Source organism: Delphinus delphis, chromosome 1, assembly GCF_949987515.2.
Source record: "Delphinus delphis chromosome 1, mDelDel1.2, whole genome shotgun sequence".
Classification (NCBI taxonomy): Eukaryota; Metazoa; Chordata; class Mammalia; order Artiodactyla; family Delphinidae; genus Delphinus; species Delphinus delphis.
Window position 1 is genome coordinate 5,650,162 of NC_082683.1, and position 136,428 is coordinate 5,786,589.

Here is a 136,428-nt window from a genome sequence, read left to right on the forward strand (position 1 = left end):
TATGCCCCAACCTGCACACCCTGGTTGGTCTGTTCAAACCATGTCCATGTCCACTGTTTCTTTGTTCATGATGTTTGTTCCTCCCATGCCTGGAAAGTTCTCTTTTTAGCTACTTAACCCAACTCAAATCTCACCTCCTCTGTGACACTCTCTTGTTTATTCTAATATACACTAACATTTCCCTTTTCAAATTATGCCATTTAGAGTTGGAAAAGACAGTTTGGTGTTTATTTTCATTTCTCATCTGATCTGCCAGTTGACTTACTGGTGTTCTGTGGTGTTTTGTTTGTTTAATGTAGGAGTTGCCGATGTTGATAGGAATACTTTCAGTAACAACTTAAAGACCTTGCACAGCAACTCACTGCATTCAGATTTTTGCCTCAGCCTCAACCCGAAATCAAAAGTTGAGGACCTACTCTGTGCTTGGGGGTCCGGAAATACAGAAACGTAGAAAGTACAGTCCCTCATGTCAAGGCTCCCATAAACAGATTATAATAAGATCTGTGCAGTGAAAAATATACGTGTCACAAATGAACACACGAAGAGAGGGAACCTAATCCAATCGACGCCTGTGACAAATACCCTGAATGAACTTCCCCCCTCATTTTGACAAGTTTCTTGGTCTCCAGGACCACCGGGTTAATGCGGCACGTTCAGCGGAAGCCCATGGGCTGTCTCCAGTACTGTCAGGGCCAGAGAAATGACCCACGGGCCCAGAATAACGTAAAACGTCCCCACCTTCATTTATCTGCACAGTCCCTTTTCAGAGCCTAATGCACCACGTGCCTCAGCGTCCGTACCGGCGGCGGCAAAAACATGGAGCTGCAGCCCAGAGATGTGCCTCAGCGATCTGCGGTGGCCCCGCCCGAGACGCCCCGCCCCTTCCGGCGCGCCCCCTCGCGCCCGCGCGCCCCGCCCACCCGTCGGCCCATCCCGGTGACGTCACCGCCCCCGCGCCGCCCCGCCCAGGTCTCAGGTCTCAGGTCTCCTGTCCCGCTGCGCCGGTCCACCGATCCTCGCCCGCTGCCGCCGCTGCCAAAATGTGAGTGACACGGCGCGACGCGGAGCGGCCTCGGCCCCGGATGGCGGCGGCCCGCTGCTGGGACCCCCCTCCCGGCCCGGTTCCCGTCCGCCGCCTCTCGGACGCTGGCGCAGGCCGCGCGGGCCTTCGCGGGGGGCTCCCGAGGCCTGGGGGCGGGTGGAGGCCCCGGGGGTGCGGACTGCAGACGGGCCAGATCGGTCCCGCGGCGCCGCCGGCCGCGCCGGAGGGCTCCGCGGCCGGCGGGCGGACGCGGAAGGGGTGAGGGCGGGGCGGCCGGGGTTTTCCGGAGGTAGGGAGAGCCGCCCCCGCCCCTCCGCTTCCCCTTTTCCCCTCCTCCCCCCACCCCCCCACCAAGTTCCCTAAGGGGAGCTGTGACCACTGCCCTCGTCCTGCAGAGCCTGCTCGCTGCCTGGTGCCTGGGCTGGGCTCCGGAAGTTGCAAGGGAAAAGACCTGGGTCCTGTGTGAAGGCACCTGCGGTCAGAGTGGAGTCTGGCGCAGAGCTGTGCGCCTCCGCTCTCTTTTTAAGCAGAAGCATTCTTGTACTTGAAAACGTGGAGTTTCCCGTGGTAACATTCCCAGAACGCTAAGTGTCAAGATTCACCAGGACCCTGTGTCCCCTCTCCAACCTGCTCATTCCTCACCTACAGAGGAGGAAGGAATGGGTGCTTTCGCAGAGTTCCTTCCAGGAACTAGGGCCACCCCTCTGGAGTGTTCCTGCTTGAGGCTGCTGTTCCAGTAGATCGCGGTGGTTAAAACTGAGATCCGTAGAATTATACAGAACCTGGTCTAAACACAGGCTCCACTGCAGCCAGCGGTGTGGACTTTCTAAACCTTACTTTACTCATCTTTGAAATGAGGTTAATAGTAGTGTCCCCCTCAAAGAGTTTTGAGGATTAAATGAGAAAATGCTTAGAGAAAATGCACCAGTACATGGCCCTTCGCTATTATCGATCAGACAATAAACTCTCTGAGGGCAGGGGTGGGATCTGCTGCTTCCCTGGTCTTTGACGCGTGGTAGGTATAAAATAACTGTCGGTTGAATCAGTGAATCAGTGGCCGTTGTATGCAAGACACGGGGAAGAGACCTCTAAGACACAGGAGTCTGTGATCTATTAGAGAAGGCAAGGCTATATATTTCTATATCTGAAAAACCAAAGCATTGCCAAGTCATGGACGCAATTAGGACTTCAAAGCCAGAGTGGTCAAAAAAGATCTGTCCGGGGGAAAAATAAAGAATTCGATGAGGATTTTAAAAGAAGTACCTCTTAAGAGAGGGAGTATTGCTTCATCTTACCTTTCCCACTGACGCCCCCTCAACCCCACATCCTGGTGTTTCTGACTCTGTTTCTCTAACTGAATCTATTTCTCCATACTGGAAAAAGGGCATTCTATAATTGTTCATAACTATGAAGACCATTCTTGCCACAGTGAAAAGCTCAGAAGAGTACTGAGTGCCTTTAAGTAGGTGTAGGTCTTAAAACAAGTAATAAAAAATGGGAAAGCAGAGTTTACCTATCTTAGGATCAGGTCCTTCAGTGATACAAAGGAGATCCTGTTAAACCTTCACTTCAGACCTTGGTCCCTTTGAACACGTGGGTGAATCTTTAAAGTTATAGAGGAATTAGAAGAGGTGTCATTTGGACCTCTGTTCGTTGATGCAGGAAGGATTTTCTTTTTCTGCTTTAGTTCTGAAATTCCTAACACTGAGGCTTCTCCAGTACATCTTCATACTTACAGAAGTGTGTTCGGAATCCTAATTTACTCATGCTTGTGTCTTTTCATGTTTCAGGACTACAAGCGCACCTGCAGGGTCAAGCGCTGCCTCTGGCGGTAGTAGAAGACTTCAGCAGACACAAAATCAAGTGGATGAGGTATTGCCCAGAAGTGCTGTAAACATGAAGCATAAGCCAACATGGGAACACTCTGGGAATAGCTCTGTTTAGAAAAAGGATCGTAAAAGTGTGAATGTAAAGTAAATTTTGACTGTCATAAACGTAAAAAAATTTTGTCCCCTACTGTTTTGCAAGCCCTTACCTAAGCTTCTGAGAAGTCATGTCCTACTGGTTTCAAGCTTGTTTTCCTGTGACCGAATCACATACCTAAAGTACAGGCTCTCCTCTCTGAGAACATTCCTTCAAGAATCACTTTGTAATGTATATTTTGCCACAATAAATAAAAAATTAGAGAAGGAAAAAGAACCACTTTATAAAATAATAGAATTTTAAGGATTAGGCCTATAGATTGCGCAAGCCAGGACCAATCCTTCTGACCAGATTTTTCATCAAAATTCTTTCTCCAGTAGTGTGACGTACTAGTCACCCAGCCCAGCAAGTCTCTGTAGATTGTTGCCTATCGACATGCAGAAGGCAGGTGCTGGGAAACTTCTCTAGCCCAACAGATCTGTATCTGTGGAATTCTTGAGTTAGAAGACCCTCAGAGCATCTTTTGTTCTGCCCTATATATGCAGACCTACAATGGAAAATTGTTTGAGAAATTCAAGCTAGTATTAATATCTCCACAGTCCTAAAAGCCATCACTGCTGAACAAGGATATCTTGGTCTTTCTGCATTTAGCTGCCTTAAAAAGCAGAGTTAAACTAATATTAGATTCTGTTGTTAAATCATATGGTAATATTTTGGTCTGAAGGTTTTGTTTATGAGCTTAATTGTGAAATTTTTACATTTTCATGCTGAGAAACCCATTCTAATTCCATCCTACATGAAACTTCTGTTAACTTATGAAATCAAATTGGGTCCTTTTTCTTTACTAAAGAGAGTTGTTTTGTTTTGTTTTAGATTGAGGTAAAATTTACATAACATACAATTAACCATTTTAAAGAGTACAATTCGGGCTATTTGGTATATTCACAGTGTTATACAACCACTCCCTCTGTCTAGTTTCAGTTTTTTCCTCTATCCCTGAAGAACACCCTGTATGCATTTAGTAATCACTCCCCATTCCCCCTTGCTCCCGAATGGTAGCCTCTAATTGGCTTTCTGTTGCTCTGGTTGTGCCTGTTCTGGATATATCATATAAAAGGGATACAATACGTGGCCTTTTGTGTCTGGCTTCTTTCACTTAGCATCACATGTTCTACAAAGTTGTAGCGTTTATCAGTACATCATTTTTGTGGCTGAGTAGTATTCCACTGCACATGGATACCTCAATTTGTTTATCCATTCATCTGTTGGTGGATTTTTGAGTTTCCACCTTTTGGCTGTTATGAACAGTGTTGCTATAAACGTTTGCATATAAGTTTATATGTGTACACCTGTTTTCATTTCTCGGTTATGGGTCTAGGAGTAGAATTGCTGGATCGTATAGTAATACTATGTTTAACTTTTTTTTTTTTTTTTTTTTTGCGGTACGCGGGCCTCTCACTGCTGTGGCCCCTCCCGTTGCGGAGCACAGGCTCCGGACGCGCAGGCCTAACGGCCATGGCTCACAGGCCCAGCCGCTTCGCGGCATGTGGGATATTCCTAGACTGGGGCACGAACCTGTGTCCCCTGCATCGGCAGGTGGACTCTCAACCACGGCGCCACCAGGGAAGCCCTAGTGTGTTTAACTCTTTGAGGAACTGCCAGACTCTTCCACAGTGATGTACTATTTTACACTCCCACTAGCCATGTCCGAGAGTTCCTGTTCTTCCACATCATCACCAGCACTTGTTATTTTCCATTTTTTTGGTTATAGCCATCCTGATGAGTATGAGTTAGTAACTCATCGTGGTTTTGGTTTGCATTTCCTAATGACCAATGATGTTGAATATATTTTCATGTGCTTGTTGGCCGTTTGTATATATTCTTTGTAGAAATGTCTGTTCAAGTCCATTGCCAATTCTTTAATTGGGTGGTCTGTTTCTGGTGTTGGTTGATAAGAATTCTTTATATATTCTGGATATTAAATCTTTGTCAGATACATGATTTGCAAATATTTTCTTACATCTTGTGGATTGTCTTTTCACAGCCATGACAACAATGTCTTTTGATGCACAAAAGGTTTTAATTTTTATGAAGTCCAATTTATCTATTTTTTCTCTTGTTGCTCTTGCTTTTGGTGTCAAATCCACGGCCAAATTCAAAGTTGTAAGGATTTACTCTTACGTTTTCTTCTAAGAGGTTTATAGTTTTAGCTGTATACTCAGATCATTGATCCATTTTGAGTTAATTTTTGCATTTGGGGTTAGGTAAGGGTCCAGCTTCATGAAGTGACTGTCCAGTTGTCCCAGCACCAAGTTTTGAAATTGGAAAGTGTGACTCCTCCAATTTTGTTTTTCTTTTTCAATACTGTTTTGGGTATTCAGGGCCCCTTGGAATTCCATATGAATTTGAGGATTGGTTTTTCCCTTTCTGCAAAAAAAAAAACCAAGCCATTGGAATTTTGATAGAGATTGTGTTGAATCTATACATATGTACATCACTTGGGGGAGTACTGCCCTCTTAAAAATATTAAGTCTTTCAATCTATGAACATGGGATGTTTTCCCATTTCATTAGGTCTAATTCCTTTCAGCAGTGTTTCACAGTTTTCAGTGTGCAAGCCTTTGGCCTCCTTGGTTTAACTTATCGCTAGGTATTTTATTCTTTTGGGTGTTATCGTGTGGAATTGTTTTCTTAATCTCCCTTTCATTGCTAGTGTGTGGAAGCACGCTCATTTATGGCTATTGAGCTTGTACCCTAAAACTTTACTGTTTGTTTACTAACTTTAGTAGGGTTTTTTGGTAGATACTTTGGTATTTTCTGTACATGGAAACATCTGCAAATAGAGATCACTTTACTTCTTTTCTAATTTGGATGCCTTTTATTTCTTTTTCTTACCTAATTTCTCTGGCCAGAACTTCCAGTACAATGTTGAACAACAGTGGTGAAGGTGGGCCTCCTTGTCTTTCACCATTGAGCATGGATGTTAGTTGTGGGTTTTTCCATAGATGCCCTTTACTATGTTAAGGAAGTTCCCTTCTATTCCTAGTTTGCTGCATGTTTTTAACTTGAAAGGGTGAGCCCTTTTTTCTTTTTTTTGAATGGAAGTTTGGCTCAAAGTAGTAAAGTGCTGACCTGAAAAAAAAATGCCGGTAAATTTCACTGAGGAGTTTTGTTCTTCACTCCTTTACGTGTAACTGAGCGTGATCATATTCGTCAGGTGGTGGACATCATGAGGGTCAACGTGGATAAGGTGTTGGAAAGAGATCAGAAGCTCTCTGAGTTGGATGACCGTGCAGACGCACTGCAGGCAGGAGCCTCCCAATTTGAAACGAGTGCTGCCAAGCTGAAGAGAAAATACTGGTGGAAGAATTGCAAGGTAGTTCGCTTTTAACTGGTCTTTACATTAAGTCCCCCTCTGTAGTCTCGGGGTAGACAGAGGCTACACATATTGAACTTTCATGAATCTTGAGTTTGCCTTCCCTCGCGTGGAAGCGTGGATTGACTCTGAATCTAAAACACTGACTGCATCTCCTCTTCCTGTCCCCACAACTGGGAATTCTCCATGTTCTGGGGCCGACCTTCAGAAGCATGTAGAACAGGAGCATCCCAAATCAATCGTAGACCTAAGCCCCTTCCAGCCCTCCACCCCAGCAGAGCCCTGCACACAGGTTGACAGGAGAGGGCTGGACAGGTGGTCAGTTTCCACGTGGCTGTGAATGGCTCCAGTGTCAAAGGGAAGAGCCACTCGAAAGCCGCAGTGTGCTCCACAGAAGAGCAGGAAGCAGCTGCGCAAGGAGCATGGCCCAAAGCAGAGGTTACACAGCTGCGAAAGAAATGTGCTGCGATCAGATCCCTTCCTGGGTTGGAAGTGACACTTTCTGACGTATGGGACAGGCTTAGTAGCCCTTCTTTAGGTGGAAGACAGGTATACACAAAGGCCTATGTAGGGACCACAGATCATTTGAACATGTTATAAAAAGCAGATAAGTAACTTCCAGGCCCTAATTGAGAACATTAAGTTTAGGCTTTAAAAATTATGAATATTTCAGATGGTGGTGCACCTTTATTTCTCCTTCTGTGACTAGAACGATATATGATACTCTTCAGTAAGCACGTTAATCTCTAGTTTTGAATATGAAATAGACGTATGTGTCGTTACAGATGTGGGCAATAGGGATCAGTGTTGTCGTCATCATCATTGTCATCATCATTGGTGAGTTCCCTGCTCCAGACTCCTTGCAGAAGCCTCCTCTGCTCACAATTGACTGCATATACAGGAACTCCAAATAAAAGTTCCCTCGGAGATGTTAGTTTATCCCAAAGGTTTTTGTTTTCATTATTAAGTGTTTTAAGTACTTGGGTGCTGAGTCTGAGATTTTCCGATATAAACAGTAATCCTTTGACGTTAGAGAAAATTTACTCATTTCCACTGAATGAGTGGAAGTAAGTTTTCTCTCTGAATATATTTTCATCAGAGGTTTCCTTTTATGAGAAATAGTGTAGTCTAGTGATTAAAAGCATGGACTACCTGTGATCCACCCTAGCTCCACCATCCAGTTGTGTGGCCTTGGGCAAGTAATTTAATATCTCTGAACCTCAGTTTCCTCATTTATAAAACGGGGATAATAATAGTACCTACCTCACATGTTTGTTATGAGGACAAAGCTGTTAATATATAAAAGGTGCTTAGGATGGTGCCTGGCATATAATAGTAATAGTTATATAAAGAAATATGTATACACACAACTATCATTATTATTATTATGATCATTACTACTGCTACTGTGTACAATATTGGAACAGCCCATTGCCATTCATAGCCCAGTACGTGAGAACTATTTAAAGAAATATATCTTGGATCCTTTTTTAGACAGCCTCCTCTAGCCTTCCAAAAAATGTAGAAAAGCCACTAACAGGAAATTGGACAGAAATTGAATTTCTGTTCACACTTAGACTGCAGTGTTTGATGTTTATTCTGTATTTGCACTGAACGACTAAACTGTTGTTTTTCCACTTTTTGCATCTCCCCTGCTTATTAGTGTGGAGTGTTTCTTCCTGAAGAACCAGTGAAACTCCAGCCTGCTGTTCAAGAAACCTCTTCAAGAGTTTTGATTTAGAACCTGCTATATTATCAAGCTTACCTACTGTTATATCTAAAACGATTATTTTCTGTTAGTGACTGTAAAGTTTGTTTTCTAGGAAATGTGCCTTTGTTTTGTAATATGCACTCCAAACTAGAGGTGTAGTCAGCCCAGCCCCCATTTTGCACAGTGCCTTTTCAAATTTACATATGGGCTGATGAAGAAGACTTCTTAAGTTGCAGAGTGTAATAACCTAGCAGTAATGTTGTCTGATTAACTGCCAGTGATTCCAGTTAAGGAAATTTGTTCCAAGTTAGCTGTCCTAGTCATATGACATTACCCTCATTTTAAACCTTTGGGTAGTCAGATTCCAATTTGTGCCTTCCAGAAAGAACACTACTGCCTAACACAAATACAGACTGTGCCTTATTTTGCTATTTTTCTGATTCCCTTTAAGAGAACTCTCTACTGTTTATAAACACTGCTGACTCTTTGGCTGTATTTAAAACAAGATGCTGGTAAAGAGTTTTTGCTCGTGCGTTAGATATGAAGATGTTTACTTTCTTGTTACTGTTATGTATCACTTGCTAAAAATATTGTTTTAATCAGAAATAATAACCTCGTTAAAACATTTTTATAGAACTGTGGCTGTGACCAAAGTTTCTGTTTTGCCAAAAAGTTAAATCCCAGTCAGATGTCAAGTCTGTTCCTGGTAGATAAGTTCAGAAAAGTGACCAGTGGGACTCAAGGTGCCCTTCAGAATTAAAATTGTAATATTGTGTGTGAACCTCTGACATCCTGGCAGGCCTTTCTTGCCCTTGAAAGGCTGTAGGTCTTGCGACTCTCCTTCCGACCCAGCATTTTTCCTGGGGGTTAGAGAAGGTTTGAGCTCGACTGACCATCTCATTCCTGTAGACACAGTTTTACCCAGCCATTTGCAGATTATCAGCTGTAGACTCCAATATGTTTCTAATAATTATGTGACCAACAGTTCTGTAGTCTTCAAGTGAGACCATCTGTGAACTGGTCATTTTCTGGCCCAGTTCCCACGGACGATAGCTTTTTGGGGTTTGTTTCCTATTTTGATCCATAGTCCACTTCCTAAATCTGCCTTCTAAATTATGCTCTCGATTAGGCATTGGTCAGGGGGAACGAGTTTTTACAGAGGATAGCTAACCAGAGACACTTTCTTTCTTTGATGTCACAGACTGTCTGCATAAGATGCTGCTTTGGGAATAGCTGTTGTCATCTGAGAGGCTTTTGTTGTGTACGTGAGACTTTGGACATCAGGGTGTGTGGCTTAAGGACAGGAATTCAGGTAGGAATGAAAACAGACGAGGCAGTGAGGGGGAAAGGAGTCTTACCGCCCTGTGGCTCACCGTTAGCGGAATATTCTAAAATTCTTGTTCACACACTAGTTTGTGACTTACAAAGCAACAGTTAAGGTGCACCAGGACCCAGGTTCCATTTCTGTAATATCTGTTCCCCTGATATCAGTGAAATGGTGTGAAGTTGAAAATATGCCTTGCAGTGTGCCCACCTGGGAAGAAGGGAGCAGCTGTCAGTGTTGGGACGTTGGCCCACCCTCGGCTCAGGTCTCCGGCCGGGTCGACTCTGAATCCTCGGTGCTCTCTCCTTGGCCTCGATGCTCAGTCCCACGTAACCCACTGGCTGCTGCGTTAACCCAGGAATACTTCGCCTATATCTGTGCATTTAGCTGGGAAGTCGCCCACTATAACAAACTGAATAAAGTGTTTATAAACATAACTCAGTGCTTGTGTTGCTTGTAGGGTTGCTGCTCAACCCGCGTCGCCCTTACAGACCCCAAGTCCCCTTCCTCTCTTGCTCTCTCACCAGTCCCCTCCCTGAGGACTCTGAGTTCCTTGCATACCACTCCCCATGTGAAAAGTGCTTTTCAGTAGAGGAGATGAGTGGGAAACTGGCTTTCTTATGATTCCTAAAACGTTCAGAATTTGGCTTTTGAGTTTCTTAAATATATGGTCTTTCAGAAGTGACTAGTATAGAGCCGGCCGGTATGTGCTGGACCAGGTCGCTGCCCACGTGGGGCGTGGGAAGATGACTTGGGTGGGAGAGGGACGCATCTTGTTTTCATTCTGCATATCTTTCCCCTTGAATGTACTTCCACTCTTACTCTGCGAGCCCTAGGGAACAATATACTATGGGTGGAAGGAGACTTGCATATGTTCACAATAAAATGCCAGTTTTCAGTAGACTCCTGCGATAAGCAGGTTGACGTTTTTCCATTGCCTCGGATAGACAGTCACTGCTTTTCTTGTCTGGCGTGCGATTGTGTCCCTGGGAAAGCAGTAAGTGTGGAATCGTGCCTTTTGTTCGGGAACATGATATAATGAAATGCGTGTGAACTTTTGGTGCCATTTTCAAAGGAGAATCTACCCTAAAGCGGTTCCTCTTTCTCTGCTTCTCCCTTAAATGTCAGGGTTCCTTGGGGGCTTCTGTTTCCATTCTACTTACCCTCCCCAGGCAATCTTATCTGTGTTCATGATCCCTCTATTCATTCATCTGCTGATGAGGCCTGGCCTATTGCACGTAAGCCTCTCAAACGCAGCGTTCACCAGAAGGAAACATCCCCTGCCCCGTGCCCCTCCTCCGATCATTCACAGTGTCTGCTCCAGAAATGGCGCCATCACCGACCCAGTGACCACACTAGCCAAACCCACTGGACTTGCCGCTCTTTTTGGTCACCATCTACGTCACTCAGGATACGCTGGAGGGGTGCTATGTACCAGACACCTCCCAAATCGCCACGGCTCAAAGTTTTTTCCTTGCTCGTGCTCTGTGTCCCACGCCAGTCAGCAGGGAGGCTCTGTCGTCAGTCCCTGCGGGGTGGGGTGAGGGGACTTCCTGTAAACATTCGTTTCCGGTTATCACTGCGGAAGGAAAGGAAGGGACCGGCAGGAATTGTGCACTGGCTCTCAACGCCTGCGCCTGGAAGTGGAGCCGGCACGTTCTGCTCACGTCTGCTCACGTTTCATTGGCCAAAGCAGGTCAGGTGACCGTGGCTCACCTCAGAGGTGGGAGGGAGTCCTGTCTGTCACCCTGAGGAGAAATGGAATGTTTGTGAACATCTTCCTTTGTGTCAACAACTTCAGTCAAAGAATGGGGGCAAATTCCCCGTGTCTTGTATTTTCTAATGACTTGTGTCTCTTACACGATAATTCTAGATTTGCATCACCAATAAAATGTTTCTTAAAGTATGGCAACTTTTTTTATTGGCTCTGAATGATGATTCATTATTTGCTTTAAAATTGACCAGACTCGGGCTTCCCTGGTGGCGCAGTGGTTAAGAATCCGCCTGCCCGTGCAGGGGACACGGGTTCCAGCCCTGGTCCGGGAAGATCCCACATGCTGCGGAGCAACTAAGCCCGTGCGCCACAACTACTGAGCCTGTGCTCTAGAGCTCGTGAGCCACAACTGCTGAGCCCGCATGCCACAACTACTGAAGCCCGTGCGCCTAGAGCCCGTGCTCCGCAACAAGAGAAGCAATGAGAAGCCTGCACACCGCAACAAACAGTAGCCCCCGCTCGCCTCAACTAGAGAAAGCCGGCACACAGCAACAAAGACCCAATGCAGCCAAAAATAAATAAATTAAAAAAAATACCTTAAAAATAAGATAAAATAAAATTGACCAGACTGCTTAGTGCATTTAAAAATAAGCAAACTTATTTCCAACTGAGCTGCTTTTCATAGTAGCAGAAAATTCAATCTGTAAAAGTAGAATTTACTAAATAAACCAATTATGGCATAATTATTAGAAAATAATTTTTTTTTCTCATCCTTTAAATAGCAAGCTAAGTGCATTTAGAAATCTTCTACTTGGCTTTATACCGCCAAGACGGACAATCCCCTGTTGGGAGAAGTGCCTGCCTCTGGCCAAGGCTCTGGATCCCCAGCCTCACGAAGGACTTCTCTCTGGCAACTGCCTCTTGTCTGCAGCCCTTCCCTCCTGCGTCATTCACTTCTCCCTTCTTATTGGATCACCCCATCACTTAATAGTGATGCCCACATCCCTCCCTCCAGCCAACAAATACTTGTCTATAGCTCGTCACAGCAAAATTCCTCCCTATGTCTTCCTGTAGTCATTGCCTCACATCCTACTTTTCTTCAATCCACACCACTGAGACGTCTTTAACCAAGGTCACCATCTTGCTGAAGCCCAACAGGAAATTCTCAGCCTTTGTCTCACTCTGCTTATCACCAGCATTTGATAAAGTTGCCAGCTCTCTCCTTGAAATGCTTCGTTATCAAGCTTCCAGGATCCCACACTCCTCTGGTTTTCTTTCAGCCTCATCTATGGCTCCTTATTCTTTGCTTGGTTCTCTGCCTGACCTCTGAATCTCTGTGTGCCCCAAATCTTGGTCTTTGGCCCTTTTCTCTCTATCGGCACTCTCTCACTGACACCATTTCACCCATCACTGTGAACTCCATAGAGACTGTGACGACTGCCAAATGTAAACTTGTATCTCCACCCCCGGCTTCTCCCCTAAGTTCCCAGCTGGGAGATCCAATTGCCTACCTGACCACTCACTCCACTTGGATGTTTAGTGCACATCTCAAACATGGCATGTGGAAAACAGTTCTCTGTTCTCCCTTCATCAAAACCTGCCATCCCCAGACCTGCACTCAGTAAATATTTGCTGAATGAATGCAGTTTAACAAAATAGAGATTCGGAAGAGAGTAAGCATCATTTGGAGAAATAAGGTGGTTTATCCAATACCTAATATGAACAGTTACCACACTTCACTTTCCCCTCCTCTTATTTACAATTCCTTTCATTCATCCAACCAATACTTAAGATTTCTGATGTACCAGGCACCGGAGAGGGGCGGAGTTCTACATGGCACCTTCCACTTCGGAGGAGTCGAGACACAAATAAAGAGTCTTCCGACGGTGTTTTTTAAAGGCCTTCTCTACACCTTCCTTTCCCAAAATAATGTCTTTTACAGGCACTTGTCTTCCTCCAGTTGCTAAGTGAATCTTTAACTTTAGGAAGACCAGGGAAAATGTTTTAAGTTTCGCTGTCAGAATTCCGCTTCTGAAAATCGGGTTTGATCTTTCCAGGGCTGCTACACTGCCGGGTCCTCACAGCCCCTCACTTAAGAGTCCGCAGGAGCGAGAGCAAGAAGGTCGTTAAGAAAAACGGAAACGACGGGAACCCCAGAAGACGCAGGGAAAGCACTGGGACGTCTGCCAAGCGTGGTCCCGATCCGCCCTCAGCGCTGCGCCGCTCTCCCCAACTCTGGAGCTGGGGCAGCCGCGGCCGCTCACGTGGAGGCCGCGCAGGCCCCGCCCACCCCGCCGCCCGGGGCCCGCCCCCTCATGACTGGCGGCTCCAGCGCCCTAATCACTGCCGCGCTCGCTCCAGCGGCCCCCGGGGCCCATCCCCCGGGGCCGGGAGCGGGGCGGGGACTGGAGCCTCCTCAGGGCCCCTCTGCCCCCTCCTTACGTGCCAGACGGCCGGGATTGGCCGAGCGCCGTCCTCCGGCCGACCCCCGGCGTTACGTAAAGAGCTCCGGGACCTTTGCCCCGCTCACACGCCTCCGCTTATGTAACCGGGGCGCCCCTGCGCGGGTCCCGCCCCCAAGCCAATGGGGTCCCGCAGAGCCGGCAGCGGCAGCCAATCGCGCGACCCGGGGGCGGGACCGCGTCACGTGGTGCGCGGGGGGTGCGGCGCCCGCGACCGCCCGGCACGCTGCTGGCCTCGAGACTGCGTGGGGCCGGGTCAGCTGGGCAAGCGGCGGCGCGCGGGTCCGCGGGAGGCGGCGGCGGCGGCGGGTGAGGGCTCGGCCCGGGCGGGGAGGCCTCGGGGCCCGCCGGGCGCCGTCGCCCTGAGCCTGTCCTGCGCTGTGGGAACTTTGTGCTTCAAGTTGCCCCTTGCCGGGTGCGGGTCCTGGGTGCACGCCGACTCTCGGGGCGGCCGGAGCCGAGATCCCCCTGGGGCTGCCCAGCCCGCGAGCCACAGCCGAGCTTCCAGCATCAGATTGTGTTTCTCCTGACACTTGTCACCTTTGTTTCCACCGTCCCCCTCCACGGTGGACCTCCCGTGAGCGGAGACGTCCAAGACCGCAGGGAAATACTGGGGAGAAAAGTGCCCCCGGAGGAGCAGAAAGAGTACCTCTACTTGCCGGCTTGTGATGACTGACATTTTCTCTGAGACGATGGCCTGGACCAAAATGAGAAGTACATTTTCGTCGCCGATCGCAAAGTAGCAAAGTAGCAGGCGACAGGCTGAGGACTGCCGGGCGAGCGATGGATCCCTGTGAAGATCTGGAAGTGTCCGGTGGTAAATCTCAGGACTCTAGGCGGAGGCAGCCTCATGAACTTGAAGGACCACAGGCCAGCGGTCCTGAGGCGCTGGGGAAGGACTCTGCTGAGATGTGGAGCCGGAAATACCAGCTGCGGAGCAAATACGTGCAGACCAGCAACAGGTGAAATAACCTGATGTGTTTGTTGTTCTCTGCTAGGGTGGTAGAGGGGAAAGGCGGGCTTACATCTTTCTATATTTTGTTTGTAAGCCTAGGAAAAAGTTTAAAGAGACTCAGACAACTTAGAATGAAATACCCTGGAGAAACTGAAGGAAATTAACCAAAAGGTAAAAAGTGGTTGAGGAATTTAGCTGACTCTAGGCTGAAGTGGGAATAAGAGAGTGGAAAATGCTTGATGTTTACCAATTTCTTTGCCTGGGATTCTCCACCTGTAAAAAAAAAAAAAAAAAAAAAAGTGGTGGATAATAAATCTGTGAACTAAACGAGCTGATCCATGTTAAGGGCTTAGAAAGCGGGCCTGGCATGAAATACGCTGTTCAGTAAAAGTTGACTTATTATAATCGAAAGTGTGAATTTAGAATCTTTTTTATCTTACAGTGAACCCCAAGATCAAAACAGAGTTTCCAAAGACCTTATAACGGTTGTCCAAGAAATGAAAAAATACTTTCCGTCAGAGAGACAGAGTAAACCAAGCACCCTGGATGCTCTCAACTATGCCCTTCGCTGCGTACACAGCGTGCAAGGTAAACGGGCTGGAGAGGGAATACAGGCGTGCATGGACGCCACTGCTCGTAAACAGCAGCCGGGCCGGAGCAGTTGTCTGCCTGGTTTTAGGCACAGAAATGTTTTGAGCTTTTTATGGCGCTTTATGTGAGATGTGCAAATCTACACTGATGGCATTAGCATCTTAGTTTTTCACATGAGCACTCGGAGAACCTTATCTGTGTCATAGCTTAGTAACTGTGCAGTATTTTGCTGATTTGTTTCAGGAGAGTAGAGCTCGGTATAAGCACAGTTTGAAGATTCACTTTTTAAAAGGATATTGTCTTCTGTGACTATTAGGGGAAAAATACACTTGATTAAATACATTTACATTTCCCTGCCATAGACATACTTTTAAAATACAGTCATGATGTATCAGGAATTTACCAAATTAAAAACGAATGGTTGTAAACATTTTTTTCTTTTTATGGCTTTTCAGACTTCTTCTCAAGGGATTTTAAAAATACGCATTCTGTAGCACAAACCTCTGTGGCTTCATAGATGGTATATAGTTCCTGAATCCTGGAATAATGTTTCTGCCATACAGATTTCCTGTGTGTGTATTTGGAATTTGGGGTTTCAGTACCTTGTTTTGGTACCTTCGGTGTGTCTCATTCCTTGTGATCTGGAACATGCAGAATTCATAAAATTCAAAATCTTAAGTTTGTACAACTATCAGTATTTTAGTTGAAAGAAGAAAACGATCTGGTTTCGAGGAAAACGTGCTGAGGTGTCCTCATCCTAAAAAGCAAGCCTGCTTTTATACTGATGAAAAATGATTTCCTAAAGATACTCTTGTCACTGGACTACCTATTTATTTTCCTGTGTTTCTTAGCAAACAGTGAGTTTTTCCAGATTCTCAATCAGAATGGAGCGCCTCAAGCAGACGTGACCATGTACAGTCTTGAGGAGCTGGCCGCTGTTGCTTCAGAGCACACTTCCAAAAACACAGTAAGAATTCACAGATTTTGCCATATCAACCTGGGTGATTTTTCCTAACGATCTTATCTAGATGTAGATTTTTTTAAATAATAACTGAGCATTTCAGTAACCACAGTTTGAGGTCAAGCATAGGAGAAAACTGTTAAAGAGGCCTTGTGGAGTTTCTCCTGCCCTTGCCAGAGAAAACATCTAAAAACAGGAGGCAACACATAAGTAGTAGTTGGCTTTGCTTCCGTCATGAGGTGCCTCTCTCTCCTTAGCATCCCTGAGTTCTCTCAAAGGAAGAAAAAAATAACACTGCAGAGTGATTTCCTGCATCTTATTCTAATCTCCGAATTGTTAATTCCTATTTATATCATTCTTAGTTCCAATACCTACTACTTCAAGTTGCAACAACTGGATTTTATAGAGCAGGTGAGTTGAGATGCTGTCATTTTTTGTAAAATTTTGGAAGAGATATTTAGTGTATCTCTTTTGAATCTCTTCATGTTGACAGAATAATGGAGCCCCATGTTTTGCTGATGTGATGGAGATTACTTAATTTATGTGTAGACCTCAACATAATTGTAACTTAAAGGTTTTATAATGTTGGAGCATGAGCTATCCCTAATGTCACAGTGCTTATTTTACTAACTGATGTGTTTATAACACTGTAGTAGGTGCTATGGAGATTTAAGGGAAAAAAAGTTTAAGGAAAACATTTTCCCTTTAAGATCTTCAAAGTAAATCTAGGGAGGAAAACATACGCCACTTGCTAGCAGGTACAAACAGTGGCCGATTATAAGTAAGCTATGTATACGTCTAATGGAACACATTAGAGAAATGATTCTTATGTAATGAGATTTGTCAAAGACAACGTCTTGGAGCAAGTGAATCTTGAGCTTGGTCTTGAAGCCTGGAATAGGCATATGGGTGAAGAGAAGACAGTCCTTCCAGGTACAGTTTGCAAAGGAGAGGGAATCAGAAGTGTATACAGTGTACACACTGTGTTTAGTCTGTGTAGAATGAGCTGGTGCATTGTTTGGCAGAACTTAAACCTTCAGAGGGAACAATGCAGGTTTTACAGCGATTTATTGCCTTTGCAGGGGTGTGTGTGTGTGTGTGTGTGTGTGTGTGTGTGTGTGTGTGTTTTAAGCTACTGATCATGGTATTAAGCTATTGTTCATGGTAGACGTCTAGACGAAATTTATTCAGGGAATATTGCCAGTATGTATCTCAATATTTTGCGTTTATTTTAAATATTTTTCGTAGGATACGTTCGTGGCAGTTTTTTCATTTCTGTCTGGAAGGTTAGTGCACGTTTCTGAACAGGCTCCTTTGATCCTGCACTGTAAGAAAGAGTTCTTAGAGTCCTCTCATTTCGTTGAACTGCTCGCCCCTCAAGACGTGAGGGTGTTCTACACGCACACTGCCCATGCTCAGCTTCCTTTCTGGAACAACTGGACCCAAAGAGGTAATGGGACCAATATTCAGATGTTTATCTTGCCTGGTAAAGATCAGTTTCATTCTTCCAGAAATAGTACACAAATGAATGCCTTATTCAGAACATGCAAATATATAGTTTTTCTTAGTTCTTCATTTTAAAAGTCAGAATGTGATGAAAATAGCATTTTAAATGCTGCTAATAACATAAAGATCCAATAAATTTGTTTTCATTTAATCAAGTTAGTTTCACAGACTATATGCCATAGATATGGTGTGTTACAGCATCATGTATAGCAGGTTAATCGCTACAAAGTGTCTGTTGTTAATAAAATTAAATGTTTTTCCTCTTATACTGACTTCATTATTTCTCTGCTTTGCTCTGGAGGTAAGCTTCTCAAAGTTAGATCCCTTTCCAGCTTTTCTTCTCCCCAAAAGTTATGAATCTCATCATTTTATTTTCCTTCTGAAAGACTGCTTTTCCTGAACTGGGGGTGGGGAGTGGGTTCCCACTCACAGTTTTCTTTGTGTTATTCAATCCCATGTAATCTTTCATTCATTCATTCATTCATTTTTTTAAAAAAAAAAATTTATTTATTTATTTGGTTGTGCCGGGTCTTTGTTGCGGCAGGTGAGCTCCTTAGTTGCAGCTCTCCAGCTCCTTAGATGCAGCACGTGGGCTCCTTAGTTGCAGCACATGGGCTCTTTAGCTGTGGCTTGAGGGCTCCTTACTTGTGGCTCACGGGCTCCTTAGTTGAGGCATGCGAGCTCTTAGTTGCGGCATGCATGTGGGATCTAGTTCCCTGACCAGGGATCGAACCTGGGTCCCCTGCGTTGGGAGGGCAGAATCTTCACCACTCCACCACCAGGGAAGTCCCATTCATTCTTTCTTAAGTCACCCTTTATTCCCTATTTCATATTTTTTGTGAAATGTCTCTTAAAGAACTTAGTAAAGATCAGCTTCCTTTTTGATCCCAAACCCTTTTCTCTCATTTTTAAAAAATTTTGATTATTTTTATTATGGTAAAAAACACATTCACAAGATTTACCATCGTAACCATTTTCAAGTGTACAGTTCATCAGCATTAAGTACCTTCACAGTGTTGTGAAACAGATCCTCAGAACTTCATCCTGCAAATCTAGAGCTCTGTACTCATTCTGGTTTTTAATCCAGTTCTCAGTCCAGTGAAGAACAGTGTTACAGCCTTCTTTTTTCAATCCCAGACCCTTGCCCCATTCTCTGTGCACGTTTTATATAAGCTTCAGAAAAGACACCTGTCACCCTTGCTTTCTTCCAGCTCCCTCTCTCCTTTTCCCTTCATTCAAAAACACTGATTTCATTTTTCTTCCTCTTTCTGAAACATGCGTTTTCAACCTTTAATTGTCCACGTTTGCTTCTCTGCTTTTGTTCATCGTTTATTCATTCCGTAGACATTATATAGCAGTGTCTGAGGGCCAGGAGCTGTTGTAGGTGCTAAGGTACAACAGTGAACAGAACTGACACGTGGTACTGTTCACCAGGTCTTTCCCATTTTCCCTTCGGTATTGCCCTATAGTCTCTATCTGATCTTTTCACTTGTCTTTTTTTGGCTGTGCTGCAAGGCTTGCGGGATCTTAGTTCCCCGACCAGGGATCAAACCTATGCGCCTGCAGTGGAAGCGCGGAGTCCCAACCACTGGACCACTAGGGAATTCCCTGAGCTTTTCACTTTCTTATCTTTGCTAATTACTCAATGGTATTTCCCCTACTTGTAAAAACATAATAGTCCCTGAAAGTGTTGTCTCTTGGACCTAAACATTTACTTGCTCCATAAAGATGAAGGCCATTTAATTTACTTCTCACACTATACTTCCGCTTTAGGAACCCCAGGGATCCACACCCTCCCTGAGGGCCGTTGTTCAGCTCCACACCATTTCAGGGCTGTGCTCATGTTACCTCTTTCTGTCCCTTCCTTTGAACTCATAGGACATTAAGAGGACACGGCAAGCTCTAAACTCAGCAGTTGTCAGCTTTGGCCCTGTGTTAGAGCACATTTCCACTTAGGCTTGTTGTACAGACCTCTCAGAAGGATCTGACCGCTGTCTCTTTAGAACACACTTCCAGAAACAAGAATTCGCACGTTCCAGCCCAGGTGTGGAAGTGACAGCGGGCCCCCATGTACTGTTTTTGAGATCTGGTAGGCTGGCTCTCTGTGTTACAGGACTCTGGGGGGGGGCAGTTGAATTCAGGTGCCTGCTACAATGTATGAGTAGTGTAAGTGAGTTCACCTTACAGCAGAGTTGCAGTATTTTTTTATGTGCAAAGAATGTTAAGCTCAGAATCTGAAGGTCTGAGTTTCAAATTGCATTCTGTCCCTCCGTGAACCTTGGAGGCCACTTGGCTTCTCGTTGTAAAATGAGAATCACAGTTTCTGACATGCCTGTTAATACGGGCTTTCTGTGAGAACCCAGCAAGCTGTAGGTTGGGGAAGGCTTGGAGATATTTGGAGCGTCCGCAGCATAAAGGCTCATCTTAACTGCTGTCATCTGTTGAACGGTTACTATTTGCCAGGGACCCTTCTCTTTGCTTTCGTGGATCAACTGAGTTAATCTTCACGAAGACCTTGTGAGGTGTAGGTACTGTCATTCTCCCCGGTAGACGGACAGAGTAACTGTATTAGTTTGGGTTTGCCCAGAAGCGGGACGCTGACTGGGGGAGCGGGTGGAAGGTGGTGAGAGGAGCCCTCAGCCCGCATCGCTGGCATCGCTGGAAGGAGCGAGGCGGGGGGAGGGCTGGGCAGCAGGAGCCTCGGGCCGCAGCGCAGTCCAGAGAGCTTCTGGGCCAGGCAGCCAGAGGGTCCACCCGCTGGAGGAGCCCGGCGTCTCCATGGAATGGTCCTGCCTCGTTGCCTGCTCCATGTACGGGCACGGGCCGGGGGCAGCCCGCGGGAAGCAGGGCTCAGACAACAGTCGGGTCCCTCAGAGCCAGCAACTGTGCCCTTTCTTATCTGCCATGGTCACAGAGATGCCAGGGTCACACTGCCTGCAAGTATGGAGCCGGCCTTCGCCGTGGCAGCGTGCATCCAGAGCCCGTCTGACCCCGTGGCTGCTGGGACTGTACCTTAAAGCGGGAGAACTGTCCTCAGCCAAAGGCGAGCGTTTGAAAGTGTCACCGAGGGACGGTTCCCACCCGCAAGAGTCAGCTCAGAAAATCAAGGATAGTTTTGAAAAATCTTTATCTTGCCTTAATTCCTCCACAGAAACTCCAGATGATAGCATATCTTAGAGTAATTAATTTCTTTAGCTTACTTCGTCAAGTTCTTTCTGTTATTTCTCCCAGACACTCTGTAAGAACTTCTGGCTTCAGAATTCTGGGCCTGTAACTTTCATAGTTTCACGAATTACAGGAGTTTGGTCACTGGTCCCTTTACTTTTAAACTGGAGGGCTTTTTTTAAATTGTGAACATTTTTCTTGATCACTCAAAAGCCCATTTTCTTATTCTTCCTATGATCCTTTCCTTAGGAGTACAAACACCTGGACCATGTTCAGTATTTTGGTTCTTCAGAATCCTCGTTGTAGGTGCTCCTTCAGTGTATATTTTTTTAAAAACATCTCCTTGGTTGTAAACATTTCCTTGGTTTCTATAACTGAAAACTTTTCACTCCAGTGAATAAATGCCCAAAAGATGTATATTCAGGGAGTTCTACCAGACGAAATAAAGTAACCAACAAACATTTGGAAATAGGTTCAGTTTCCTAAGATGGGCAAATTTAAATGTTTCTGAATTACCACCTCACACATCAATAAAATAAATGCGAAGTCAATAAAGTTGAAGCAAAACCTTTGGCATGAGGAGTATGAGAAAGTGTTATTAATGACACTGAATGGGTACCATCTGCTGGAGCTAAGTTTGCCAATATATGATGGGAGTCATGAAATGATATCATCTAATCTAGGAACACAGCTCTGGGGAATTTGTCCAAGGAAAGAAATGTATGTATCCTCTACCTGAAAGCTCTAAGTAATCGGAATTCCCAGTTTTTGAGACGTGTCCAGACTATTACAGGGGAATAGAATATTACCAGCGAAATAATTGTGTCGCAGGATGATTACGTTGACATTTGAAGCAGTGAGTCCAGGCAGGAGCAGAAATGCAGACAGGACTGCAGGGGGTGACAGGGAGAGGCCTCCGTCAGGTGCTCTCAGGGTCTCACCTGAGGGTTACTATTCAACACGAAAGCGCCCTGGGAAAATACTGGATGGAACTAGATCTTAGTGAGGGAGGAGAGTCCTATTTTAATCAAGAGCAGCTCTGTCCCTGAAAAGAGTCTCCCCTTTGTACAGTGACAGTTTGGGGAGGAGCTGCGTGCGGGCGGGACACTGACACGTGTGTTTGTTTCCAGCAGCCTCACGCTATGAATTCGCTCCGGTGAAATCCTTTTTCTGCAGGATCCGGTGAGTGTGGGAGCTCCTGGAGGCCAGGCACGGTGGAGTGGGCTCTGGTTTTACTTTATTTTTTACTTATTTATTTTTCTTAATTGACTGTATAGTTGATTTACAATGTTTCAGCTGTACAGCAAAGTGGTTCAGTTATACATATGTGTGTGTGTGTATATATATATGTAATTATATACACATATATACATACATATATATATTCTTTTTCAGGTTCTTTTCCATTATTGGTTATTCCAAGATATTAAATATAGTCCCCTGTGCTATAAGGACAGGGAACTATATTTATCTATGCTATAAGGACCTATAAAGTAGGTCCTTGTTCATGTGTTTTATGTATAGTAGTCCTTATCTGTTAATCCCAAACTCATCCCTCTGATTTTATTTGGCACTTATTTTGATGCCTTATTCAGCTAGGTCTGTTGTGGATACAAAAGACAAGACTTGGTTCTTGCTGCAAGAAGTTTGTGTTGTTTGTTTGTTTGTTTGTTTGTTTTGCGGTACGCAGGCCTCTCACTGTTGTGGCCTCTCCCGTTGCGGAACACAGGCTCTGGATGCACAGGCTCAGCGGCCATGGCTCATGGGCCCAGCTGCTCCGTGGCATGTGGGATCTTCCCAGACCGGGGCACGAACCCGTGTCCCCTGCATCGGCAGGCGGACTCTCAACCACTGCGCCACCAGGGAAGCCCAAGTTTGTGTTTTGATTGAGGAGAAGATACAGGTACTTATGAGAAAAGTAGATAACAATGCCATAGGGGAAGAGACCAGAAAGCTCATTCTCAGCCCAGGGGCCTGTGAGAGTTACTGGGCATGAAACATACTTTCAGATGACAGTGTTTTGGAGCTCTTTTGTTTTTGTTTTTCAGTCACATTTAAACTTAATTTTTGAAATTTTGAACAACCTGAAAGAAAGCAGGATAGGTATATTTATGAGGACTTAAAAGGTCCAGTGACAGTGAACTACAAGAAAAGAGATCAAAATTTTAATAGTAGTTGATTTCTGGTAGGATTTATTAGTGATTTTTTTTTCTCTTCCAAATTTACTTTGATATGTTAATGTTACTTTCAAAGTAAAAAGGAAAAATGGTTTTAAATGACGTCATGATCACCAACAGTAGTATTGAGGTTACTAAGTGCTCTTGATATGCGGGGAAGAGAAATCCTTGTAATGGATCATTCAGACACTCCATGGAACTGAGGGGGACTCGCGCTAAGAATATTCGAATGCTTGGGGAAGGATAACCTGGAAAGGTGTGCGTGTGTGGGGAGGGCCATGTCGGTTCTTTCTGTCACTCGCAGGTGAGTTGTTGGTTATGAAGATCTGAGAGCAGTGCCTGCCGTGTAGTAAGCGCTCTGTGTGTTTCTTATGTTGGTAAATGTTTTCAGGTGCCTTTCCTGAGCCAGGGGAGACCTAGCAGCATATACTGGTGGGTTAGTTTCGGGTGCGAGATAGAAAGAGTAGTCAGGTGACGTGGGAGTCTTGGCTCAAGGTGCCATGTACTGGGGAGGAGGAAGCTGTAGGACAAGCAGCTGCCTGGAGAGCAGAGGGGAGAGCGTGTGCCTTAGTTTTAGGTGAGTGTGTAGTATCGAGTAGAAATCTGCCTCGTGGTGTTGACGAGGCATTGGTCCAGGAGCCCGGGGTTCAGGGGAGGAGACCGGGCTAGAGACAGATGTGCAGGTCATCGGCGTATAGATGGCACTGAGAAGCTCAGGACGGGATGAGCCTGGAGAAAGCACGCACAGAAATGGGAGGGGAGCCACTAGCACAGGTATAGATGCCCGCAGGTGAGTGCCAGGAGAAGGTGCTCTTCTGAGCGGTGACCTAGGAAGCAGGGTCACGGCTGAGAGTGGAGGAGTCACAGGAGATGCTGGAGTTAGAGGAGAGAAGAGAGCGGGAGGGCGGCCAGAGACCCCCGAACATCCACGCTCGTGATGGTTGGCGAGGAGAGGTGCGATGGGCAGAAACGGGGGAGCGTGACATACAGGTTGGGACGTTCGGGCAGATCCAAGTGGAAACGTCTTCCAGGCAGCCAGGCTGATGAAACAGGATGGACATCTGTGTGCTTGTTGCAGACCCCTCGCCCCCGGGAGCCTCCTGAGAGGGAGCGAGCAGCCTCTGCACCGGTTGGCCAAGAGGGTCCAGCCCCACCATCTCCCTGTAGCTAGGCACGGTGGGCGATGCTGAGCCGCACACAAGGTCTGCGCCGGGCAGCGGAGCGGCTGAAGCGGTGGGACTGCATCGGTCATTTGAACGAGGGCGTAGGAAGGGCTGACGGAGGGCCGGCTTGGGGGCGTGATCCCAGGGGGCCTTGTTTTCCACCATGTGGTACTTGGTTTAGACACACGAGGCAAGACAGGTGGCTGTGCCTGCCCCTCTTCCCAGCAGGAACAGAAAGTCACGCTGAAATTAGTGAGCGGTTCACACTCACCTTGGTGAGCCGCCTCTCCAGAAAGCCTCCTACTCATCCAATAACAAATGAGTATCATTGCCCGTGGCTATTGAAAATTTAAACTAACGTGTCCCTCCTTTTAAAAATAAATATGTTTTGGACTTCCCTGGTGGCGCAGTGGTTAAGAATCCGCCTGCCAATGCAGGGGACACGGGCTTGAGCCCTGGTCCGGGAAGATCCCACGTGCCGCGGAGCAGCTAAGCCCGTGAGCCACAACTACTGAGCCCATGAGCCACAACTACTGAGCCTGTGAGCCACAGCTACTGAAGCCTGCGCACCTAGAGCCCGTACTCCACAAGAGAAGCCACTGCAATGAGAAGCCCGTGCGCCGCAACGAAGAGTAGCCCCCGCTCAGCGCAACTAGAGAAAGCCCACATGCAGCAACGAAGACCCAACACAGCCAAAATAAATAAATAAATAAATATGTCTAAACATTTTAGATTCAGACACGTCTCTCTTGGAAATTACCAACAAAACATTTTCCCTGGCCTTGTTTCACGTTGGACTAAGTGAACAGGTCAGGACTGGTACTAAACCATTTTTCTTCTCTTCAGTGGAGGTGAAGCCCGGGAGCTGAGGCAGCCTTACTGCCCGTTCCGGATTATCCCCTATTTGATTCATGTGCACAGCTCGGCCCGCCCGGAGCCTGAGCCCTGCTGTCTCACACTGGTGGAGAAGATTCATTCTGGTTACGAAGGTAGGTCAGGAGCGTCTGCGTTTAGGTCAGATGTGACGTGTCAGCACATCAGAAAGAAGCACGTGAAAGCCTGTTTACTGCAGCCCCTGTCTTCAGCTTGGCCCTGAGCTGATTTTCCCTGACGTCTCTGTTTGCCGGCCTTGACTTCCTGTGTGGTCATCTCCTTTAAGGACAGCATGGCCCAGGGGTCTGAGCACAGACTTGGCCACAGATGCGCAGTCTTCTAATCCTGTCTCCACTGGTGACCATCCTGTGGCCTTTTGCTTCTGTCTTGCGTGACAGAAGAGCATTGAAATTGTTGCATACAGAGGTTACAAGAATGAATTTATATTTTTAAGTGTTTTGAAAGCCCCCTGCGTAAAAAGTATAATTCACGTCTTCCAGTGGCAGAACAGCATTGCTAAATTCATATATCAAAACAGAAGCAGCTTCCATTTATCATTTGAAATTACAGTTGGTTCTGCTGTAATGTGACATATGCTTTCCTAAAACTTACCATCCTGTGCAAAAAATTCACACAAACCACAGGGCTTATGGGAAAAATGAGTTTAGGGGCACAACACTCAAGTAACCATACATTAAAAATAAGACGGGAATCTCATAAAATGGTAACACGGTGTTACACATTAAATGATGAAGAAATGCACAAGTGATACAATAAATGCGGCTCGCCACAGCGGAAAAGCCCTGCGGTTTGCTGTGGACGTGGGTGTTGGAAGGGCTGCAGCTTGTGCATTACTGTGAGGAGTGAAGGGAAGGCGGACTGAAATCAGAGGGCAAGTTCCATCACCAGGTTGGACGGGCGTGGCTCAGAGCACACCTGGTGAACAGAGGCTGCTGGTGGATGTTTCAGGTGTGTGCATGTTTCTTCACGTTCCTAAGTGACTCCATTCAACTAGCTGCTCTTTTCTGCATTCACCTCATGTTTCTTGCAAATGAAATCCTGCGTAAGCGGGGTTAGTGTCATACTCAAATTGTTCCCTAATGTGCTAATCACTACATTGTCAAAGCAGACTGTAGCAGCACTGACCCTGCCAATTTTATTACAGATTAAATACGTCCCTATTGTACTGACGTTTCACATCCTATTTGCTTAGTTGTATTCAACCACTAAATATGAAACATTTTTGTCCTGAACTCTAAATGACCCCATCTTTGACTGTTAGATTGTGATGGATAAGCTATTCGATGTACACAGACTTTCTGTCTGTTTAAAATTAACTTTAGTAGGCATCACGTTTTGACCTAATTAAAATGTGGTTAATAATGAAAGTTATTAGCTTTGGCTGCTCAAAGGCCAGGTCCCTAGGTGAGATTTCTGCCAGGGCCTATAGAGTTTGTTCCCTCTTTAATATGTTAAGTGGATAGTTAATTAGGTATTTGCCTTTAAACCAGTCTTTCTGGTTTCCATAGCTCCTCGAATCCCAGTGGATAAAAGAATTTTTACCACAACACACACCCCCGGGTGTGTTTTTCTTGAAATAGATGAAAGGTAAGTACTTCTTTAAGCCTAAAAGAAATTTGTTTCTGAAAATAAATAAAAATATTTAAACGTTTACATAACGTTTAACATGTTAAACGTAACGTGATAGAGCTGAATCTATTCATTTGCGCATTTGAGTTTTGTTAGTTTGAAATTTGTGTTGTGTAAATTTTTTTAATATTTATTTTCCTTATATATATATTTTTGACGGCGTCGGGTCTCAGTTGCGGCACACGGGGTCTTTGTTGAGGCACGCAGGATCTCTTCGTTGTGGCGCGCGGGTTCCAGAGCGTGTGGGCTTTGTAGTTTGCGGCATGCAAGCTCTCTCACTGAGATGCACGAGCTCAGTAGTTATGGCACGCGGGCTTAGTTGCCCCGCGGCGTGTAGGATCTTAGTTCCCGGACCAGGGCTCAAACCTGTGTCCCCTGCATTGGAAGGTGGATTCTTTACCACTGGACCACCAGGGAAGTCCCGTGTTGTGTAAATTTTTAATGTAAATATCTTGCATGTTATAGTGCTAAGATTTACACATTATCATATTTATTTCAAAGCTTTAGGAAAGTCAGAAATTATTTTTCCAGTTTGCACAAGAGGACAATGAACGTGGGCCACATGGTATTAGATGACTGTGGTCCAAATGAGACCACGACTCTGGCCTCCAAGTCCTATTCCAGTGTTATTTCCACTAGTCAGGTGCTTCCCAAACAGTTTATAATGAATTTTTATTAGTCTGAAGTGGGGGAGAAGAGAAAGAAAAATAAGGCAGATTTTTTTTGTGTGTGAAGAACTGTTACTTATTTTGAACTTAGCGTCCTTCCTGTTTTTTTTTGGTTATTAAAATAGTCTTTCTTATTTAAAGAGTTAGTGACAGTACATAATAGTTGTTGCTTATTGTTGTTTTTTTGATGCCTTTATTTGGAAAAACAAAACATTGTTATCCCCTTTCGTACCCTCCATTTCCACCCGCATTTACTTAAAAATTTTACTTATTTGTGAAATCTGAAAATCTGAGAACCAATGTACCGTACCACAGATAAGCATAAGCAAAAATGTCAAAACACCTGGCACAGTTATGATAGTTATCAATTTTGGTTTGTTTTTTTGTTTTGGTTTTTTTTTTTTGCAGTACGCGGGCCTCTCACTGTTGTGGCCTCTCCCGTTGCGGAGCACAGGCTCCGGACGCGCAGGCGCAGCGGCCATGGCTCACGGGCCCAGCCGCTCCGCGGCATGTGGGATCTTCCCGGACTGGGGCACGAACCCGTGTCCCCTGCATCGGCAGGCGGACTCTCAACCACTGCGCCACCAGGGAAGCCCTTAATTTTGGTTTTTAAAAAATCTTAACATACAGGGAATTCCCTGGCGGTCCAGTGGTTAGGATGCCATGCTTTCACTGCCGAGGGCGCAGGTTCAATCCCTGGTCGGGGAACTAAGATCCCACAAGCCGAGTGATGTGGCCAAAAAAAAAGCTTTAAAAAATTTTTTTAACATCTGGAAATGGGTTTATTACCTATTTATTACCGTTTAGTTACCCTGAAACTAAACAGTAATTAGTGAGATACTTTGTATAATATAATCTGTAGAAAGTAAGAAAATTTTAGCTGAAGTTATTCTGAAAACAGCTTAAGTTTATTGCAATAGAAAGTATTTGTGAATTTGTACACATAGAAAATGTTTCTGGAGTCAGTTTTGTCTAAGTCATCTTGAGTGTCTGTACATCAGAATTTTCCCATGAACCTTTATCCTACAAATGGCTTTGTGACTGGTTGTCTATTTGATATCACCTTTTGGGAGACATTGTTTTTGTATAATTTTAATTATTCTGTATAAATTTGTAGCCTGCTTTATTCATTTAACATCATAAGCATTTTTCTATATTATAATGTGATCTTTGTAGACTTTTTAAAAGGCAGCGAAATGGAGGGCATCAGAGACCTCTGAGGAACTTGTTAACAATATAGACTCCTAGTCTTACCACAGAAATTCTGATTTAGTAAGCTTGTGGTGAGCCTGCAAATCTGTTTTATAGAAGTTTCACAGGTGATTTTGATGCAATATGTCAGATGACCAACACTTCTTAGATTGTGTATCTATTTCCCCACAATATAGGCACTTGGGTTGTTTGTAGCATTTATAAATGCTGTAATGAACATCTTTTGCATACCCTTTGTCATATTTAGAGTTTAGCTGAAAAGTACTGTTGAAAGTATATAAGGTATGAGTTACTTGGTGCGTGTGACATGCTGCCTGTGCTGTGTCTGTGCTCAGAGCAGTGCCTTTGCTGGGTTACCTACCTCAGGATCTGATTGGAACATCCATCCTGACATACCTGCACCCGGAAGATCGTTCTCTAATGGTCGCCATACACCAAAAAGGTAAGGACCTACTTCTTTATAGGAGGACATTTCTTTTTCATTGATCTTTTTTTTTTTTTTTTTTTTTTGCGATACGCGGGCCTCTCACTGCTGTGGCCTCTCCCGTTGCGGAGCACAGGCTCCAGACGCGCAGGCTCAGCGGCCATGGCTCACAGGCCCAGCCACTCCGCGGCATGTGGGATCCTCCCGGACGGGGGCACGAACCTGCGTCCCCTGCGTCGGCAGGCAGACTCTCAACCACCACGCCACCAGGGAAGCCCTCATTGATCTTTTTAAGTTTGTCATTTCATTTCTCACTAGAGGGTCTCACAAGCTCTAATCGTTAGAGCTTAACCTTTAACCAGGTAAGCAATGTATTGGAACTGCTGAAACAATTTTTTTTTTCTATTTTGACATTCTAAAACACTTACAAATAAATGCCTTAAAAAAAGACGTTTGTAATCAATATCCGTGTTAAATAAATTCTAATTTTGTCTTATTATTTTATATAGTCTTGAAGTATGCAGGCCATCTTCCCTTTGAACATTCACCCATTAGATTTTGTTCTCAAAACGGGGATTACATTGTATTGGATTCCAGTTGGTCCAGCTTTGTGAACCCATGGAGCCGGAAGGTTTCTTTCATCATCGGTCGGCATAAAGTGCGAACGTAAGTCAATCAGTTTGTGTATTTTCTAAAAAATCTTTTTCCAAATAATGTTCTTTGGCCCATTGATTCCCCTTTGAATCAACTAACACGTGAACTAAACGAAGGACAGATTTTTTTCAGTGCTTCTGGAAGACAGTTTGGCAATAAGTATCAAGGGCTTTATAAGATTTCTACCTCCTTGGCCTAACGATTCCCTTATTGGAATATTCTAAAGAAGCCGAAATACAGAAAGCCTTATAAAGAAAAGACAGATTTCGCAGCATTTTTTAATTGTAATAGCTTAAATGTCTATCATTAAGTAGGTTCTGAAATATCTGCTTGACATGTTGTTATATTGGTCAATAAAAATTTTTACAGAGAGTATGGGAAATTGATATATTCGATGATGTAAAAAGCAGCATACAGAAGTTTTTATACAGTATGATTATAATTATGTTTAAAACACAAACACTATGAAATAGGAAAAAGAAGGTTAGAAGAAAAGAAAATACATTTTGGTTATGTGTGGATAGTGGGATTTTGGGTGAAGTTTTGTTTTTTTTCCTTTTCTGAATTTTAAGGTTCTCTTCAGTGAGCATGTAAATTTTTTATATCGGCCTTCTGCTGTCAAATTCCACTTATTTGTGTCAATTTTATTAAATCTTTTTTTTTTTTTTATGTGGACCATTTTTAAAGTCTTCATTGAATTTGTTACAGTATTGCTTCTGTTTTATGTTTTGTTTTTTTTGGCCTCGAGGCATGTGGGATCTAAGCTCCCCCACCAGGGGTTGAACCTGCACCCCCTGCCTTGGAAGGCAAAGTCTTTAACCACTGGACCACCAGTGAAGTCCCTAAATCTTTATTTTTAATATTTAAATTCTTTCATATTTATTCTGCTGCCAGCATGGCTGACCCAAGCCCGCTTGATTGTTGTAACCTGTCCATACAACAGCCTTGCAAAATGGATCCAGGGCAACCGGGACCACGGTTCCTGTAATCTGAGATACTCCTGTAGTCCCTGGACTTTGTGGTCCATTTAAAGTTGACCTATAGGTTTCTTAACTGGCCCATCCCATAAGTTTCCTTTTGATGTCTATTTCTTTTAAGAGTGGAAATTATACTTAACTCTTCAGTGTCATGCTGAAATGGAGCAACTCTGTCTTTTGTATTTTGTTATACAACTTCGTACACAGAAGAATAAAACTTCTGTGCACAGAACAGTACATCTCCCAGTAAGAGTATTTTATCACGTGTTATATCGTGATAGAGTGATGTTTTGGCCACTGTGAGATAGGCCTCAGGTTGCTCTGACCTTGTTGTGCTCCACGGTTTGGCCTCTCAGCAGAGCAGGTCTGCCGCTTTAATGGAAGAATCGGGCTCCTTGCCTCCCTGACTCATGAGGCTGATTTGTGGTAGAAAACTAACTGGATAATTGAGGTAACGAACATGACTGCCAAGGAAGTGCTATTCGTGCTGCTCAGAAAGGATTTTTTTTTTCCCAGTAGGGAGACCTCTTGGGAAATGAAAATAAAATCAGATGGTTGGGGACTTCCCTGGTGGTCCAGTGGCTTACACTCCGCCCTCCTAATGCAGGGGGCCCAGGTTCGATCCCTGGTCCGGGAACTAGATCCCACATGCCGCAACTCAAAAAAGGTCCCGCGTGCCACAATTAAGACCCGGCACGGCCAAATAAATAAATATTTTTTAAAAATCAGATGGTTGCTTAGGATGAATATAGAAACCCCGAAGCAAGTACAGTTCCTCTGACGAGACGTCCATCTGGGTGTCTGTTGACCAGTCTGAGTACCTCCCTGTCAGTGCTAGAGGTGCATCCTAGATTCATTCTCCAAGCCATCCTTTCAGTTCTTTGATTAAAAATATATGGAATAAACCGACATATTGGTACTCCCAATATTTTCAGTGTTTTTTAAAATTACACCAATAATTGCATCTCAAGATCCAGGATTATGTGAGGGAAAGAGTTGAGAGGCGAGTAGGTATTAATTTCTCTCGTCGAACAGTAATTATCTATTACGCTTATAAAATTATTTTAATGCATTTATTCCTTCAGTAAGTGTTTATGGCCACCTGCTGAGTCAGGCGTTGTGCTAGGCTGAGGCTGAGGTTATAAACAGAACAGATGTTCCCTTTGCCGCCCACCGCGTATGGGAGAACGGAAAACAGCAATGGCACTGTGATGCGCTGAGCAGTTTTGGAAAGTGTGACAGTTGAAGTAGGGAGGGGGCTGTGGGAGTGTCCAGCTCTCTCCAGGTCCTTCCCAGCGGCTCTGTGGGAAGGGAGGCTAGTTGCAGTTACCTCTGATTTTACAAAACAAACAAACAAACCCGCATTCTGTGAAACAGAGTCACTTTCCCGGCGATCACTGAGGCAGGAGGTTGCAAAGTGGAGACGGACACCAGATTTCCTTCTTTACTCCTAGACCCGTTTCCTGACGTCCGCCGCCGCCGCCACCGCCGCAGCCAACACTTCATGCCGAGCTTGACACCATTTGATGAAGGCGGCGAATCCTTTGAGTTCTGTAATTGGTGATTAAAAGCCCAACTTGGTTTTGTCGGAAGGGTCACCCCTGGGTACATCCACATCTCATAGCACAAAGCAGAACGTTCTGTTTCCACTCAGCATTGCACTTGAACAGCAGCCCAGACGCCTCTGGAAGACCTTCAGGCTCACAGCACACGGGGATGCACTTTAGCCCCCAGGGACCCTTCTTTGACGCGGCCACGCCTTTACATGCCGGGCCGTGGGAGGCGCCAGAGGAGCTAACGGAGCGCGGGAGGCGCCTGGCGCCCGGCGGCGGCGGCGGCGGCGGCGGCGGCGGGTGGGGGAGGGCGGGGGCAGGGGGCAGGGGGCGGAGGACAGGAGGGGCACCCGAGACCTGAGACGTGCCAGTGTCAGGCTGTCGTCCAGGTGCAGCTGGCCCTCCGCGTCCCGCATCGCAGAGCCGGTGCCCCGGGACAGGGCCTGGCGCCTCCCAGGGTCTGGGCGGGGGCGGGGGCGGGGGGCCTGTGCCGGGACGCGGCCTCTTCCTGACGCTTCCAGTGACCCCGCTGGCGTCCCGCCGTTCCTGCTAGGAGTTTCTGTCTTTGGGGAAGTGTTGCCGCGTGTCTGAGGTGTGAGAGGCAGCGTGCAGGACTCGTAACAGGAAAAGGAGGGAGAGCCGGCTCGGGGGTCGGGCGTGTGGCTTCAGACGCGCCCCGGCCGCCTGGCCACGGCAACTTGGCAAGTTTCTTGACCTACCTCCCAGGGTCGCGAGGACTCAGGAGGTGACGTGTCTGGCCCGCGGCACGTCCGGTATTAGCACACTAGTGCGACCGAGGTGCCGAGAGGCCGGACGGTGTGGTGGCCGAGAGCGTGCGGCCTGGAGCCGGGACTCTGGGCCCCGGGAGCACCTGGCAGACCCGACAGCGGGGGACCTGAGCCGGGGTGTGGCTCAGGGAAGCGAGGAGGGGGTGCCTGGTGGAGCGGCTGGCACAGCGCCCGGCACGTCGTAAGGGTGTAGAAAATGTCACTTATTCTTGATGTGTGTTATAAAACAGCACTTCCTGTCACATAGAGGGGCCTAAGTGAATGTCAGTCGCTTGTCTTTGCTGCTCTTTCTGCTGACGTGTCTGCCTCTCGCTGTATTCCGGTGGTAGATTTCAGATGCTCTGGAATTGGGGTATAAATAAGACTGAAGATTTTGTGGCAACCACATGTTCCCCACGCGGGTGGGCTGCAGAACCATCTTTACTAGGTAGCTTGAGTGACTAAGTACATGAAGCATTCAGTGTGTTTGCCAAACTAAAGGTCCTAAAATTTCTCATAGCCAGTAGGTTACTCAGTTCATGTTAAATTCTGAGACCAGTAGCTGTTAAAGGTATTTTAGTAGCTAGGGGTATACCTACCACTGATTTTAAATTTATACAGATACAGTAGAATGATTACAGCTGCAGAGAAACTAAAGAAGAGGGTTAATACCTCATTTGTTTCCTAGGATTCTCTCTACCTCTAGGAATAGAGTTTGAGCTTCATATTTTCTATATTTGGACTTGAAGAGCTGCTTTGTAAAAGCATAGGTTTATTGTTTGAATTTTCTATTAAGAATCACTTTAGCCTTTGTTGTAAATGAACTTGAAATTGTCTGACTCAGTCTTTCACTTGGCATTTTGTAGGAGTCCACTAAATGAGAATGTTTTTGCCACCGGAATAAAAAAGATGAACAGTAATGACAAAGACATAACAGAATTACAAGAACAAATTCACAGACTTCTCTTACAGGTAAAGTGAGAGATTTTAAAAAAACAAACATAATATTCCCATAATTGTCTTTAATTTTAACATTCAGTCTTAGTAAAGTCACTTCACAGAAATAAACCGTGAGGAGAGAGAAATCCTTACCCTCTACATTCCAGAAATGTTTGTCTTCCTCTTTTTGTTTTCAAATTAAATTTCATTAATCTTGTTTTCCTTTTTTCTGTGTTAAATACACAGGACTTTTTGTAAGAATCCAATTTAAGACGACAAACAGAGTCATAGGAAGCAATAAGATAGAGAAGTTATTTCTAAATGAAAGAATCATTCTTGTATTCCAGACGCTGCCAGTGTTTCGGCTTCACTATTTTTTTTTTAATAATTACAGTTTTAAAGGTGGGGAGAGGGGTGGCAGGTCTCTGTATCTCTAGTCATTATGAGCCAAAGTAGGAAAAACTGCTTGTTGAAAACAAATACCAAAATGCTTTCTACTAGAGAGTCAGTCAGTAAACTTGTCAAGCATTTACTGATGGTATCACTAAAACTGTTACCCAGTAGTGTTCAAAATGTCTTTCATACAGTCTCAATATTCATAAAGTATCTCTGAGGTTCTTAGGGAAAAGTACAGTATATATTTAATATGTTCTGTCTATTCCAAACTCAGCATAAAGAGTTAGAGTTTATTTTCATGTTTTGTTAAATTTATTTACTGTGGCTTTTAAAACGTTTGTTCTAGAAATACCCACCTAGACTAGAAAAGTAGGTTCTGCCCTTGAGAATTACCAAGATGAGAGAGGAATGTCTTTCATGTCAGCATCATCCTTCACACACCTCATTTAGGATTTCAGAAATTTTAATCTTAATTTTGTGATGACTGTAGATAAGCTCAGAGGTAGGTAATGCTGTGTCTCTCCTCTGATGGCCACATCACCCGGGGCTGCGACGGGCCCCTCTCTCTTGCAGCCCGTTCACGGGAGCGCATCCAGTGGCTATGGGAGCCTGGGGAGCAGCGGGTCTCAGGAACATCACCTCAGCATCGCATCCTCCAGTGAGTCCAGCGAGCACTGCATGGAGGAGGTGCAGAAGGCACCGGTGAGCGAGCACACGTGTGCTTCTGAGCACGTGTCGTTTTCTTCCTGTGTCGTTAACCGTAACGTGTCGGTGCTGGTTCTGTACCTCGACACATGTGGCTTCTTAGTTCTCGTCTGGAAGATCTCATCGGGTAATAGACATTCTGATCCATTCCGGTTTGGGAAAATGTCTCTAAAAAGAAAATATCACCTTTAGAAGGTGATATTTGGGTCAGTTGTGTGCTTCCTAAAAATTAGCATGTTGTGGACAGATTGCTGTAAAGCTTCACTGCTCCTCGTGTGCTGTGGTGCAACGGGAGACTGAATTAATGCTATTACTGTGCTTTCAGTCATTCTATCTACAGAGAACCAAAAGTTAAATGTATTTCGTTTATGTATCTTTTAATGCACATTTTTGTAATCTTTGAAACATTGGTTATCATTCTTTTCCCTAAGTTGACTTTGCAGCAGGTCTATGCCAGTGTAAACAAAATCAAGAATCTAGGCCAGCGGCTGTACATCGAGTCAAGGGCCAAATCACCAAAGAAGCAAGTGATGGAGACCGACCCGGGACAGCGTGGTGGTGAGTCAGCAGGGTCGCCCCGCCCCCCTCCCAGAGCGGCCCTCACGAAGCCACGACTCTGGGCTGCTGCTGTTCAGGCTTACGTGCCCAGATAACAAAAGTAACAGTACTACTACTAATAATAACAATGGCAGCAGCAAATACTGTCCCGAAAGCTAAATGGTATTAGAATGTATTCACAGTATACTTCTACTAAAGAATTGACTTTTCTGCTAACTCCACCCAATTCATAGATTCCCTCCATATGAGCTATCTGTAAACCAAAAGAGGGAATTTTAGAATACATTTCAGATAATAAGTATATTAAAATGATAATCCTTCCCTTTCATTTCAAACAAATGAAGAATGTTTTTGACCTAAATTGAATGAAAAACTTGGCCTTTTTCTTGATTACATGTTTACTTTTCTCAAATATGAGGTAGGGAGCACCCCAGAGGAATTGGATCAGTCGTGATAGTTGACGTTACTGTGAGAAGCTAACCTGCGTGCTTCTATATACAGAATTATATAGTTCTGTATATATAAAGTTTTATAATATAGAGATCAAATTATGCTAACTTCTTAACTTAGGTAACTTTTTCTTAATTTTTCTCCTTGAATGTTAATATCAATATAATTTGGGAAGTCGTTATAGATTTTGGCCACCTAAATGTCCTTGATGGTCCCTACCACTGTCAAATGTGGGTGTTCTACACAGTAGGGTGAAAATTCTTCTCTTAAGTCAATAATAATGATAGTAGCTGTACTTTCCAGGACTTGATATGATTGCCACAAGAAAAATATCAAACTGCTGCTCCTACAGGTGATATCACTGGGAGCCCGTAGGACACCCTCCAGATACAGCAAGTCCCGTCCTTTAGTTTTTTGGGTTCTTATTCATCTTGGCAGGAGGTTTCAAGTTCTGTTTGTTTCTTTTGCTGTAGACGTAAGGGCACAAGGTAGAAATGACAACCTTCTTTGGTCCCGTGAAACCATCAGATATCCCCCACAAAAGAATTTATCTTAAATATCTTTCTTGTTGTGTATCATTATTCCATATCCTGCCAGAGAAAATTCTTGGAGGAGATTTTTTTTTTTTTTTTGCGGTATGCAGGCCTCTCACTGTTGTGGCCTCTCCCGTTGCGGAGCACAGGCTCTGGACGCACAGGCGCAGCAGCCATGGCTCACGGGCCCAGCCGCTCTGCGGCATGTGGGATCCTCCCAGACTGGGGCATGAACCCGTGTCCCCTGCATCGTCAGGCGGACTCTCAACCCCTGCGCTACCAGGGAAGCCCCTTTGAGGATATTTAATCTAAACTTTCTAGATGTTTTCTTCATTGTCTGATCCAGTCAGTGCTACTTGCTGCTGCCTTGGCCTACGACCTCATGTTAGTGCCACAATCTTACATCCTGACCTCTGGAATTTCTTCTCAGGGTAGAAATCCTTTCTAACCTCCTGCTTTGTTCCGTTTCTTTTCACCTGTCGTTGCATTGGTCTAGTAATACCGTCAGTGCTGTTGTTTTGAAGGCTATATATTTAAGCATCATCCATATCCAGTCATTCAACATTTTGTAAAACCTAAGCTATGTCTAACCCTGTGTGCTTAGGCTGCTATTTTAGAAACTGCAATTTTCTTACTACCTGGCTGTGTGCTATATTTGACTAACACACATAGGGTGCCACTTTGGGGGGAAGTTATGCCATTTGGAATAACTTTGGAGAACTCATGTTATTTGGGCGTCTTGTTTTTATTAACAGCTTAAGACCTACAAGTTTAAAGAGCTAGTAAAAAAATCTTTATTACTCTTTACTGAAGAGAAACAAGAAGGTGACTTAAAGATAGAAAACGTTGTAATTCGAATGTTAGAAATTGAGTAGAGATATACACCAATGAAAAGGAAAATACTAAATGGTCATTGTATATATATTTTATTATATACAGGGTGCTGGAGCACACAAGAACATAAGGTTTTAAGTATGTATGTTTACCTTTCTTATAAAGGCAGGTTATGCTTTAGAATAGAATAAGAAGGGAAACTTTTGGGTTTCCCTGGTGGTGCAGTGGTTAAGAGTCCGCCTGCCAGTGCAGGGGACACAGGTTCGATCTCTGGTCCGGGAGGATCCCACATGCCACGGAGCAACTAAGCCTGTGAGATACAACTACTGAGCCTGCACTCTAGAGTCCATGAACCACAACTACTGAGCCTGCGTGCCGCAGCTACTGAAGCCCATGCACCTGGAGCTCATGCTCCACAGCAAGAGAGGCCACCGCAATGAGAAGCCCGTGCACCACAACGAAGAGTAGCCCCCGCTCGCCGCAACTAGAGAAAGCCCACGTGCAGCAACGAAGACCCAATGCAGCCAAAAATAAATAAAATAAATAAATTTTTTTTAAAAAAAAGAAGGGAAACTTTTAAACTTATTACGGAAAGGCAAGGAACAACAAAGAGATGTAAAGTTCCTTCCTCAGCCATACAGACCGATGCCAGCTGCCAGAGAAGTAATTGGGGAAATTGAGGAAAACTGAACGTTCTACTGTGATGGTGATGCAAAGCCCAAGTGAAAGAAGATGATTCATACACTGAACTAACTCAGAGTGAGAGTGCTTTGGTTTCTGCTCAGGGAGAGCTGGAAAGAGCATCATTCCAAACTTACGAGGTAAAAAGCCAGACGGGCAGCAAGTTCGTGTTCTTTCTTGAACCCGTCAGAGTGCTGAGGTTACAGGGCAGCCAGCAGGCCTGAAATCTGAGGAGAGGCACATACTTGCAAGGAGAAGTGAGGTAAGTGCTGGATCCTGTGACTGACTGATTCAAGTCACCTACAAGAGACAGACCTTCTCTGAGGCACAGTGCAGGGAAGACCAAAGCCTGGAAGTGGAGCAGATGTTGGAAAAAAGAGCTCTCAGGAAACCAGCCTCCACCTGAAGCACAGAGTGTCACTAGAGGGATCTGAAAGCTGTCATACAGTGAGTGAAACCATAGCAACAACAGACCTCAGACCTGGCCTAAAGTTTAATTAGATTAACCGGAACACAAACCTAGTGGAAGGAGAGGCATGCTCAGTCCCTACTGTCTTATACATGTTCACTTTTCAGCAAATTATGAAGCATATGCAAAGCAAGGAAGAAAACCTCCTAAGAGACAAAGCAGTCATCCGAACAAGAACAAGAGTCGGGTAGGACGCTGATGTTGGAAATCACTCTGAATAATAAATACATTAAAGGCTCTACTGGACAAAGTAGGTAACATGCAGAAACCGCCGAAGTAATCACAGCATCGAGATGGAACACGAAAGAAAGGATCAGATGGAAATGTTAGAAATGCTGGAGATGAATATATACCTTTGGTGGGCACTCAACCAAGAAAAGAATCAGTAAAGTTGAAGATAGATAAATAGAAATTACACAGCTGAAACACAAAGAGAAAGGAACATACAAGATAGAGCCTTTTAAGAATTTGGGGACAAGATTAAATGATCCAACATATGAGTAATTGGAATCCCGGGAAAAACACTCGAAATGATGGCTGATTTTCCAGATTCAAAGAACATCAAGTAGCGTAAATACAAAAAAAAAAAAAAAAAAAAGAAAGAAAAACACCACACACTTGGGCATATCATATTCAAACTAAAATAAAACCAAAGAGAATATCTTGAAGGCAACCAGAGGAAAATGATAGATTACAGAAAAACAAAGATAAGAATAAGAATTACAGGAGACATTTCTTCAGAGACTGTGAACGTTAGAACACAATAGAGTAACATCTTCAAAGGAAAGAAACCGTCAGCGTAGAATGGTACGCGCAGTGGGAAGTATCTTTCAGAAATGAAGGAGGTATAAAGATTTTTCTCAGACAAAAACTATGGGAATGTATTGCCAGCAGATCTGTTCTATAAGAATCCTAAAGGAATTTGTAAAGGTAGAAGGAACATGATGTCAGACATAACACTTGGATCTGCACAAAGAAATGAAGAGCACTGGAAGTGGAATAAATGAAGATAAAATAAATTTTATTTTTTACTTATTTTTAATTACCGTAAAACATAACTAACTGAAGCAACAATAGTATTCTGCACGTATAACATGTGTAAAAATACTGCAAAGGATGGGAGTGAGGTACTAGGAATATACTGTGTAAATTCGTCCCATATTATAGTATTTGGAGTATGCTATTTGGAGATAGAAACTGAGTCCTTAAAGATGTATATTGTAAACTTTAGGACAATTATTAGTAAAAGTTTTTAAAGAAGTGTAAATAATGTCAGTAGAGGTGTTAAAATGTAATTTAAAACACTTAACCCAAAATGAGGTAGAAAAGGAGGAAAAAAGAAACAAAAAACCCAGATGGAACAAATGGAAAACAGCAAGAGGTACATTTTAATCCAGCTACATCAATCACATTAAATGTGAATGATCTCAGTATATCAGTGAAAAGACTTGGAAATTGTGAAATTGGATGAAAAAACAAGATGCAGCTACCTATTATCTACAAAAACCCATTATGAAAATTAAAAACATAGGTTAAAAGTAAAAGGTTAGAAAAGGTATACCATGCTAACAGCAATCAAAGGAAAACGGGAAAGCTATATTAAGGTCAGACACGTAGACTTTAGAACAAGGGCTTCAGAGAGATATTGCATAAAGACAAGGGGGGTGATTCTCTGAGAATATAAAACAATCCTGTTTAGGCATCTAACATCAGAGCTTCAAAATACACGAAGCAAAAACTGATAAAAACTTCAAGGAGAAATAAACAAATCCACAGTGATAGCCGGGGACTGCAGCAAATCAAAACCGCGACGAGATACCAGCTCACACCTGTCAGAATGGCCGTCGTCAAAAGGGCAAGAAATAGCAAGTGTTGGTGAGAACGAGGAGGAAAGGGAGCCCATTTACACTGTTGATGGGGATGTAAATTGGTGCAGCCTCTATGGAAAACAGTATGGGGCTTCCTCAAAAAATTAAAAATAGAACTACCATATGATCCAGCAGTCCCATTTATGAGTATTTATCTGAAGAAAATGAACACACTAATTTGAAAAAATATGTGCGCCACTATGTTCACTGCGGAATTATTAACAATAACCAAGATATGGAAACAACCTAAGTGTGCATCCGTGGGTGATTGGATAAAGGAACTGGTATAGAGAGAGAATAGAATACTATTTGGCTACAGAAAGAGAATGACATCTTCCTTGTGGCAACACGGAGGGACCTCAGGAGTATTATGCTACATGAAATAAGTCAGAGAAGGACAAGTAGCATATGATTTCACTTGTATGTGGAATCTAAAACTACAAACCAGAGCTCCTAGATACAGAGGAGAAATCGGTGGTTGCCAGAGGGGAAGGGGGTTGGGAGGTGGGCAAAATGGGTGAAGGGGGTCAGAAGGTACAAATTTCCATCTATAAAACAAATAAATCATAGGGATGTAACGTGCAGCTTGGGGGCTATAGTCAGTGATATTGTACTGCAGATTTGAAAGTTGCTCTTATCACAGGAAAAACATTCTTTAACTTTATATGGTGACAAATGGTAACTAGACCATTGTGATCATTTTGCAGTGTACACAAATGTTGACACATTATGTTGTACACTTGAGGCTGATAGAATGTTGCCTGTCGATTATACTTCAATTTTTAAAATATAAATTTCTAGAAGAAAACATAGGAGAAAATCTTTGTAATATTGGGTTTGGAAAGAGGTTTTAGATATGACATCAAAAGCATGATCCATAAAAGAAAGAAATTGATAAATTAGACTTTATTGAAATTAAAACTGTTTCTTTGAAAGACGTTGGTAAGACATTGGTAAGACAATGAAAAGACAAAATATTTGCAAATTATATATAAAGAGCTGTATCCAGAATACATGAAGAACTCTCAAAATTTAACAATAAGAAGTTAAACATCCCAATTTTAAAATGGTCAAGAGATCTAAACACTTTTCCAGTGAAGGTATAGATGGCAAATAGCATATGAAACAACACTCAATCTCATTGGTCATTAGGAAGTTAAAAACACATCACACACCCGTTAAAATGGCTAAAATTAAAAGAACGAAAACTGACAATACTAAGTTCTGGCAAGAATGCAGAGTAACTGGAGCTGTCACGTTGCTGAGGGTAATGTAAAATTGTGCAGCCGCTTTGGAAAATGCAGCAGTTTATTATAAAGTTAAATATCTTATAATCTTACCATATTACTCAGCAATTCCAATCTTAGTTATTTACCCAAGTGAAAAAAAGAAGCAAGTTCACACAAAATCCTGTCTGAAAATGTTTATGACACTTTATTCACACTCACCCAAAATTGGAAACAACTTCCATGTCATTCAGCAGGTGAGTAGATAAACTGTGATACATCCACCCAATGGAATACTACTCAGCAATAAAGAAAAATGAACTTGGGCTTCCCTGGTGGCTCAGTGGTTGAGAGTCCGCCTGCCGATGCAGGGGACACGGGTTCGTGCTCTGGTCCGGGAAGATCCCACATGCCGCGGAGCGGCTGGGCCCATGAGCCATGGCCGTTGAGCCTGTGCGTCCGGAGCCTGTGCTCCGCAACGGGAGAGGCCACAACAGTGAGAGGCCCGCATACCGCAAAAAAAAAAAAAATGAACTTGATTCATGCAGCAATGCAGATGAATCTTAAATGCATTTTGCTAAGTTAAAGAAGCCAGAGCTAAAAGGTTGCATGTTGTGTGGTTCTGTTCTGGGAAGGCATTACTTCTGGAACACAGTAGGTCCGGAAAACAGATCAGTATTTGCTAAGGTTGCGGGATGTGTTGACTGCAAAGAGGCAGCTGGAGGGAACTGTTTGAGTGAGAGGAACGTCCTTTTCGTTGCTCTGGTGGTGGAATCACAACTGGCTGTGCATTTGTTAAAACTCATAGATCTGTTGTGCCTCACCCCACCCCAGAATGTAGAGGGAACCCAAGATGAGGCATAGGCTGTGACAAGTGACCCTCACCAAGTTACAAACTAATGGCATAAACATCCTGAAGCAGGTGGGAAAGAAAGTTGCTGAATAACTTTGCAAATCGGTGTCTTCGCTGGACACCCCAGCACTAAATCCAAAACATAAATGTACACAAACACAGTGTTCAGGAAACTGACTTCTCACCGTAGTGCAGGCTAGCGATTCTGAAGCTACTTTACGTGCACAGTAGAACTGAGCAAGTAGGCAAACACATTGCAGATAATGAGATTCCTCGCTACTGGAGAGAGCAAATGAGCAGAGGGAATGCTAGCGTGAGCTCTGGGGCTGGATTGGAGTTAAGGGTATCAGCATGAACTCATGCCTTTTTGCTTGATGGATGGATGGATGGACAGACAAGAGTTGATATACATACAGATATATATTTGTTTTGTCCATTGAGGGGACCTACAAGGAGGGACACATTTACCAATGAGCACACCCAGCACCCAGGTCTTAGTTCCTATGTGTTTTTCCCGTAAAAGAAACCAGAGAAGTAAGGAAGTAAGGAAGTGCTCAAGAAAAAAGGGAGAAAATGGCATGTCCGAGGGACACAGGAGACAACTTGAAAGAGCACGTAATGACCAAACCTGGAACAATTTGAGCAACAAAATAAATAATGATAGTATTGGATTATAACACAGCAAATGAGTATCCAGGAGTCCCTGCTGATAAATGATTGGATGAATAAATAAAAGGGAAAGGGGAGAAGGGAAACTCTTCCTCATAGAAAAAGTTTGATTAATGTAGGAATAAAAAAAACAGGAAATTGCTATTAGAATGCCGCCGTAGCCATTATGCTGCACGCCTTAAACTTACTACTGTATGTCAATTGTATTTCAATAAGACTTAGAGAATGAAGAAAGAATTCCACAGTAGTAACTGTTGCAGGGCATATCCTCCAGTGAGTGCTAAAATTAGATGAAAGGTTCTTTAAAGTTGTCGTTTTAGGTATGTAATTTCCTATTTTTAAATGTACAGTTTGGTGGCATTAAGTATGTTCACAGTGTTGTGCAAACAATAGGTGAAAGTATAAAAGAAACAGGATATTTGCATGGCTTCAAAGTATTCCTCCAGAACATTTATTGCTTACATCTTTTATTACGTTGTAAAATAGTAACTTTACATAAGAGAAACCTGGCAGGCATCACCTTAACCAATGATCAAGGTTAATGTGTCAATAATAAAACATCACCATCATGAACTGCACTTCTGTGGCAATTTTCCCCAAGATGCATGACCTCAACCTAATCATAAGAAAACACCAGAGAAACGCAAATGGAGGGACATTTCTAAAAAATTCCTGCCCCGTACTCTTCAAAAGTGTCAGGATCATGAAAGACAAGGAAAGACTAAGGAGGCATTTGACAACTAAATTCACTTGTGACACCCTGGTTGGACTTCTGGACCAGAAAAGTGACACTTAGTGGGAAAACAGGTGAAATCCAAATGGACGGTAGCTCAGTATGCCGCTGTTAATTTCCTAGTATCATTCATTTTCCTATGGTTATGTGAGGTGTGACATTAGTGGAAGCTGGGTGAATGGTATATGGGAACTCTCTACCATTTTTGTAACCCTTTGAAACCTTCAAGTTGAAAATTATTAAAAAATTAAAAGTAAAATTAGGGCTTCCCTAGTGGCGCAGTGGTTGAGAGTCCGCCTGCCGATGCAGGGGACACGGGTTCGTGCCCCGGTGTCTGAAGATCCCACATGCTGCGGAGCGGCTGGGCCCGTGAGCCATGGCCGCTGGGCCTGCGCGTCCGGAGCCTGTGCTCCGCAATGGGAGAGGCCACAACAGTGAGAGGCCCGCGTACCGCAAAGAAAAAAAAAAAAAAGTAAAATTAATGAGTGAAAGTGAAGCAGTTTTCCATAATTCCCTCTGAAAATAGAGAAGCCTCTTCCAAGCAGCTAAACTAACCTTTATTAATAGTATCAACAGTAGCTAATATTTCTTAGTCTCTCAACAGCATTTGCATAATTCTTTACTCTTCTTCCTTGAAATAGTTTCCCCTCTTGGTTTCCATGACACCAGACCTTGCAGGATCTGTCTCTTCCTGGATAAGTCTCCTTCTGGCTTATTCTCTACTGAAAGTTCCAGTTCTTCAGCACTCCAGACTGAGGTCTTTTTTCCTCTCTCTATACCTCTGCTATCTGGTATGGTAGCCACTAACCGCATTTTGCAATTTAAATTCAAATTAATTACAAATAAATAAAATGTGAAATTTAGTTCCTCAGTTGCTGTAGCCACACTTCAAATGCTAGTCGCTGGGTCTGGTGTTAGTGGCTACCAGGTTGGACAGCACAGATAAAGGACAATTCTGTCATTGTAGAACGTTCTGTTGGACACCAGTTCAACACAAGCAGTGCTGTGTACTCTCCGTTGCAACACATAAGCAATGCACTATGTCTGTCATGCCCCTTAGTGATGCCAAGATCAGTCAGTTGTACAGGTAGTAACATTGTGAAGGTCCCCGTCAACCTTTCACCTTTGGTTTTATTCCTTGGTAATCTTTGCCTGAAGCAGTTGTTTTACTCCTATTTTTAAAAGATACATATGAAATTATTCATGTAATTGTTCTAGGTGATATCTTTCTATATCAGTGCCTTTAAATCTGAGCTCATTTTTAATAACTACATAATATTTACTGTATATGTCCTAAAGTATCATGTATATCCCAAAGTACTATTTAATTTTGCTGAATAAATACATATTCTCAAGCATGTGATATTTTAAATTGTGCATCCTTTCATTCTCTTTCAGATGAGCAGAAGACCTTTTCTTCCTTCCAGACATTAAAAAATAATAGCATGTACCCCGAGTCTTGTGAGGATTTGAGAAGGTGTCAGCATAGCCCATCCTATCAGCAGATAAACTGTATTGATAGCGTTGTCAGGTATGAGACACAAGTTTTGATAACATGTTAGTTTTTCCAGAAGCGTATGTTGTCACTATGGGGCCTTTATATCATTTTTTTTTTTTTTTTTTGCGATATGCGGGCCTCTCACCGTTGTGGCCTCTCCCGTTGCGGAGCACAGGCTCCGGACGCGCAGGCTCAGCGGCCATGGCTCACGGGCCCAGCCGCTCCGCGGCATGTGGGATCTTCCCGGACCGGGGCACGAACCCGTGTCCCCTGCATCGGCAGGCGGACTCTCAACCACTGCGCCACCAGGGAAGCCCCTCTATCAGCTGTTTATTTTTCACTATAAATCAATGGATATCTACTACTAACAACTCATAATAAATTGAACATTTGGGGGGATGCAAAAAATTAGAAGATGCATCCCTTCTTTGAATATAGTTCAGAAGACAAGACCTACACTCATAAAAATTAAGATTTGACGATCAGTTCAAGACCATAGTCAGGGAAATTTAACAACCCCGTGATGTAGGCCAGGATGGTCAGGGAAGCCTTCACCCAGGAAGAAAGTGAGGGACTTCCCTGGTGGTCCAGGGGTAAAGACTCTATGCGCTCCCACTGCAGGGGCACAGGGTTCGATCCCTGTTCGGGAAACTAAGATCCCACATGGCGCGCAGCGCAGCCAAAAAAAAAAAAGAATGTGAAATACCCCAAACAGAGGTGGCGTGAGAAAAGCAGAAAGGTGGAGGATGGCAAAGTGGGAGCAGGTAGGAATACGCAACCGAATTACCTTGTTGCAGGTACCTGAAGAGCTACGACATTCCAGCTTTGAAGAGAAAGTGTATCTCCTGTACAAATACGACTTCCTCGTCCTCGGAAGAAGACGGACAAAGCCACAGAGCAGATGATGTCCAAGCACTGCAAGGTGACAGGAATGCCTTTCATAGTTAGATCAAGAGAGTTATTGCAAAGCCACCCCTCTCTGTTTTCTCTCTAATCTTTTGACTTTAATTATTTCGTTGTAATCACAAAGAATCCACATTGCCTCTTTATGGCCAGTAGGTTTTAACTTGTCACTTATAAGTGGGTGTAAACTGTTTGGGTCTTTAATATTGAATTTCCAGTTGGGAATTTTTCTTTTCACTGTCAGTTGCTCTTACATCACCAGCTGTTTCTCAGATCCCAGCCGTACCTACATCAGAAATGCCAGCTAATGGACGGTCCACAGATGCTGAAGGAGGAGCGCCACAGGCCCTGACCAAGGAGGCTCTGAGCCTGGACGGGAGGCAGTGCAGCTGCAGCAGCACCGTTGTTCACATGCCACCACTGGAGTCAGGTACCATGGTACCTTCTATTTTAAAATACACTCAACGTTAAATACACCGTCGTGAGAAAACAAGTCATTAATGCCATTTACTTAGCAATGACATCTAAATTATAAATACTTTTTTCTTTAATTCAGTTACAGTATTTTTGGAAAAATCATCATGTTTATGTTGGTTACATACTTAGGACTGTATTTCTTAGTTATGTCCTTTGCCTGTCAACTCTTTACACACTTAAGGCACCTAGAATAGTACCTGATACATAATAATAAGCCCTCAATTGTTGATGGGACTGCCTTGGGTCACTTTGTTGCTGACCTTGAAAGAAAGTGTCCAATTCAAACTTGGACTGTAGTTGTGACTAGATGGGTCATATATACATTCAAATTTTGTTTGGTAACAGTGAGGACAGGATGTTTGAAATGCTCTTCCTTTAACATAATGATTTGGTGAGCTATTCTGATGCCTTCTTTTTATTCCTTTTTACTGTCTCCTATCCTTTTTCACTTTTGCATTATTCATGAGGGTTTGGTGGATGAGGAAATGGTGACAAACGTGTTCAATCAGGTTTTCGGATTATGTCTAACACCTTTGCTGGTCTTTGGTATATAAGTTACCATATGCTGAGCTGTGACTGTGTACCATTCCCTTCCCCTAGTTCTTCATATAAATTAATTCATTTAATCCTCACAACCACCCTTTGAGGTGGAGAACGTTATGTTACTAGGTGGATTGTGGATTGGTGGGAAAAGACCAGATCGACAGCTGTTGTGAGACTAGATTATTTCTGTTTGTTTTTTTATTATATTATTGATATTATATTATACTATTAGATGATTTCTGTATATCTTATTCTGTTATTTCTATTATTTCTAATTAGCCACGGGTAGAGTTGTTTTGGAGTTGAGCTAGTCCCTCAGGAGAGGAGCAGATGCGTGTTTATAGTGTACCTATTCTTAAATGCTTTGGATTCCTGTATGGGCGTGTAGCTGTTAGCGACACAGTCCATGCAAGGTAGGGCCTCACCCAACATGGAAAGCTCTTTTTTTGACTGTGCCACTATACTTTGTATACTCTGGTTTTGTATGACTGTTTTGAAAGAATCTATACTACAATCTACGTGCTTTCATTTAAAGAATAAGGGATATTTACTGATAATCATTTCTCCTGACCTTAAACCAGTCTCAGCATCTACGGGTGCTCATCTTTATTCTAAGGAGAGAAAGCAGAATCAGAGTCCAGATGTTCTTGAACTGCATCTGTCTTTTGCTTTCTGGAAAGCCCGTACTCCTGGAGTTTATACCTTATGCTAATAATGAGTTGGGTCTGAGGACCATGACCCCAAATGCATTTCTCTGCAAGTTATTACTTCTGTTTTATATATGGAGCAATTAAGGCACAAACAGGTTAAGTAACAACTTGCCCAAAGTCACACAGCAAACGAGTGGCAGAGTAGAGAATCAAACACTGACAATTAGTCTCCAGAAACCATTGCCATTACAGATATTTTAAAATCTATATCAGGGTTGATGGAGTATGAGATATAAAAATTAGCTAAAAAGCCAAGAGATAAACTAAAATGTAAATTTAAAAAACAAATAATCCAAAAGAAGGATAGGAAAGGACGATTAGGGCAACAACAACAACAATAAAACCAGGGAACCTATCAAACCAATAAAATAATAGCTCTAAATCCAACAAGTCTATAATTACATAAAATGGCAGAAATTGTCAGAACAGATAAAAATAAATCAAGACCCAAGTATGTGCTGTCTGCAGAGTACAATTTAAATATAAATTCACAAATGGGTTGAGAACAATTGGATGGGGAAGATGCACAATCCAAACAACACGCCTAAAAAGGCTGAGTGCCTGTTTTAATAATAGACTTCAGGAGGGAGTCTCACCAGAGACGTTTCATTGTGACAAAGCAGCCAGTTCATCTAATAAATAACAAACATGGAAGTGTTTTCACTCATAACACACCTTTAAAGATATGAAGCAAAAATTGAGTGAGTCAGAGAAAGTCTTTCCATAATCATAGTTGAAGAACTTAACACCCCTTTTGTGCAAATGTTAAAACATCTTAACGAAATAGATGATCTGAACAGTGCAGTCAGCCACTTGACCTAATTGATATCTAGAGAACACAACACACAATAACTGCATTATACGTATTCTTTTCAAGTGCACATGATATGTTCACTGAGATATAAAATAGGTTGAGATGTAATACAAGTCTCAAATTTGAAATAATTGATGTTTTACAAACTACACTCTTTGGCTAGAGTTAATTCAATTACAAATCAGTAAAAGTAAGATATTTATAAAGAGATTAATAACTTGAAATGCTAATCTTGGAGAAGAAAAGTCTCAAATCAGGGATCTAAAGTTCCACTTTAAGAAGCTAGCCAAAAATAAAACAAGCCAAAACCAAAAACACAATAAACCCAGGTAGAAGGAGGGAAGTAATAGAGATACAAGCAGAAATCAACAGAGTAAAAAACAGACAGTACAGAAAATTAAAGCTCAAAGTTGCTTCTCTGAAGATGAACAAAAATTGATAAACCCTTTATGCCAAGTACCACACAGTTTTGATTCCTATAGTTTTATAGTAAGTCTTGAAATCAGGTAGTGTAAATCCTCCAACTTTGTTCATTTTCAAGATTGCTTTGAATATTCTAATTCAAAAAGTCCTGCAGCGGGGCTTCCCTCGTGGTGCAGTGGTTAAGAATCCGCCTGCCAACACAGGGGACACGGGTTCAATCCCTGGTCCGGGAAGATCCCACATACCATGGAGCAGCTAAGCCCGAGTGCCATAGCTACTGAGCCTACGCTCTAGAGCCCACGAGCCACAACTACTGAGCCCACGAGCCACAGCTACTGAAGCCTGCGTGCCTAGAGTCTGTGCTCTGCAACAAGAGAAGCCACAACAATGAGAAGCCCGCACACCAAAACGAAGAGTAGCTTCCGCTCACCACAACTAGAGAAAGCCCACACGCAGCAACGAAGACCCAACGCAGCCAAAAATAAATAAATTAAGTAAATAAAATTTTTTTTAATTAAAAAAAAAAGCCCTGCAGGGATTTGAATTGATATATTGAATCTATATATCAACTTGGGGAGAATTGATATCTCAAAAATGTAGAGTCCTCTAATCCATGAACCTGGTATATCTATTCATTTATTTAGGTATTCTTAAATTCCTCACAGTAATATCTTACAGTTTTCAGTGTACAGATCTTGCATATCTTTGGTCAGTTTTAACCTCAAGTATTTTATATTATAAATAGGATTATTGTTAATGTCAGTTTCCAATTGTTTGTTGCTAGTATATAGAAATATAATTGATTTTTGTATATTAATCTTTTAATTTACAGGCTTGCTAAACTCACTTATTAGTTCTAGAAACTTTTTGTCGATTCCATAGGATTTTCTACATGTATGATCATGTCTATGAAAGTCAGTTTTACTTTTTTTCCAATCTTCTTTTTAATCTTTTATTTGTTTGTTTTTTGCCTTCTTGAACTGGCTAGAACCTCTAATAAATATTGAATAAAAGTTGCAAGAGCAACTATTCTTACGTTTTTCCTGATCTTGGAGAAAAAACATTAATTATGTTAGTCCTAGGTTTTTCATAAATGTACTTTATCAAATTGAGGACGTTCCCTTCTATTCCTAATATCCTCAGAATTTTTTTTATCAGAAATGGATGTTGGATTTTGTCAAATCTTATCTGTTGAGATGATCATAAGATTTTTCTTTTTTAGTTTCTTTTTCAGTTTGTTAATATGATGAATTAACTATTTTTATTTCATTCAGTTTACTTAAACTGAAAAGAAAAACCATTCACCCATTTCACCCACCCCCCCGCCTCTGGCAACCACCAATCTGTTCTCTGTATCTGTGAGCTTGACTTTTTTAAATAATTTATTTTTAGATTCCATATATAAGAGAGATCACATGATATTTGTCTTTCGCTGTCTGACTTATTTTACTTAGCATAATGCCATCAAGGTCCATCTGTGTTATTTAAATGGCAAGATTTCATCCTTTTTTATAGCTGGATAATATTCCTGTATGTGTGTGTGCGTGTGCGTGTGTGTGTAGACCGGAGGTTCTCTGTACATCCATTGATGGATATTTCGGTGGTTTCCATGTGTTGGCTGTTGTAAATAGTGCTCCAGTGAACGTGGAGGTGCGTTTATCTTTTCAAATTAGTGTTTTTGTTTTCTTCAGATAAATACCCAGTAGTGAACTTGCTGGTTCATATGATAGTTCTAGTTTTAGTTTTTTGAGGAACCTCCGTACGGTTTTATAAAGTGACTGCACCAGTTTACATTCCCACCAGCAGTGCCCAAGGGTTCCCTTTTCTCCACATCCTTACAAACACATTATTATTATTATTTTGGCTTTTGACCAATCTTCTTTTATCTTATTTTTTTTAGTTTTTTAATTTTATATTGGAGTATAGTTGATTTACAATGTTGTGTTAGTTTTAGGTATACTACAGCAAAGTGATTTAATTGTACACATGCATATATGTATTCTTTTTCAGATTCTTTTTCCATATAAGTTATTACAGAGTATTGAGTAGAGTTCCCTGTGCCATACATAGGTCCTTGTTGATTATCTATTTTATGTATAGTAGTTTGTATATGTTAATCCCAACCTCCTAATTTATCCCTCCTCCTCCCCCACCTTTCCGATTTGGTAACCATAAGCTTGTGTTCTAAGTCTGTGAGTCTGTTTCTGTTTTGTAAATAAGTTCATTTTATCATTTTTTTAGAGTCCACATGTAAGGGACATCATAAGATATTTGTCTTTCTCTGTCTGACTTACTTCAGTTAGTATGATCATCTCTAGGTCCATCCATGTTGCTGCAAATGGCATTATTTCATTCTTTTCTATGACTGAGTAATATTCCATTGTGTATATATACCACATCTTCTTTATCCATTCCTCTGTTGATGGACATTTAGGTTGCTTCCATGTCTTGGCTATTGTGAATACTGCTGCTGTGAACACTGCTGTGCATGTATCTTTTTGCAGTTTTTGTCTTTTCTGGATATATGCCCAGGAGTGGGATTGCAGGATCGTATGGCAACTCTAGTTTTTAAAGAACCTCCATACTGTTCTCCATAGTGGCTGTATCAATTTACATTCCCACCAACAGTGTAGGAGGGTTCCCTTTTCTCCACACCGTCTCCAGCATTTATTATTTGTAGACCTTTTGATGATGGCCATTCTCACCAGTGTGAGGTGACATCTCATTGTAGTTCTGATTTTCATTTCTCTAGTAATCAGTGACGTTGAGCATCTTTTCATGTGCTTTTTGGCCATATGTATGTCTTTTTTGGAGAAATGTCTTTTTAGGTTTTCTGCCCATTTTTAAATCAGATTGCTTATTTTTTTGTTTTTTTGGCTGTTGAATTGTATGAGCTCTTTATATATTTTGGATATTAGCCACTTACCAAGTATATGATTTGCAAATATTTTCTCCCATTCAGTTGGTTGCCTTTTCATTTTGTTGATCATTTCCTTTGCTGGGCAAAAGTTTTGTTCTTCTTTCTCAAGATTGCTTTGGCTATTCAGGGTCTTTGATGTTTCCATACAAATTTTTCGACTGTTTGTTCTATTTCTCTGAAAAATGCTATTGGAATTTTGATAGAGATTGCCTTGAATTTGTATATTACTTTGGGTAGCATGGACATTTTAACAATATTGATTCTTCCAATCCATGTGCACGAAATATCCTTCAATGTATTTGTGTCTTCTTCAATTTTAAATGTTAAAATATCTTTGCATTCCTGGGTTAAACCCCACTTGGTCATGATGTATTTCCTTTTTTATATATTGGATTCATTTTGCTAAAATTTTCATAAGAATTTCGAGATCTATGTTTATGAGAGCGATTGGTCTGTCATTTTGTTTGCTTTTGTTTTAATGACTTTGGTTTTGGTATCAGGATACTCCTGGCCTCATAGCATGAGCTGGGAAGTGTTTTGTTCTCTTCAGTTTTCTAGAAGACTTTATGTAGAATTGGTATTTTTTCTTCCTTAAATGTTTGCTCAAACTCACCAGTAAAGCCATCTGGGCTTGAAGTTTTCTTGGTGGAGAAGTTTTTAACTACAAATTCAATTTTTTAAGTAGATATGGGGCTATTCAGGTTTTCTACCTCTTGTTGAGTGATCTTTGTTAGTGTGTATGTCCCAAAGAACTGGTCGATTTTGTCTAAGTTGTCAAGTTTATTGGAAAAAGTTGTTTATAATGTTCCCTTATTATTCTTTTGATGTCTAGTGATAGTAGGGTCTCTAGTGATGTTTCCTCTATCATTTCTGAAATTGGTAACTTATATCTGCTCTTTTTTTCCTCATCAGTCTTGCTAGAGTTTAATCAATTTTACTGTTCTCTGCAAAGAGCCAGCTTAAAATTTTATTGATTTTCTCTCTTTATTATTTTTCTGTTTTCTACAATACTTAACATATTTTTACTCTAATCTTTCTTATTTCCTTTCTTCTGCTTACTTTTGTTTTACCTTGCTCTTGTTTTTCCAGTTTCTTAAGATGGAAGCTGAAGTCATTGATTTCAGATATTTCTTCCCTAGTGGATTTTAGTGTAAATTTTTCTTTTACTCTCAGCTGCATTTCACACATTTTGATGTATTTCATTTCATTTTCATCATGTTCAAATGCTGCCTAATATCCCTTTTTATATCTTCTCTGAAATCATTTACATTATCACCAATGTCATATATATATATATCTCATCATATATTATTTAGAAAGCATATTTAGAGATTTTCCAGACCTCTTTATGTTATTGATTTCTAATTTAATCCCATTTTGGTCAGAGAAAATACAAAACTTGAATTCTTTTAAATTTATTGAGGCTTGTTTTATGGTCTGTATATGGTCTATCTTGGTAAATGTTCTGTATGCACTTGGAAAGGATGTTTATTCTGCCCAGTGTGTGAACTAGGTCAGGTTGGTTGATAGTCTTGTTCAAGTCTTCTCTATCCCCCAGTTTTCTGAATCCTTGCTGTACCTCAGGAGGAGTGTTGAAGTCTCTGGCTGTAATTGTGGGCTTGTCTATTTCTCCTTGCCATTTTATCAGTTTTTGCTTCGTGCCTTTTGAAGCTTTCTTACTTTGTGCATAAATGTTTAGAATTGCTGTGTCCTTTTGATGAATTTATCCTTTTATCATTGTGAAATGACCTTCTTATCCTTTGTCTATTCTTTGCTCTAAAATATACTTTGTCTTATGTTACTATATTCACTCCAGCGTTCTTTTTTTATTTTCGATTAGTGTTAACATGTTATATCTTTTTCCACCCTTTACTTTTAACCTATGTATGTCTTGGTATTTAACGTGGGCTTTATTTTAGTGGTTGCTTAGAGTTTATGATGTATATATTTAATTTTTGCCAGTCTACCTTCTAGAGATATTATACCATTTAATGCATAGTATAAGAAACTTAAAGTACTATACTTCCAGTTCCCCCCTTTGGCCTTTGTCTATTGGCATATATTTCTACATATGTTAGAAATCCCACACTACATTGTTATTATGCTTACTTACATAGTTATTATCTTTGAAAGAGGTTTAAATGTTTACCCCTGTAGTTATCTCTTCCAGTGCTTTTCATTCCTTTACGTAGATTCATCTGATATCACTCTCCTTCTGCCTGAGGGTATTCCTTTTCTGTCTCTTGTAGTACAGGTCTACTGATGATGAATTCTTCCCATTTTTGTATGTCTGAAAATGTCTTTATTTCACCTTCTTGTTTTAAAGACATTTTATCAGAGCGTAGAATTCTAGGTTGACAGTGTTTATCTTTCAGTACCTTAAAGATGCTGCCCCACTGTCTTCTCATTTGCATTGTTTCTGACAGGAAGTCTGCTGTCATATGTACTGTTTGCATGTCTTTTTTCTGGCTACTTGTAAGATTTTCTCCTCATCATTAATTTAAAGAATTTGAGGGACCTCCCTCATGGTGCAGTGGTTAAGAATCTGCCTGCCAGTGCAGGGGACATGGGTTTGATCCCTGGTCCAGAAAGATCCCACATGCCGTGGAGCAGCTAAGCCTGTGTGCCACAACTACTGAACCTGCGCTCTAGAGCCCATGAGCCACAACTACTGAGCCTGTGTGCCAGAACTACTGAAGCCCACGTGCCACAGCTGCTGAAGCCCGCGCACCTAGAGCCCGTGCTCTGCAACAAGAGAAGCCACCTCAATGAGAAGCCCGCGCACTGCGGTGAAGAGTAGCCCCCCGCTCACCGCAACTAGAGAAAGCCCACGCACAGCAACGAAGACCCAACACAGCCAAAAATTAATTAATTAATTAATTTTTTAAAAAAGAATTTGTGATGTCCATGATGTAGTGTTCTTCATGTTTTTTGTGCTTGGAGTTCATTGAGCTTCTTGGATTTGTAGGTTTAGAGTTTCCATCAAATAGAAAAGAATGTTTTCCGTTATTTTTAAAATATTTTTTCTGTTTCCTCTTTTTCTGGGACTCAAGTTATAGGTATATAGGTTGCTTGAAGTTGTCTCACAGTCCACTGATTCTCTGTTCATTTAAGTCTTTTTCAATTTTTTAGGTCTTTGTTTCATTTTGGGACAGTCTCTGTTGCTGTGTCTTCAGGTTCACTAGTATTTTCTATTACAATATCTAATCTGTTGTTATTTCCATTCAGTATATTTTCCAACTCACATATTTTAGTTTTCATTGCAGAAGTTCTGTTTGGATGTTTTTTAATATATCTTCCATATCTTTATATCACATATTTAATCTTCCCTGTGGCTCTATGGAATACAGTATAAAACTATTAACGTTCTATCTGCCAATTCTAACATCTCTGCCAGCCCAGGGTTGGTTTTGCTTGACTAATTTTTCTCCTTATTGTGGGTTGTATTTTCCTGCTTCTTTGCATGCCTAGTCTTTGATTGGATGCCAGATACTGTGATTGGGTGCTGAATATTTCTGTATTGCTGTGAGCACCATTGAGCTTTATTCTGGGACCCAGTTAAGCAATGTGGAAACAGATTGGTCTTTTCAGGCTCTGCTTTTAAAATTGGTTAGGCTGGACCAGAGCAGTGTAGGGTAGGCCTAATTCTTCTCTGCTACTGAGGCAAGACCCTTCAGAGCATTCTACCCAATGCCCGGGGATTATGAGGTTTTTCTAGTCTGGCTGTTGGGAGTGAGCCCTGTTCTCCAGGTGGTGTGAGCTTCGATCTGATTCTTTCAGGTGATTTTTTTCCTCCCATCTGTGCACTGGTGAGGACTCTGGGGTCCCTGCAGCTGTCTGGAGTCCTCTCTGTGTAGCTGTCCTCTACATTTCTCTTCCTGAAAACTCCAGCCACCGTGGCCTCCCCAGACTCTCAGCTCTGCCTCTGCTCTCAGGGATCCCACAAGGCTCACCTGGTTTCCCCACCTTGCTCCTCAGAAACTCTCAAGGCAGTAAGCTAGGCAGATGTGGGGCTCACCTTGTTTTCCATCCCTTAAGAGTCACTCTCCTTTGTTACCTGATGTTCAGTGTCTTGGAACTTATTGTTTCATATATTTAGTCCCTTCCTGGTTGTTTCAGATGGGAAGGTCAGTCTAGTCCCTGTTCCTCCATCTTGGCCAAAATCCAAAGTGTTGACTTACTTCCGCTGTGTTGACTTACACTAGTCAGTGCCTGTTTCTGGAAGCAGGATGGGGGCATGCCCACCCACACCTCAGTACCACACAGCAGGGGAGAGGTGGAATGGACACTGGGAGAACCCACCAGTGTCCACCATAAAGTCTTTTGTACCTGGAAGAAGTAATGTTTAGAAGCAACTCAGCATCCATATACAGATGCTTACTTTAGTAAAAAGTCATAAATAGGGCTTCCCTGGTGGCGCAGTGGTTGAGAGTCCGCCTGCCGATGCAGGGGACACGGGTTCGTGCCCCAGTCCAGGAAGATCCCACATGCCGCGGAGCGGCTGGGCCCGTGAGCCATGGCCGCTGAGCCTGCACGTCCAGAGCCTGTGCTCCGCAGCGGGAGAGGCCACAACAGTGAGAGGCCCGCGTACCGCAAAAAAAACAAAACAAAACAAAACAAAAAAAGTCATAAATACATCATATGTGATGCACTGATAAAAGGGATATTGTTAAATGAAAAAACACATTGCAGGCTAGTGTACAAGATTATATGCCGTTTGGGTAAACATGGAGGTGAAGAATAAGAATCTGTATTCATGCTTATTTATAGATGTGTAAAGAAAGTAGGCAGATATATAAGGAAATAAAAGAAATGGTTTTCTGTGGGGAGAATAAATGAGAACTAGGCAGATTGTGTACAGGGATAGGGAGAAGCTAGTAAATGTCTTTCTAATACATGCTGATTTTTGAACCACGTGGGTATATTACATATTAAGAAAAATAAATCCAAACATAACAATTTCTTGGAGAATTCAGGGAGATAGAAAATATTTACAATGAAAGCAAGATTTAAATAAGTATGTACCTTGAGTATTACAACTCTAAAACATATATACAAGTGTACAAGGAGTATAAAGAAAGGCAGAAAAATTAAAAATTTATCTGCTAGATTGATGAAGGTTTTATGTTCCAGCCGTTGTAATGATTGTAAACATTTCTTGAAAGATAACTAAATTAGTGAAAGTAAATAAATGCAAAATAACTGGTAGGAGTTAAAGTTAAATCTGTCTTCCTCCACTTCATCAGAATTGAGTCCAGCAGAGCTTGGCACCCTGCCCTGTGAGCCCTGGACCCTCAGCACACACCCAGCTGCACTGGCCTCAGAACAGTTTAAACACACAGGGCTCACAAAAGCTGTGCTGTCAGCCCACACGCAGAAGGAAGAGCCGAGTTATGTGGATCAGTTCCGGGACAGGATTCTGTCATCGCCCTACGGCTCCTATCTTCAGCAAGAAAGCAGGAGCAAACCTACATATTCAGATGTTCAAGGTAGTTAAAATTTTGAAAATATATTCCCTTTATCAACATAGTTGTCAAATTTATAAATCATACGTGAGTACTGGGAGATACGGCGTGGAGTATAGGAGTTTTGCTTGTAAGAAACTGATTGAGAGATACTGAAATAAGTTTATTTTATAGCAACAGCTTTTACCCAGGATCTTGTTCATCTTTTCAGAGCTATTTTCTGTCATCCCTGCAGTGGACATAGTTACTATCGGCCAATGTTTATTCCTTGTAAAATCTACTTAGAATTATCTATCAACATTGTCCTTCTCTTCCGTTCTGGCTTAGTTTTCTGTAACACGCCTTCCTCTTTACCCTTCAGGAGATTCTGCTTCCAAGCCTACCCGATCCGCTGGTTGCAGGAAGGAGAAGCACAAGCGTAAGAAGCTGCTCATGTGGTCGGACAGCAAGGGCACTAAGGATGACTTCTGTCCCCACCTCGTAGGAGAGACCCAGGATGGACAGCCCTGGTGCCCTTCCTCCACCTCCTCTCCTTATGCCTCTGGCCCATTGCTCCAGGCTGCAGTGGTGGTTCCCAGCCAGGCACCTTGCCTCGTCCAAGCCCTTCCCCTCCCAACCATGACCTCCCTGGGGAGAGAACGTGCAGCCTCAGAAACTGCGTTGCAGAGTCTGCCTGAGCCGCCTTTCCCCAATGGCTTGCAGTCTTTCCCAGCTCTGCCCTCTGCTTGCTTAGATACTTTTATGAACATCTTCCTGCATGACGCCCCTATCTGTCCTCTCTTGTTACCACCATTCTCCCCATATCCATTCTTGGGAGCAGCAGGCTCTTCTGAAATACCTGCCTCGGTATCAGCAGTGCCTCCAAATCCAGGCCCACCATCTTCAGCCATCAGCCAAAGGAGCGGCGAGGGAAAGTGGGGGACCCAGAATGAAGGGCACCCCCTCATCAACTCAAAGAGCAGCTCCCCGCTCCAGCTCGACCTGCTGCAGGAGGACAGGCCCAGATCCTGTGCATCCCCAGAAGCTGAGTATGTAAGTGACACTAACTTTCAACACACAAGAGAGAAAATAAATGTGCGTCCTCTTATTAAAATTAAGGTTTTTGCGCTGAGGCTCAAGACTAATGGCCTAGATGGGTAACTGTATTACAGCTGAGGTTGAGACTTTGTTCTGCAGAAACATGCAGTATATCCTTCAGACTCCATTTAAAAAGCTGCAGTGAAAGAATCTGCTGTGTCCTGAGTTCTTACATACTTGGCAGGGTTTTCCCCAAAGTGCTGTCTTTCAGATTTTCTTTGTGAACTGGATTTCCCCTCTGCTTTAAAATTTGATATCCAGGTATTAAACTTAAGTGTGCATTGCCTATAAAATGTGTTTTCTTACTTACAACTGGGGTTATGGGCTAGTTAGACAGGAACAAGCCATACTGATAAGACATGAATTGAGCAATTTTACTTTTTCAGACACAGTTGTAGGACACCAGGTCTGTATGGAGTGGGTAGGAGCTCATTTTTGTCATTAATTATCAGTAAAGTAGTCAGTTTATATAGTTTTATACTTACACATGTCATTTTTTAAAATGAAAAATTTTTGGTCACTTTCCTTTAACTTTTCATCTCTTTACCTAAAATGGCATTCTCAGATTTACTTGTCAGGTTACACTTTGGGATAAGACTTTCCTATACTTAGGTATAGGATCCAAGACAAGCGTGAATATTTACGCAAAGTTTTTCTTCAGTCTTCCCTTCAAGGTGTAATAATGATTTTAAACAAATGTTCAGAATCTGATGATCCAAATCATGAAAGTATGCTCGATTTTGAAAGCCTGATATTAGTACACTTGCTAGAAACCTAAGGCAAAGCCTGGGCTACGGAATCAGACCTGGCTTCCAATCCCGGCTCTGCCACAGGTTAGGTGGCTTAGCTTACACAAGATATTTAACCTTTCTATGCCTTTGTTTTCTTATTTGAAAAATGGAAAGATTAAGACTTCATGGTTTTTTCTGAGGACTAAGTTAAGTAATATTTATATAGCCCTTCTCCCCATGCAGTATAAGCTCAGGATAGCTGGAACATGGTTTTGTTCACTATTATATTATTAGTGTTTTGAACAATTCTTAGAACATATAAAGTGTTCAATATATGTGTTCTGAATGACAAAAAATAATAATAAAGCACATACCTGTAAGGTTCCTGGAATGTAATAGGTGCTCAAAAAGCAGTAGTATCTTTAATGTTATAAATAAAGGAACTTTGACCACATTCCTGGGGGCAGGCTGGAAATGTTTTACTTCTCGGTTATGTATATACCTTTTTTTCTGTTTAACATGTGAAGTTGAAGATCTGCCAGTTATTTTGTAACAGGATGCTTGAGATGTTCAAATCTTTTCTTGTGTCCTTATTTTCTAGCAACCTGTCAGTCTCAACAATGAGAATAAGAACGATCATTTTACTACCAGTGAACTGTCTACAGTGTCACTGCATGAGGCTTCTCCGCCGGGAGCTGGTTCTGCAGCAGCAGGTAGTGGATCAAAATGACACATCCTTCACTCTGTGGTCCGGAGGTGACTAGGTAACAGGCCGTCTGGTTCTGGTCCTGGCGTGAAAGTAAAGTATTTTTTTTCTTTTTGTAAGCTTTATTGGGGTATATTTACATACAATAAATTCACCAAATTTAGGGGTGCAAATCAAGAATTCTCACAACTTGTCTACATTCGTGTAACCGCCGCCACCGTCACCATATAGAACGTTTCCAGACTGTGACCATTCGCAGTCTGTCTGCCGCCCTGATCCTCCACCTCCTGGCAAGCACTGGTCTGCTTTCTGTCACTTTAATGCTGCTCTTTCTATAACTTCATATAGATCGACTCATCCAGTTTACAGTCTTTTGTGTCAGCATAGTGCTGTTGAGATTCATCCTTATTGTGTATATCAGTAATTTGTTCCTTTTTATTGCCAAGTGGAATTACATTGTATGGATAGCAGTTCATCAGTTGATGGTTATTCGGTTGTTCCCAGTTTGGGGCTATTATGAATAATGCTGCTGTGAACATTAGTGTATGAGTCTTTTTGTGGACATATGTTTTCATTTTTCTTGGGTAAATACCTCAGAGTGAAATCGCTAGGTCACATGGTAAGTATACGGTTAACTTTATAAGGAACTGCCAACTGTTTTCCAAAGCGGCTGTACCGTTTGCATTCCTATCAGCCACATATGAGAGCTCCAATTGCAGTGCATCCTGCCCAACACTGGGTATTGTCCATCATTTAAATTTTAGCCATTCCAGTGTATACACAGTGGTACCTCATTGTGGTTTTATTGACTGTTGATTAATGGTGATGGCTGTCTTCTTGTGTACTTATTTGCCATTCATATGTGTTCACATCTGTTGCTTGTTTTGGGGGGGTGGTTTGTTTTCTTATTGAGGAGTAAGAGTTCTGTATACATTCTGGATACAAGTCTGTTATCACATACTTGTTTTGCAAAAATTTCTTCCCTGTTGTGTGCCTTGCCCTTTTTTTTGATCTTTTATTTTTATCTTCGTTTTGAAGAGCAAATGTTTTTAAATTTTGGTGAAGTTCAGTTTATCAGTTTTTTCTTTTGTAAGTTGTGCCTTTTATGTCCTTTTTAAAGAAGTCCTTGCCTAACTAGAAGTAACTAAGATAGTCTCCTGTTTTCTCTTGGAAATTTTAGAGATTAAGCTTCTATATAGCTAAGTCTGTGATCCGTTTTTAGTTACTTTTTATACATGGTGTGAGCTCACCTCCTCTAATAGGCACACCAGAATTGCCACTATTTACAGAACACCCGTCGATGAAAAAGACCAGAACCTACTGCAAAAGATCTTCTACAACTAAAGATTTAAAGAAGGAACCATGAGATGGGTAGGTGGTGGGGAGTCACAGTATAGGCAAGACCCATACACTGGGTGGGTGACCCACATATGGAAGAATAATTACAATTGCAAGCTTCTCCCCAAGGAGCAAAAAGTCTGAGTCCCACATTGGGCCCCCCAGCCTGGGGGTTCTACTCCAGGAAGATGAGCCCCAAGAACTTTTGGCTTTGAAGCCCAGTGGTGCTTACTTTTGGGAGAGCCAGAGGGCTGTGGAAAATAGGGACTCCATTCTTAAAAGGCTCACGCAGAATCTCACCCACTCCAGGACCCAGGGCAGAAGCAGTAATCTGAAAGGAGCCTGGGTCAGACCCACATGCTGATCTTGGAGAGTCTCCCCAAGAGGCAGGAAGCAGTTAATTGGAGCTCACCCCTGGGGACATAGGCATGGTGACAGCCATTTCTGGGAGCTCGTTCTGCCACATGGACTCTGTTGCTGGCAAGTGCCATTTGGGAATCCTTGTTGTAGCTTATTAGCCACAGGACCCAGCTCCACCCCACCCCCAGCCCTAAGGCACCAGGACTGGGACACCTCAGGCCAAGCAACTAACTGGCAGGGACACAGCCCCACCCAACAGCAGACAGTCAGCCTTAAGACCCCCTGAGCCCACACCTTCCCCTGGACACAGCCCTGCCCACCAGAGGGCCAAGGACCAGACTCTACACACCACTGGGCAGGCACTAGATCTGGGACACCCAGGCCCCTGCATGCAGAGACCCTGGGACTTAGCTCCACCTACCAGAGGGCACGCACCAGACCCAGAATCCCCTATCCCAGCCACCAATGAGCCTGTTCTAGCCTTGGAACCAGCCTCACCCAACAGTGGGCGAACACCAACCCCAGGACAACCACAGCCCCGTAGCCTGTGGACCTAGCCCACACACCAGCAACCAACCTACCAGATACACAGAAATAAAAACAGCAAGTTAGGCAAAATGAGGCAACAGAGGAACATGTTCCAAGCAAAGGAATAAGATTTAAACCCCAGAAGAGCTAAGTGAAGCGGAGATAGTCCATCTGCCGAAGAAAGAGCTCAAGGTAATGTTTGTAAAGATGATCAGAGAACTCAGAAGAAGAATGGATGAACAGAGAGAGAAATTAGAAGTTTTTAGCAGTTAGAAAATATAAAGAACAACCAAACAGAGGTGAAGAATACAATCATTGAAATGAAAAATACACTAGAAGGAATCAACAGTAGACAAAATGGTACAGAGGAATGGACCAGTGAGGTGGAAGACAGAGTAGTGGAAATCACTGAAGATGAACAGGAAAAAGAATAAAAAGATGTGAGGACAGTGTGAGACATCTGGCACAACACCAGGCATACTAACATTCACATTTTTGAGGTTCCAGAAAGAGAAGAGAGAGAGAAAGGGGCAGAGAACATATTTGAAGATATAATAGCTGAATATATCCCTAACCTGGGAAAGGAAACATATCCAAGTCCAAGAAGAACAGAGAATCCCAAAGAGGACCACACGAAGGCACATTGCAATTAAAATGGCAAAAATTAAGGATAAATAGAGAATATAAAGAAATAATAAGTGGGAACTTCCCGAGCATGGGGAAGGAACTGGATATACAAGTCCATGAAGCTAAGAGAACACCTAATTACCTCAACACAAAAAGACCTTCTTCTCCATGACTGTCAAAAGTCAATGGCAAAGAAAGAATTTTAAAGGCAGCCAGGGGAAAAAGGATGATAACCTGCAAAGGAACCCCCATTAGGCTATCAGCAGTTTTCTCAGCAGAAACACTCTAGGCCAAGAGGGAGTGGAGTGACATTCTCAAAATACTGAAATATAAAATCTGTCAGCCAAGAATACTCTATCCAGCAAAGTTACCCTTCAGATACGAAAGAGAAATAAGGCTTTCCCAGACAAACAAAAGCTGAGGAAGTTCATCACCACTAGACCTGCCTTACAAGAAATGTTCAAAGGAGCTCTTCTGCCTGAAATGAAAAGGTAAAAGTACACAAAACCTTGAGTTAGGTAAAATAGAAGCAGAAAAATCACAACTCAGTCAGAATAGGTTTTTAAATACATTATTACAGCATAAAAGTTAAAAAGAAGGAAAGCAGCAAAAATAACTATAGCTACTTCAATTTGGTAACAAACTCACAACTTAAAAAGGGATAATTTATGACAACTAGTACATAAAAGGGGAAGATGAAAAGGACAGACCTGTATAGGTAAATGGAGATAAGGTGCTCTCAGCATAAAAAGGACTATTTTATCTATGAGCTATTTTATGCAAACCTCATGGTAACCACATAACATAAATCTAGAGCAGAGACACGAAACATAAAAAAAAAAACCTGAGAAAAACATCATACAAAACCACCAAACCAAAATGGCAGACAGAAACACAAGGAAAAGAAACAATGGGGAAATAGAGCAACCAGAAAACAAAAGATTAAAAGGCAGTACTAAGTCCTCATTTGCCAATAATCACCATAAGTGTAAATGAGTTGAATTCATCAATCAAAAGACACAGAGTGGCTGGATGGATTACAAAACAAGACCCAACTATACACGGCCTCCAGGAGACCCATCTCAGCTCAACAGACAAACATAGACACAAAAGAAGGGATGGAAGATGATACTCCAAGCAGATGGCAGCCAAAAGAAAGTGGTATAGCCATACATATATCAGAGAAAATAGACTTCAAGCCAAAAAAGGTAACAAGAGACAAGATGGACATTATATAATGATGAAGGGGACAAGTCATCAGGAAGATATAACAGTTATTAATATTTATGCACCTAGCATAGGAGCATTAAAATATACAAAGCAATTATTAACAGACCTAAAAAGAGAAATTTGCAGCAACACAATAATAGTAGGGGACTTTAAAACTCCTCTTACATCAATGAATAGATGTCCTGTGAACAAGGAAACAGTGGCCTTAAATGAAACATTAGACCAGGTGGATTCATGGATTTGTATAGTCAATTCAAATGCAGCAGAATACACATTCTTCTCAAGTCCACATAGAACTTTCTCAGGGATAGATCATCTGTTGGCACACAAAACAAGTCTCAGTGCATTTAAGAAGATGGAAATTATATCATGCATTTTTTCTAATCACAATGGTGTGAAACTACAAATCAACTATGAGAAGAAAGCTGGAAAACTCACAAATATGTAGAGACTGAACAACATGCTACTGAACAACTACTGAGTCAATGAAGAAATCAAAGAAGAAATCAAAAAATACCTGAAGACAAATGACAATACAACATGTCAAAGCCTATGGGATGCAGCAAAAACAATACTAAGAAGAAAGTTTATAGCAATCCAGGCCTACCTCAAGAAACAAGAAAAATATCAAACAGTCTAACTTTACACCGAAAGGAATTGGAAAAAGAAGAACAAACGAAGCCCAGTCAGTAGAAGGAAGGACATAAAGATCAGGGAAGAAATGAAATAGACACAAAATTGACAAACCTTTAGCTAGACTCACTAAGAAACAAAGGGATAAAGCTCTAATAAAACCAGAAGTGAAAGAGGAGAAATATGATACCATAGAAACACAGAGGATTAGACGAGTATATTGTGAACAGCTACATGCCAACTACCTGGACAACCTAGAAGAAATGGGCAAATTCTTAGAATCATACAGCTTTATAAGACTGAATCATGAAGAAATGGAAAATCTTGATAGATTGATTACTAGTAAAGAGAATGAAACAGTAATCAAAGACGTCCCAAAAAAACAGAAGTCAAGGACCGGACAACTTCACAGGTGAATTCTCCCAAACATTCAAAGAAAGTTTAATACCTATGCTTTTCAAAACTCTTCCAAAAAAACTGAAGAGGGGGAAACACTTTCCAACTCATTTTACAAGGCCATCATTGCCTGATGCCAAAACTGGACAAGGACACCACACAAAAAAAGAAAATTACAGGCCAATATCTCTGATGAACCTAAATGTAAAAATCCTGAAAAAAGGTTAGCAGGGCTTCCCTGGTGGCGCAGTGGTTGCGAATCCGCCTGCCAATGCAGGGGACGCGGGTTCGTGCCCCGGTCTGGGAGGATCCCACATGCCGCAGAGTGGCTGGGCCTGTGAGCCATGGCCACTGCGCCTGCGCGTCCGGAGCCTGTGCTCCGCGACGGGAGAGGCCACGACAGTGAAAGGCCCGTGTACCGCAAAAATAAATAAATAAATAAATAATAATAAAATAAAATTAGGCTAAAAAAAAAAAAAGGTTAGCAAATACATTTAAAGGATCATACATCATGATCAAGTGTGATTTATTCCAGGGATGCAAGGATGGTTCAGCATCCACAGATCAGTCAATGTGACACAGTGTGATTAACAGAAAGAAGGATAAAAATCAGATGATCATCTCAAGAGATGCGGAAAAAACATTTGACAAGATTCAATATCTATTTATAATTTTTAAAAACTCTCTATAAAATGGGTATAGTAGGAACATACCTCAACATAGTAAAGACCATGTATGACAGACCCACAACTAACATCATACTCAGTGGTGAAAAGCTGAAAGCTATCCTTCTAAGATCTGGAAGAAGACAAGGATGCCAACTCTCACCACTCTTACTCAACATACTATTGGAAGTCCTAGGCAGAGCAGTTAGGCAAGAAAAAGAAACAGAAGGCATCCAAATTGTAAAAGAAGGAAAACTAACACGATTTGCGGATGATATGATTTTATATAGAGAAAACCCTAAAGACTCCACACAAAAAAAAACTACTAGAAATAATAAATGAATATAATAAATTTGCAGGGTACAAAATCAACGTACAGAAACCTGTTGTGTTTCTATACACTAAAAATGAGGAGAAAGAGAAATTAAGAAAATCCCACAGTCACAACAAAAAGAATAAAATATCTAGGAATGAATTTAACAAAAAGAGGTGAAAGACCTGCATACTGAAAAATATAAGAAATTGAAGAAGATGGAAATAAATGAAAAGATGTTCCATGCTCAAGGATTAGAAGAGCTAACATTGTTAAAATGTACATACTACCTAAAGCAATCTACAGATTCAGTACAATCCCTATCAAAATCCCAAGGGCATTTTTCACAGAAATAGAGCAAAAAATTTTTAAATGTATATGGAACCACAAAAGACCTCAAATAGCCAAAGTAATCCTGAGAAGAAAGAACAAAGCTGGAGGTATCACACTCCCTGAGTTCAAGCTATATCACAAAACTGTAGTAATCAAAACAGCATGGTATTGGCAGAAAAACAGATACATAGCTCAGTGGAACAGAATTCAGAGCCCAGAAATAAACCCACACATATATGGACAATTAATTTATGACATAGGAGCAAAGAACATACAATGGAGAAAGGATAATCTCTTAAGTAAATGCCATTGGGAAAACAGGACAGCCACATACAAAAAATGGAAACTAGACCCCTGTCTCACAGCATGCACAAAAATTAACTCAAAATGAATTAAAGACTTGAATGTAAGACCCGAAACCATACAACTCCTAGATGAAAACATGCAGTACACTCTTTGACATCAGTCTTAGCGATATCTTTCTGCTAATATATCTCCTCAGTGGAAACAAAAGCTTCTGCACAGCATTAACAAAATGAAAAGACAACCTACTGTATGCGAGAAGATATTTGCAAGTCATAAGGGGTTAATATCCAAAATATATAAAGAACTCATACAACTCAACAACAAAAAAACACAACCCGATTAAAAAACGGGCAGAGGAGCTGAATAGACATTTTTCCAAAGAAGACATGTAGTTGGCCAACAAGCACATGAAAGGATGTTTAACATCACTAATTATTAGGAACTGCAGTTCAAAACCACAAAGAGATTATCACCTCATATCCATTAGAATGGCTGTTATCAAAAAGGCAAGAAATAACAAGTATTGGTATGGACGTGAAGGAAAGAAAACCTTCATACACTGTGGGTGGGAACGTAAATTGGTGTTGCTGCTATGGAAAACATATAGAGACTCCTCAAAAAATTAATAGAACTGCAATATGATCCAGCTATTCCACTTCTGGGTATTTAGCCAAAGAAAATGAAAACGCTAATTCAAAAAGATATATGTATCCCTCTGTTCATCACAGCATTAGTTACAGTAGTCAAGATATGGAAACAATGTAAGTGCCCATCAATGGATGAATGAATAAAGAAGTGATGTATATTAAACATTTTTTAAATTTTAAAATACATCTATATACAGTACACACAATGGAGTACTATTAAGCCATAAAAAAGAGGAAACCTTGCCATTTGCAACAAGATGGATGGACTGCGAGCGTATTATGCTAGGTGAAATAAAGCAGAGGAGAAAGACAAATACTGTATGATTTCACTCATGTGTAGAATATAAAAAACAAACAGACCGAAAAAATGAAGAAAAACACAAAAACAAATACTCTGTAGGTACAGAGAACAGAATAGTGGTTACCAGAGGGAAAGGGGGATGCTAAGTGGGTAAAGGAGGTCAAATGTATGGTAATGGAATCTACATTTTTGGTGATGAGCACGCTGTAGTGTATACAGAAGTAGAAATAACAATGTACACATGAAACTTACAAATGTCATAAACCAATGCTACCTCGATAAAAAAAAAAGATTTAAAAATAAATAAGTTGTAGAATCGGTTTCTTAATTCCTACACAAAAGCCTGCTGGGATTTTGATTGACATCATGTTGAATCTACTGACCAATGTGGGAGGAATTATTATCCTAACAGTATTGAGTCCTCTGATCCACGAGTATGATCTGTTTATTTATGTAGGTCTTTAATTTTTCTCAGCAATGTTTTGTAGTTTTCAGTGTACAGGTTACACTTACTTTGCTAAATTTATCACTAAGGATTTCATAATTTTGATGCTATTGTAAATAGCATTTTAAAATTTCAATTTCCAATTGCTTGTTGTTAGCATATAGAAAGCCAATCAAATTTTGTGTTTCGCACTTGTATTCTCAAAACTTGCCATAGTTTTACTTTTTCTTTTCTGATCTGTATACCTTAATTTATTTGTCTTTCCTTCTTGGACTGGCTAGGACCCCCAATATAGTACAGTAAGGCCCCTACATATGAACCTTCAGGTTGCGAATTTTCAAAGTGGGAACGTGCGTTCCGTCAGCATCAGGCATGAGTGACATTGTAGCTTGCCCTCCGTCTCCTACTGCTGACGGCCCTTCAGCTCTACTACCATCTCCCACCTCCTCTCCCTCCTTCAGTCAGTAGCTCTTCTTGCCTGTTCACTCGATGGCAGCCCCTGTATGCCAGCTGTTGCACTGGACTACTGTACTTTTCAAGGGACTGTACTGGAAGATTAAAAATGTTTTCTTTATTTTTTGTGTTTGTTTTTTATGCATTATTTGTGTGAAAGTATTATAAACCTATTACAGCACAGTACTATATAGCCGATTTTGTTAGTTGGGTACCTCGCTAACTTTGTTGGACTTACAAACAAATTGGACTTAGGAATGTGCTTTCAGAACGGAACTCGTTCGTATGTAGGGGACTTACTGTATTGAATAGAAGTGGTTAGACAGACATTCTTGCCTTGTTCATCGTCTTAGGGGGAAATCTGTCACAGTTTCAGTAAGTATGATGTTAAATGTATGTTTTCCTTAAATGGCCTTCAGCAAGATTGAGGAAGTTCCTTTCTGCTGCAGATTTACAGAGATGCTTTTTCTGCATCTATTTTTTAAAATCAATGTATTTATTTTTGGCTGCATTGGGTCTTCGTTGCTGCACGTGGCTTTCTTTAGTTGTGGTGAGCAGGGGCTACTCTTCGTTGCAGTGCGCGGGCTTCTCATTAGGGTGGCTTCTCTTCTTGTGGAGCATGGGCTCTAGGCACGAGGGCTTCAGTAGTTGTGGCACGTGGGCTCAGTAGTTGTGACTCGCGGGCTTTAGAGCTCAGGCTCAGTAGTTGTGGCACACGGGCTTAGTTGCTCTGTGGCATGTGGGATCTTCCCAGATCAGGGCTCGAACCTGTGTCCCCTGCCTTGGCAGGTGAATTCTTAACCCCTGCCACCAGGGAAGCCCTTCTGCCTCTACTGAGATTAACCATATGGTTTTTCTCCCTTGTTCTGTTAATATGGTGAATTACATTAACTAATTTTCAAATATTAAATTAATCTTGTATTTGGTCATGCTATTTTATCCTTTTTATATATTACCGGATTCTATATCCTAATATTTTAAGGATTCTTGCACCTATTATGAGAAATATTGGTCCATTGTCTTCTTTTCTTATGATGTCTTTATCTGGTTTTGGTATCAGGATAATACTGGCCTAACAAAAGAAATGAGTTGGGCACTGTTCCCTCCTCTTCTATTTTCTGGAAGAGTTTGTATTGAGTTGATATTATATCTTCCTTAGTATGGTTGGTAGAATTCACCAGTGAAGCTATCTGGGCCTGAAGTTTTCTTTATGAAAGGGTTTTTAAAAACAAATTTGATTTTTTTTAATAGATATGGTTAATAGACTCAGGTTATCTATTTCTTCCAAAGAATGATCTTTGGTAATTTGTATCATTAAGATGATAGAGATCCATTGTCCATTTCATCTAAGTTGTTGAATTTATTGGCATAAAGTTATTTATAATAGTCCCTATCCTTTTAATGTCTTTAGAATTTATACTAATGTCTCCTCTCTATTTGCTGATATTATTACTTTTTCCTTATCATTCTGGCTCTATGTTTACCACTTTTATTAACTTTTCAAGGAAGCAACTTTTGATCTCGTTGGGTTTATTTGCTATTTTTTTGGTCTTGTATTTTATTGATTTCTGCTCTAATCTTTATTATTTCATGTGTTTACTTTGGATTTTATTCACTCTTTTTCTAATTTCTTAAGGTGGAAGCTTAGAGCATTGATTTGAGACCCTTTTTTCCCCTCCTAATATAAACATTTAACGTTTTATATTTCCCTCTAAGCACATCTTTAGCTGCATCCCTCAAATTTTTGTATGAGTGTTTTCATTTTCATTCAGTACAAAATATTTTATAATTTCCCTTATGTTTTCTTCTTTGACCATGGGTTATTAGACATGTATTTATTTCCTAATACTTGGGGATTTTCCAGGTATTTTATTGGTTTCTAACTTAATTGCAGTCAGACAGCATTCTTTGTATTTTTTTTAATTTACTGAGGCTTGTTTAATAGTCCAGAATTCGGTCTGTCTTGATAAATGTTTCATATGCACTTGGAAAGAATGTGTGTTCTGCAGTTGTTGAGTAGCATTCTTCTGTAAATGTAAATTTGGTCAAGTTGGCTGATAATGTTGATTCAGCCTTCTACATCCTAACTGATTTTCTATCTACTTGTTTTCTCATTTATTAAGATAAGGCTGTCAACATGTCCACTTATAATTGTGAATTTGTCTATTTTTTTCTTGCTGTTCAATCAGTTTTTGCTTCATGTATTTTGAAACTCTTTTATTAGTTGCATACACATTTAAGATTATGTGCTTTTGATGAATTGGATTCTCTATTATGAAATGTACCTTTCTTGATGTCCACTTTGTCTGATATCAGTGTAGCTCCTCCAGCTTTATTTTGATAGTGTTTACATGGAATATTTTTTTCCATCTTTTTACTTTTATCTGTGTCTTTATATTTAAAGTTGATTTCTGGTAACCAGTGTATGGTTGGGTATTGCTTCTTTATCTATGTGACAGTCTCTGACTTTTAATTGGAGTACTTAGACCATTTACATTTAATATGATTATTGATATGATCAGGTTTAAATTAAATCTTCCATCTTGCTACTTGTTTTATGTTTGTCTCATTTGCTCGTTCTTCCTTTTTTCTCTTCCCCTCCTCCTTTTGGGTTAATTGTGTTTTTTTTTTTTTTTTTTTTTTTGGTGGTACGCGGGCCTCTCACTGTTGTGGCCTCTCCTGTTGTGGAACACAGGCTCCGGATGTGCAGGCTCAGCAGCCATGGCTCATGGGCCCAGCCGCTCTGCGGCATGTGGGATCTTCCCGGATCGGGGCACGAACCTGTGTCCCCTGCATCGGCAGGCAGACTCTCAACCACTGCGCCACCAGGGAAGCCCAATTGTGTATTTTTAATGATTCCATTTTCTCTCCATTATTGGCCTCCCAGCTATTCTTTTATTTTTTTTTCCTTTTTTCCTTTTTTTTTTTAGTCATTGCTCTAGGATTTACACATGCATCTTTTACTTATCCCAGTTTACCTTCACATATTATACCTATTCTATCACTTTATGTCTAAGAACCTTAACACAGAGTACTTCCATTTTCCCTCTTTTTTGCCATTTCTGTCATACACTTTACTTCACCATGTATTATAAACCCCACAATAGAAGTTTTACTGTTTTTGCCTTAAACAGTTACCTCTTAATGAGATTTTTCTAATGAGGAAAAATGTCTTTTATGTTTACCCATACCCTTTTTTAAAAAATTAGAGAGGTACTTTGTTTTGTTTTAATTGTTCCAAAGTCAATGAGAAGGACCTTGAAGGGTCCCAGGCAAGATAGGAAAGGAATGATCCATGAGGCCCCATAAGAGCCATAAAGCGCTGGGCCTTGGGATGGATGGACGGCTTCTCTCTGGTAACAGAGAACATTCAGGAACATTCTCTCCTCTGTGGTGAGGAGAGAATGTAGATAGGAGTACGTTTATGTTTGGTATCAGGAGGATGAATTTCCTTTCCAGTGGCTTCCTTTTTTTTTCTTAAAAACTAGGTGAGAGTGAGGGAGGAAATAGAGGAGTGGAAGATAATCCTGCTGGGGATAGACTAGTGTGCTGACCACAGAGCTGTACCAGGATTACAGGCTTTGTGATGATCCTCTGGTGGTGATGAATTTACTGTAGAACCAATGCACCCTGTTATATGTGACTTTCTCTGTGCCTTTGGCTACTTGGGCTTAGATAAGAACAGAATTGATAAGTGGCTTTATCAGAGTTACATTTTGATAGTTGTGGAAAATTAAAGGGAAAAAGAAGTCTCAGATCTTGCAGAGTGCTACTGAATGAATGATGGGCTTTGGGCTCTAAGCAGAATGGCTAAGGCACGGTTCCAAATTTGTAGTTGGAAGAGTAGAACAAGGAAACAAGAAATTGAAGCTGAGAGGTTGGTGATTTTGGAGACGGAGCTGGAGATGGAGCAGTTGTGGGTGATGAGAACAAACAAGGAATGGCCTTGGGAGGAGGCTAGTTCAGGAAGACTGAGAAGGAGATCTTGGGAAGATCAAGGAACTGGAAGGCTGAGGTGACCTGGGATGATGGCTGCGCTGGGTGGTGAAGGACCCTACCAGCTAGTTGCCAAAGTCTTTGGAGAATGAGGGCCAGTTTGGCAAATCAGCCCCTGACAGGTATTTTCAAATTTTTTTGTTGTTGATTTTTGATAGGAAGCAGTGGCAGCAGTATAAACTTTGCTACTAGTGATTATTCTTCTGAAATCTTTCAAAATGGGCAGCAGTCTCAGGATGTACAGAAAAAAGAAACATTTCCCAACTTAGCTGAAGAGTCCATCTGGAGAATGATAGAACAAACACCTGAGTGCATTCTGATGACGTATCAGGTGCCTGAGAGGTAAGAAAGCATGTTAGAAGACCCACCTTTATATAAGTGTTTTATGGTTTCTTAAGTGTGTTTTTTAATACAAAGTGATTTTTAATGTTTTTATACATATCCTTAGAGAAATGTATTTTCAAATTCATTCATTTGAAGTCAAAAGACAAATGATTTCTTAAAACAATGGTTGTAGTGGTAGTGACGGTATAAATATGTTATATGTCCTGAGACAAGAAAACAAAGAGAGGCAGTGCTTTCCAAGACAGCCCGCAGGGACGAGAACTTTTTTTAGAGCCTGGACTTCTTTCTCTCATTCTAAAAGAAGAAAAGACCTAAAGGAAATCTGTTTCTTCCATATGACTCATTAAAACACTATACAGGTATTCGCCATCAAGAGAAAGAGGCCTAGCTTTACCAATCTGACAAGGAAATGAGTCAGTTGTTATATTTCTGATGTGTACGTCACATACTAACAAGAAATATAAAGTATATTACAAAGTAAAAAGAAGTGCTGTTCTTAGATCACAAGATAAGGACCCTGTGCCTTATTTAGGACTGTGAAGGTTTTGTTTGTTTGTTCGTTTGTTTTCAGGGTTAAAGAAATTGTACTGAAAGAAGACCTAGAAAACCTGGAAAGCATGAGGCGGCGGCAGCCGCAGTTTTCTCACGGACAAAGGGAGGAGCTGGCCAATGTGCGTTCCTGGATTCAGAGCCAGACGATCCCTCAGGAAATAGACATCCAGGTAAGCCCAGTAATAACAGCTGTCATGTGTTGCTGTTTCTGTGCCAGGTAGTGCTCTGGGCGCTTAGTGTACAGTCATCCCTCGTTTTCTGCAGGGGACTAGTTCCAGGACCCCCTGCGGTACCAAAATCTGCAGATGCTCGAGTCCCTCATGTGAAATGGCGTAGTATTTGCATGTAGCCTGTGCATGGCCTCCCGTATTCCTTAAATCATCTCCAGATTACTTATAATACCTAATACAATGTAAATGCTATTTAAACAGTTGTAAATTCAACGTACATTCTATGTAAATAGTTGCTGGTGCACTGCAAATTTAAGTTTTGCTTTTTGGAACTTTCTGGAATTTTTTTCCCCAAGTATTTTTGATCTATGGTTGGTTGAGTCTGTGGATGTGGAACCTGCAGAGAGGGCCGACTGTGCATTGCATGATCCCGCTGAAAATCTTAATCTTCACAATTGCTTCTGTGGTAGGTGTTATTATCCCTGCTTTACCAATAACAACAAAGTGAGGTTTACAGATACTAAATAATTTGTACACTCAGCCCTCTATATCCACAGTTCAAATTTCAATCTGTAGTTGGTTGAATCCAAGGATGCGGAAACCTCGAGTGCAGAGGGCTGACTGTACCAAGTCATCTATATAAGGATTGAGCATCCACAGATTTTTGTATCCTCAGGGGGTTCAGGAGCCAAGCCCTCTGCACAGACTGAAGGACAGCTGTGTAAGGGCTCAGTTCTTCAGATTTTGAATACAGGTCTTTCTGGCTCCAAGTGTTTTTTTCTTCCACCAGTTGGAATGTTACGGGGCAGTTAGGAGTAAAGACACCTGCTTTCATATGTGATTGACTGGGGAGGAGAGTATAAGATTTGCATGTCAAATATGCGTGCATGTTTGAAAAGAGTTGAATCTCAAGATGTAAGATTCACACCAGAGGATTTAGGATTTAGGATTTAGGATTCATGCCGAGCAGGAATTTCTGTGGGAAGAGTATATGAAGAATGAGCCCCGAAACAATTGAAGCAAAAGTATTTAAACAGTTGCTGTCATTTCCCTTCTAATAGTAAGGGATGAACTATAATGGATAGTCTTAGATGTGAATAAGTGGGAGAATGAGACACAGGTTGCTTGGCCGGCATTTTACTGGTTTAAACACTTTTCAGGTGACTTCACATCAAATAACCTGCCTGTTCTTGTTCCTTTTTGGAGGGCTGTGTCACTTGCGAAAACGGAGATTCAGCTGGTGATGCTGCAGAATCCTGTGGTCCGGATCCAGCAGAAGCAGCAGTTGAGTGACTCTGAAGATGCCCCTGTACTCCCTCTCCAGGCCTGTGGGACAGCTAGACCTCCTTGTGATTCTCTGTAAACCCCCGGGTCTTAAATGACCATGAAGTTATCATTGAATATTAAGCTTTTTCCTTCCTGATTTTTTAACAGACATCATTTTCCTGAAGCAGACATTGTATATAGACTCTTTTCCTTGTCTTTTTCCCCAATGTATTTAAACTGTCAAATAGACTCTTTTTCTAGTTTGGCTGTCCTCTAATGAGATTGGATGACCTCTAAAGAGGTATGTGTCAAACTTTATTTCAGATGTCACCCCAAATAAATTACAGTTAGAAGCATAGCTAGAGGACTTCCCTGGTGGTGCAGTGGTTAAGAATCTGCCTGCCAATGCAGGGGACACAGGTTCGATCCCTGGTCTGGGAAGATCCCACATGCCGCGGAGCAACTAAGACCGTGCGCCACAACTACTGAGCCTGCGCTCTAGAGCCCGTGAGCCACAACTACTGAGCCCATGCACCACAACTACTGAAGCCCACGCACCTAGAGCCCGTGCTCTGCAACAAGAGAAGCCACCGCAATGAGAAGCCCGCGCACCACAACGAAGAGTAGCCCCTGCTCGCCACAACTAGAGAAAGCCCACGTGCAGCAAGAAGACCCAGTGCAGCCAAAAATAAAGTAAATAAAATAAATAAATTTATTTAAAGAAACCAAAGTATAGCTAGAAAGAGCCCCAAACCTTAGCCTCATTGATTTTGTTCTGTTGTTACATGAATCATTTCCCCCTGTTAGAGACGTCAAGAAATCCCCGCTATGGGCCATGTACCTTTCCTAACAGTGTCCATAAATACAGTGCCCTCACCTGGTCTTTGCACGGTGACACATCCCTCCACAGTTAGGGTCTGACATTCCACTTTTCTCACAACGCAACACAGATCACTTCAGCATTGACCAGTATGAAAATGTATTGTCCATTGGTGTACCGGAAATTCCTAGCTTTTAGGGTTGAATTTTGACCTTCATTTTTGTAGCCGCTTTTCCTTTTGATTTTCTACCTTCCACTGAAATTCTCAAAGTCTTGGTTAAAAATGGATCAGCTTAACAATGAGCTTATTCTTTGCGGGGTTTAAATTAGCTTTTGCATGTGTAATGTTAAAACAAAAGAGCTTCTAGCTCAACCAGCTTCTGACTCTTTGAAATTTTTAAATAATGATTGCAAAAAGTTTTTAAAGTCATGTAAGAGTTAATGTTGTTCTTATATGCGTATGTGTTTAAATGTTGTCTTATCAAAACTAACAGTTAACTCTTTGTTTCCAACCAATTTACACAAAAGAATGTCTCTCAATCCCTGCCAGAGGTCTGATTGGCACTGCCTTCTTTTTGTCCTTAAATAGGGGTAAGTGTTGCCCTTAAATAGGGGTAAGGGACCTACGGGAGGTCCCTAGCCAAGAGGGTTGCAGAATCTGCCACAAATGAGGGCTTCCTGGGCCTGCTGAAGTTGTGTCTTTTAAGAAGTAAGTGAGTTGTTTGCATGATAAGGGAGCCCCCTCTTCTTAGAGAAGTGATGATTCCTTCTCAAACTTGGAATGACGTGCAGTTCACACCCATGTAGATCAGAAACAGGAATAGAAGAAAATGAAGGCTGGAATAACCTTTTCTCTTTTAAATAACATGCAACAAACTAACTTACTTTTCTTTTGTTGCTGTTGTGTTTTTTTGTTGTTTTTTTTGTTTTAGGAAAATGCTTCTTCCTTTCAAGTTTCATAGTTTTTTATAAAATGCATCCTGCTCCTAATTATGAGAATCAACCTTTCTATCCACAATGCTGCTGGACTCTGATTCTCAAGCCTCGTAGCTTAGATTTACTTTCTAAAGTGGAACAGACGGCTCTCGAATCTGCAGGGGATTGGTTCCAGGACCCCCTCGCAGATGCTAAAATCCATGGATGCTCGAGCCCCTTCTATAACATGGTGGTACAGTCAGCCCTCTGTACCCGTGGATCCGCGCCCAGGATTCTACACCCGTCCCCGATTCTCCCCACCAGGAATATGGGGGGCCAACTCTAGCTTCCTAGAAGGTAAATCTTTCTTCAGGGGTCAGAACCATTTTCAAATGATGCCCGTGACATTTCCTGGAATTTTCTCACTTTAAGCTGTTCATGCCCATATTCCTGTCTTATGAATAGAGAACTCTCCTATTCTGCTCCATCTCGATTGTTAAATGATCTCTGAAGCCCTTGTTGTGTTGGTCCAGTTGTGTGGTATTTTTGCCCTTGGTGAAAAATCAAATTTTAAAAAATGAACCAGCCTGGATATTGTCCATCAGTAGAATCGCTGTGACCTTCTGTAGTGATAACCTTGTTAATTTTTTTAAATTAAAAATGACATGGGGCAATCAGAGGACTGTTCTGCATTTGTGAACATGTTTTTTAAACCTGACCTTCTCTAATATAAGCCCTCTTTTCGATTCTTCCTGGATGTTTGTTTTATCGACATTTGCTTATTTCTTTGCCTTACTACACGTTTAGGGTCAATTTAAAATTGGTGCTTGTTGTAAGCAGATCTATAAAACCATTTGTAGTTTTGATACTTTGATAAGTCGCCGAATTATCATGTTTAGAGTTTGGACCATGATGCTTCTACTGCTGAGGATGAGCAGACAAGGTTCAGCAGTGCGGCTGCCGCCCCCCAGGGGGGCTCCCCCCAAGTTTAAACAGTTGTTCAAGTTTATTAACTTTTTGTATCGATAACTATAGAAATTGGTCATAAAAACGTATACTCTAGGCTTCAGTGTTTACAGAAATGTTACCAAAAAGCTGTGTTTTCTTGGATGAGAGGTCAGGATTTATGAACAACAGAATGCGGTGCGAACGGAATCGTTGTACAATTAAGTGCAACTTCATCATAACTCACAAGGTAAATTTAATCCAAATGGAAATTTTCTTTTAACTGAGTTTATAATTAACTGTGAATTTACTTGTTTTTGATGGTTATGAATATTTTAATCGGGTATCTTTTTTAAGCAAGAACAATAAACGGTATACATGTAAAACTTGAGAAATTTCTTGCACTGCATCAACAAACCTTTGCCCTGAATGTGTATTTTATATCATTGAGGAATATTTACTGAGATTGAGAGACACTGCAGGGTGCTCACGTTAGGGCCACTCTGTGTCTGCGTCTCTGTCATCTCTGCGTCCAAGGTCCTGCTCGGTGACAACATAGCATTTAGTCCTCACTTCAGCACTGGGAGGAGCTTATTGGGTTCTGAGCAAATGTACATGTTTTTTAATACCAATTTTTTTATTTTTGGCTGTGTTGAGTCTTTGTTTCTCTAGTTGCAGTGAGTGGGGGCTACTCATCGTTGCAGTGCACAGGCTTCTCATTGCAGTGGCTTGTCTTGTAGCGGAGTGTGGGCTCTGGGCATGCAGCTTCAGTAGTTGTGGCTCACGGGCTCTAGAGCACAGGCTCGGTAGTTGTGGCTCACGGGCTCTAGAGCGCAGGCTCAGTAGTTGTGGTACACGGGCTTAGTTGCTCCGCGGCATGTGGGATCTTCCCGGACCAGGGCTCGAACCCATGTCCCCTGCGTTGGCAGGTGGATTCTTAACCACTGCGCCACAAGGGAAGTCCCTTTAATACTAATTTTAATGCCTCATTTACAAAATTTAGTTATCAAGATTACTCTTTCAGATTCTGTAGAGTGAACCTGTGTTTCACAAAGTCTGACTGTGGAACTGGCAGCAACAGAATCTTGGAATTAAAATATGAATCGGAATCCTGAAGCCAACAGGACTTGCTAAATGTTACACCTTTCAAACCACCTGCACCTCCTGTCGTTTAAAACAACAGCAACCCCAGAAGGGAAGAGCGCTCAGTGTAGATGGGACGTGTACTCCTCCCGCAGGGACCGTTCCGGTGCTGCCCATGAATGATCTCATTTAATACAACCACGGAATAAGCAGCGTCGCTGCCCTCATTTTACAGAGAAGGACACGGGGGTGGAGAGAGCTGGATGGCCTGGCTGGGGGCTCACAGCTGGGTGGGAGCAATGACTTGACGCCAGAGCCCCAGCCGTAAGAGCAGCTGCCCTAGTATCACAAAACGGGAGGGATTTGGGATTCTACGGCGATGGAGTCCACCCTAAGCGCTTGCTGGTGTCATAAACATACCGGCACTTGTGCGGCCAGAGTCCTGTGTTAGGGAACTGGATTCAGTTGAAGTTCAGCAGCGAGCGATGCCACAGCATCCTCACAGCCACATGTCAGCATGTTCCTGAGATGACGCGTCCATCCTTCAAGCTAGAAACAACTTGCCTACAGATTTGTTCTTGATGTCTTAGACAAGGAAAGGGAAGATTTATCAGACCTGCGCTCTAAAGAGATTTTGGATGGTTGTTGACAAGATCAATACCGATTATGTGGCTGTTTGGTGCAGACCTGACCCTTCATTCCTCCTGAGTTGGGGGTGTGATTGGCTACAGAGCCGAGAAGGGGAGCCTGGGTTTCCCTTGAGAAGTGCTCTCCCGCGGGCATGGGCCGTGCTGGGAGCTGCGTGGAGCTCGCGGGTCTCAGCTCCATACTCTATACGTAGATAAGCTACGATGGTATAGATGTATTAAGAGGATAAGTGAGTATGTGCACACACACACATGCTTTTTAAAAATTAACAAACCAGGCTATATTTCCATTCCACAATCTTAAATCCCACCTCAAGTTTCTTCTCTAAGAAACAGATTATGAAGGTATTTTTCTAGTACTGTGCTCCTTGAGCTCACAGAAACTGACATCAAACAAACTTCAGTGTTAAGAGATTAAAGTTTTCAAGTGTTCAGTACTTAGGTTAACTAAGGGAGAGGGGATCGGAGTGTGTGGACGCCCTCCTTCAAAAACAAAGAATTCAGACTTCCCAGCCCTTAGCTTTAGGCATCTTTCACTTTGGACGCTTTTCCAAGCTAAGATACTGATTTTTTTTTTTTTTTAAGTAATAACTCAGGTTGTTATTTTTAAGGGTTGAGAGGACATCATCGCTAAGATAATGTAGGTTAAATGATTTGTAGTTTTACTGTTTTAACTAAAATTTACTTTTATGATTTTTTCTTCTTAGTATTTGCTTCTTTTCATTTATTTGTTGACTTTTAAACTTTTAGATAATTCTTTAAAGATAAATTGAAGGATAGATTTTCAGGATATGTTTATAAGTAAAAGAAACACTCATGATATTTGTAAAACATAGAGGATTTATTTTCCAAATAATAATGAACAGGGTATAGCTTGCCTAGTTTTTCATCTATACTGCTTTCAAATCAAGCGTTTTTATTTGACTTTTTCTAAGATGGTTGGTTTTGAATTGCCTAGTAGATGTTCATGTCACTTCAGACACAGTATTTCCAGAAGCATTCAGAGGGAGTTCCACGTTTCTTGTATGGCTTCCTGATTCTGGCTAAAAGATGACTCAGTAAAATGTTAGGATCTTGTCCTGAGAAAGCCTGAAATTAAAACAATCCAAATAAAAAAACAGGTTATCAATGAATTGAGTCCTACACACACAAATAGGAACCTTAGTTCCTTTAAAAAGTGTTTTCTTGCTGTTTTATGGAATAGAATTGTGGTGAGCGCCCAGCATGTAGGCTCTGGAAGGTCTCCTTGTGCCCTACCTGTGGTCCATCCAGTCTGTTTAGCCCTGTGATTCCCGTGAATTTTCCTAAACCCTCACTGACCTATTTCTATTTAAATCTGTCAGTAACATGTTCTATCCATTTACTGTCTTCCCTGTAAAGTAGGCCTTTTATTTGCCTTGAAATTAACTTCTTTAAGCATGGACCCTTACTTTTTTTTTTCTGGGATTTCATGAGCACATGCTAATCACCTTTATGATTTTAGAGTCTTTCATCATAACCCTTCTATTCGGAACAATATAAACATCTGAATGATAACGTTTAATGTAGAAGCCATCCCCGTCCCCTTCTGGATGGGTTACCTGCCCTGGGGCCTCAGGGGGTGTATGCCATCTTCAGAATTGACGGATTCCAGAGTATATTTTTATAAGGATGGTAATGGGTGCTACACCAAAAACAGGTGTCTCCAGTCAAAATATTTGGGAAATGCTTGGTTAAAATTAAATACGCTTATCTCATTTCCTGGAGGCTTTAACATGCTAATAATGTACATAAAGATATTACCAGGACGGGAGAGGGGCCAGAACCCGGGGTGTCACTGTAGGCTGGCTCGTGGGACTGGTATACCTGGAAAGCCCTTTAGGAGACACTAATTTAGAGTTTGAGGGGTTGATAATGATGAAATACAGATTTTTCTTGTAGTGTTTAAGGTCCTCCATTAACTGTGCACCATTTCTAACCATTTAATATTATCATTCATCAATCCCAATCACAGTCTGTCTTCTGCACCCAAAACGATTTCCTTCATATTCTGCTCTGTCACACATACGACATCTCAGGGTTTGGACCGTGTCTTTCTTCTATTTAGACATCATATGGCCGTGCTTGTCATACTTTATTTAATGTGCATAAGGATCACCTGGGGAATCTTGGTAAGATGCAGCTTTTGATTCAGTAGGTGCTGGGGGGTGGGGGCTGAGAGTCTGCATTTCTCACAAGCTTCCACATGATACTTACCTTTCTCACACTTCCTCTTGGGTAAAAAATGTTGGTACCGAGATCTGGAAAACAGTATTTTGAAACCATTCATCATCAGATCTGTTATTTCCATTTTACACTTGTCTTATATTTAAAACGCACAAAATAGAATATTCCTCAATCACGTCTAGTTTCTGATTTTCCTTTTTTTCACACCACAGTGATATTTACTTGAAGGAAGATAGGCAGGCACCTGGTTCTTTCTCGCTTCCGGAATTCACAAAGGGCACTGCATTTTCCTGAGTTAGCAGTTCAGTAGTTTATCAAAAATATTTTATAACAAGTGAAATTCTTTCTACTAAACAAGGTCTATTAAAAGACTCCATTTTGTTTCCAGAATGTCCTGAGCATTTCTATCAGTGCTGGGAGGAATACAGTGACAGAGAAAATAGTGAAAGCTGCCATGTCATGGATTACTTTCTGTGCCACTGTGCTGAACATTTTACTTGCATTTTCTCATTGACTGAACTTCACAATAACCCCATGAGATGGGCATTTTTATCATTCCGTTTACTGGTTTAAGAAACTGAGGTACAGATAGATTAAGTAATTGGCTTAAGACTTGAGTAAGTGGGAAACCAGGATTGTAAATTTCACTTATTGAAAACTGGGATAATACCCTCCTTCCCCCCAAAATAAAAGTCCATACAGAGAACAGATATACTGAGGGACCAAGCAGAGCAGGATGCTTGGAAGGAGTTGCTGAGAAAAAGAAAACAGAAGATGTCAGAGGAAGTCTTTATGCCCAGAGGGGAGAGCGTTGGGTAACTAACTCATTTTATATAGCTGATCTTTATATTCCAAAATAGGATTTTACCTCATCTGATTCATGAGCACAGGGAGTAAATTCAGTGGCAAAAAAATCAGACGGGCTGGGGGCTTCCCTGGTGGCGCAGCGGTTGGGAGTCCGCCGGCCGATGCAGGGACGCGGGTTCGTGCCCCGGTCCGGGAAGATCCCACATGCCGCGGAGCGGCTGGGCCCGTGAGCCATGGCCGCCGAGCCTGCGCGTCCGGAGCCTGTGTTCCGCAACGGGCGAGGCCACAGCAGTGAGAGGCCCGTGTACCGCAAAAAAATAAAATAAAATAAAACAAAATCAAGTAAAATCACAAGAATCATTTTACCTGCTTTCCTAAGACCATCTCCTGTCTCTGCACCTGACATCTCTGGCAGCATCTGCAGAAGGGAAGCTCTTTCCAGCTCATCCAAAGTTGATTCGACATCTTCAGGTGCTACACAGAGTAGAAATAGATATTAGCAACTCAGCTGATTCTTCAATCACTTCTGCTCCTTATTGCCTTTTCGGGGGTACCAGGGACAAGGAGATAATACTAGAAAAACTTCAAATACTAAATTCCGGGTTTGTCGCCAGTAGTATTTTAACCGAGAAGTAGAAATGCTACAGTCCAGTTCACAAGCCGGCAGAACAGGAAATCAAGCGTGTGACTCTCATTCTGACTCCTCCTGCCCGTGTGGCCTTGCCAGGCCGTTCACTGCCTTGAATAAGAGGGTAGGGCTGAGCCATAGGGTCAGTGAAAAAGCACTTCCACTTACAAAGTGATTCTTCCTCATTTCTATTTACCTACTGCTGCCTTTTGCCTTTTGCTTTTAGACATATGGGTGGTGAAATTGGAGTGAAAGGAAAAATGAAGGAGTGGTTTTCTAAAAGACAGGATTGTTAAGGTTCTTCCTGTAAAGCAAATAGGATGGCATCACCTCTTACCTGCCTGGCCTCCAAGACTTAGGCACAATTGTCAGGAAAGAGTCAGCTTTAAAATACTCTTTAAAGAAGTTGATAGCAACAATTTCAGGGTGAAATTTGGTCAGCTTAGTGGCATAGAAGATGCATGGTAAGTGTGTGCACGGTGTGTGGGAAGTGAGTGTGAGGTCTGGTGAGCAGACTCTGGGCCCTGGCAGAGCAATCTTGGCCAGGTGCTGCAGTGGGGAGATGGAGCCTCTGGGGAGTCCTGTACTATCCACTTGCTTCACTAAGGCTTCCAAATCCTCAGCTACGACCTTGATTGGAAAGCAAAGAGCAAGCCGTTGTGGAGGCTTCTGGGCACATTCACAGTACTTCTGAAGAATATTAATGAGAAATCTATAAAATTTGGCCACACATCAATGTTTATGTCATGAAGGATCATTTATGGAGAAACAAATAAGTGGGAAAAAATTTCAGGCAAAAACTCTAATGTAAAGCTGCCACTTGTTAAGAATTTAAGTGAGGGGCTTCCCTGGTGGCGCAGTGGTTGAGAGTCCGCCTGCTGATGCAGAGGACGCGGGTTTGTGCCCCGGTCCGGGAAGATCCCACATGCCGCTGAGTGGCTGGGCCCATGAGCCATGGCCGCTGAGCCTGTGCGTCCGGAGCCTGTGCTCCGCAACGGGAGAGAACACAGCAGTGAGAGGCCCGCGTACCGCCAAAAAAAAAAAATTTAAGTGAGATACTATACTCATCTAAGTTTGGAAAAATCATAATCATGATATGTAATTTTTTGAGGATGACAGTAATATCTGAATGTTCATTCTTGGTTTCATCTTATGCTTTTCACTGTTCCTTATTTTAAATAGCAGAGATTCAATAAAGTTAATGCCCGATTTAGCCATTAAGATGACTGCCACTTATGAGTTCAGTGACTGTGGAAGTTGACTGATAGTGCATGAATTAGAGCTTGACAATTATCAGAAAGCTGCTTGAGAGAAACTTTAGAGAGTAGAAATTATAAAATCAATGGCTTAGAAGAGATTTTTTCCTTTATTAAAAAAAAATGTCTAAAGTACCACAATTAAAGACAAGTTAAAATGCTTATGAACCTAATACCCAAGCACCAACCTTTTCGTTTCTTAAACTAAATTAAGAGCTGACAGCACAATAAGTATCTGCTTGACTGATACACTTTAAGAGAATTCAACTTAGAATTGAACTGAATGAAACATGAATCAAAAGGAAAACATAAATGTACTTGGAAATCTGTGTCATCCCTAGCCCCAGCCAGTCACTTCTTTATTTTTTAATAAACATTTTTGTTTCATATAACACGTGTCAGATGATTACTTTTTAGCTTAAAATAAGATACAATAAAAATATTTTACCCTATAATTGGAACAACCAATTCTGCATTCATCCAGTTCATTTAAAATAGAAACGAAAAGCAATGATGTTTTAAATTTAGTGCCATTTTCAAAATTGAAAAAAAAAAAGAAACAGCTGATCAAAATAACTTAGAAATATAGAAGTGACATTAAATAAGCAATGTTACCCTTCTACTTTTACATTTTAGGAAGGAAAAAAAAAACCATATCCATTACTGACTCTAAGATGTGTTGTAAGGACCCTCAGAATTCTTTTCATAGCTGGGACTATTAATTTTACAAGACTCCTTTAAGAAAGAATATTCATTCTTATCTCTAACATTGCATTTAAGACCCTTGAAGACTCTTTCAAGACTGACATAAGGGAAAGAAATCATTTTACCTGAGAGCTGCAGGGGCTCTTCCCTGGAGTCAAGGACAGGAAGAGACCAGAGAGGATTTAAGCATCCTATGAAAAGCAAACAGCAGGAGACCAGCTTATACATGATTGGCAGGAGACCCAAGTCTTCCTTCTCGGCTTCTGGCTTCTGTTTGTCAGAACTCTCAACTTGCTTCTTCTTGGGGATATAGCTCAGTGGTAGAGCATTTGCCTGCAACTTGTTCCTTCTCATTCTGTGATCAGCGATTATATATATTATCCTATGACCTCATATCATCCCCTACAAAAAAATAAATAAATAAATTTATTGGCTATGAAGGCGGAAAGACAATCACTTTGCATTGATGTAATTTTTCAAAGTAGCAACTCATAGACAATAAATTTACTGTCTTGTTGCCTAGTGTACAAAATAGGTATTAAATAAAGAACAGTTACGTTTATAAATCTGGCAAAAGGAGTAACTGAGAGCAATAAATCATGAGTTAAAGAAAGGATAAGACATGAGTTGGAGTGGCCAAGGCAGAGACATGGATTTATGAGTCCTACCCAGCAGAAGTATTGTGGAGCACGGCAAGAAATGTGTTGCTTTCCTTTTCTTTAATCTTTTGTGAATGAATAGATGAATTGTCATATTGTTTTGGGGCTGCCATGCCTGAAGAATGACAATGTGTGGAATAAAACTCAAAACCAGTTATTTGTTTTTAAAAAGTGAAGATAAGTTAAATGCACAGCGAACATTCAGGCTCGAGGCAAGGTGTGTACATACACTAGGCCTCAGGTAAAACTACGAGTATAAGGGTCTTCAGAGAAGGGAAATAACTTTCCTGAAAGTTGGACATGACTCATTAAGGAGGATGAAAAACAAGCCTGAAAACCTGGCCGGTAAGTATTTCCAAAATTTCACTGCTCTTCCGCGTCCACTCTGCCCGGCGGCTCCCAGCCTGGATCGTTGCAGTAGGCTCCTTGCAAGCATCCTCAAGGCTGCACTCTGCCCACCAGTCTCATCTCAAAACAGCACAGTGATGCTATCAGCACGTTAAGTTAGGTCACATCGGCTCTTTGCTCAAAACCCTGTACTGGACCTGAACAAAAAAGTTAAAACTAAAGAATTTCTAGGAAAATAAATAAATAAATGAACACCTTCACAATCTGAGGGTAGGCAAATATTTCTTAGACATGACACCAACCATATAAGAAAAGAATGGATAAACTGGACTTCATCAAAATTAGAAACATCTGCTCCTTGAAAGATACTGTTAAGAAAATGAAAACGCCAACCACAGCTGTGAGAAAATATTCACTAAACCAATGCCAGACTAAAGACTTCTCCAGTATATGCATAAAGAATCCCAACTCAATAAGTCAGCAACCCAATTAAAAGAATGAGCGAAAGGTTTGACATGAAAACATACATCCAACAAACACCTGTACACAAACGTTCATAGCTGTAAATAACTAAAGGACCCAGGTGTCCATCAACAGGGGACTGGATAAACAAGCTCTGCTACATCACACAGTGGAATTCCACTCAGCAATGCAAAGGAACTACTGACAAACGCAACACGGACAAATCTCAGAAACTTTATGCTGAGTGAAATGAGCCAGACCCAGAAGAGTACATATTGCATGAGTCCATTTAAATGAAGTTCTAGAACAGGCAAAATGAATCCGTGGCATCAAAAAACAGTTCAGTGAGAGATGGAGGGTTGACGGTGGGGAGACAAAGAACTTTTGGGGGTAATGAAAATGTTCTAACCTTATCAAGGCAGTGGTTTCCTTGGTCAAAACTCATCAAACTGGGACTTCCCTGGTGGCGCAGTGGTTAAGAATCCGCCTGCCAATGCAGGGGACACGCGTTCGAGCCCTGGTCCGGGAAGATCCCACATGCCGCGGAGCAACTAAGCCCGTGCGCCACAACTACAGAGCCCGCGAGCCACAACTACTGAAGCCCGTGCACCCTAGAGCCTGCGTGCTGCACCTACTGATGCCCACGTGCCTACAGCCCGTGCTCCGCAACAAGAGAAGCCACCGCAATGAGAAGCCCACGCACCGCAACAAAGAGTAGCCCCCGCTCGCCTCAACTAGAGAAAGCCCACGTGCAGCAACGAAGACCCAACGCAACCAAAAATAAAATTAAAAAGTCATCAAACTGTACACTTAAAATGGGCACGTTTTATCGTATGTAAGTGATACCTACATAAGGCTGATTGGTTTTAAAGATTTAAAACCACGGTCTCCTGACTTCAGTTTCACTTCTTCCAATACCGCCCTCCCCTGACAACTCCACTCTGGCCATGCTTCCTCCTTACTACTCCCTGAACGTGCCCCTGCCTCAGGGCATTTGCAACTGCTGCTTCTCCCTCCCCTGGATTGCTCTTTCCCCAGATGTGGTGCCCGGCTCTCTTCCTCACCTCCTTCAAGTGTTTGCTGGAACATCACCTCCTACGTGAGGAATCCCCCAACCCTGCCATTTAAAAGTTGCAATGAACCCACCCCCAGCATTCCTCAGCACTCTTGCCTTGCTCTGTTTTTCCCAAGGCACTAAGCCCCCTCCAGCACATTATATATTTATATAGTTATTATACAAAGTGGGCACTCAATACATATTTGTCGAATCCGTGAATGGGGTGCCAACCACAGGTCAGGCCTTGTTGAGGGTAAAGAGCAGTGAACAAGAGGAAAAGAAGTTTCTACTCTTATGACCTTCCTAACCGGAGGAGACAGACAACACAACAGATAGATACCATGATTATTTTTTATTACCATGAAGAGGCATAAAGCCTAGTGCAGAGATGCAGCTGTAGGGCAGGTGGTCGGGGAAGATGTTGTTTTATACGGGGCATCCAGGAGGCCCCTGGGAAGGGACAGACGCCCAAATGAAGTGTGGGAGTGATAAGTTTGGAGGCTCCCGCATAGGAAATCGAGGAAGGGTGATCAGGGAAGCAGGAGGAGCACTAAAAGAAGAGTCCTAGGCTTCCCTGATGGCTCAGTGGTTGAGAGTCTGCCTGCCAATGCGGGGGATACAGGTTCGAGCCCTGGTCTGGGAGGATCCCACATGCCTCGGAGCAACTAGGCCCGTGAGCCACAACTACTGAGCCTGCGCATCTGGAGCCTATGCTCCACAACAAGAGAGGCTGCGACAGTGAGAGGCCCGCGCACCGCGATGAAGAGTGGCCCCTGCTCGCCGCAACTTGAGAAAGCCCTCATACAGAAACGAAGACCCAACACACCCAAAAATAAATAAATAAATTTTATAAATAAATAAATAAATAAAAATAAAAGAAGAGTCTCGGTGCTAGTGGGGGAGTGGAGGCCACGCTGCTGACAGGCTGGGACACTGTCCAGCTCAGGGCCCTGATACGGGCTGCATGGGGGTCACTGGTGTTTCAACAGGGCAACGACAGGGCAATTTCACACAACCTGTCTGGTGAGGTGGAAGGTGGTAGTCTTATTTCAGGCTTATCTCCTCATTCAGCCGACATCTCAGCACCTACCACGTGCCAGCACTGCCGGGTGGGGGGGGACACAGTTGTGGCCCAAGAGGACAGAGATGGCCCTCAAGAACCTGATAGGAGGAATGGGGCCACCAGAAACCACTTAGATCCAGCTCAAGAAAACAAAATGTATTGGAAAGTCACGGGATATCTTCCAGGATCTGAAGAACTGTGCAGTAGCAGTACCCAGAGTCCCACTGGGGCTGTATTGGAAAAAAAAAAAAAAGCTGGGCTTTTGATAAACCCCCTTGCAGCAGAATACCTAGGACAGCTATTTGCAAAGGAGAGGACTGTGGCCTCAACAGACATCCCAAATGGAACACATTATGGCAAGAGCTAAAATATATTTATACCCAGGAAGCTTGCTTTCAGAAATATACCTTAAGCTAATAATACCACAGAAGCAAAAAATTACCTGAAGGCGTCATCTGAAGCCTTATCTAGAGTGGAGAAGACATTAAATCGAAGGTTGCAAACTCAAGTGCATATAGAAATCAAGAGGTGATAATGTAAATGAGGGAGGCAGGCTTGGAGAATGACAATAGGGAGTAGTGGGGTCTGTAACAAAGTGGAGAACATATGCTCTCTCCAAAGGTGGATGGATTGCAGCTGCCAAGCTTGAAGTTTATAAATCTGAATCTAAGGGTTACCCATGATTTCCTTGGCCACTAATTAAAAATTTTAAAAAACAACAGCGACAAGAAAGTCCTAGCTAGCACTATGTGTTTCAAAGCAAACACATCCACACAGCATAACTCAACCTACATGCACCCAATTCTGGCCCAAATGCCCAACATAATTGATTGAGTTAGTATAGAGGTTATCAACGTGTAATTTTAGTAATCATTAACGTAGTAACTAAAAGATTATAGGAACTTGGGCAATAGAATAACGTCAACGAATCAGAACATAAGATGATTGACACTATGTGAAAAAGGGGACTGTGGACAAGAACTGTTATGTAATATAATAATATGTAATATAAAATTGAAAATAGTTCTGTGAGGGTAAAGGATTTTTTTCTTTTCTTAAAATGCTATTTTGCACATACATATAAAATATATATGTAAAAGTATATGCAGCCTATATAACATATATGTATTACGTGTGTGTGCATGCATGCATGTGTGTGTATGTGTAAGCACTCATGAGGTAAAGTCCTGCCAAGAGGTGGGGAAGCAGGCAGGCTGAGACTGGGAGTCTGTTGGTGCCCCTCGAGGAAGTTCAGAGAGGCGGGGCGAACGCCAGGCTGCTCCCTCCCCTGTGGAAGGGGCAGCCGGCCAAGCTTTGTCATTCTCTGGTGACTCAGGGGCACTTCTGACAGTTATTAGTAGTGATTTTACAGCATGGCCTAATTAAGTTACGACTCAAGCTTCAGCTCAAAAGAAAATTAGCTTCTTTCCTTCAACAGACCGTCAAGGACAATGTCACCTTGTCCCAGAAATGTCCTGAGCACGTCACTCAATCCTAACAGTCCTCCAGCAGAGCAATACGACTACACATTCATGAACATGTATGAACAGCGACCCCCTTTTTAAGAGGTGGGATTCCTTTCACTAGTCGCAAATTACCTTTGTCAACCAGAGGGGTGTTTTTTGTGTCGCATAGAAGCAAACCATTAATAGGACATGTTTTGGGTGACTTGTGCCCATGGAGCAACAGTACCTACTGGATGTAAGTACAAAAGTCACAAACTTCTTTTTAGTCTTTGTGTTGAAATTAATCTAGGTTCACCTGCTCTGCTGCCGTATTTACCCCTTCATAACACGGGCAGAACTTCTGAATATAGTATTTACATTGATTGTCCCCGCTTGTGAGGGCTCCTTGAGGAGAACTTGATGGGAAGTGACTTTGGCAAGTGTTTGAAGCCTGTTCAGTACATTCTTGGTGATGACTAACTCTCCTAATTCAGGATGAACAGTCAGGAACGGGCTTGTGCCCTTCAAATATTGCAATAGCATTTCAGTAGCCATTCTTTTAGGCCGGCCCTGGACTGTGGAAGTTCAGAATCAGATGTTCAGCTGATGTTGAGTTTGTTTCAGATGGCATGGGGTCCACTCTTATTTCTGTTCGTGTAAAAATCAGAGGTTATAGGCTCTCAGATATAGACTTAATGTATATTAATTAAAATTTTAAATTTGCCCTCATCTATATTAGTTACAGCCTTAATTTGTATTAAATTATATCTCAGGTAACCATTTTGTATAAACGGTTACTGAATGCCTGCCTTGTCGGTTGCGTGACAGCAATAAACTGTGGGACTTGAAGGCTTCTTGGCAGAATCAGGAGGGCTTTGCGGGAGAGGCAGGCAAGGGACAGGTGAGGGAACAGCCTAAACCAAGGCTTAGAGGGCGTGTCCCGCAAGTTTGCAAAAGGCTGGACACAGCTAACAAAGACCAGAGGGGTTGGCAGGACCGATCCCATCACCAAGTCAAGAAATTTGGACCGTCCTTTAATAGCCGTGAGGAGGCAATGAGGGGTTTTCAACAAGGGAGACATGTCATTCACTTGCTCACTCAACAATATTTATTGAGCACCTAGCATGTGCCAGGAACCGTTCAAGATACTAAGGATACAAAAATAAACAAAGCCTCAGAGTTTACTCCCAATGCAGCAGGTGGTGACAAGCGCCATGAAGAGCTAAGTAGGCTTAGGAGGGTGATGATGGGGGGGCTACTCTATACAGGGGTCAGCATAGAAGGAAATGAGGAGGGTGACGTACGGCCATCTGAGAACAAGAGCATTCCAGGCAGTGGGAATAGCAAGTGCAAAGGCCCTGGGGTAGGACTGGGCTATGCCTGTTTCAGCAACACCCAGGAGGTCAGCGTGGCTCAAGCAGAGTGATCAAGGGGGAAAACGTGGAAGTTGAGAACAGAAAGATGGTAGAAGGACACATCTAGGTTTTTAAGGACTTAAAACAGCTTTAAAATGAGTAGGATAGGAAGCCCATTTGGAGCACTAGTATGACAGTGTGAATTATGTTTTAAAAAGCTCACTCTGGTCACTGTGTGGGGAGGATACTGCCAGGGGGACAGGGCAAAAGCAGGGGGACCACCCTCTGGAGATGAGAACTAGAGGTGGTGAGAAGGGACAGGTTCTGCAACTATTTTGAAGGAATAGCCAGCGGGATTTGCTGGTGAATTGAAGGTGAAAGATACATCGAGGATGACCCCAAAGTTATTGGCCTGAGAACCTGGAAGGGTGGCGTCACCTGCGACTAAAGTGCAGGAGCAGGTCTGCAAGGGATGTCCAGAGTGGTTTGGACACGTTAGTATGGGGGTGCCTGTTAGACACCCAGGGGAGAGGTCAAGAGGGCCGCTGGATGCATGCAGGGTCCAGGAGGAAGACCTGGGCTGCAGACAAAACTTGGGAGTCATCAGACAGTATCTAAAGGCATCGGTGCGTGAATCACCAAGGAAGTGAAGGTGGAGAGAAGAGAGGAGGGTGCGGGCCCAAGAGCCCCATGAGGAGACATGGAGGAGCCAGCAAAGGGGCCACCGGCGGGCCAGTGAGGGAGACAAGAACCGAGGAAGAGGCCCGATGAAGACAGCGTTTCTAGAAGGAGGGAGGGATGGTCCACGTCAAAGGTTGCAGACGAGGAATAACTGGGCGGGGGGGGGGGGGGGGGGGGGATCCAGGTAGCAACACAAAGGGTCTTGCAACTTCGACCAGAGCAGTTCTGGTGGCATAGAGAGTTGAAAGGCTGATTGGAGTGGGTTCGAGACAGAATGGGGACTTCCCTGGTGACCCAGTGGGTAAGACTCCGCGCTCCCAATGCAGGGGGCCCGGGTTCGATCCCTGGTCAAGGAATTAGATCCCACATGCATGCCGCACCTAGGAGTTCACATGCCGCATGCTTCAACTAAAGAAGCCCTCATGCCACGACTAAAGATACCACATGCCGCAACTAAGACGCGGCGTTGCCAAAATAAATAAATACTTTTTTTTTTTTTAAAGAGAGAGAATGGGGAAAAAGGAAGTAGAGACCATGAACAGAAAACTCTTTTAGGGAGTCTTGCTGTGAAGGGGTGCAGAGAAATGGGAGCAGCAGCTGCTGAGGACCCGGCGTCAGGACAGAGGTGGTTAGAGAAGGACCATGTCACAGGTGGTCTTCTGGCTGTAGGCATGACCACACCTGCCTTTTGCACGTGGCGCCCTCACGTGGTGACCTATGTGGCCAAGCTGAGTGCCTGGTGCCTGAACCACTCCCCTGTCCCACCTCCACTGGCTGCACAGAGCCCACTTCCCGGGGGCCGGGGTAGAAGCAAGTGGACCCAAGGACATGGTTGTGCACAGCTCCCAGCAGGTTTGTGAGTGTGAAGAACGTGCAACAGCAAGCACAGCTGTTCACAGGTCTTTTTGGTGGTAACCAGGTTCTGAACTTCAGGATTCCCCTGGGTGCCAATTGACCAAATACTGCTTTACTATAAAAAAGCTCTTCATTCTGAGAAGTCTTTATAGTGGCTTAGTGGGCCACACCTCATCTCTTACGGTTCTCCACCTTGCTCACTCCCTTCCAGGCATGCTTCCACCTCAGGGCCTTTGTACTGGTTGCCCCTTCTGCCTGGAATGCTAACCCCAAATATCTACATGGCCAACTCGTTCATCAACTTTGAGTCTCTGCCTGCCAACGCTTATTTAAAAATCACACGCTGCCGTTTCCTCCCCCTTGTATTTCCCACCCCCTTACGCAGCCTATTTTAAATGTTTCATTTAACATGTTTTATTTACTTAATATGTTTATTGGGGTTATTATGAAGGCAGGGACTCTGTTTTGCTCACTGATGTATCCCAAGTGCCTTGAAGAGTGGCTGGCACATGGTGGGTCTCAAACACTATTTGTTGAATGAATGAATTTTTGGAAATCCTTTTCGCCTGGTGCATGAGTTCTGTGTTTATTTTTTTTCCAGCTGAAGCTTATTGTCTCAGTCATTTAGTGCTGTGTAAGAAACTACCCCAAAATCTAATGGCTTAAGACAACAACGATTTTATTGGCTCCTGATTCTGTGGGTCAGAAATTTGGACTGGGTTGTTCATAGTAGGTAAAGAGTCTGCTGCTGTTGTTTGGGTCATTCACATGGCCCTGGCTTCTAAGAGGACCTCACTTGCCTGGCTGGAGGCTTCTGCTGGCTGGCAGCCAGACCTCCCTCTACACCTGGTCACTCATCCCCCAGGAGACTGGTCCTGGAGCCTTCACATGGCGTCTCAGGGCAGCACAAGGGCAAGCATGGAAGCTGCGGGGCTCTTGAGACCCCGGCTCAGAAACCCTCAAGGTCACTTCTACTGCATTCCATTCATCAAAGCAAGTCCTCATGCCAGCCTACATTCAAGGGGTGCTGTATTAGTTTTCTGGGGTACTTAAACAACAGAATTATTGTCTCACAGTCCTGGAGGCTGGAAGTTCAAGAGCAAGTTGTTGGCAGAGTTGGTTACTTCTGAGGTCTCCCTCCTTGGTGTGTAGATGGCCACCTTCTCCCTGTGTCCTCACATGGTCTTTCCTTTGTGTGGGTCTGTGTCCTAATCTCCTCTTCTTGTAAGGACACAAGTCCCATTGGATTAGAGCCCACCCATTTAAGCTCATTTAACCTTAACCATCTTTTTAAAGGCCCCGACTCCAAATACAGTCACACTCTAAGATACCGGGTTTAGGACTTCAACATATGAATCTGGGGGCGACACAATTCAGCCCGTAACAAGGGGGGAGAGAAACCCCATTTCTTGGTGGAGGAACTATTGCAATCTACCCACTTAGCAAGCTGGCCACTGTCCACTTGCCCAACATAGAAGACGTCTGCTTCCAGAGCCTCTTCTCAGCTCAGAGTGGACAGGAAGTCAGACCTGGGGCTGGTTTGGAAGTGCTTCTGTCCAACACCCCTGCAGGGACTTCAGGTCAGCATGGAGGGCAGAGGGCGACGAAACAAAATCAGAAAGCCAAATTCTCATGAGGCAGGGCCCTCAGGAGAAAGTCCACGACCTCCCTTCCAAAGGAGTCTCCAGCCCTGTCCTACTCTGGTTTTGGCCCAGCTCTCAGGACTGCCTCTGGCTGGACACCTGTCTCCTGTCTCTACAGTTTCTTCTTTGCTCATGATGCTGTTTGCCTTGTAGAAATCAACCTCATCCTTAAGACCTAGCCTGAAGGCACCCTGTGCTTGCCCCCTCCTAGGGGAGCCCATGGGAAGAAGACTTATCAAGTGGTGCACCCACCTCTCTCCTCCGTTGCTGTGGACTGAGTGTTTGTGCCTCCCAAATTCGTATGGTGAAGCCCCAACCCTCAAGGTGATGGTGTTGGGAGGTGGGGTCTTTGGGGAGGGGGGTGATTAGGTCATGAGGGTGGAGCCCTCATGAATGTGATTAGCACCCTTATGAAAAGAAACATGAGATGCACCCCAATGTTCATTGCAGCACTATTTACAATAGCCAGGTCACGGAAGCAACCTAAATGCCCATCGACAGATGAATGGATAAAGAAGATGTGGTACATATATACAGTGGAATATTAGCCATAAAAAGGAACAAAATTGGCTCATTTGTAGAGATGTGGGTGGATCTAAAGACTGTCATACAGAGTGAAGTAAGTCAGAAAGAGAAAAACAAATATCATATATTAACGCATATATGTGGAACCTAGAAAAATGGTACAGGTGAACTGGCTTGCAGAGCAGAAATTGAGACAAAGATGTAGAGAACAAACATATGGACACCAAGGGGGGAAAGTGGCAGGGGGTGGTGGTGGTGGTGTGATGAATTGAGAGATTGGGATTGACATATATACACTAATATGTATAAAATGGGTAACTAATAAGAACCTGCTGTATAAAAAAATAAATAAAATTAAATTTAAAAATTCAACAACAAAAAAAAGAAAGAAACATGAGAGAGATGATCTCTCTCCACCAAATAAGGACACAGCAAGAAGGTGGCTGCCTGCAAACAAGGAAGAGAGCCCTCACCAGAACCCAACCATGCTGGCACCCTGATCTTAAACTTCCAGGCACCAGACCTGTGAGAACTAAGTGTAGGTTATTTAAACAACCCACTCCAGGGCATTCTAGACATGTATGGAAGGTGTTGGCCAACCATGCCAGGCACCATGCCAGACACCATACCAGAGTGTTCATGTGTCATCCCATCAAATCCCACAAATCACCTTCATCCCCCAGGGCTGACCACGGTTGTAGGCACAGAGCAGGGACTCTGTTAACAATGATCAGCTGAAGTTCAAAATGCATTATCAATTCCTGCTGTGAGAAAAAAAGGGGAGACCCTCCAAATATGAAGAACTCAACACAAGTAGATGTTTGTTGATTACAGGAAAGATGTATTAAATCAGACCCAGAAAAAAAATTTAGAAGAGAAATTAACACAAAATAACCCAACTGTTCAAAATTTTGCTTCTTCCCAGCACAATAGCTTCCACAATCTGGAAACAAACTCCAGCAAGTCTCCTAGGAAAAGTTTTCCTTTTGCTCTTCTGCATTCCAGCGGGTCTGTTAATGAAGGGGTCTTCCAGAATAAGCACCTCCTAACGTGTACCCATCTCTACTTTAACAGCAGAGTCATTATATTAACACCCCCAACTAATTTACTGCAAATGGGAAGCTGGCTCTCCCTCAAAGGCACACGTTTTGTCAAGCCCAGGGATGAAGCCCCGTCCAGTTGCAGAAGGATTATCTTGAACTTTTTAGATCTAATTTCCCTTCAGACTCAGAGTTGGCAGTTTTACAGTTCTTCCACCAACATCTGTTGAGACAAGCATGTGAGTGCCCAGCCCCATCACATCTGGCAGTTTGGACATTGCTCTGGTGGCAGCCAGGGCCCATCCAGCCCAGCAGAGTCCACAGGCCTGTCTGCCCCAGTGAGAGTCGACAAGCTCACATCTCTGAAGACAGCCTAGGGAGGCTTGGCACTTTCTCTCTAAATGGAAAAATAATAATGATGATGGCAAGATTTAGGCAGGTGTCCCAGGCTCTGTGCATTGTGGACAGCACATGCCCAAGTGTCCAGGAGGGAGGTACAGAGCCACAGTGGCATCCCTGCTTTTCAGATGATGGAAGTGAGGTTGCCCAAGTTCCCATAGCTGGTCAACACTGAGACTGCCAGGGGGACCCAGGTCTGGCTGCGCTATCCTGCTGTATTTGACATCCCTTGAATGTCTCACCCCTGACATTGTTGGAAGTGGGGGGTATGTAGCCAATCCCTTTCGAGGAGAGGCCTGGGTACTCAGGGGTCCCTCCACTGCAGGATGCCAGGGGGACCGGTTCTGTGGAATTGGACCCGTGTGGCTTGCCCACTCCTGCCCTGAAATGGGGTTGACCACATGAGAAAATGGCTCCATTCCCAAAGATCAGAGCACAATTCAGTGGGCCTAGATTTTTTATAAAGCACTTTGAGAATCAAGTCCATACGTTTGCCTTAAAACTGACACATTTCTATGGGACCTTGTGGGCAGCAACAGATGGGCTGATGCTTCTCTTTCAGGCATCATTTTTCTAGCAAAGACGTCCATCTCCATCCTTGTGACCTAGAAAACCACTTCTCAAAGAAGGATGAGCTGCCAAAGTAATGACGCTCTGGGTCTGGGTTTAACACACTAGGGCATGCGTCACGGCCCGCGAGTGATGGCGGAAGAGGAAGGGTGATGGTTAAATATACACTCTATTTATTGATTTGATTCATCCAATTACACAGGAAGCTTGTTTAAGAGAGGTTCAAGAGAATGACTCAAGTGTCTCCTGAATGATGCCCAAAGGGCTTCAGCCAGCATTTTTGTCATACTTCTGATATTAGAGGAGACTTTCAGCTAGAGAATATTAATCGCGACTGAGAGCTCTGTGTGAAGTTAAGTGGAAATGAAAAGTTCAGAAAAGATCCACAGGGGATAGGTCGATGAGGAGAATCGGTGCTGAGATGAACTGAACCAACTGGGTGACTTTATTTAATGATCATTATTTCTACTTTCCATCGTTAACTCATATGTAATGGAAGGCAGGCTATACCCTTGATACTTCCAATGCATTTCATTTTTTAAAATTATGTATTTATTATTTATTTATTTTGGCTGCGCCAGGTCTTAGCTGTGGTACTCGGGATCTTTGCTGTGGCATGTGGGCTCTTAGTTGCTGCATGCATGTGGGATCTAGTTCCCCGACCAGGGATAGAACCCGGGACCCCTGCATTGGGAGCAGAGTCTTACCCACTGGACAACCAGGGAAGTCCCTTCCATTGCATTTCAAATCTAATCATCAAAACCAAATTCTGCACATGCCTCAGAGTCCCCGATTCACAGGAGTACTGGGTTTTTCAGGCAAGAAAACCCTCTTGTCCCCCGGAACAGTAACTAAGCTTTGATTTCCAAAGTTCTCCTTTAGCCTTTTCTGAGATCAGAATTTAGTTTACCCGAGTCCTCCTGGGTAAAGACAGGGGGAGAAGATCTCTCCTCAAGTTCCAAAAAACACAGAATACCAAATTATTGCTTCAGTTCAAATAATTTCATTTTGATTACTTCTTTATTGTAAACATCTTCTTGCTAACAACCACCAAGAATACACCTGCAGCCAGAAAACGTTGCATTTTTTGATTCGTTTCATAGAACCCTACACCATGAGAACCACAAGAGATTGGAAAGGGCTTTAAGGATTTGAGTTGGGTGACAGGGGGTGGGGGGATGGGTGGGTGTCCAAAGAAGCAAGGCTTTGCTCTGGATTGGATGCTGTCAGGAAGCAGGGATGAGTCTATGCTTGGATATCCTACTAATTCTTATCCGGAAGGTCAGGAGGCTAAACCCGTAATTGGAAAAGAAGCAGCCGTCTATCATATTAGCCAGGATACAGGGTGTTGGGTCACCTTTGTGGTTCTCACAATGTTCTTGCTTTTGTCTGAGCAGAGGTGACCTCGGGGTGCTCCTGTTTTTGTCTTGGTCCAGCATGGACGCAGGGTGCCCTGTCTGATGGTGTTCCGTGAAATCATAGTTGTTCAGCAGAAGGACACTAAGGCCCAGGCCACCCCACTGTCCATTTCCTCCTGCCATTCATCCAGGTACTAGTTTCCTCAAATATGGAATACGGTTCCTCTCTCTGTGATTTACAAGCAGGAACTCATTTCATCAAATGTTCCCTCACCTCCCATGCCCCTCACCCTGCAATGGCTTTTCTCCACAGCCCTCCAACATGCTGTGGGGATATTTACCTCTGGTTTATTTGGGGTCTGTAAGCTCCATAAGGGCAGGGCTGTCTATTTTGTTCCTTCCTGTATCCTCACTGCCTGGAACACAGCAAGTGGTCAATAAATACTTGTTGCCCATTAGTTAAAGAACATATCCATATGATAAATACATGCCTGGCCAAAACACACCTGTTTTTTTTTTCTAGTGGAATGTTCCAAAGTCCTGATCCCTGGGGCCACTCTTCAAAAAACAGTTAGGAGTAGTTCCATCTGCCCACCCGCTAACAATCCATCATCCACCCACTCATCGAAACATCCAACCATTTACACACACTTCACCCATCCATCTGCCATCCATCCACCCACCTACCCACCCATCCATCCATCCACCCACCCACCACCTATCCATCTATCCACCCACTGAGCCACCCATCCATCCCCTCACCCATCCATCCACCTACCCACCCATCCGTTCTTCATCCATCTTCCACCCACCCATCCATCCACCCTCTCTTCATCCACCATCCATTCATCCCCCCATCTATCTAGGCACACATCCATCCACCCATCCACCGGTCAACCATCCATTCATCCATCTGGACCCCATCCATCTGTGAAAGTAAAAGAAACCTCATTTAAAATGGAGTCGGGAAGCCCTGAATGGGGAGCTCTCAAGCAAGTACACTCATGGAAAACCACATAACCAAAAGGAAGACAGAAGATAAGTTATTTTGACCAGGAAGGACATGTTTCACATAGGAATTTCATCTCCTGTTAAAGAGAAAGAAGGGAGATCCCTCCCTGCCCAATTGCAGCCAATGAGAAACCGTCACAACTCTTGTTCTTCTCCAGTGAATTTTTGTTCAAACCCTCCACTATTCCCTCCTAAAACCTAATAAAAGTTAACCTTCCCTTTGCCTCTCCGGACTGGCCTATGGCTCTCCACAGCTTTTTTGTCCCGAATTGTAATTCCTCCACTATTCCCAATTAAATTCGACTCTGCTTTTATAATTTTATATTAATAAAATATTATTAATATATATATTTTTAAATTTTTAAATTTAAGATTGACACACCCATCCATCCATCTACTTATAGCTTTTAGGGGTTTGTACATCATTCTTACTCAGAAAGTGAACATCTTTGGAAAGTTTCCCAAAGGTAAGTTCTCCTTTCTTGTTTCTTCCTTGTCCGTGTGTCCTCGTCCTGGGCAGTCCCTGTGTGGCCATAGTGCTGCTTTGTCAGGTGCTTGGCTAACACCTGGGCTGGGCCGTTGGGTTTGGGAAGCGGACCCTGATGGTCTGAGATTGGGCTTCACTCCTGCCTCGTTAAGTACGAGGTCCTGCTGCCCTGGAAGTGCAGGAGAAGACCCGGCATAGGGCGACCTCGGGGACAGGGCTGGGAGGGTAGACTCGGGGTCCGCAAGAGGGCGCCACCTCCCACACCACCCACAAATCCATCACACGCCCCCGACGCGGGTTCTCTTAGGCCAGGGTGGGGCACGGCTTGGGGTGGGCGTGTCCGGGAGTGTGTCGTGGTCGGGAGGAGATGGAAGAGAAGAAGCGGGGCCAAGGCTCTGCAGGATCGGGGCGTGGCCCGGGTGGAAGAGGCGGGCCAATGCAGGGACGGGGGAAAGGGGCGTGGCTAGGGTCAAGGCCTTGGTGGGTGGGGCGGAGCTAGGTGCACCAAGTCAAGGCTGGACAAGGCCTCCCAGGACTGTGTGGGCAGAGCCAGACACCTGGGATAGGAGCTCAGGGGGCCAGAGCCCCGGGAGGTGTGGTGGAATCTCAGCCCCTGACTGGTGGGGCTGGATGGGCCCCAGTTTCTTGCTCCAACCCTGAGATCAAGGGATCTAGTATCTCGAGCCCATCAGGAGTCACCGGCACGGCACCTGTTCCGAAGTATCAGGTATCCCGGATGCACAGGTGTAAGTCTCTGTCCCTGCGGGCCTGCGGTCTCCCCGCGCAGGTCTGACACGAAGTGCTCCTTGCCCACGTCGGGTCTCTGGGACCTCAGAGGCTTTCAGGCCTCTGCCCTTTCCTGCCGTCCAGATCGCTCGCTCCAAACCCATCTCTGCCCAGGCTGAGGGAACAGATGACAACTGGCCGCAAGTGATGCAAATGACTAATATTTATCAAACTGGAACAAAGAAAGATTTTACCATTTCTAGGTAGCCCTATCCAACTCAGACGGGGATGCTCAACATGGTTTCAAGCTAGTGTTAATTTTAAATAAATGTAACAGAAATTATTTTCATTCTATGTTAATTCATAGGACGCAAACCCATGCTGGATCAGTCAATACTAGATCAGAGTTAGGGCTGTGAAATGACGTGTCATATACCGGAATACACAAAATAAAATAAATGTGTTCTAATAGGGCTTCCTTATATCAGATTTTAACCAACACCACAGTTTTATCGTAAATAAACGTTTTTAAAGGAATTAAACCAATATTATTTAGAAAGTTAATTCTGAAGCCCATTTCTGGATTTTATAATAGAAGTTAAGTATGGTCATAATTGTACTCTATGGCTCCTATAATTGAAAGTAAGTAAAAATGGATTAATTTCACAGTCAGAATTACAGAAGGATGTATTTTTGCCTTATTAAAGAATTTTTATACTTGATATTTAGTTGTATTTTTGCACCTAAGTAACATTTTTGAGTCACCACATGGGAATAAAAATCCTTTTTGAGAAATTGCTAAAGAAAAATTTATGGTTTTGCTTTTTGGTAAAAGGCATTGTTATAACATAATTTTAAAAATATACAGTATTGGGCTTCCCTGGTGGCGCAGTGGTTGAGAGTCCGCCTGCCGATGCAGGGGACACGGGTTCGTGCCCCGGTCCGGGAGGATCCCACATGCCGCGGAGCAGCTGGGCCCGTGAGCCATGGCCGCTGAGGCTGCGCGTCCGGAGCCTGTGCTCCGCAACAGGAGAGGCCACAACAGTGAGAGGCCCGCGTACCGCAAAAAAAAAATAAAATACAGTATTTGCAAGTATTCCCATTTACAAAGTCCTGAGAAATATTTGTTCTTAATGTTCTGTGTCATTTGATGGACTTATTTTTTCACACAAAATTGGACACAGCTGCAGACCAGTTAATGGTCATCCCTGCTGGGAAGCCTTATGTACATGACACTCCTCTGAACAAATTCACATCGAATTTGTTTCCAAAACAAATGATAATCTAACAACAGCGTGGCATTCAAAGAAAAAAAGTGAAATATGCTTTGATGTGACTGTCATAGCCTGCTGAAGATGGAGTTGTCTGACAAAATGGAAATCTTATTTCTGCATTTGACCTACATTTCACTTTTTATATTTTTATTTCAGGCACAAGGAATGAATGTAGGGATTTCAGTAGCCCTCCTGGAAGAAACAAAAACTAGGGAGAATAATCCAAAGGTGAGAGCATTCTGGAGGAAGAAATTGATTATGCAAATGTCATATAAGGAAGCCTGATGTCACTTTATGGACCTCATCAATATGTTTCTTCTGAAGGGAGATATCCTCCTATTTAAAAAAATTCACTGACAGTTGTTGGCTATGTTGTTATTTTAATAACATGATACAGCACATTTATTTCCCTTCTTTATTCTATTTTATCAGAATAAAACAACAACGAACGTGAATTTCCTCTCGTGTCCTTGTTGATTAAGAACTTTTCCTTTGCAATCCCACCATCTTATGAAACTGGACTGATAGCTCAGATTGGACTCAGATGAATGTGGATTTCTTTATTTAAAAAATTTTCACTTATCTAATTTAATTTTTGTTGTTGTTTCAAACATCTTTGTTGGGGTATAATTGCTTTACAATGTTGTGTTAGTTTCTCACTTATCTAATTTTAAATTAGCATGCAGTGAAGTGTACACTCTTTGCTAAACAGTTCTATGAGTTTTGACAAGTTCATAGTTGTATAACCACCATCACAATCAAGATACAGAATAGTTCCATCCACACGCCAGAATTCCTTCATGCTGACCCGCTGTGGTCAATGCTTCCTCCCACCCTTATCCTTGAAATCCCTTTCCCCATCCCTAAAGTTTGCCTTTGGGTGAATATCATCTAGATGGAATCATGTAGTACATAACCTTCTGAGTCTGGCTTCTTTCATCCAGCGTAAAGCATTTGAGATTCATCGGAATCAATATTTCAGTTCTTTTTATTACTTTGTAGTATTCCACTTACTTGTGTTGCACAATTTGTTTATTCATTCACCGTTTGAAGGGCAGTCTCTGGCAATTATGAATAACACTGTTATAAATGTCAACATACAAATTTTGTGTCGAGCTAAACTTTTTTTCACTTGGGAGAATGATTATATTTTTGGTGCTATTAATGGCCCTGTCTATGTGATTTCTATTTATTTTGTTTGCTTGTTTGTTGTTTTTTTGGGTTTTCTTTTTTTTATTGAAGTATAGCTGATTTACAATGCTGTACTGGTTCCAGGTGTATAGCAAAGTGACTCAGCTATATGTGTGTGTATGTGTGTATATATGTGTGTATTTATGTGTATGTGTGTGTATATATATATATATATATATATATTCTTTTCCACCATAGGTCACCACAAGACTACAGTTCCCACTGCTATACAGTGGGTCCTTGTTGTTTATCTATTTTATATATAGCAGTGTGTATCTGTTAACCCCAAATTCCTAATTTTCCCCTTCCCTTGTAATTTCTATTTCTAATTGTTCACTGCTAGTGTATAAAAATACATTTGATTTTTGTATACTACTTCATGTCCTGTGACCTGGCTAAATTTACTTATTAGTTCTAGGAATTATCTTGTAGATTCCTTCTAAGTACTGCTTTAGCTAGAATCCACAAACTTTGATATGTTATATATTTTTTCATTCAGTTAAAATATTTTCTGATTTTCCTTGTGACTTCTTGGCTTTTAGGTTATTTAGAAGTGTATTCCCCCTCCACCCCAGGTAGATACGTGTTTTTTTTTAATTGAAGTATAGTTAATGTACAATGTTATGTTAGTTTCAAGTGTATAGCAAAGTGATTCAGCTATATATATATATCTATATATAGATATAGATATATACATATATATATATTCTTTCTCATATTCTTTTCCATTATAGGTTATTACAAGATATTGAGTAAAGTTCCCTGTGCTATACAGTAGGTTTTTGTTGTTTACCTGTTTTATATATGGTAGTGTGTATAAATTAATCCCACCTCCTAATTTATCTACCCCCACTCTGCCTCGTTATCCCCTTTGGTAATTGTAAGTTTGTTTCTATATCTGTGAGTCTATTTCTGTTTTGTAAATAAGTTCATTTGTATCATTTTTTTAGATTTCACATATAAGTGATATCATATGATATTTGCCTTTAGAAGTGTATTTTTATTTCAAAATATTTTAGTGTTTTCCAGATATCTTTCTGGAATTGATTACTAGTTTAATTTCATTATGATCAGAAAATGTACTTCACATAGTTTTCTTTTAAGGTTGTTAATGTTTGTTTAATAACCCAAAATATGCTCTATTTTGATGAATGTTCCATGTGCACTTGAAAAGAATGTGTATTCTATTTCGGGGGTGGAATGTTTTGTAAATCTCAGTTAGACCAAGTTGATTTATAGTGTTCAAGCCAAGTAGATTTTGCTGATTTTCTGCATTTTTCAATTGTTGATTTTTGAGAGAGGAGTGTTGCAATCTCCAGGAAAAATTATGAATTTGCCTTTTTAATTCTATCATGTTGTTTTTTGAATTTTATTTTATTTTTTTTATACAGCAGGTTCTCATTAGTTATCCATTTTATACACATTAGTGTATATATGTCAATCCCAATCTCCCAATTCATCATCTATCATGTTTTGCTTCGTGTATTTTGAAGCTCTTTTGCTATGCATGCTCATTTAGAAATGGTGTGTCTTCTTGGTAATTTGACCCTTTTATCATTATGTAATGTCCTTTTTCATCCCTGGTTACATGTCTTGTTCTGAAGTCTATTCTATGTTAATATAACTACTCCATTTTTTTTTAACATCTTTATTGGAGTATAATTCCTTTACAATGGTGTGTTAGTTTCTGCTTTATAACAAAGTGAATCAGTTATACATATAATTTCCCATATCTCTTCCCTCTTGCGTCTCCCTCCCTCCCACCCTCCCTATCCCACCCCTCTAAGTGGTCACAAAGCACCGAGCTGATCTCCCTGTGTTATGCGGCTGCTTCCCACTAGCTATCTATTTTACGCTCGGTAGTGTATATATGTCCATTCCACTCCATTTTCTTTTAACTAGTATTTTCATTCTTCTGCTTTTAACCTATCTCTGTCATTATATTTAAAGTGGGTTTCTTTAAATACAATGTATATTTGGGTCTTGTGTTTTTGTTTTGTTTTGTTTTCTTGGCCATGCCATGCAGCTTGCAGGATCTCAGTTCCCCAACCAGGGATTGAACCCAGGCCATGGCAGTGAAAGCATTGAGTCCTAACCACTGGACAGCTAGGAGTTTCCCGGGGCTTGTGTTTTTAATCGAATCTGACAATCTCTTTTAATTTGTGTGTTTATTCATTCATTTATTTATTTATTTACTTTTAATTGAAGTATAGTTGATTCACAATGTTGTGTTAGTTTCAGGTATACAGCAAAGTGATTCAGATATATATGTATATATATTCTAATATATATATATATTCTTTTTCAGATTATATTCCCCTATAAGTTATTACAAAATATTGAGTATAGTTCCCTGTGCTGTACAGTAGGACCTTCTTGTTTATCTATTTTATATACAGTAGTGTGTATATGTTAATCCCAAACTCCTAATTTATCCCACTCCCTCTAATTTGTGTGTTTAGTCCATTTACATTTAATGTAGTTATTGATATGGTTGGACTTAGGCCTCTCATTTTATAATTTGTTTTTTTGTTTGTTCCTACCATTTTTTGATCCTCTCTTCCCCCTTTCCCACATTCTTTTAGGTTATTTGAATGCTTTTAGTACTTCATTTTAATTTATCTATCCATTTTTTTGTCCATATCTTAGCATTATTTTATAGTAGTTGCTCTAGAGATTATAATTTACATACCTCACTTTTCACAGTCTACTTAAGTTTAATGTTTTACCATTTCAAGTAAACTATACAAATCTTATAAGCATGTAAGTTCCTTTACCCTCTCCTTTATAATATTATTGTGATCCTATGTATTATACCTATATTCACTGAAAGTCCCTCCAGACAATGCTATAATTTTTTCTTTCAGCAGTAAATATACTTTAAAGAACTTAAAGAAAATAGTCTATTATCTTTAGTCAGATATATACCTTTTCTACTGCTCTTCCTTTATTCCTGAAATACCAAGTTTCTCTCTGGTATCACTTATCTTCAGCCTACAGAGCTTCATTTAGTATTTCTTTTTGAGCAAGTGTGCTGGCAACAAATTCTCTTAGCTTTCCTTCATCTGAAAATGTCTTTATTGTGACAATGACAACACTGAATATAGAATGTTGTTTCACTGTCTTTTGTCCTCCATGATTTCTGATGAGAAATTCACAGTCATTCCAATTATTCCTCTATATACAATGGGTCACTTTTCAAGATCTTTCCTTTTTCTTTGGTTTGTACCCATTTACTCTGGTGTATCTGGGCCTGATTTTCTCTGAGTTTATTTGTTTGATGGTTCACTGCATTTCTCAAATCTGTGGGCTTATGTCTTTCACCAAATTGGGGAAGTTTTTGGTCACTATTTCTTCAAATATTTTTCTGCACCAATCTTTCTCTTCTCTTTCTGGGACTCCAATGGCATAAATATTAGACATTTTGATGTTGCTCCAGAAGTCCCTGAGGCTCTGTTCAATTGTTTTTTAATCATATTTCTCTCTGTTCTTCAAATTAAATAATTTCCTTTGATTTATCTTCAAGTTCACTGACTCATTCCTCTGTCATGTCCATGCTACTATTTTGTTTCAGGTGTTGTATTTTGCAGTTCTGAAGTTTCCATTTAGTTCTCATTTCTTTTTTTAGTTTCTTTTTTTCTGCTGAGAACTTTTTTCTTTCCATTCATTTGAAGTGTACTACTTTTACCCCATGGAGCATAGTTTTAATAGCCAAATTAAAGCCTTTGTTAAAGCCAATATCTAGGTGAATGCAGGGTTAGTATCTATTGATTTTATTTTCCCTTGAGAATTGTTCGTGTTTTCCTGGTTCTTTGTATGCTGAACAATTTTTGACATTTTAGTGATGTTCTTGTGAGACTCTGTGTCCTGTTAAAATCCTCTAGAGAATGTTGATTTGTTGTTGCTATTGTTATTGTTGTTGTTGTTTAGCAGGCAACCACCTGGTTAAGTTCATACCACAAGTTCTGTTTTTCCTTCCGTGAGTGATGGCTCCAACATTACTTCAGTTTTTAAAATCTTTGCTGTGTTCTTTTTTGCCTGTCCCATGCATGTACCATCCAGAGCTTAGCCTGGGATGTGGGCAGTGGTTCTCAGAACCTTTGCTATATTGCTCTGGGTTTGTCCTGCCCATGTACAGCTAAAGACCAAGCTGAGGACTTGCACCCATTCATACATAGACTTAAGAGATCACTTCTCCAGCTCTTTCCTCTATGTGATGATTCCCATGGACCCCCTTCCCAGTCCTCTGGCCAGAAAGCCAGAATTTCTCTCCAAATTGTAGTTGGTTTCCTTGCCACCTTGTAGGTCTGTAACTGGGGGTTCTCTCAGAGTAGGGCCTGGAGAGAAAAAAAAGAGAGATATAGAAAGGAAAAACAGGGGTTTCCCTGGTGGCACAGTGGTTAAGAATCCTCTTGCCAATGCCGGGGATACAGGTTCGAGCCCTGGTCTGGGAGGATCCCACATGTCACAGAGCAACTAAGCTCATACACCACAACTACTGAGCCTGCACTCTAGAGCCTTCGAGCCACAACTACTGAGCCTGCGCACCACAACTACTGAAGCCCATGTGCCTAGGGCCCATGCTCCACAACAAGAGAAGTCACCACCCTGAGAAGCCCGTGCTCCACAACCAAAAAATTTTTTAAAAAAGAAAGGAAAAACAAATCAGGGATTCTCCCACACTCTGGTTTGTGTAGGCCCCTTTTCTTGGTTCTTTGGCTCCAAATAAAAAGGAGCTGCACTGTTCTATGACTGGGGTTTCCCTCAGGACAAGGCCAGGAAAGAAATGGGGAAAAACAACTAGAAACTCACCTGCCCCTCCTTCAAGTTTGATTTCCCTACCAGTCCATCTCCTATCATTTACTTTTCAGAGGTCTCAAATAGTTGCTTCTCGTACTTTGATTTCTTCCCTTCAAGATGGGCTCCTTATTAAAGAGGACTTAATAGTCACTGGAGTTGAGACTCTATGTAAATAAGAACACTGTTAGGCTAAAAATTGTGCTTTTCCTCCCTTGTTTTTTCAAAGATGTCTCAATGTCACATTTTGTGCCAATCCTCGAAGAGTAACATCTGCATTCAAAACACAAATGAGTACACGACACACAACCTCAACCTCTTTTGTCCAATTTGTAGACCAGCTTCAGCCCCTCTGAGTAGGGGCACTCAAGGAAACACTTTCCTTACATGAACAGTTTTTTAAAAAATCAGGCCTATGTGGAGGAAACAAGATGGCAGAGTAGAAGGACGTGCTCTCACTCCCTCTTGTGAGAACACCAGTATCACAACTAGCTGCTGGACAATCATTGACAGAAAGACACTGAAACTCACAAAAAAATGTACCCCACATCCAAAGACAAAAGAGAAGCCACAGTGAGACGGTACGAGGGGTGCAATCACAGTAAAATCAAATCCCATAACTGCTGAGTAGGTGACTCACAGACTGGAGAACACTTATACCACAGAAGTTCACCCACTGGAGTGAAGGTTCTGAGCCCCACGTCAGGTTTCCCAACCTGGGGATGTGGCAACAGGAGGAGGAAATCCTAGAGAATCAGACTTTGAAGCCCAGTGGGATTTGATTGCAGGACTTTGACAGGACTGGGGGAAACAGAGACTCCACTCTTGGAGGGCACACACAAAATAGTGTGCACATTGGGACCCAGGGGAAGGAGCAGTGATCCCAGGGGAGACTGAACCAGACCTACCTGCTAGTGTTGGAAGGTCTCCTGCAGAGGCAGGGGGTGGCTGTGGCTCACCGAGGGGACAAGGCCACTGGCATCAGAAGTTCTGGGAAGTACTCCTTGGCGTGAGCCCTCCCAGAGTCTGTCAGCCCCACCAAAGACCCCACGTAGGCTCCAGTGTTGGGTTGCCTCAGGCCAAACAACCAACAGGGAGGGAACCCAGCCCCACTCATCAGCAGTCAAGTGGATAAAAGTTTTACTGAGCTCTGCCCATCAGAGCAGCAGTCAGCTCTACCCACCACCAGTCCCTCCCATCAGGAAACTTACATGTCTCTTAGATAGCCTCATCCACCAGAGGGCAGACAGCAGAAGCAAGAAGAACTGCAATCCTGCAGCCTGTGGGACAAAAACCACATTCACAGAAAGATAGGATGAAAATGCAGAGGGCTATGTACCAGATGAAGGAACAAGATAAAACCCCAGAAAAACAGCTAAATGAAGTGGAGATAGGCAACCTTCCATAAAAAGAATTCAGAATAATGATAATGAAGATGATCCAGGACCTCGGAAAGAGAATGGAGGCAAAGATCGAGAAGATGCAAGAAATGTTTAACAGGGCTTCCCTGGTGGCGCAGTGGTTAAAAGTCCGCCTGCCGATGCAGGGGACGCAGGTTCGTGCCCCAGTCCGGGAAGATCCCACATGCCGCGGAGCGGCTGGGCCCGTGAGCCATGGCCGCTGAGCCTGCACGTCCGGAGCCTGTGCTCCGCAACGGGAGAGGCCACAACAGTGAGAGGCCCGCGTACAGCAAAAAAAAAAAAAAAAAAAAAGAAATGTTTAACAAAGACCCAGAAGAATTAAAGAACAAACAGAGATGAACAATACAATAACTGAAATAAAAAATACACTAGAAGGAATCAATAGTAAAATAACTGAGGCAGAAGAATGGATAAGTGATCTGGAAGACAGAATGGTGGAATTCACTGCTGTGGAACAGAATAAAGAAAAAAGAATGAAAGGAAATGAAGACAGCCTAAGAGACCTCTGGGACAACATTAAACTCAACAACATTCACATTAAAGGGGTCCCAGAAGGAGAAGAGAGAGAAAGGACCCAAGAAAATATTTCAAAAGATTATAGTCGAAAACTTCCCTAACATGGGAAAGGAAATAGCCACCCAAGTCCAGGAAGCACAGCTAATCCCATACAGGATAAACCCAAGGGGGAACAAGCTGACACACATAGTATACAAATTGGCAAAAATTAAAGACAAAGAAAAATTATTGAAAAAAGCAAGGGAAAAACAAGAAATAATAATATACAAGGGCACTCCCATAAGGTTAACAGCTTTCTCAGCAGAAACTCTACAAGCCAGAAGGGAGTGGCATGATATACTTAAAGTGATGAAAGGGAAGAACCTACAACCAAGATTACTCTACGCAGCAAGCATCTCATTCAGATTTGATGGAGAAATCAAAAGCTTTACAAATAAGCAAAAGCTAAGAGAGTTGAGCACCACCAAACCAGCTCTACAACAAATGCTAAAGGAACTTCTCTAAGTGGGAAACACAGGAGAAGAAAAGGACCTACAAAAACAAACCCAAAACAATTAAGAAAATGGTCACAGTAACATACATATAGATAATTAACTGAAATGTGAATGGATTAAATGCTCCAACCAAAAGACACAGGCTCGCTGAATGGATACAAAAACAAGACCTATATATATGCTGTACAAGAGACCCACTTCAGACCTAGGGACACACACAAACTGAAAGTGAGGGGATGGAAAAAGATATTCCATGCAAATGGAAATCAAAAGAAAGCTGGAATAGCAATACTCATATCAGATAAAATAGACTTTAAAATAAAGAATCTGGGCTTCCCTGGTTGTGCAGTTGTTGAGAGTCTGCCTTCTGATGCAGGGGACACGGGTTCGTGCCCCAGTCTGGGAAGATCTCACATGCCAGAGAGCGGCTGGGTCTGTGAGCCATGGCCACTGAGCCTGCATGTCCGGAGCCTGTGCTCTGCAGTGGGAGAGGCCACAGCAGTGAGAGGCCCGCGTACTGGAAAAAAAAAAGAAATTAAAAAAAATAAAGAATCTTACAAGAGACAAGGAAGGACACTACATAATGATCAAGGGATCAATCCAAGGAGAAGATATAGCAATTATACATATATATACACCCAACATAGGAGCACCTCAATACATAAGGCAACTGCTAACAGCTATAAAAGAGGAAATCGACAGTAACACAATAATAGTGGGGGACTTTAACATCTCACTTACACCAATGGACAGATCATCCAAAATGAAAATAAATAAGGAAACAGAAGCGTTAAATGACACAATAGACCAGATAGATTTAATTAATATTTATAGGACAGTCCATCCAAAAACAGCAGATTACACTTTCTTCTCAAGTGTGCATGGAACATTCTCCAGGATAGATCACATCTTGGGGCACAAATCAAGCCTCCATAAACTTAAGATAATTGAAATCATATCAAGCATCTTTTCTGACCACAATGCTATGAGATTAGAAATCAATTACAGGGAAAAAAACGTAAAAAACACAAACCCATGGAGGCTAAACAATATGTTATTAAATAGCCAAGAGATCACTGAAGAAATCAAAGAGGAAATCAAAAAATACCTAGAGAAAAATTACAATGAAAACACGACGATCCAAAACCTATGGGATGCAGCAAAAGCAGTTCTAAGGGGGAAGTTTATAGCTATATAAGCCTACCTCAAGAAACAAGAAAACTCTCAAATAAACAATCTAACCTTACACCTAAAGGAACTAGAGAAAGAAGAACAAACAAAACCAAAAGTTAGCAGAAGGAAAGAAATCATAAAGATCAGAGCAGAAATAAATGAAATAGAAACACAGAAAACAATAGCAAAGATCAAAACTAAAAGCTGGTTCTTTGAGAAGATAAACAAAATTGATAAACCATTAGCCAGACTCATCAAGAAAAAGAGGGAGAGGACTCAAATCAACAAAATTAGAAATGAAAAAGGAGAAGTTACAACAGACACCACAGAAATACAAAGCATCCTAAGAGACTACTACAAGCAACTCTATGCCAATAAAATGGACAACCTGGATGAAATGGACAAATTCTTAGAAAGATATAACCTTCCAAGACTGAACCAGGAATAAATAGAAAATATGAACAGACCAATCACAAGGAATGAAATTGAAACTGTGATTAAAAATCTTCCAACAAACAAAAGTCCAGGACCAGGTGGCTTCACAGGTGAATTCTATCAAACATTTAGAGAAGAGTTAACACCCTTCCTTCTCAAACTCTTCCAAAAAATTGCAGAGGAAGGAACACTCCCAAACTCATTCTATGAGGCCACCATCACCCTGATACCAAAACCAGACAAAGATACTACAAAAAAAGAAAATGACAGACCAATATCACTGATGAATATAGATGCAAAAATCCTCAACAAAATACTAGCAAACAGAATCCAAAAACACATTAAAAGGATCATACACCATGATCAAGTGGGATTCATCCCAGAGATTCAAGGATTCTTCAATATACGCAAATCAATCAATGTGATACACCATATTACAAATGGAAGAATAAAAACCATATGATCATCTCAATAGATGCAGAGAAAGCTTTTGACAAAATTCAACATCAATTTATGATAAAAACTCTCCAGAAAGTGGGCATAGAGGGAACTTACCTCAACATAATAAAGGCCATATATGACAAACCCCCAGCAAACTTCATTCTCAATGGTGAAAAACTGAAAGCATTTCCTCTAAGATCAGGAACAAGACAAGGATGTCCACTCTCACCACTATTATTCAACATAGTTTTGGAAGTCCTAGCCACAGCAATCAGAGAAGAAAAAGAAAAAAAAGGAATACAAATTGGAAAAGAAGAAGTAAAACTGTCACTGTTTGCAGATGACATGATACTATACATAGAGAATCCTAAAAATGCCACCAGAAAACTACTAGAGCTAATCAATGAATTTGGCAAAGTTGCAGGATACAAAATTAATGCACAGAAATTTCTTGCATTCCTATACACTAAGATGAAAAATCTGAAAGAGAAATTAAGGAAACACTCCCGTGTACCATTGCAACAAAAAGAATAAAATACCTAGGAGTAAACCTACTTAAGGAGACAAAAGACCTGTATGCAGAAAACTATAAGGCACTGATGAAAGAAATTAAAGTTGATACAAACAGATGGAGAGATATACCATGTTCTTGGATTGGAAGAATCAACATTGTGAAAATGACTATACTACCCAAAGCAATCTACAGATTCAGTGCAATCTTTATCAAACTACCAATGGCATTTTTCACAGAACTAGAACAAAAAATTTCACAATGTGTATGAAAACACAAAAGACCCTGAGTAGCCAAAGCAATCTTGAGAAAGAAAAACAGAGCTGGAGAATCAGCCTCCCTGACTTCAGACTATACTACAAAGCTACCATAATCAAGACAGTATGGTACTGGCACAAAAACAGAAATATAGATCAATTTAACAGGATAGAAAGCCCAGAGATAAACCCATGCACCTATGGTCAACTAATCTAGGACAAAGGAGGCAAGGATATACAATGAAGAAAAGACAGCCTCCTCAATAATTGGTGCTGGGAAAACTGGACAGCAAGCCTACACGCAGTGGGAGATGGCAACCAGTCTGATCCCCTATTTCAAAGATTAACTGAGATTACTTCCCCTTTTCCCTTAAAAACTTCTATGGCTGAGCAGAATCTTTGAAGCTGGTTTGGAGACATGAGTCTGCTTTTTCTCCAGATTGCCATCTTTCTGATTAAAACCAACGTTTTCCATTTCTACCAACACTTGCCTCTCAAGTATTGATTTTTGAGCAGCAAGCAGCCAGCCCTGAGTTCGGTAACACTCTCACCAACTGGGTAACGTGGACAATTTCTTAATCTCTCTGTTCCACAGTTTTCTCATTGTGGTCGTCCTTGTCATTGTGAGGATTAAAAGAGATGATGTAGAAAAGTGCTTAGCATGATGTATGCCATGTAGTGAGCACCAGGCAAATGTCAGTTCTTGGTGTTGTCCTCCGGATGTGCACATAATCACCATCATCATTGTCTAGGGACAGGCAGCGCTCTGGTACCAATGTGCAGAATAAGACACAATCCCTGTAGCACATCCTGATGGGGAAGACAGACACATGAACAGATCTTCATGGGCAGGGTAGTGAATGCCATAAGAGACAGGAGTGCCTGGAAGTTACAGGCAGCAGTGGGCACCCAGCCTTTTTTCGGTGATTGTATTCCTTGATAGGGTGGATTCCTAGCCTGGGATATAAAGGATGAATAGGAGTTAGTTCCATACTAAGGGGAATTGGAAGAGAGGGTAAGGACCAGCATCGTCAATGGTCAGTGCAAGCACAATATGTGCAAGGAACTTCTGGAGAAAGGAATCTTATTTTTAATAAAGTAAATGGTGGAAGGCCAATTTCAGGAACTCTCTTTTCTTTGACCAGGTCAGGATCCAATGTTCTTAACACATGTTGCTGGTATGACATTAAGAAGAACAAATAATGAGACAGGCTTTGCTAGAAAGCTTCCAGAGAGTGGTTCCTTTTTTTTGGTGCGGGGAGGGCAAATAAGTCTTTATTGTTTCCTTGTGAATTAGGACAGTTTTCAAACATGTCCACAAATTCTTTTACACTTTTCCCACTAATAGATGGGGTGTGTGTTGTCTTCTCCTAAATCTGGGCTGACCCTGTGTATCAGTCTTCTATGGCTGTGTAACAGGTTACCCTAACACTTAGAAGCTTAACACAACAGACGTTTATTATCTCAGTTTCTGGGCATCAGGAATTTGAGAATTCTTAACTGGCTTAGGATCTCATGTTGCTCATGATGTCCACTGGGGCTGTAGCCACCTGAAATCTTGATCCATGCTATAGACTGAACGTTTCTATTCCCCCGCCCCAAATTCCTATGTTGAAACCTAATCCCCAGTGTGGTGGTATTAGGAAGTGGGGCCCTTTAGGAGGTGATTAGGTCATGAGAGTGAAGCCATCATGAATAGGATTAGTGCCTTTATAAAAAAGACTCCAGCAAGCCCCCTCACCCCCTTCTTCCATATGAGGACACAGTGAGATGACCATTTATGAACCAGGAAAGGAAGCAGGACTCACTAGACATCAAATCTGCCAACGCCTTGATCTTGGACTTCCCAGCCTTTAGAACAGTGTGAAATAAATATTGTTGTTTAAGCCACCCGGTCTATGGTATTTTTGTTATAGCAGGCCAAAGAGACTATGGTAACCCATTTCCAAGATGGCTGGGTCACAGGGCTATTGGCAGGAGGCCTCCATTCCTCACCATGAGGAACTCTCTTGTAGGCTGTTTGAGTGTCTTCATGACATGGCAGCTGGACTCAGTGATGAGAAAGAGAGAACTGCCTTTTTATTGCCTGGTCTTGGAGGTCACATACCATCACATCAACAATATTCTATTCATGGTAAGTGAGTCACCAGGTATAGCCATTCTGAACAGGAGGAGAACTAGACTCCACCCTTGGAAAGGAGGCATATCAAAAAATGTGTGGGCATAATTTAAAACCACTACACCCTGCGACTTGCAACAAACATAATGTGGGGAAGTGACCCTGTGTGATTTCTGAGGCTGGATCATATAAGGTGATGCAGCTTCTTCATTGTTCACTGGGACACTCAACTTTGGAGACTTGAGTCACTATGTAAGAAGCTACCACCCTGAAGCCACCGTGTTATAAGGAATCCAGGCCACATGGAGAACCATGCGTAGGTGTTCTGACTGACAGCCCCAGCTGGGTTTCCACAGACAACGAGCATCAACTGCCAGGCATGTGAGTGAAGATGATTCTGGATAAGCCCAGCCCCAGCTGTTGTGTCACGTCCAGCCACGGAATCTCTCCAGCTAAAGGCCAAGGCTTTGTAGAGCAGAGACAAGTCATCTCTGTCTGAATTCCTCACCCACATAATCATGAACATATTAAAACGATTATCTTATGCCATTACATTTTGGGGCTATTTGTTACACAGCATTAGTAACCAGAACAGATCAGTTTCCATTCCATACAGACTCAGCCTCCAGGGATTGCCCAGAGGTTGCTTTTTCCGTGGATTCTCCCCAGCTCTTTATCTGCTCCTTTGGCACTTTCCTTTGTCCCTTTGAATATTTACAGAATAGCTACATCTAACATAGTGGCTGCTCTATCTTCTACACTCCATAGAGAGGAAATCTCACAAAACCTAGGTTGGTGTCCTTCACACAACAGGCTTGGAATGGATATTGCTGACAGACTCAAGTTTTATTCAATTCAAAAGTAGTTTAAAGAAATGTTTTTTAACCAGAACAGTTTTACTTTCTTTTCATTCTCCTATTTTTTAACAAACCCACACACCACCGCCAGGGGTCCCAAAGCCCATATAGAATTATCACACGTGTGAGAACCCTGAGGAAACCACCTTGCAGCCACGGTGGGCTGGTCCCACCATGAAGACAGTACAGAAGCAGTTACTGAACATCCTACCTGTGAAAAAAGAAAAGCAGTAGCATTTACTTTCTTAAAGATCTGGAGAGGGGCTTCCCTGGTGGCGCAGTGGTTGGGAGTCTGCTTGCCGATGCAGGGGACACGGGTTCGTGCCCTGGTCCGGGAGGATCCCACATGCCGCGGAGTGGCTGGGCCCGTGAGCCATGGCCGCTGAGCCTGCGCGTCCAGAGCCTGTGCTCCGCAACGGAAGAGGCCACAACAGTGAGAGGCCTGCGTACAGAAAAAAAAAAAAAAAAAAAAAAGATCTGGAGAAATCAGCAGTCGTTGTAGAGTTTCAGGTTTCCATTAAAAGGCAGGGCTTCACGATGGACTTAGGAGCAGGTGCTGCCAGGTGGCAGAAGAACGGACATCTCATAAAGGAGCTACTCAGCTACCAAAGACTGAATTACATCTTCAACACTTTGGCATTAACCTTAGAGCATTTTTTCTTGCCCTTCTCTCACTTTGGGCTTCAGTTCAATACATCAATACAGCCAATATATTATACAGTAACTCTTCTGTGGCTTTAAAGTTCAAATCTGGCCACTCTTGCAGGCTGTCAACCTGTATTTCTTTCTGTCTGTGCTGTCCCTGTTCTTGAATGCCAAAAAGCAGGTGGTAGGATTCCGTCACCATGACCGTGACAGTACCACAAAAATCGTCAGTCTGGTTTTTTTTCCAGTTCTTACGAGATTCCATTATGGAATTAATTTGCTGGAGTGGCCTTTTCCATTTGGGGTGCCCTGCAGTGGCCTCACATGCCAACAACACCCCATAGTGCGTCTCACTCCATAGCATAGGGTGTCACATAGCAGGGTTTCAGTGTCCAGAGGGACTACTACATGACATTTGGGCTTGAGGACATACTTACAATCTGGTTGCTAAAGCAGAGATTAAGGAAGCAGAAGGATGAAATTCTTCTTCCTAATAATAAATGTGATCACACACAGCAACAAGTTGAAACATTAAGTCTATCTGCAGCAATAAATGCATTATTTTAAAAATACCTGAAATTTAAGACAGATTAGAAGTGAACTTGGGATATTCATTGGTGATCATTTTTTAAAAATGAAGTCACTTAGATTGATGTTCTGTAAGCTTGACGTTCAGGTAGGCTCAAAGGCAGAAATGACCTTCCACAGAAGCAGCCTAAAGTGTGTAGAAGATGCCAAGAATTCTTGCTTAAGCATAAGTAGCTTAGGAATTTAGGGGATCAGTGAGGAAATGAGCACATTTAAGGGCTTCAAATGTTCAACAGTTGCTTCTCTCCATCCAATGAATAGACCAAAACAGCCCCAACTCCTGGATTTGTTCATTGCTTTGTCAGGCTATCCTTAAAGTTTGTCTTTAGCTCGTACGTCTATGTGTATGATCCATAGCTTTCTCTTTAATCCCTTTTTTCACCTACAATGTGTTTCTAGCACACAGTTCTTTTTCACATAAATGACGCTTTCCCCTGAAACACAGCAATTCCAGGAGAGCACTCAGCAGCGTCTGCTGTCTCCTCCGCACCCTTTGGCAGGCTCTATCTCCCTGTCCCCAACCCCACCCACAGCGACCAGCCTTGATCTTTACTGCATCATCTGTGAGTCACTGCTCTTCTGTTCTTCCAATAACAAGGTGGAGGTAACTCTTCCCAAAAAAACGTCTCTACTCTTCTCCATTTTCAGTGCTGTCTCTATTCCAAGGTTTCCATCTGCTACCAGAGCCAAAAGGAGGACCTGGCTACTGAAAATGCCCTGGCCATCTCATTCAAGACACGGTGCGTAAGATGATGGAGGAGAAAGTGCTGGACTTCCGCCTCATCAGACCACGCATAAAGTGTAGGATTTAGGCATAACTTCTGACCGATCGAACTGGGTCCAGATGATGGCTGGGTGTCTGGAAACCACCTCTTGGATTGAGGAATAATTGAGTTGACAGCTGTGGGAAGGTTGAAGGGACAGAGGGGCCATTTGCTAACATTTTGAGGCTTCATCCATGCGGCTCAGGGCAGACTATCAGGCCGGGAATCCTGCCCTGTCTCTGGCCAGGTTACTTCCTTCTGCTTCTCTGTTCCTTCATCGGCAGATTGGGGATGAGAACCGTGCTCACCTCTAGGGCTGGCGTGGGGATTAAAGGTGTTAATACAGAAGTGTGCTTAACAAGTGTTAGGTGTGATAATGATGGTGGTGTCAATGGGTTTTTTGATTATAAAGAGGCTCCAGAGGGACTTCCCTGACAGTCCAGTGGTTAGGACTCCTCGCTTCCACTGCAGGGGGCATGGGTTCGATCCCTGGTCAGGGAACTAAGATCCCACATGCTACGTGGTGAGGCCAAAAAATAAGTTAATTAATTTAAAAAAATAAAAAGTAGATCATATATGATGCAACAATTCCACTTCAAGGAATACATCCCAAAGAGATGATCAGAAGGTATACAACAATGTATTTGCAAAGATGTTTCTAGCAATATTCACATGGTGAAGTATATTAGATATTGACATAGAAAGATACAGTCTATCGTTGAGTAAAGACTGTTTTTGAAATATTTTTGCTATACACCATAAACTAACACAACATTGTAGATCAACTATACTTCAATAATATATATATGTATATATATATATATATATTTAAAATCATATTATGTATACCTCAAAAAGTTACAATAGACCTACTATGTGATCAGACCATTCTACATATAGATAGTTATTCAAGAGAAAACATGTATCTATACACTATTGATACTGTGTATAAAACAGATAACTAATGAGAACCTACTGCATAACGCAGGGAACTCTACTCAGTGCTCTGTGGTGACCTAAATGGGAAGGAAATCCAAAAAAGAGGGGACATATGTATATGTATAGTTGATTCACTTTGCTGTACAGTAGAAACTAATACGACATTGTAAAGCAACTACACTCCAATAAAAATTTTAAAAAGAGAAAGCATATATCCACAAAAAGATCTGCATGCAAATGTTCATGTTAGTTTATTTGTGAAACCCAAAAGCTGGAGAAAAACCCAAATGTACATCAACAGGTGAGTGGGCAAATAGTGGTATATCCACACAACAGAATATTATTTGGCCATTAAAAAAATAAATGGTCTATGGACACATGCTACAACACAGATGAATCTCCAAAGCATTTTGCTGAGTGAAAGAAGCCAGACCAAAAAAAAAAAAAAAAAAAAGTACATACTACCCAAAGCAATCCACAGATTTAATATGATCTCTATCAAATTACCCATGACATTTTTCACAGAACTAGAACAAATAATCCTGAAATTCATATGAAACCATAAAAGACCAGAATCACCAAAGCAATCCTGAAAAAAAAGAACAAAGCAGGAGACATAACCCTCCTAGACTTCAGACAATACTAGAGAGCTACAGTAATTAAAACAGCATGGTACTGGCACAAAAACAGACATATGGATCACTGGAACAGAATAGAGAGCCCAGAAATAAACCCACAGACCTGTGGCCAATTAATCTTCAACAAAGGAGGCAAGAATACACAATGGAAAAAAGACAGTCTCTTCAGCAAGTGGTGTTGGGAAAGCTGGACAGCCATGTGTAAATCAATGAAGTTAGAACACTCCCTCACACTATACACAAAAATAAACTCAAGGTGGCTTAAAGACATAAGATGTGACACCATAAAACTCCTAGAAGAGAGCATAGGCAAAACATTCTCTGACATAAATCATACCAATGTTTTCTTAGGTCAGTTTCCCAACGCAATAGAAATAAAAACAAAAATAAACAATGAGATCTAATCAAATTTACAAGCTTTTGTACAGCAAAGGGAATCATAAACAAAATGAAAAGACAACTTACAAACTGGGAGAAAATATTTGTAAATGATATGGCTGACAAGGGATTAATTTCCAAAATATACAAACAGCTTATAAAACTCAACAATAAAAAAATCAAACAACCTTATCCAAAAATGGGCAGAAGACCTAAATAAACATTTCTCCAAAGAAGACATACAGATGGCAATAGCCACATAAAAAGATGCTCAACATCACTAATTATTAGAGAAATGCAAATCAAAACTATAATGAGGCACCACCTCATACCAGTCAAAATGACCATCAGTAAAAAGTCTACAAGTAACAAATACTGAAGAGGATGTGGAGAAAAGAGAACCCTCCTACACTGTTGATGGGAATGTAAGTTCAGCCATGCACCAAATGTAAGTGCAGCCACTGCAGAAAACAGTACAGAGGTTCATCAGAAAACTAAAAATAGAATTACCATATGATCCAGCAATCCCAGTCCTGGGCATATATCCAGACAAAACTATAATTCAAAAAGATGCATGCACCACTATGTTCATAGCAGCACTATTCACAATAGCCAAAACATGGAAACAACCTAAATGATCGTTGACAGATGAATGGATAAAGATGTGGTACATACTCAGCCTTAAAAAAGAATGAAGTAATGCCATTTTCAGCAACATGGATGCAACTAGAGATTATCATACTAAGTGAAGTAAGTCAGAAAGAGAAAGACAAATACCATATGATATCACTTATATGTGGAATCTAAAATATGACACAAATAAACCTATCTATGAAACAGAAACAGAATCACAGACATAGAGAACAGACTGGTGGTTGCCAAGGGAGGGGGGTTGAGGGAGGCATTGAGTGGGAAGTTGGGGTTATTAGATGTAAATTTTTATATATAGAATGGATAAACAGTAAGGTCCTAGCACAGAGAACAATATTCAATATTTTATGATAAACCTTAATGGAAAAGAATATTTTTAAAATAATGTATATATGTATATATATATATATATATATATATACACACACACACATATATATTCAGTTACATATATGTGTATATATGAATCACTTTGCTGTATGATAGTAATTAACACAATATTGTAAATCAACTATACTTCAATTTAAAAACTTAAAAAAATTTTAAATTAAAAAAGGAAGTATATATATTTTTATTGAAGTATAGTTGATTTACAGTATTGTGTTATTTTCAGGTGTACAGCAAACTGATTCAGTTATACATACATATTTTTTCAGATTATTTTCCATTATAAGTTATTACAAGATATTGAATATCGTTCCCTGTGCTATACAGTAGGTCCTTGTTGTTTATCTATTTTATAGTAGTGTGTATCTGTTAATCCCATACTCCTAATTTATCCCCCCACCTCATCCCTTTCCCCTTTGGCAGTCATAAGTTTGTTTTCTTTGCCAGTGAGTCTGTTTCTGTTTTGTAAATAGATTCATCTGTATTATTTTTTAGATTCCATATATGTGATATCATATAATATTTGTCTTTTTCTTTCGACTTACTTTACTTAGTATGATAATCTCCAGATCCATCCATATTGCTGCAAATGGCAATATTTCATTTTTTATGGTTGAGTAATATTCCATTGTATATAAGTACCACATCTTCTTTATCCACTCATCTGCCAATGAACACTTAGGTTGCTTCCATGATACAAGTATATTTTATTGAAGTTTTTATATTAACTTACAACCCACGAAAACATGACCATCCTGCTATCCTTCACATTGAAAAGAAAGGGGAAAAAACACAATTATTCACTCTATTCTACAATTAGAAATGATGGCTTCTTCCTTCTCTAAAAAAAAAACTGTAGGGTGAGTTGGAGGCAGAGCTAAAGATAAAATTGGTGTCTGGCTGCTGTGACAGGCTCTCTGTAGTGCATCACAGGGCTGCCCTCTACCCGCAGCCAGCCCAGATAAAATGAGGTATTTGAATCCTGCCCAGAGACTGGTCTCTGGGTTTGCACCTCTTCACTGATTTCTTAGTGTAAAGGCTGGTGGATAATCAGCTCACTGGTCCTTCTGCCAGGGTTGCCAGGGGACAAAGAGCAGTGTGGTTTGGATGCGCTGCTCACCTAGAACTATTGACGAAGGAAAGACACTGGGGCACCAGAGCCTGCTCAGGACCATCTGAAAGCTCTCAGAGAACCCATCTGAAATTTGTATTTCATGTTCCTTTACATTTTGAGAATGTTAAAATTGTGTGTTTAATAAACATTGAACCTGGCTGTCACTGCGCATCAAACTCTCTGCAAACATTAACTCATGCATCCTCATGACAGCCCTTACCTTCTCATCTCATCCAATGGATGAGAACATGGGCACAGCGAGGTGAGGGGGCAGGTCCAGGACTCAGCAATGAAGGAGGGAGAAAGGTTTGAGCTCAAGCAGAATCTTGTTCTTGACCACGCTGCTCTGGCTGCCTCTACAACACCAACTTTAGGAATGAACAACAGGCAGACTGATGGGGCATAGTTCATTAAGAGAACAGCACTGTGTACCAACGTGGAACATTGAGTGTTTGGTGCCAAATCTACCTGTGTGAGTCCAGGGATGGATGTCCAGGGACACCATAGCTGGTTTTGCTCTGGCGAGATGTTCAGTGAATGATCCCCCCAAGTGTTTCCTTCCTGCGTGATCCATATACCTTCCAAGCCCCACGTACTCGTGAGGGAAGAACACACCTGAGAGAAGCTCAAGTCTGGGAACAGGGAAGCGGCCGCTGAGAAGGCTGCGAGAGTCCAGATGGAATCCAGAGGGTCTGGATGAGAAGTGCATGGATGGATGTCAAGGGACCCTGCTCACAAAACCAGAAATGGAGACTGATGGTTGTGAAGTGTATGGAGGGTCCCTCTGTGAGAAGAAAATAAAGAGAAGGTAGGGAGGACATGGATTATGTTTGTTTGATCTCTAACTGACACAAGCTGACGATGAGCTCATGCTGTCTGCCGTCCCCCACTTTGCTAAAGGATGCACCATTCCTCCAGACACCTGCTCCGTGAGAGTCAGGGGTCAGACCCCCTCGGGGCCGACCTTTCAAGCTCTGGCAGCACATGGCAAGAAGGAGGACCCTCCCTCGCCTTCCCTGTCATGATTTGCTCCTCACACTGTGCCTCCCAGCCCCACCCACTTCATCTGGGACAATGACCTCCTTGCCCTTGAATCCATGGCATCATCAGATTGAAATCCAACAGTGGGATTTACCTTAACAGATCCAGGTGCTTCTATGGGGTCTTCACTACATTCATTGGGAAACATCATACAGAAAAGAAACAAAGTCAATAGAATATGTGAGAAGTTATAGGGAGGAGTTTTTCAGATCACTGAGAAATAGAGGGGAAAAAACATGCTGCTCTTCAGACCTGGAAATTGCTTTAAATCTTTTATTAATTTTTTGCCTTCTATTACTTTTTATGTCTTTAAACATGGCTAGATGTTTAACTTAGATCTTCTTCATCAGCTTTGTGCAGAAAAAAAATACACCATTCAGTGCATCAGTTACAATTGGCCACACTGAAACTGAAAACGTCTGAAGGGGTTATTACCTTAAAGGTGATGGTATTACCTCTTAATACCATCACCTTTAACTCTCAGGAAAAAGAGGGATTCAAAGCTGGGGCGCTCAGGAACTTCCCTGGTGGTCCAGTGGTTAGCCTCTGTGCTTCCATGGCAGGTTTGATCCCTGATTGGGGAACTATGATCCCACATGCAGCTCAGCACAACCAAATAAATACATCAATTAATTAATAATAATAAAAAAGACTTCCCTGGTGGTGCAGTGGTTAAGAATCTGCCTGCCAATACAGGGGACACGGGTTCAAGCCCTGGCCCGGGAAGGTCCCACATACTGCAGAGCAACTATGCCCATGCACCACAACTACTGAGCCCGTGCTCTAGAGCCTGCTGGCTGCAACTACTGAGCCTGTGTGCTGCAACTACAGATGCCTTTGTGCCTAGAGCCCATGCTCCACAACAAGAGAAGCCACGGCAATGAGAAGCCCATGCACTGCAACGAAGAGTAGTCCCACTCGATGCAACTAGAGAAAGCCTGCACACAGCAACGAAGACCCAGTGCAGCCAAAAATAAATAAATAAATAAATAAATTTTAAAAAATTACAAAAAAAAAATGAGGCACTCAGTTCAGGAGGAAATTCACAGAACAGACACTGTTGGCAAAAGGAGGTGAGGAGCAATGCAGTGCTGTTTAGAATCAGTAACTTGTCAATGATTAATTTAAAGAAAACTATCATCTGACATGATCAAAACTGAGAAATAGTCCACCATAACAAGAGTCAAACAAGGGAGTGAATTGCCCAACCCTTGAGAAACAAAAATGGAGCTGGAGGAATCAGGCTCCCTGACTTCAGACTATACTACAAAGTTACACTAATCAAGGAAGTATGGTACTGGCACAAAAACAGAAATACAGATCAGTGGAACAGGATAGAAAGCCCAGAGATAAATCCACTAACCTATGGTCACCTAATCTATGACAAAGGAAGCCAGAATATACAATGGAGCAAAGATAGCCTTTTCAATAAGTGGTGCTGGGGAAACTGGACAGCTACATGTAAAAGAATGAAATTAGAACACTCCCTAATACCATACACAAAAATAAACTCAGAATGGATTAAAGACCTAAACATAAGGCCAGACACTGTAAAACTCTTAGATGAAAACATAGGCAGAACACTCTTTGACATAAATCACAGCAAGATCTTTTTTGACCCACCTCCTAGAGCAATGGAAATAAAAACAAAAATAAACAAATAGGACCTAATGAAACTTAAAAGCTTTTGCACAGCAAAAAACCCCATAAACAAGAAGAAAAGACAACCCTCAGAATGGGAGAAAATATTTGCAAATGAAGCAACTGACAAAGGATTAATCTCCAAAATATACAAACAGCTCATGAAGCACAATATCAAAAAAAAACCAACCCAATTAAAATATGGGCAGAAGACCTAAATAGACTTTCTTCCAAAGAATACCTACAGATGGCCAACAAACACATGAGAAGATGCTCAACATCATTAATTATTAGAGAAATGCAAATCAAAACTACAATGAGGTATCACCTTACACCAGTCAGAATGGTCATCATGAAAAAATCTACAAACAATAAATGCTGGAGAGGTTGTGGAGAAAAGGGAACCCTCTTACACTGTTGGTGGAATATAAATTGATACAGCCACTATGGAGAACAGTATGGAGTTTCCTCAAAAAACTAAAAATAGAACTACCATATGACCCAGCAATCCCACTACTGGGCATATACCCAGAGAAAACCATAATTCAAAAAGACACATGCACCCCAGTGTTCATTGCAGCACTATTTACAACAGCCAGGACATGAAAGCAACCTAAATGTCCATCAACAGAGGAATGGATAAAGAAGATGTGGTACATATATACAATGGAATATTACTCAGCCATAAGAAGGAACGAAACTGGGTCATTTGTAAAGATGTGGATGGACCTAGAGACTGTCATACAGAGTGAAGTAAGTCAGAAAGAGAAAAACAAGTATTAATGCATATATGTGGAATCTGAAAAAATTGGTATAGATGATCTTATTTACAAAGGAGAAATAGAGACACACACATAGAGAACAAACATATGGATACCAAGGGGGAAAGGGGAAGGGGTGGGATGAATTGGGAGATTGGGATTGACATATATACACTATTGATACTATGCATAAAATAGATAACTAGTGAGAACCTACTATATATCACAGGGAACCCTACTCAGTGCTCTGTGGTGACCTAAATGAGAAGGAAATCTGAAAAAGAGGGGATATATGTATACATATAGCTGATTCACTTTGCTGTACAGTATAAACTAACAGAATATTGTAAAGCAACTATACTCCAATAAATTTTTTTTAATAGAGGATGATTCTGGAACAGACTGTTACACTGATGAAACAGGTTCCTTTTGTTCTTTTTATTTATTGTGAATTTTTAAAAAATTTATTGTGATATAAATTGACATTAAAATTTTTTAATGCTATAAAAAAGGTGAGGAGCAATGCAATGCTGCTTAAAATCAGTAACTTGTCAATGATTAATTTAAAGACAACTATCATCTGACACGATCAAAACTGAGAAATAATCCTCCATAATAAGAGTCAAACAAGGGCATGAATTGCCCAACCATCGTTTCTTATTCAAGAATCACTAGAGTTCATTTAGGAATTTCATTTTGTAACTGAAATAAAAGAGTTGAATGTGCATTGCAGGATGCTCTCTCCATTTTTCAGGCCAGTGTTTGAGATGCTAAATATCAAAGGCAACAGAGATTTTTGTATCAGTGCTTGAGATAAATGACATTCTGTGTTCTGTCATCCAGACAAGAAACATGGTGGGGGTGGGGGTGGAGTGAATGCCACTTTCCTCATTTCAATTCATTCTGAAAACCCCTTCTAAGGGAAATATAACAAGTGCTTAGTGGAATGTTTTTCTAGGCTTTATTTGAATTTTAATGTGTTAATTAAGCCCCCAAACTGTGTTTTCACTTCATCTGTAATTAGATACTTGAGTTTTTGAAAGCGACATTGCAGCTAAGTGGGGAAAGGTTAGTCATCCAGTAACCGAGCAGGACCCTATGAGGCCTTCCCAGAATAGACCCCCTCACCCATGTCCTCCGCCTGCCTTTTGTCTGTAGAAAAACTTTAGCCAAAGAATAAATTTAATCAGAGAAGTGAGAAAATGCATGGAAAAAGGGAAATAGTCAATCAAGACAAAATGATAATAACTTAGCTGTTAAACAAGTCAAGGACATTTAGTTTTTCCTCAAGGACTATAGATAATATTCTGAGCCATGTCCTTTAAGCTGTTTTGCAGATACTGACACTCCCACCAGGTGGAAGAGATTAACTATATGCTGACCCCAAGCACATTTTTGCTGTGCCGCACACTTTGCGGGATCTCAGTTCCCCCACCAGGAATTGAACCCAGGCCACAGCAGTGAAAGCACCAAATCCTAACCACTAGACCACCAGGGAACTTCTGGGACACACAGTCTTGAGGTTACTAGCCCACTGTGGCCCCCTTTGCCTGGAAAAGCAATAAATCTACTCTTTCCTACTTCATCCAGCACACTGTCTCCACATTTCTACTTGGCACTGGTAAACAGAAAGCAAGTTTGGGCAACAATCTATGTAGAAGAAAGAATGAAATGGAATCCCTACCTCACACCAAACATAAAGATCAGTTCTAGACAAATTACGTAAAACAGAGATAAAAACTTCATCAAATTAAGCCCTGAATCCAAATGGCTTTACTGGTATAATGCTGTTCATAGTATTCTCTTATTATATGACCAAGTTCTACAGTTTATAGAATCAACCCATATTACAGGCATACCTTGGAGATATTGCAGGTTCAGTTCGAGACCACTGAAATAAAGTGAATATTCAAATAAAATGAGTCATACAAATTTTTTTGGTTTCCTAGTGCATATAAAAGTTATGTTTATACTCTAGTCTATGAAATGAGCAATAGCATCGTGTCTAAAAATATAATGTACATACCTTAATTTAAAACAATACCTCCTTGGGAATTCCTAGCAGTCCAGTGGTTAGGACTCTGAGCTTTCACTGCCAAGGACGTGGGTTCAATCTCTGGGCTAAGATCTCAGAAGCCACATGGCATGGCCAAAAAAAAAAAAAAAAAAAACTCTTTCTAAAAAATGCTAACCATCATCTGAGCCTTCAGCAAGTCATAATCTTTTTGCAACAGCAACATCAAAGATCACTGATCAATGAGCCAGCTCTCTTTACCTGTGACTTGCGAGAGTGGCACCTCCAGTGGAATCCTGTGGGACATAACTCATTTTCCATGTGGATAGGAATTATCAAAGCAAAAACTGCACTGGGCAGAGTTATAGAGATTTCAAAAATTTTGTCTTGAAGTGGACCTTCAGGATGACAGAGGAGTAAGATGTGGAGATCACCTTCCTCCCCACAAATACAACAAAAATACATCTACACGTGGAACAACTCCTACAGAACACCTACTGAACGCTGGCATAAGACCTCAGACTTCCCAAAAGGCAAGAAAATCCCCCACGTACCTGGGTAGGGCAAAAGAAAAAAGAATAAACAGAGACAAAATGATAGGGATGGGAACTGCACATCTGGGAGGGAGCTGTGAAGGAGGAAAAGTTTCCACACACTAGGAAGCCCTTTCACTGGTGGAGATGGGGGTTGAGTTGGGGGGTGGGGTGGGGGGAAGCTTCAGAGCCACAGAGGAGAGCACAGTAACAGGGATGCAGAGGGCAAAGCGGAGAGATTCCTGCACAGAGGAACAGTGCCAACCAGCACTCACCAGCCTGACAGGCTTGTCTGCTCACCCACCAGGGCTGATGGGGGCTGGGAGCTGAGGCTCGGGCTTCGGAGGTGAGATCCCAGGGAGAGGACTGGGGTTGGTGGTGTAAACACAGCCTGAAGGGGGCTAGTGCACCACAGCTACCCAGGAGGGAGTCCGGGAAAAAGTCTGGAACTGCCTAAGTGTCAAGAGACCATTTTTTCGGGGTGCACGAAGAGAGGGGATTCCTTCCCTGTCTGCCCACAGAAGGCAGAGCACCGCCTAAATGAGCTCCAGAGATGGGCGTGAGCTCCGGCTATCAGCTCGGACCCCAGAGACGGGCATGAAACGTTAAGGCTGCTGCTGCAGCCACCAAGAATCCTGTGTCCAAGCACAGGTCACTGTATACACCCCCCGGGAGCCTGTGTAGCACATCACTGCCAGGGCCCTGTGATCGAGGGACAGCTTCCCAAGGAGAACACACAGCGTGCCTCAGGCTGTTGCAACGTCACGCCAGCCTCTGCTGCCACAGGCTCCCCCCACATTCCAATTATAACTACTGTACCCCTTCCTCCCCCCGGCCTGAATGAGCCAGAGCCCCCTAATCAGCCGCTGCTTTAACCCCGTCCTGTCTGGGTGGAGAACAGATGCCCTCAGGCAACCTACCCGCAGAGGCAGGGCCAAATCCAAAGCTGAACCTCGGGAGCTGTGCGAACAAAGAAGAGAAAGGAGAATCTCTCCCAGCAGCCTCAGGAGCAGCGGATTAAATTCTCACAATCAACATGATGTACCTGCATCTGTGGAATACCTGAATAGACAACGAATCATCCCAAAATTGAGGCAGTGGACTTTGGGAGCAACTGTAGACTTGGGGTTTTCTGTCTGTGACTGATTTGTTTCTGATTTTTATGTTTATCTTAGTATGGTTTTTAGTGCTTGTTATCATTGGTGGATTTGTTCATTGGTTTGGTTGCTCTGTTTTTAAAATTATTATTTTATTTCTTTATTTTAATAAATTTTTATTTATTATTACTTTAAAATTTTTTCTTTCTTTTTTTCTTTCTTTTTTTCTCCCTTTTCTTCTGAGCTGTGTGGCTGACAGGGTCTTGGTGCTCCAGCCGGGTGTCAGGCCTGAGCCTCTGAGGTGGGAGAGTCAAGTTCAGGACATTGGACCACCAGAGACCTCCAAGCCCCACATAATATCAATCAGCAGGAGCTCTCCCAGAGATCTCCATCTCAACAATAAGACCCAGCTCCACCCAACGGCCAGCAAGCTCCAGTGCTGGACGTCCCATGGCAAACAACTAGTAAGACAGGAACACAACCCCACCCATTAGCAGAGAGGCTACATAAAATCACAATAAGTTCACAGATACCCCAAAACACACCACTGGTCACAGCTCTGCCCACCAGAAAGACAAGATACAGCCCCACCCACTAGAACACAGGCACAGTTCCCATCCACCAGGAAGCCTACACAACCCACTGAACTAACTTCACCCACTGGGGACAGACACCAAAAACAACGGCAACTATGAACCTGCAGCCTGCAAAAAGGAGACCCCAAACACAGTAAGTTAAGCAAAATGAGAAGATAGAGAAATATGCAGCAAATGAAGGAGCAAGGTAAAAATCCAGCACATCAAACAGATGAAGAGGAAATAGGCAGTCTACCTGAAAAAGAATTCAGAGTAATGATAGTAAAGATGATCCAAAATCTTGGCAATAGAATGGGGAAAATACAAGAAACATTTAACAAGGACCTAGAAGAACTAAAGAGCAAATAAACACTGATGAACAACACAATAAATGAAATTTAAAATTCTCTAGAAGGAATCAATAGCAGAATAACTGAGGCAGAAGAATTGATGTGACCTGGAAGATAAAACAGTGGAAATAACTATAGCAGAGCAGAAAAAAGAATGAAAAGAATTGAGGACAGTCTCAGAGACCTCTGGGACAACCCTAAACACACCAACATTCGAATTATAAGGGTCCCAGAAGAAGAAGAGAAAAAGAAAGGGACTGATAAAATATTTGAAGAGATTATAGTTGAAAACTTCCCTAACATGGGAAAGAAGATAGTCAATCAGGCCCAGGAAATGCAGAGAGTCCTATACAGGATAAATCCAAGGAGAAACATGCCAAGACACATATTAACCAAACTATCAAAAATTAAATACAAAGAAAAAATATTAAAAGCAGGAAAGGAAAAGCAACAAATAACATACAAGGGAATCCCCATAAGGTTAACAGGTGATCTTTCAGCAGAAACTCTACAAGCCAGAGGGAGTGTCAGGACATATTTAAAATGATGAAAGGGAAGAACCTACAACCAAGATTACTCTACCCAGCAAGGATCTCATTCAGATTCAACGGACAGAGAAATTAAAACCTTTACAGAAAAGCAAAAGTTAAGAGAATTCAGTACCAACAAATGCTAAAGGAACTTCTCTAGGCAGGAAACACAAGAGAAGGAAAAGACCCACAAAAACAAACCCAAAACAATTAAGAAAATGGTAATAGGAACATACATATTGACAATTACCTTAAATGTAAATGGATTAAATGCTCCAACCAAAAGACATAGACTGGCTGAATGGATACAAAAACAAGACCCATATATATGCTGTCTACAAGAGACCCACTTCAGACCTAGGGACACATACAGACTGAAAGTGAGGGATGGAAAAAGATATTCCATGCAAATGGAAGTCAAAAAAAAGCTGAAGTAAAAGGGTTTCCCTGGTGGCGCAGAGGTTAAAAATCCACGTGCCAACTTAAGTGTCCATCGACAGATGAATGGATAAAGAAGATGTGGCACATATATACAATGGAATATTACTCAGCCATAAAAAGAAACGAAATTGAGTTATTTGTAGTGAGGCGGATGGACCTAGAGACTGTCATACAGAGTGAAGTAAGTTAGAAAGAGAAAAACAAATATCATACACTAACACATATATATGGAATCTAAAAAAAAAAAAAAGGGTTCTGAAGAACCTAGGGGCAGGACAGTAATAAAGACGCAGACATAAAGAATGGACTTGAGGACATGGGGAGGGGGAAGTGTAAGCTGGGATGAAGTGAGAGTGGCATAGACATATATACACTACCAAATGTAAAATAGATAGTTAGTGGGAAAGAGCCACATAGCACAGGGAGATCAGCTCAGTGCTTTGTGTCCACCTAGAGGGGTGGGATAGGGAAGGTGGGAGGGAGACACAAGAGGGAGGAGATATGGGGATATATGTATGTATATAGCTGATTCACTTTGATATACAGCAGAAACTAACACACCATTGTAAAGCAATTATACTCCAATAAAGAGGTTAAAAAAAAAGAAGCCATCTGCCAATGCAGGGGATACAGGTTTGGGTCCTGGTCCGGGAAGATCCCACGTGCCATGGAGGAACAAGGCCTGTGGGCCACAACTACTGAACATGTGCTCTAGAGCCTGCGAGCTGCAACTACTGAAGCCCATGTGCCACAATTACCGAAGCCCACACACCTAGAGCCCGTGCTCCACAACTAGAGAAGCCACCACAATAAGAAGCCTGCATACCACAATGAGGAGTAGCCCCTGCTCACTGCAACTAGAGAAAGCCCATGCACAGCAATGAAGATACAACACAGCCAGAAATAAATTAAAAAATAAAAATAATTTAAAAAAAACTGGAGTAGCAATTCTCATATAAAACAAAATAGACTTTAAAATAAAGACTATTACAAGAGACAAAGAAGGACACTACGTAATGATTAAAGGATCAATCCAAGAAGAAGATATAACAATTGTAAATATTTATGCACCCAACTTAGGATCACCTCAATACATAAGGCAAATGCTAACAACCATAAAAGGGGAAATCAACAGTAACAAAATAAAAGTAGGAGACTTTAACACCCCACTTTCACCAATGGACAGATCATCCAAAATGAAAATAAATAAGGAAACATGAGCTTTAAATGACATATTAAAAAAGATGGACTTAATTGATATTTATAGGACATTCCATCCCAAAACAACAGAATACACTTTCTTCTCAAGTTCTCTTGGAACATTCTCCAGGATAGACCATATCTTGGGTCACAAATCAAGCCTTGGTAAACCTAAGAAAATTGAAATTGTATCAGGTATCTTTTCCAACCACAATGCTATGTGACTAGATATCAATTACAGGAAAAAAAACTGTAAAAAATACAAACACATGGAGGCTAAACAATACACTAGTAAATAACCAAGAGATCACTGAAGAAATCAAAGAGGAAATCAAAAAATACCTAAACAAGTTACAACTAAAACATGATGATCCAAAACCTATGGGATGCAGTAAAAGCAGTTCTAAGAGGGAAGTTTATAGCAATACAATCCTACCTCAAGAAACAAGAAAAATCTCAAATAAACAACCTATCCTTACACCTAAAGCAATTAGAGGAAGAAGAACAAAAAAAACCCCAAAGTTGGCAGAAGGAAAGAAATCATAAAGATCAGATCAGAAATAAATGAAAAAGAAACAAAGAAAATAAGAAAGATCAATAAAACTAAAAGCTGGTTATTTGAGAAAATAAACAAAATTGATAAACCATTAGCCAGACTCATCAGGAAAAAAAAGGAGAAGACTCAAATCAACAGAATTAGAAATGAAAAAGAAGTAACAACTGACACTGCAGAAATACAAAGGATCATGAGAGATTACTACATACAACTCTATGCCAATAAAATGGACAACCTGGAAGAAATGGACAAATCCTTAGAAAAGTACAACCTTCCAAGACTGAACCAGGAAGAAATAGAAAATATAAACAGACAAATCACAAGCAGTGAAATTGACACTGTGATTAAAAATCTTCCAACAAACAAAAGCTCAGGACCAGATGGCTTCACAGGTGAATTCTATCAAAAATTTAGAGAAGAGCTAACACTTTTCCTTCTCAAACTCTTCCAAAATACAGCAGAGAGGGGAATACTCCCTGACTCATTCTATGAGGCCACCATCACCCTGATACCAAAACCAAAGACGTCACAAAAAAAAGAAAAGTACAGGCCAATATCACTGATGAATATAGATGCAAAAATCCTCAACAAAATACTAGCAAACAGAATCCAACAGCACATGAAAAGGATTATACACCATGGTCAAGTGGGGTATATGCCAGGAGTGCAAGAATTCTTCAATATACGCAAATCATTCAATGTGATACACCATATTAACAAACTGAAGGATAAAAACCATATGATCATCTCAATAGATGCAGAAAAAGCTTTCAACAAAATTCAACACCCATTTATGATAAAAACTCTCTAGAAAGCAGGCATAGAGGGAACACACCTTAACATAATAAAGGCCATATATGACAAACCCACAGCAAATATCATTCTCAATGGTGAAAAACCAAAACCATTTCTTCTAAGATCAGGAACAAGACAAGGTTGCCTACTCTCACCACTATCATTCAACATAGTTTTGGAAGTTTTAGCCACAGCAATCAGAGAAGAAAAAGAAATAAAAGGAACCCAAATCAGAAAAGAAGAAGTAAAACTGCCACTGTTTGCAGATCACATGATACTATGCATAAAGAATCCTAAAGATGCTACCAGAAAACTACTAGAGCTAATCAGTGAATTTGGTAGAGTAGCAGGATACAAAATTAATGCACAGAAATATCTTGCATTCCTATACACTAATGATGAAAAATCTGAAAGTGTAATTAAGGAAACACTCCCATTTACCATTGCAACAAAAAGAATAAAATACCTAGGAATAAACCTACCTAGGGAGACAAAAGACCTGTATGCAGAAAACTATAAGACACTGATGAAAGAAATTAAAAATGATACAAACATATGGAGAGATATATCATATTCTTGGATTAGAAGAATCAATATTGTGAAAATGACTATACTACCCAAAGCAATCTACAGATTCAGTGCAATCCCTATAACACTACCAATGGCATTTTTCACAGAACTAGAACAAAAAATTTCACAATTTGTATGGAAACACAAAAGATCCCATATAGCCAAAGCAATCTTGAGAAAGAAAAACAGAGCTGGAGGAATCAGGCTCCCAGACTTCAGACTATACTACAAAGCTACAGTAATCAAGACAGTATGGTACTGGCACAAAACAGAAATATAGATCAATGGAACAGGATAGAACGCCCAGAGATAAACCCATGCACATATGGTCACCCTATCTTTGATAAAGGAGGCAAGAGTATACAATGGAGAAAAGATATCCTCTTCAATAAGTGGTGCTGGGAAAACTGGACAACTACACATAAAAGAATGAAATTAGAACACTTCCTAACACCATACACAAAAATAAACTCAAAATGGGTTAAAGACCTAAATGTAAGGCCAAACACTATAAAATTCGTAGAGGAAAACATAGGCAGAACACCCTATGACATACATCACAGCAAGATCCTTTTTGAACCACCTCCTAGAGAAATGGAAATAAAAACAAAAATAAACAAGTGGGACCTAATGAAACTTCAAAGCTTTTGCACAGCAAAGGAAACCACAAACAAGACAAAAAGACAACCCTCAGAATGGGAGAAAATATTTGCAAACAAAGCAATTGACAAAGGATTAATCTCTGAATTATCCAAGCAACACATGCAGCTCAATATCAAAAAAACAAACAACCCAATCCAAAAATGGGCAGAAGATCTAAACAGATATTTCTCCAAAGAAGATATGCAGATTGCCAACAAACACACAAAAGGATGCTCAACATCACTAATCATTAGAGAAATGCAAATCAAAACTACAATGAGGTATCACCTCACACCAGTCAGAGTGGGCATCATCAAAAAATCTACAAACAATAAATGCTGGAGAGGGTGTGGAGAAAAGGGAACCCTCTTGCACTGTTGGTGGAGTGTAAATTGATACAGCCACTATGGAGAGCAGTATGGAGGTTCCTTAAAAAACTAAAAATAGAACTACCATATGACCCAGCAATCTCACTACTGGGCATATACCCTGAGATAACCATAATTCAAAGAGTCATGTAACACAATGTTCATTACAACATTATTTACAATAGTCAGGATATGGAAGCAACAGATGAATGGATAAAGAAGATGTGGCCCATATACACAATGGAATATTATTCAGCCATAAAAAGAAAAGAAATTGAGTCATTTGTAGTTAGGTGGATGGATCTATAGTCTGTCATGCAGAGTGAAGTAAGTCAGAAAGGGAAAAATAAACACCATATATTAACACATATATATGGAACATAAAAAAAATTGGTTCTGATGAACCTAGGGGCAGGACAGGAATAAAGATGCAGACGTAGAGAATGGAATTGAGGACATGGGGAGGGAGAAGTGTAAGCTGGGATGAAGTGAGACAGTAGCATTGACATATACACACTACCAAATGTAAAATAGTTGGCTAGTGGGAAGCAGCTGCATAGCACAGGGAGATCAGCTTGGTGCTTTGTGACCACTAGAGGGGTGAGATAGGGAGGGGGGGAGGGAGATGCAGGAGGGAGGGCATATGGGTATATATGTATGCATACAGCCGATTCACTTTGTTATACAGTAGAAACTAACACAACATTGTAAAGCAATTATACTCCAATAAAGATGTTAAAATTATTAATTAATTAATTAATTAATTTAAAATGCCTAGAGAACAATGAAAATGGAAACACAACAATTCAAAATCTATGGCACACAGCAGAAGCAGTTCTAGGAGGGAAACTTATAGTGATACAAGCCTACTTCAGCAAACAAGAAAAATCTTGAATAAATAATCTAACATTATGCCTAAAGAAATAGAAAAAGAAGAAAAAAACAAAATGCATAGTTAGTAGAAGGAAAAAATAAAGATCAGATCAATAAAATAGCATCTAAAAATAGAAAAGATTAATAAAACTAAGAGCTGATTCTTTAAAATATAAACAAAATTAATAAATCTTTAGCCAGATTCATCAAGAAAAAAACAAGGT

General features: G+C 41.9%; 3 protein-coding genes across 6 annotated transcripts; 2 read left to right on the top strand and 1 right to left on the bottom strand.

Annotated features, from left to right (window-relative positions):
• The first annotated feature begins 934 nt into the window (after window positions 1–934).
• On the top strand, window positions 935–9,812 carry VAMP3 (vesicle associated membrane protein 3). Of its 2 annotated transcripts, none has more exons than XM_060013536.1 (5): window positions 935–1,042; window positions 2,833–2,914; window positions 6,182–6,340; window positions 7,126–7,177; window positions 8,004–9,812. In XM_060013536.1, coding segments are annotated over exons 1-5 (315 nt in total). In that variant the 5' UTR covers window positions 935–1,040; the 3' UTR covers window positions 8,024–9,812. The 2 variants fall into 2 exon arrangements, with proteins under 2 accessions (XP_059869519.1, XP_059869516.1); XM_060013533.1 differs by lacking the exon at window positions 935–1,042 and adding an exon at window positions 1,073–1,300.
• Window positions 9,813–13,782: 3,970 nt separating this feature from the next.
• On the top strand, window positions 13,783–77,980 carry PER3 (period circadian regulator 3). 3 transcript variants are annotated; one of them, XM_060013544.2, is made up of 21 exons: window positions 13,783–14,513; window positions 14,949–15,094; window positions 15,949–16,064; window positions 17,307–17,508; window positions 21,860–21,911; window positions 24,916–25,058; window positions 26,472–26,550; window positions 28,808–28,914; window positions 29,406–29,562; window positions 33,714–33,819; window positions 34,756–34,884; window positions 35,319–35,445; window positions 45,160–45,292; window positions 46,057–46,181; window positions 46,425–46,592; window positions 57,296–57,538; window positions 57,876–58,546; window positions 59,924–60,035; window positions 72,758–72,941; window positions 73,516–73,666; window positions 74,873–77,980. In XM_060013544.2, exons 1-21 carry the CDS (start codon window positions 14,335–14,337, stop codon window positions 74,957–74,959), a joined length of 3,417 nt encoding a protein of 1,138 aa, XP_059869527.1. In that variant the 5' UTR covers window positions 13,783–14,334; the 3' UTR covers window positions 74,960–77,980. The 3 variants fall into 3 exon arrangements, with proteins under 3 accessions (XP_059869527.1, XP_059869534.1, XP_059869542.1); XM_060013551.2 differs by having other exon boundaries at window positions 21,863–21,911; XM_060013559.1 differs by lacking the exons at window positions 13,783–14,513; window positions 14,949–15,094; window positions 15,949–16,064 and adding an exon at window positions 16,077–16,469.
• Window positions 77,981–80,317: 2,337 nt separating this feature from the next.
• UTS2 (urotensin 2) lies at window positions 80,318–85,171 on the bottom strand. The gene is made up of 4 exons (XM_060029258.1): window positions 85,069–85,171; window positions 82,721–82,828; window positions 81,580–81,621; window positions 80,318–80,439 (listed from the first exon to the last, which is right to left on the bottom strand). The coding sequence occupies exons 1-4, from the start codon at window positions 85,169–85,171 to the stop codon at window positions 80,318–80,320; spliced, it is 375 nt and encodes a 124-aa protein (XP_059885241.1).
• Window positions 85,172–136,428: the final 51,257 nt, after the last annotated feature.

What these genes read in the sequence shown, in the direction of transcription:
- PER3 (XM_060013544.2), top strand. Translation starts at nt 14,335, where the DNA reads ATGGATCCCTGTGAAGATCTGGAAGTGTCCGGTGGTAAATCTCAGGAC. An exon ending in GATTCATTCTGGTTACGAAG is followed by an intron (nt 25,059 to 26,471) that starts GTAGGTCAGGAG and finishes TGGTTTCCATAG; the next exon opens with CTCCTCGAATCCCAGTGGAT. An exon ending in TTCACAGACTTCTCTTACAG is followed by an intron (nt 33,820 to 34,755) that starts GTAAAGTGAGAG and finishes TCTCTCTTGCAG; the next exon opens with CCCGTTCACGGGAGCGCATC.
- UTS2 (XM_060029258.1), bottom strand. Translation starts at nt 85,171, where the DNA reads ATGTATAAGCTGGTCTCCTGCTGTTTGCTTTTCATAGGATGCTTAAAT. An exon ending in AGAGCCCCTGCAGCTCTCAG is followed by an intron (nt 82,829 to 85,068) that starts GTAAAATGATTT and finishes TACTCTGTGTAG; the next exon opens with CACCTGAAGATGTCGAATCA. An exon ending in AGATGGTCTTAGGAAAGCAG is followed by an intron (nt 81,622 to 82,720) that starts GTAAAATGATTC and finishes ACTGTTTTCCAG; the next exon opens with ATCTCGGTACCAACATTTTT.
- VAMP3 (XM_060013533.1), top strand. Translation starts at nt 1,083, where the DNA reads ATGGCGGCGGCCCGCTGCTGGGACCCCCCTCCCGGCCCGGTTCCCGTC. An exon ending in GGCGGGCGGACGCGGAAGGG is followed by an intron (nt 1,301 to 2,832) that starts GTGAGGGCGGGG and finishes TTCATGTTTCAG; the next exon opens with GACTACAAGCGCACCTGCAG. An exon ending in CACAAAATCAAGTGGATGAG is followed by an intron (nt 2,915 to 6,181) that starts GTATTGCCCAGA and finishes CATATTCGTCAG; the next exon opens with GTGGTGGACATCATGAGGGT.